This window comes from Salvia miltiorrhiza, chromosome 8 (assembly GCF_028751815.1).
Source record: "Salvia miltiorrhiza cultivar Shanhuang (shh) chromosome 8, IMPLAD_Smil_shh, whole genome shotgun sequence".
In the NCBI taxonomy this organism is placed as follows: Eukaryota; Viridiplantae; Streptophyta; class Magnoliopsida; order Lamiales; family Lamiaceae; genus Salvia; species Salvia miltiorrhiza.
Genome location: NC_080394.1, coordinates 51287555 through 51428894, shown reverse-complemented (window position 1 = coordinate 51428894; position 141340 = coordinate 51287555). Strand labels below are relative to the sequence as shown.

At 36.7% G+C, this 141340-nt stretch overlaps 15 protein-coding genes and 2 long non-coding RNA genes across 26 annotated transcripts; 11 read left to right on the top strand and 6 right to left on the bottom strand.

Annotated features, from left to right (window-relative positions):
* Nucleotides 1-33011: 33011 nt before the first annotated feature.
* On the top strand, nt 33012-36109 carry LOC130998938 (F-box/kelch-repeat protein At3g61590-like). Of its 3 annotated transcripts, none has more exons than XM_057924376.1 (2): nt 33012-33579; nt 34576-36109. In XM_057924376.1, exon 2 carries the CDS (start codon nt 34584-34586, stop codon nt 35799-35801), a length of 1218 nt encoding a protein of 405 aa, XP_057780359.1. In that variant the 5' UTR covers nt 33012-33579; nt 34576-34583; the 3' UTR covers nt 35802-36109. The 3 variants fall into 3 exon arrangements, with proteins under 3 accessions (XP_057780359.1, XP_057780361.1, XP_057780360.1); XM_057924378.1 differs by having other exon boundaries at nt 33033-33702; XM_057924377.1 differs by having other exon boundaries at nt 33033-33771.
* Nucleotides 36110-39097: 2988 nt separating this feature from the next.
* On the top strand, nt 39098-42428 carry LOC130998936 (uncharacterized protein At5g41620-like). Its single transcript, XM_057924373.1, has 3 exons — nt 39098-40003; nt 40585-40710; nt 40822-42428. The coding sequence occupies exons 1-3, from the start codon at nt 39632-39634 to the stop codon at nt 42283-42285; spliced, it is 1962 nt and encodes a 653-aa protein (XP_057780356.1). The 5' UTR covers nt 39098-39631; the 3' UTR covers nt 42286-42428.
* LOC130998937 (uncharacterized) lies at nt 42126-44121 on the top strand. 3 transcript variants are annotated; one of them, XM_057924374.1, is made up of 5 exons: nt 42126-42265; nt 42599-42824; nt 43208-43240; nt 43510-43642; nt 43737-44121. In XM_057924374.1, the coding sequence occupies exons 2-5, from the start codon at nt 42661-42663 to the stop codon at nt 43791-43793; spliced, it is 387 nt and encodes a 128-aa protein (XP_057780357.1). In that variant the 5' UTR covers nt 42126-42265; nt 42599-42660; the 3' UTR covers nt 43794-44121. The 3 variants fall into 3 exon arrangements, 2 of the variants coding, with proteins under 2 accessions (XP_057780357.1, XP_057780358.1); XR_009093348.1 differs by lacking the exon at nt 42126-42265 and having other exon boundaries at nt 42507-42824; nt 43737-43866; nt 44008-44121; XM_057924375.1 differs by lacking the exons at nt 42126-42265; nt 43208-43240 and having other exon boundaries at nt 42572-42824.
* Nucleotides 44122-46267: 2146 nt separating this feature from the next.
* Nucleotides 46268-49189, top strand: LOC130998930 (BTB/POZ domain-containing protein At2g46260-like). The gene is made up of 6 exons (XM_057924363.1): nt 46268-46657; nt 46929-47057; nt 47198-47316; nt 47403-47466; nt 47679-47958; nt 48079-49189. Exons 1-6 carry the CDS (start codon nt 46408-46410, stop codon nt 48896-48898), a joined length of 1662 nt encoding a protein of 553 aa, XP_057780346.1. The 5' UTR covers nt 46268-46407; the 3' UTR covers nt 48899-49189.
* A 135-nt stretch (nt 49190-49324) lies between these two features.
* Nucleotides 49325-51957, top strand: LOC130998934 (eukaryotic translation initiation factor 1A). Its single transcript, XM_057924369.1, has 2 exons — nt 49325-50651; nt 51603-51957. The coding sequence occupies exons 1-2, from the start codon at nt 50397-50399 to the stop codon at nt 51783-51785; spliced, it is 438 nt and encodes a 145-aa protein (XP_057780352.1). The 5' UTR covers nt 49325-50396; the 3' UTR covers nt 51786-51957.
* A 20-nt stretch (nt 51958-51977) lies between these two features.
* On the bottom strand, nt 51978-53969 carry LOC130998932 (protein CURVATURE THYLAKOID 1A, chloroplastic-like). Of its 3 annotated transcripts, XM_057924367.1 has the most exons (5): nt 53583-53969; nt 52625-52719; nt 52427-52534; nt 52273-52344; nt 51978-52190 (listed from the first exon to the last, which is right to left on the bottom strand). In XM_057924367.1, exons 1-5 carry the CDS (start codon nt 53719-53721, stop codon nt 52125-52127), a joined length of 480 nt encoding a protein of 159 aa, XP_057780350.1. In that variant the 5' UTR covers nt 53722-53969; the 3' UTR covers nt 51978-52124. The 3 variants fall into 3 exon arrangements, with proteins under 3 accessions (XP_057780350.1, XP_057780349.1, XP_057780348.1); XM_057924366.1 differs by having other exon boundaries at nt 51978-52344; nt 53583-53854; XM_057924365.1 differs by having other exon boundaries at nt 51978-52534; nt 53583-53833.
* Nucleotides 53970-57468: 3499 nt separating this feature from the next.
* Nucleotides 57469-58212, top strand: LOC130998933 (uncharacterized). Its single transcript, XM_057924368.1, has one exon. It carries the CDS (start codon nt 57614-57616, stop codon nt 58061-58063), a length of 450 nt encoding a protein of 149 aa, XP_057780351.1. The 5' UTR covers nt 57469-57613; the 3' UTR covers nt 58064-58212.
* A 647-nt stretch (nt 58213-58859) lies between these two features.
* On the bottom strand, nt 58860-60786 carry LOC130998931 (GDSL esterase/lipase At4g01130-like). The gene is given in 6 exon segments (XM_057924364.1): nt 58860-59194; nt 59196-59218; nt 59285-59555; nt 59643-59794; nt 59889-60101; nt 60457-60786. Coding segments are annotated over 6 exon segments (969 nt in total). The 5' UTR covers nt 60521-60786; the 3' UTR covers nt 58860-58948.
* Nucleotides 60787-60924: 138 nt separating this feature from the next.
* On the bottom strand, nt 60925-62854 carry LOC130998935 (GDSL esterase/lipase At4g01130-like). Its single transcript, XM_057924372.1, has 5 exons — nt 62578-62854; nt 62276-62485; nt 61698-61855; nt 61313-61592; nt 60925-61239 (listed from the first exon to the last, which is right to left on the bottom strand). Exons 1-5 carry the CDS (start codon nt 62837-62839, stop codon nt 60980-60982), a joined length of 1170 nt encoding a protein of 389 aa, XP_057780355.1. The 5' UTR covers nt 62840-62854; the 3' UTR covers nt 60925-60979.
* A 22738-nt stretch (nt 62855-85592) lies between these two features.
* LOC130998929 (common plant regulatory factor 1-like) lies at nt 85593-89466 on the top strand. The gene is given in 13 exon segments (XM_057924362.1): nt 85593-85616; nt 86313-86441; nt 86652-86696; nt 86804-86872; nt 86874-86900; nt 87000-87080; nt 87276-87439; nt 87600-87648; nt 87755-87803; nt 88001-88218; nt 88347-88424; nt 88526-88651; nt 88731-89466. Coding segments are annotated over 12 exon segments (1206 nt in total). The 5' UTR covers nt 85593-85616; nt 86313-86381; the 3' UTR covers nt 88971-89466.
* Nucleotides 89467-95175: 5709 nt separating this feature from the next.
* Nucleotides 95176-98998, top strand: LOC130998925 (putative glucose-6-phosphate 1-epimerase). 2 transcript variants are annotated; one of them, XM_057924359.1, is made up of 9 exons: nt 95176-95309; nt 96001-96520; nt 96613-96687; nt 97454-97510; nt 97604-97767; nt 97876-98010; nt 98117-98219; nt 98325-98424; nt 98511-98998. In XM_057924359.1, the coding sequence occupies exons 2-9, from the start codon at nt 96410-96412 to the stop codon at nt 98717-98719; spliced, it is 954 nt and encodes a 317-aa protein (XP_057780342.1). In that variant the 5' UTR covers nt 95176-95309; nt 96001-96409; the 3' UTR covers nt 98720-98998. The 2 variants fall into 2 exon arrangements, with proteins under 2 accessions (XP_057780342.1, XP_057780341.1); XM_057924358.1 differs by having other exon boundaries at nt 95186-95492.
* LOC130998927 (exosome complex component RRP41 homolog) lies at nt 98940-101957 on the bottom strand. 2 transcript variants are annotated; one of them, XM_057924361.1, is made up of 11 exons: nt 101818-101957; nt 101662-101708; nt 101508-101568; nt 100586-100624; nt 100423-100490; nt 100087-100165; nt 99962-99998; nt 99758-99874; nt 99569-99654; nt 99329-99418; nt 98940-99254 (listed from the first exon to the last, which is right to left on the bottom strand). In XM_057924361.1, exons 1-11 carry the CDS (start codon nt 101869-101871, stop codon nt 99207-99209), a joined length of 726 nt encoding a protein of 241 aa, XP_057780344.1. In that variant the 5' UTR covers nt 101872-101957; the 3' UTR covers nt 98940-99206. The 2 variants fall into 2 exon arrangements, with proteins under 2 accessions (XP_057780344.1, XP_057780343.1); XM_057924360.1 differs by having other exon boundaries at nt 98940-99654.
* Nucleotides 101958-102294: 337 nt separating this feature from the next.
* Nucleotides 102295-105464, top strand: LOC130998928 (uncharacterized). The gene is made up of 2 exons (XR_009093345.1): nt 102295-102433; nt 104945-105464. It is a non-coding gene; the product is annotated as an uncharacterized LOC130998928 (long non-coding RNA).
* An 8640-nt stretch (nt 105465-114104) lies between these two features.
* LOC130998924 (ubiquitin-conjugating enzyme E2 28-like) lies at nt 114105-117437 on the top strand. 2 transcript variants are annotated; one of them, XM_057924356.1, is made up of 4 exons: nt 114105-114424; nt 115533-115660; nt 116358-116462; nt 117033-117437. In XM_057924356.1, exons 1-4 carry the CDS (start codon nt 114355-114357, stop codon nt 117174-117176), a joined length of 447 nt encoding a protein of 148 aa, XP_057780339.1. In that variant the 5' UTR covers nt 114105-114354; the 3' UTR covers nt 117177-117437. The 2 variants fall into 2 exon arrangements, with proteins under 2 accessions (XP_057780339.1, XP_057780340.1); XM_057924357.1 differs by lacking the exon at nt 114105-114424 and adding an exon at nt 114455-114528.
* Nucleotides 117438-121178: 3741 nt separating this feature from the next.
* Nucleotides 121179-121457, bottom strand: LOC130998637 (60S ribosomal protein L38-like; the record flags this gene model as incomplete). Its single annotated transcript, XM_057924051.1, has 1 exon — nt 121179-121457. A coding segment is annotated over one exon (279 nt), but the record flags the coding sequence as incomplete, so codon positions are not given.
* Nucleotides 121458-121808: 351 nt separating this feature from the next.
* Nucleotides 121809-123554, bottom strand: LOC130998923 (uncharacterized). Its single transcript, XR_009093344.1, has 3 exons — nt 122379-123554; nt 122166-122264; nt 121809-122046 (listed from the first exon to the last, which is right to left on the bottom strand). It is a non-coding gene; the product is annotated as an uncharacterized LOC130998923 (long non-coding RNA).
* A 4735-nt stretch (nt 123555-128289) lies between these two features.
* On the top strand, nt 128290-129516 carry LOC130998922 (pathogenesis-related genes transcriptional activator PTI6-like). The gene has a single exon (XM_057924355.1). It carries the CDS (start codon nt 128610-128612, stop codon nt 129435-129437), a length of 828 nt encoding a protein of 275 aa, XP_057780338.1. The 5' UTR covers nt 128290-128609; the 3' UTR covers nt 129438-129516.
* Nucleotides 129517-141340: the final 11824 nt, after the last annotated feature.

The window sequence follows — 141340 nt, the reverse complement described above, 5'->3', positions numbered from 1 at the left end:
ACAAGCTCGGATCCGATAGCTCTTTTGACGGCTCAATTGACCGCCATGAATAGCAAGATTGATGCTATATCAATGTCAAGGGTAGAGCCCGTGGTTGAAGAACAAACTAGCTTCGAGGATGTGAACTACATCAACAACAACAACAACCGAGGCTATGCGAACTTCCGGCCCCAACAACAAGGTGGCTACCAAGGGCAAGGGCAATACACTCAAGGATTCCAACCTAACCGCCACCCTAACCTCTCCTATAGCAATCCAAACAATTTCTTGCAACCACCGCCCGGATTTGCGGTGAGCCATGGCATGATCAAGGAAGAGAAGAAGCTCAACCTTGAAGAAATATTGATGAAGTTCATGACCACGACTCAAGCTCACATGACAAGAACGGATGAGAAGTTAGAGGCTCAAGCCAAGCAATTGAAAATGCTTGAGATACAAGTGGGACAAATTGCCGAGTCTATAAACAATCAACGCCAACAAGGGCAATTCCCAAGCAACACAATCGTGAATCCCAAGGAGCATTGCAAGGCCATTGCTCTAAGGAGTGGGACAACATATGAAGAGCCCAAGATGCCCGACGAAGAAGATAGAAGTGGTGTTGTGGTTGAAGTTGGAGATGGCAACCCTTCCAAGGAACAAGGAGATAGAGGAAAGAAGAAGGAGGTGTACGTGGCTCCACCACCTTATTGCCCACCAATCCCTTTTCCTCAAAGACATCAAAAGAAGAATGTGGAGAATGAATTCTCCAAGTTTCTTGAGATTTTTCGAAAGGTGCACATCAACATTCCACTTATTGAAGCTTTGAAACAAATGCCCTCCTATGCAAAGTTCCTAAAGGAGGTCATATCAAACAAGAGGAAGATGGGAGAGAATGAGACGGTCAATCTAACCGAAGAATGTAGTGCCGTTCTCCAAAGAAAAATCCCCACCAAGATCAAGGACCCCGGGAGTATCACAATCCCTTGTGATATTGGGAATGATCGTTTTGGGAAAGCTTTGTGTGATTTGGGAGCAAGTATAAATTTGATGCCGCTCTCAATCTTCAACAAGCTAGAGATTGGCACCATCAAGCCAACCACAATTGCCCTTCAAATGGCAGATCGTTCCGTTTCCTATCCAAAGGGGATAGTAGAAGATGTCCTAGTGAAAGTCAACAATTTCATTTTCCCGGTGGACTTTGTTGTTTTGGACATGGTGGAAGACAAAGATGTGCCTTTGATTCTGGGGCGCCCTTTCTTGGCAACGGGGAGAGCCCTCATTGATGTTGCTAAGGGCGAACTCACCCTTAGAGTGAATGACGAGAGCTTCACATTTTCAATCCACAAGGCTCTCAAGTACAAGGAGGAAAAAGAAAAGAGGGTTGGTGAATGCAAGATGATGCAAGTGATAGAGTCTTGCATCAACATGGAGGAGTACCACACCTACAACAATCCAATGGACACTTGCCTCCTAAACCCTCTATTCTCTTTTGTTAATAATGATGAGTTTAATGCTTCTAACTTATTTATTGAGGCTAATGAAATGAACTTTGTGCAGAAAATTTCACAAGGAGAGGCATGTTTCTTGGACTTGAGAAATGGAGAGCCGAAAGATGAAGGAGTGGAGAAGAAGACTCCCAGCTTGGAGTTAAAACCTCTCCCCGAACACTTGAAATACGCCTTCCTTGGTGAGGATGAGGCGTATCCGGTAATTGTATCATCCTACCTTTCTCCTCATGAGCTTGATCAATTGCTAAATGTTTTGAGGAAGTATAGGTCCGCTATAGGATGGTCAATTTCCGATTTAAAAGGGATTAGCCCATCCATTTGCATGCATAGGATTTTGATGGAAGATGATTTTAAACCTAGGAGGCAAGGCCAAAGACGGTTAAACCCTATTATGCAAGAAGTAGTAAGAAAAGAAGTTCTCAAATTGCTAGATGCGGGAATTATTTTTGCTATTTCGGATAGTGAGTGGGTTAGTCCCACTCAAGTTGTTGCTAAAAAGGGGGGGATAACCGTCATAAAAGATGAGCATAATGAGCTAATTGCAACTAGGTTAGTAAATGGATGGAGGATGTGTATTGACTATAGGATGTTGAACACAGCTACTCGAAAAGATCACTTTCCTCTTCCTTTTATTGACCAAATGCTTGATAGGTTGGCGGGGTATGAATTTTATTGTTTTCTTGATGGGTACTCCGGGTATAATCAAATCATGATTGCCCCGGAGGACCAAGAAAAGACCGCTTTCACTTGTCCTTATGGCATTTTTGCTTATAGACGCATTCCATTTGGTCTTTGCAATGCCCCCGCTACTTTTCAACGATGCATGATGGCCATTTTCCATGATTTAATTGAAAATGTAATGGAAGTTTTCATGGATGACTTTTCCATCTTTGGCAATTCTTTTGATCATTGTCTCCATAATCTATCTATTGTGTTGCAAAGGTGTGAGGAAACTAACCTTGTATTGAATTGGGAAAAATGTCATTTTATGGTTAGGGATGGAATTGTGCTTGGACACAAGGTCTCCAAAGCCGGATTGGAGGTGGATCGAGCAAAGATAGTGGCCATTGAGAAGCTTCCACCACCATCCAATGAGAAAGCCGTGAGAAGCTTCCTTGGACATGCCGGGTTCTATCGAAGATTCATCCAAGATTTCTCAAAGATCACCAAACCCTTATGTCACCTTCTTGAAAAAGATGCAAAGTTCAACTTTGATGAAGATTGTTTGGTGGCCTTTGAAAAACTCAAAAAGGCTTTAGTGAGTGCTCCCATCTTGATCACACCGGATTGGTCACAACCGTTTGAGCTCATGTGTGACGCAAGCGACATCGCCGTCGGGGCCGTGTTGGGGCAAAAGAAAGACAAGCTATTTAGAGTCATCTACTACGCTAGTAGGACTCTAGATAAGGCTCAATCAAACTACACCGTCACTGAAAAGGAACTTTTGGCGGTTGTGTATGCCTTCGACAAATTCCGCTCCTACCTCATTGGCACAAAATCTATTGTTCACACCGACCATGCGGCCATCCGATATTTATTTGAGAAGAAAGATGCCAAGCCGAGGTTGATAAGGTGGATCCTCCTCCTTCAAGAGTTTAATATTGAAATCCGAGATAGGAGAGGATGTGAAAATGTTGTGGCGGATCACCTTTCAAGACTTGAGAATCCCGTGGAAGGGGAAAATGCCGATGTGCCCATCAATGAGAATTTTCCCGATGAGCAAATCTTGCAAGTCAAGACCCACACCCCATGGTATGCGGACTACGTCAACTATCTTGCATCCGGCATTCATCCACCACCCGAGTTGAATCGTTACCAAAGAAAAAAATTCTTTCATGATGTGAAATTCTTCTTATGGGATGAGCCGTTCTTGTATCGACGATGTGCCGACACCATCATCCGGCGGTGTGTACCCGAAGAGGAATGGGGAGCTATTATGAGGGAGTGTCATTCTTCCCCTAGTGGAGGGCACTTTGGCACCAACCGAACCGCTTTTAAGGTGCTTCAAAGTGGCTTCTATTGGCCAACTATTTTCAAGGATTGCCACTCATTTATTTTGAGTTGTGATCAATGCCAAAGAATGGGAGGAATATCAAAGAAGCACGAGATGCCCCTTAACAATGTGATTGAAGTTGAGCTCTTTGACGTATGGGGCATAGACTTTATGGGCCCATTCCCAATGTCTTTCGGCTTCCAATACATTTTGTTGGCCGTGGAGTATGTTTCAAGATGGGTGGAAGCAATTCCTACTCAAACCAATGACTCCAAAGTGGTGATCAAGTTCCTTCAAAAGAATATTTTGACAAGGCATGGAATTCCAAGGGCCTTGATAAGCGATGGAGGATCCCACTTTTGCAACAAGTGGATGGAAGGACTTCTAAAAAAGTACGGGGTGAAGCATAGAGTGACAACGGCTTATCATCCCCAAGCCAATGGTCAAACCGAGTTGGCAAACCGGGAGATTAAACAAGTGCTAGAGAAGACGGTGAATGGGAGCCGGAAGGATTGGTCTCTCTTGCTTGATGACGCACTTTGGGCATATCGAACGGCGTACAAGACACCGCTTGGCATGTCACCATACCAACTTGTATACGGGAAGTCATGTCATCTCCCCGTAGAGTTAGAGCACAGGGCATATTGGGCGGTCAAGAAGCTCAATTTTGATTTCAAGAAGGCCGGCCAAGCTAGAGTCTTTCAACTCAATGAGTTGGATGAATTTCGAAGTGAGGCATTTGCAAACTCAAGCCTCTACAAAGAGAGGACCAAGAGGTTTCATGATAGGATGATCCACAAACGGGAATTTGCACCCGGGGATGAGGTCCTTCTCTTCAATTCCCGCCTTTCACTCTTTCCGGGAAAACTCAAGTCCAAATGGTCGGGCCCATTCCTCATCAACAAGGTCTCCCCCAATGGAGCTATTGAATTGAAGGGCAACGATGGACGCACTTTTGTGGTGAATGGCCAACGCATTAAGGCATACTTTCGAGCCGAGCCACGAGAGAAAGTGTCCGTCATCATTCTCGCCGAACCAAAGACATGACACCATCATGAAGACGTCGAGCTCACGACGTTAAACTAAGCGCTAGTTGGGAGGCACCCCAACAAGGTATCTTTAATTTTTGCAAGTTCAATAAACACACATATACATAGGTATTATATATTCATCTATGTATATATTTTTATGTGTGTGATTTCTTTTCTTTGGAGTTTAATTCCCTTTATCTTAAAAAAAAAAAAAAAAAAAAAAAAAATTGAGAGAAAAACGCATAAAAATTGAAATTTTCAGAGGTGAGCACTCCCAGGGAGCCCGCGGTACCAATTTCCGGGGGAGAGGACTATTTTGAAGAAGGTGGCGGCTACAACAAGCTCGGATCCGATAGCTCTTTTGACGGCTCAATTGACCGCCATGAATAGCAAGATTGATGCTATATCAATGTCAAGGGTAGAGCCCGTGGTTGAAGAACAAACTAGCTTCGAGGATGTGAACTACATCAACAACAACAACAACCGAGGCTATGCGAACTTCCGGCCCCAACAACAAGGTGGCTACCAAGGGCAAGGGCAATACACTCAAGGATTCCAACCTAACCGCCACCCTAACCTCTCCTATAGCAATCCAAACAATTTCTTGCAACCACCGCCCGGATTTGCGGTGAGCCATGGCATGATCAAGGAAGAGAAGAAGCTCAACCTTGAAGAAATATTGATGAAGTTCATGACCACGACTCAAGCTCACATGACAAGAACGGATGAGAAGTTAGAGGCTCAAGCAACCCAATTGAAAATGCTTGAGATGAAAGTGGGACAAATTGCCGAATCCTTAAGCAACCAACATCAAAATGGGCAATTTCCGAGTAACACCGTTGTGAATCCAAAAGAACATTGCAAGGCTATCACTATAAGAAGTGGGAAGATACTTGAAGAGTCCAAGATACCTCCGGAAGTCATGAACAATGATGAGAACATTTCCTCAAAAATGCAAGGCGATAAGGAGAAGGAGAAAGATGTGTACAAGGCACCACCACCTTATTGCCCACCAATTCCATTCCCTCAAAGACTTCAAAAGAAAAATGTGGAGAGTGAGTTCTCTAAATTCCTTGAGATCTTTCGGAAGGTACACATCAACATCCCCCTTGTTGAAGCTTTGCAACAAATGCCCAAGTATGCAAAATTTCTCAAGGAAGTTCTATCCAAGAAGAAGAAATTAGAAGAATTTGAGACGGTCAACCTCACCGAAGAATGTTGTGCCATTCTTCAAAAGAAGCTACCCATCAAGATCAAGGATCCCGGGAGCTTTACTATCCCATGTGATGTTGGAAATGGTCGTTTTGGAAAGGCCTTGTGTGATTTGGGAGCAAGCATAAATTTGATGCCTCTCTCCATCTTCAACAAGCTTGAAATAGGAACCATTAAGCCAACCACGATTGCTTTGCAAATGGCGGACCGTTCCGTTTCATATCCAAAAGGGATAGTGGAGGATGTCTTGGTGAGGGTTGACAAATTCATTTTTCCGGTGGATTTTGTGGTGTTGGATATGGTTGAGGACAAGGATGTACCTTTGATCCTTGGACGTCCATTCTTGGCGACGGGGAGGGCCCTAATTGATGTTGCAAAGGGCAAGCTCACATTGAGAGTGAATGATGAGAGTGTTACCTTCTCAATCCACAAAGCTCCCAAGCACAAAGATGGGGAAGAAAGAATGAGAGTGGAGGAATGCAAATTGATGCAAGTGATTGAACCTTGCATCAACATGAAAGAAAAATTGAAGGGAGAAAGGAAAGAGGAGGAAGCCCAAGGCTTGGAGTTGAAGCTTCTCCCCACACACTTGAAGTATGCATTCTTTGGTGAGAATGAGATACATCCAATGGGGCAAGACCGTGTACTCCAACTCAAAGAGTTAGATGAGTATCACGCATTTGAGAAGTCAAGCCTCTACAAAGAGAGGACAATAAGTGCTAATGACGAGATGATGCACAAACGGGAGTTTGCACCCGATGATGAAGTCCTTCTCCTCACCTTCCGTCAATCACTACCTCCGGAAAAGCCAAGATCAAAATGGACGGGTCCTTTCAAAATCAACAAGGTTTTCAACAATGGAGCAATTGAATTGAGAAAGAAGGATGAAAGAACCTTTGTGGTTGAGAAGGAAAGAATCAAGGCATTTTTGCCCTTGAAACCAAAAGTTGAAGTGTTCGTTGGAACCACCCCCGAGCCATAACACCATCATGGAGACGTCTAGCTCATGACGTTAAACTAAGCGCTAGTTGGGAGGCACCCCAACAAGGTACCCTTTAATTTTTGTATGGTTTATTTTTATTTTTTTTTATATGTTAGTTTTTTTTGTGAGTCCGAGACAACTTCTCCTTCTCTTTTCTTCCAAACTCATTTTCACTTTGTGTGAAATAAGTTTGGGGGGAGGGGAGAGATGGATTAGTTGTCTCATCTATCTTAAGCTTTACTTGTTTTTGTTTGTTTTAGTATTGTTGTCTTGTTTTTGTTATTGTTGAATAAATGAAAGCTTGAGAGTTAGTTGGGTTGATATTTTTGTTTTTGTTTTGCTTGGGATAATTGTATCAAACTTTGTGATGTTGATTGAATGTCATTGGGCTTATGATATGAATCGTTTCTTGGAAAAATTGTGTGTATCACTTGTGGATTATGCATGAAAAGTTTGAACTTGTGACAAGTGAGTTAAATGTTTTGCCTCCAAGAACTTGAAAATGAGCTTGTAAGAATTGAGCCTTTGATTGTCATACATTTACAATCTCATTTTGTTCTTGAGTGTAAATCATTTGAGCATGTGTGTTGATCTCTAGAACTTGCCATGAGTCCTTTCTTGAAAATAAAAGTAGATGTGTTGTTAATATTGAAGTGATTTAAGGCCATCCTTGTTAGCCACTTAACTCAAATTGTGTCCAAATTCTCATTTGATCCTAGTTTACCCCTTTCGTGCCTTGTAGCCTTTCTTTTAATGAACCAATGATAAAGGGGTAGAACTTAGAGTGTTAGTGGTTGCTTTTATGAAAATGGTTGGAAAATGATTGAAATTGCTTGTCAAACTTCGATTGAGTGAAAATCACTAGTCTCCTATAAGCTCAAAAAGAAAAAGAAAGAAAAATGAAGAGACATGTGAATAAAATAGTACAAAGGGGAGTGATTTTCCTTTTGAATCATGGTCTTGATAAGTATTCATAGGGTGAAAAGGAAGAAAAGTGGGGATATTGGTTGATTGATTAGAAAAGAACAATGGTGAATATGACATATTCAATTTGGGAATTGTATGGGATATGAGTCACTTTGCCTATAAACACCTCACCTCACCAAAGAGCTCTCATTGCAACCTAAATAGAAGCCCTTTTTGATCTTTATTTGTAACACATTGAAGTATAGAGAGTTAGGATAAATGGCAAGCTTATGGTAGATTGCATACTTGTTTCAATTTGAGAGCAAACACGTCCATTCTAAACACTTGAGAGTTGAGTGCGTCATTGAAACATCCACTTTGTTAGGATTCAAGCTTGGAGGTTATAATATTGAACTCATTATCACTTGTGACTTCTTGGAATGCATTTATACTTGTGATGCACTTTTGAAAGATTTTTTGTAAAATTTGAAGCCCTTGAAATGACACCAATTCATGCTCACATGTTTGTTTACTTTTATTTCTCTTCTCTTCGTCGTTTGGGGACAAACAACACTTTAAGTTTGGGGGGTTGACAAACATGGTTTTCATACCTCAATTCCACATGTTTTGTTGTCATTTCCCTTCATGTTTTGCTTGTGAATGCTTGTTTGTGCCCGAATATTTAGTTTTATGAAGATTTGATATCTTGGTGTAGTTTTGGAGTAATTTCAGGAAAAATAAAGGATTAATTGGAGCATTTTGAAGATATGAGATTGAAGTACGTCTTGAGAGGAATCCGTGAGTGCAAACGGCGACCAAATCCGAGTCCGGACGAGGGAGAACGGAGCAAAACGAGCGGACTGTGCAAAACGCCCAGTACCCCGCGGTCACCACCCGCGGCCGCGGGGTGGGACCGCGGGTCAGCTGTTCCCAATTCCAGGGGTGTACCGCGGTCACCACCCGCGGCCGCGGGGCGGGACCGCGGGTTCCCTGAGTTTTGCCCACGTTTGAGCACCACGGGCGCGGGCCATGACCGCGGGAAAAGAGCGGAGTCGCGTTTTTCAGCCCTTAAACCCCTTTCTCCCCCTTTTCCTCACATTATTCATCTTCCCCAACCTCATACTCACCCATTTCCATCTTCCCCAATTCATTCACACCAAACCCTAGCTTCCATTACCACATCTTTTTACCAAGATTGAAGGCATTGAAGAGGAGAGAAGATTGAAGAAAGCTCATTAATAGGATTTGTCACTTCTTACTCTCTCTTTCATTTATGTATTTCTTTGATTTTGGTTTGTTGTTTGTGAACATGTTTGGATAAAATCCCCCATTGGTTTGGGGATTAGGCTCATGGATGATGTGATAGATTGATTATTATGCTTAATATATGTATTGATTATTTCCTTGTTATTATCTTTTCAAGCCCTAGCTTTAATTCTTGTATGGATTGTTGGCCACTTTTTATGCATTTCTAATTTGTGATTTGAATCGGGAGAGGATAATCATAATAGATTAGGAGCTTGAAACATATTGACTCAATAAACCGGGAGGTTGAGAGTTGGGTGAGAGTTTACCGATCATTTGTGCTCTTGGGAGTTATAGGTTAGAAGTTGACCGGGGACGGCAACTATGACCCGTAATCTACAGTTTTAGTCGTCCGGGAGGGGGCTAGAACTAGTGGGGAGATCACTCTAGATAAATAGGAATATCAAGACTAATATTGAGCTAATTGAAGTCCATTGCTAATCCATCGTTGCCTAATCCCTAAACCACCTTCATCACTTAATTAATCCACTTTATTTGATTGTTCTTATTTTGTCTTTGAATTTGTTAGTTAATCAAACCACTCACCTCCTTGTTTAGTCTAAATAGCTCTAGCATAATGACTTAAGGTAATCACTAGAATTTGACTACTAATCCTTGTGGAATACGACCTTGCTTCCCTATGTTGCAACTACACCGTATACTTGCGGCGTGGTGAAAATAATAGCGAACAGATTCTCACGTATTCACAAAGTTCATGGCAACTTTAGTAAACCAAATTTTCACCATTTCCCATAATATTTGGTCTAGTTGTTTCGTAATCCCAATATTACGATAATTTAGTGCACGTGCAAAATATATTGGGATTATCGTCTTCAGGACGATGCTCTTCATGAGGTTTCGAAATGATTTGAGTTCTTTATTTGATTTTGTAATCCGCGGATATTTTATCTTGGGCACCAATAGGTCATTTACGCTTCTGGCGTTAATAAGCATTGAATCAAATTCGTCCATCTAGGACTTCAATTATTTGTGGTGCAATATAACATGTATATGAAATTTCACTCATTTGGCAGTCAATAATAATTTGTTGAACTTCCAGTTCATAATGCGTGAATATAACATAATTAATCCAACGAGAAACTTACGGCATTGTACAATTCATCATTCATATCTCCCTCTAATGCCGAAAAAAGTTTTAAGTTGGATAAATCAAAGTATCAACATATGAATTGATCCTTAATTATTGGCTCTATATATGTATTTTTCATAAAGTATACATATAATTTTCATAGAGCTATGAGTGCATTTGAATGGTGATAAAAGAATTTAGTAGATGGGAAATCCTCTTCAGGAGGTATTTTAATCACGCACTAATTGTAATGTAGACAACCCAAATACTCAAGTCTTGAGTTATTTTTAAATCATTTGGGTGTATGAATTTGAAATTCATCTTGACATGATTATGTGATAAAAATAATAGACATGTATAATTATTCAATTCTCATAGAAAAATCAATGAAGCTCTTCCGGAGCCCATACAAAAAATGTTATCAATTTTTAATTGTATAACTCATATTCTCAATAATAGTTCAAAAACAATTGAATTGAGAAGATCAATTGCTCTTCAAGAGCTTGTAATATTTAAATTATGTGTATTTGTTTTTTTTCTTCAAGAATAAACATATATCACCCAAAATATAAATTGTTCTTCAAGAACATGTAATATTCTTCAGGAATACTAATTGTGCTACTTCGGGAGCATCAATATATATTAATTCAATATAAAGTAAAGCAATTTAATAATAAATTAAATACTAAATAATAAGGAAATACCAAAATAAAGCTTAAAATAAAAATTCAATCTCAATATTTTAATATTCTTCCGGAATATTAACTTTATTTCATGTGTTCATCAGGAACACATTATATTTCATATTTAATATGAAGAGATATCGTTGTATTTTTATCAAGAACTTCAACGATTTATTTTTAATAATCTTCAAGATTATTAAGAATCATAAATTCATTCCACAATGATGAATTATTTAAATAAAACAATCATTCGAGGATTGTACTAATAAATCAATTCAAATGTGCTCATCGGGAACACATATTCTATTTAAAATAAATGAATGTCGTTGTATTCAATCAAAAACTTCAATAATTTATTTTTTAATAATCTTCCGGATTATTAAGAATTGTAAATTTATGTTTCTTTGGGAAACGATATATAACATATTAATGTAATATATTACATAAAACATTACAAACAATCAACATATGACGAGCAATCCACTATTGTCAAATAATTGATATTAAAATGAGGGATTCATATTTAACTATATATTCAAGATCTTCATTGGTTAATATGCAAAATGAATTCTATTTGCAATCGAAACAATACACCATTAATCATACATTAATATAACAATTGATAGTTAATTAGCAAATTAACTCCAACACAAGATAATTCAAACATGAAAGGCAATTGAACATAAATCGATGGTATATTATTTCATTAAAAAAATGTGACGGCAAACAAATAAACAATAGAGTTTAATTTAATGGAATACCAATTATCTTGTTCAGAGCAAGAGCGAATTGAAACTGATTCACAAAACTGATTCATAGATCTAGAATGATAGATTTAATAAGAGATTGAAGCAATCGAACCATGGTGATTCAAATACGAATTACCTTGTTGGAAAGACATGATTCTTTCCTAGGGCACACCTCCAATCTAAATCAATTGGTTTGAGACTCAAGACTAGGGCATACCTCCAATCTAAATCAATTAAATACTCATGGCTAGAGGCTCGTGCTGATAACGTGTTGAAAGTAGAGAGAAAAGTAGAAGATAAGAGAATAGCGTAGAAAGCGTAGAGAGAATAAATCTGTAGGAGCTCATATTATGAGGACTAAATGCCTCTATTTATAGGAGATACAAAGCTAGGGTTAGGGTTTAGGGTTAGGTCATTAAGTAGAGAAATATATATATTATATATATTTACAACACTTATATTTAAGTGATATATATGATTTTTTAATTATGAAATCAACAAAATTATACTAAAATTAAATGGGTAGTTACAAATCTCGTGAGCTAAGTACTTTTACTCATAAAGGAAAGAAATATGCAAGTTTACGTATCAAGAAAAAAGTGTCCAAACAAAAGGCAAAATCGTTTAGTTAAAGAGGGGATCAAGTTGACCCTAGCCACCACTCAAGTGTCGCAGACAATTTTAATTTAATCGAATTCTTTATGTGTGTGTGTGTGTGTGACAAATTGATGCTATATTGCAAGTTTTGAATGAACGTGGTTCGTATTTGGAAAAGAATTCTAAAAGGACAAAAATAGTAAAAGAATGAGTCATTGCAAAATTGAAATAAATTAGTATTTTGAAGTGAGACATGAGTCATGACTAGTTATGATGTGCAAGAGGGGCTTGGCTGGAAAGAGGCAATACTAGTGGTTACACCATTATAATATGCACTAATTTGATTTCTTTTCTAAAGTATGCAAGAGGAACTTTATTACTAATATTTCGAGGGGCCGATAAAAAATTGGAGTTGCTATTCGTCCGTTTATTGTAATATAATGGGTTAATTATCTACAAAAATATACAAATTATACTTAAATTTTAATTTTTAATCAGATTTATTTTTTGATCAAAAAATACATAAATTTTTAATTATTTAAAATTTGACACGAGCTCAAAAATTTGCTAGCCAAAGTCTAATGGCAATTCGAAGGTACCGTTCTAGTGATATATTGTTGGTCAGTGCAAGTGGTCGGAAACAATACAAAATGTAGAGTTTCATGACATTAATTTTCGTGTCATTTTTCAGTAATCAAAACTCAACACTATAAGTTTTATTAGAAAGATAATGTCAAGAGATTTTCAATGGTACCTTCAGATTTTCCATCGAACTCTAGACAATCGAGTTATTAACCAACATACTTTGGGCTCAGGTCAAATTTCAAGAAAATAAAATTTTAATGTATAGTTCGTATATTTATAGACAATTAACCTTAATATAAATTCAAAGGCAAAACCTTTGAGCAAAAATTGACAAGTTGAACGCCTTTTAGAGGCTTAAATAAATGAATTTCGTATTGAATGAATGATCTTGAATTTCACTAATGCTTAGATAAAGTCGTTTTTATTTCAGCTCGATGTTAGTTATTTTATGTTTGTATAATATGAATTTTCTTGATAAGAACTAAGAAGTGGCTTTGGATTAAAATCCAAGTCTTTTAGGTGTATTAATTGATAAATTTGCTACCTCAAAAATCATTTTAGTCTATATGGCCTTGAAATTAACAACAGTCCATGCACAACAAGAACTCATTTATATAGTGTTTTGCCTTTTTTTCATCACTGCAATTTGGTCGATTAAATAAGATTTTTTGGTTGCCGTCATCATGATCCAGTTGAAAGTGATATTATATTTTAATTAAATGTTTAATAATGATTTGTTAATTGTTAAGACGAATTTATTGGGATTTGCATTGGATATATGCCATGGACGGACTTCTATTCGTTCATTTGTTTTTATACGGTGTTTATATTACTAAAATACGATTTTATTAAAGAACCAAAAAAATGAAAAAGAACAATCTAAGGAATTCTTGACGGCACAACGAAGCTGGCTAAGAGTCGAGTCTCATTAAAACCTCTTTAAAGAAAATTTAGTGAAAAAACTTTAAAGTGGAAAAAGAGTACTCGTCTAACACGAACAAGGAACAATGAAAAACCGAAGCAAAACAAAACCATAAAGGCGTGGGGAAGCTTAAGGAACTCCGGCCTAACCATCGCCCTCAAGCAACCATGGGCACCAGAATGGCAAGAAAATCGAAAACCAAAGATAAAAACAAACCAAAAAAGACGAAACAAAGACAAAACACGAAGAGAACAAGATAAGAAACGCTTCAGACGATAAACATCAAACGAGAGGGTGCATCTATGACAAAGCCAGCACCTCCTAGAAGCGAGTCCCAACGCTATCCCGGACCAAAAAAACATGTCGGGCGCGAATCCACCAAAAGAGCCCGACCTTCCAAACCCCAGCTGCTAGCGCATCAGATGACTGAAAAAAGGTAAAGGAGATATATTAAGCCTATTTTAATAATTTTAATTGAATTAATAACACAAGATAAAATATCTATAAGTAGTGGATGCCAATATCTTAATTTATAGGAACAACATAAAATTATTTGTGTTTGATTGACTTTTATTTTATCATTACCATTAACAAATCAATCAAATAGATGAATAAATGTTGTACGAGGCTAAATATTAAATTTTACATTATTTTCATAATCTTGATTAAATATTCAGCTCCTTTTCTTCATTTTTCAATATATATATATGTGTGTGTGTTCACAATATTAAAGCTCGAATTGTAAATAAAAACAAAATATAAGTACAAGAAATTAAATTAATTCAGATTGTGTTAGTTCAATTGTAGCTAAAAATTTGTACAGATTGGATTGAAACTGAGAAAAGTCGAGCAATAAATAATGTAGTAGTGATATGTTCTGCTCCAATCAATTTGACTTTTTTTTTTCTTTGAGGGCCAATCAATTTGATTTTGATGCACGTCTCAAATTTTATTCTTTAATGATATATTAAGCCACCTGTGGGTTGGTGCTATGAAAATTATTGTTGCAGTACTGACAAACAATTGATGTTGATTAACTAGGTGAAATAATAATAATAAAAAAGAATTGTATCGATACATCACATTCTCAACAAAAATAATATACTTATTATATCTACGACTATTTGGAAGTTCTCTATGCACTTTTCGAAAATACCCTATTCTTTATTGTATGTCACAGTCATGCTTAGAAAATACAAAACAAATAATTGGGAACAAATTCGCACCGTTAATTTCTCTTATACTTGAATTTGATGATTTCGCGATTTAATTATTAAAACACTTTGGATAAATTTGAATACAATAATATTTCAATCATTTTTTGAATTATACGACGAACTGATCCAACACGCACATAATCACATATAAATCTTTTATTAGTTTGGTACAAAAGTCACGACTTTCTATAAATCAAAAGTTTAAAAATATTATACAAATTTGAGTAATTTTGTATATCATCTAAAAATGTGTTATAAGTAATAAAAACCATCATTAATGACTGATTTTGTATACCATCTAAAAAATGTGTTATAAGTAATAAAAATCATCATTAATGACTGATTTTGTATACCATCTAAAAATGTGTTATAAGTAATAAAAACCATCATTATAGTCATTAATTATTAATTTTAGGGTTAATTACGCCAAAATTCAGGAACTATACCCCAATTTTTAAACTTTCCATAAACTTTTTTTTTTATCAACAATTCCACGAATTTAAAAGGTTGAACAATTTTTCCACACTTTTCATAAATTACAAGTTGATATGGCAATTTTTAAGTCACTTGATAAATGACATGGCAATCCCGGACGGCAAGCAAAACGACGTCGTTTAGTTGAGGTAAAACGACGTCATTTGAGCCCCAAACCCCTCTCTCTCAACCGCATCTCACGGCCGCCTTCCCAGACTCCGCCGGCTTCGCCGCCCGTTTGAACCTAGCGGCAGGTGGCCAACCCCACCGTGGAATCCCTCTCACCACGCTGTAAAACCCATAGAAGAACGGCGACATGAACTCAAACAGCGTCGCCGCCCTAGCCGAATCCCGCCACCAGTATTTGGGCGAGAGTCCACGTGTTTTGATAGAGCGAAGTAACCTCGGCGAGCGAGAGGATTTCGAGGACCGCGACGGCGCCGTGACCTAGCCACATGAACATCAAGATTTTGAATGTTTGTTGCTGCTGCTTCTCTCCCGCCATGTTGTGAATCAATGAAGCTCTCTGCTTTGTTGGGAAGGTAGTGAGGAAAATTAGGGCATTAATTAATTTTGATTTACGCCTCAATCTTGAGAGTGAATCTGCAGTTAAGAGATTTGATAATCCAATTGAATTATACGAGCAGGTGGTTGATTGGAACTAAGATATGATGAATAGGTCGTCGACGACTTTGTCGATGGAGCTGTCGGCGGCAGTAGGTGAGGAGGCTGCTGACGGATCTGCGGGGGTGGTTGGGGAAGAGGAAGGCGGCAGATCTGGTGATGGTGGTGGGTAAAACGACGACGGCGAAGCTCTTCGGAGACGGCAGAGAGAGAGGTGTGATGGTGGGGGAGAGAGGCGGCGGTGGAGGAGCAGCCATCTATGGTAGCGGCTGTAATGGCTGGAGGCCATGGCTGCCGGTGAGAAAGGGAATGAGAAAGAGAATAATTTTTTGTCTATTTTTTGGTTTATTTTTTATCCAAGTGTCAATTTTTCAGTCCAAGTAGGCACCACATGTCAGCCCGGTATTACCACGTAGGCGACAGGTCAGCTCGGATATTCACCGGAGAAAAAAAACATGGAAAAATTGTTCAACCCTTTAAATTCATGGAATTGCTGATAAAAAAAATTTATGGAAAGTTTGAAAATTGGGGTATAGTTCATGATTTTTGGCGTAATTAACCCTTAATTTTATATAATTTTGATGCATTTACATATCAACATATTATATTTTTAATGAATTATACCAAACATAATAATAAAAGATATCTTAATCAATCATATCACGTATCAAACGAATCTTATATTTATATTGACTTATTTATTATTTTCATTTCATACAATTAATTTCAATAAATATCAGCCACATAATTTGAATATTTAATGTTCTAAATTTACTTCTTCGCTGCATCTTTTCTCTCTATATATATATAGAGAGAGTGACGTAGCAACCACATATATATTGCGCAGTGCATAAACAAATTATTGACAATCATTCGTCGAAATGTATTTCGTATGTTTCGTCATCAATGAAGTTTTAATAACGAAATATTTAAAAACTCTCGCATTATATAGGGGGATTAACTTACTTATATTTTCCAATTTGGCCTATAGCTTGCAATATTTTGGGTGAATCAAGTCATGTGATACATGTGAATCCAAACTCTATAACTATCAAACTTTATCACTTTAATTATTCCTACAAAAAAAATAATTTAATTAAAAAATCACTTCAATTTCCTACTTCATAGAGGGGGGGCTCATGCTACACCATGTGCTTCTTTCAAGAATTAACTACCTAAACACTTAACCATATGTTCTCAAAATTTAAAAACTCGTACCATAATTAATACCTTATCCTCATCAAACAATCATGAAATCAGTAAAAAAATTGTACGGCTTTCTATTTCCTAAATGAATGTCACCACAATATCTAATTTGGTGAAATTTGCAGCTCAAACAACATAATAATCAGGTCTCAGCATTAATTCAATATATTCGCCAATATTTAACTTGAATATGACTTTTTTGATAACTGAGATTTTCCCAATGGTATATCTTCTTACATTTTTTTTGTTACTTTTACATGTGTATAGTGTGGTCCAATTTTATTATACTTAGATTAACTGATAAAGTGGACAATCTTTTTTTAAATCCTTAATTACTGCATGAAAATAAAAAATAAAAATTGAATTTGTATTGACGATAAGGATAAAAGAGAGAGAGTTTGAAATCAATTTACAATTATTATTCGGGGTTGAATCGGGTAATTATAAATCAACCTCAAAGAAATTTGCTTATTTGGAGTTGAGGTTGCAGATTAATTACATTAATCTCAATTTGCCTTTGCGCGTTACTCTTTTTTTTTTTTTTGGTTACATTTGTTACACCCTAAACCCTAAAGAAAGGAAAACATACTCACATTCTAGGGCCCAGTGACGATCCAAGATTTTTAAACTGGGTGTACGAAAAAATAATCTAATAGCCATATATGTAAAAGATACTTAACTTAATGTTAAAAATAGTACGTTCCAAAACAATATTCCACATGCTAACCATATATGTAAAAGATATTTAACTTAATGTTGCACATACTATTTCGTAAATTATTCTTGACATAAGTCATTCTAGAAAACACTTTCTCCACACTTGGAGGAACAACCGGAATAACCAACACCAACTTAAATGTTTTATCATTTTTTAAAATTTTTTGATCTCACTTGTCATTATTGTATTTAATACACAAATGTAAAAATTCTATATAAAAATTAAAGTTATTCACACACATAAACAAGTTTGTATATCAAATAAGCAAATAAGTATATAATTGCAAATAAGTTAGTCATTTTATCAAATAAATTAGTGTTGATATATAAGAGTAGCCACTTTCCTTTAGTAAAAATAAATTTTACCCACTAATATAAAAACTTAAAAAAATACCCACATTTACCATTTTACCATTGCATATAAAATTTTACAAATACCCACTGTTCACTGGTTGTGAATTCAACTCGAATTCACAACTAAATTAAAGTATTGGTTGTGAATAACAAGTGTTGGTTGTGAATTCGCGTGAATTCACAACCGATAAAACTTGAATTCACAACCAACATTATTTCAAATTGTGAATTCACAACCAATGAAACTTGAATTCACAACCAACACTATTTCAATTGTGAATTCACAACCAACACTGATAATTCAGTTGTGAATTCATAAACCTGGTTGTGAATTCAAGAACATTTGTACAAAATTGCGCGATTTTCATCAATTTCTTTGTTACTTGTATATTTTTTCGATTACATTCAATCGAATTAGGGAGAAATTTATCCAATCTGCATAAATTCATTCCAATCATTCTCATCGGCATCAAAATTCATCTCTAAATTCATCCAAAAATTCATCCCTAAATTCAAAATTCATTCTAGAACAAAGCTTCATCAAAATTCAAACTTGATCCCTAAATTCAAATGAAAAATTATCACAAAATTAAAGCTTCAAATTTGGAGAAGAGTAGAGAGGAAGAGGCGGCGCCGCCTTCGCTGCTGCTATTGATAGATCAGAGACCAGATGAGAGAAAGAGGAGAGAGAGAGGAAAGAAGCGAGAGGAGAGAGAGAGAAGAGAAAGAGCGAGGCGGCGATGGTGAGGCTCGAGATCTAATCGCCGAGATCAATGACCTTCTCCGGAGCCTCGACCGCGGCGAGGGGGCGGATAGCGACGGAGGTGCATGTAGACAGAGGAAGAAGGAAAGAGAGATGCCGAGGTTGGAGATGAGGAAAGGAACGCACGGCGACAACACCGATGTTGCCATGGCCGTCCTCGACCGCCACCGCTGTGCTCCAGTCGATCTGCCGCCTCAATGGCCGCCCTCGGCCGCCACCGCCGTGCTCCAGTCGATCCGCCGCCTCAATTGCCAGAGAGAGAGAGAGAGAGAGTGCTGAGGAATGAGAGAGAGAGGAGATAGCCGGTAGAGAGAGAGAGAAGAGAGAGAGAGAGAGAAATTAGAGAATGAAATGATGCCCATTTATATAGAAGGGTAATTTAGTCCTTTAATACAAAAAGTGAGTATTTTTTTAAGTTTTTATTTGAGTGGGTAAATTTTATTTTTACTATATAAAAGTGGTTATTTTCAAAATCCACTCAATAAATTATGTGTTATAAAACTCCTAAATAGATTAGCTTGATGCATAGTGCGTCTCTACAGCCAATGGCTTTCTCTGACTGTTCCTCAAAAATTAACCCTTCCTCTAATTATTTTTGTGTGATTTTTTTATACTCCACCGTCCCACGAAGTATGACACAGTTTTCTTTTTGGTTTATCTCACGAAGCATGACACGTTTTTTAAAATGGTAAAAAATTTACTCTTTATTCACATTTTCACTTTTTCACCTACCACACTTAACACATAAAAAATCAATTTCTTAATTTCCGTGCCGAAAAGAAGTGTGTCATGCTTCATGGGACGGATGAAGTATTTATTAATTTATCACCAACCACCGTTTTTAAAAATTTAACTTGGACACAAAGCCCAAACAAAATATATTCATGTAAGTTTGCACAATTCGATCGGTTGGGGGTAGAGATGTCAATCGGGCCAGTTCACCGGGTTTCGGGCCAGCCCTATCGGATTTCGGGTTAATCGGGTGCGGGCTAATCGGGCTGGGAATTTTGTCGGGTTATAAATTTTCAACCCTAACCCTAAACGTTCGGGTTTCGGGCTAGCCCATCGAGCTAGTCGGCTTAAATGCGTAAAATAAAATAATCATTTGTATTTTGTTATTTTTAATGATCTAATGTATAATGTATAAAATATACATAGAAATCAAAGATATAAATTATATAGCAAGCATTGAATGCAAAAATATAAGATATTGAAAAAAACATCAAGATTGCATAACATATAAAATAAATTGGTAACAATAAAATGTTCAACTTTGTTAACGAAAAAACAATAAAATATCCAATAATAGTTTGAATTCATAGAAGCAAAGCATCTAAAAAATATAGAAAAGTGAAATGATGAAACTTTATAATATTTTGTCATTTTTTTATTTTTATATCTAAATCTTTAAGTATTCGGGTTTCGGGCTAGCCCATCGGGTTAGTTGGGCCGGCCCTATTGGGTGCCGAGCTAATCGGATTGTAACTTTTATCGGATTAAAAATATTCAACCCTAACCTTCTCGAGTGGCGGGTTAATCGGGCTAGCCCACGAGTTTCCGGCTAGATTGACATCCCTAGTTGGGGGTATAGAAACAAATCAAACAATATTTAAACACATACTCCCTCCGTCCCAGCTGAAATGTCTTGTTTCTTTTCGGCACAGAGATTAAGAAATGTGTATAAAGTAGATAAAGTGAGTTGGTGGAAATTATTTAAATATTAAGTACAGAGAGATAGTGTATTGCCAAAAAAGGAAACAGGACATTTCAAGTGGGACAACCCAAAAAGGAAAACAGGACATTTCAGCTGGGACGGAGGGAGTACTATTATAGTATAATACTACTGTTAAAGGAAATAATTTGGGGGTACAGTTGTACCCCCACCGCCCTATTTTGGATCCACCATTGCTAGAGCCTTCTAGATTACTCGAACTCTCGATTTATTAATTGGAAAAGAAGCATCTTGCTATCGTCATAAAATGTGGCGATTATTTTTGCTTGAATTTTACTTTTTCTTACGTATATTACCGATAATTGTAAATAAAATATATCATGTTGCATCATTTATCTCATTGATTCAATTTTAAAGATGAATTGTCAACACCTAACATAGCTTTTTTTTTTTTTTTGAATTATTTCAAATATAGCATTACTATCTTTTTTCACAACAAATCATAAATGTAACAAAAAAATAAAACGCAAATGTGCAATATAAATCTGATTTGAAAATTACACCAATCTATTTTAGGGTAGATGCAACAATTTAATTTTTCTGAGACTATAATAAAGTTCATTAAAGACATTAGCCGTCACAGCCTTTATTATTACCATTTTTATCCTTTTCAAGTTTTTTATATGCAGAAAGTATTTAAAGATTTATTTTTTGACAAACCTACCACTCTGGATGTCAAATGTAAAAAAAGAAATAAAGAAATAAAAATGTTGTTCCAATAAAAGCGTGAAGTATATAGAGCGGTTAGGTAAAGCATGCACATTTGACGAAATGTCTCTGAGACTCTTGACACTATTAACAAATTATTAAGAAACAATCGACCCAAATGGCCATAATGAGGAACAAAAATCAAATTTTGACCCATAATCTTAAAACATCAAAATCTGGCCATTAATTAGGTGGAATGCCCAATTTGCCCTTTTTACCCATCGCACTCCACAACCTGCAGCCGATGAGAGGGGAAGACCACTTGTCGGGAGTCTGGGCCTTCATCCAGGCGGCCATGGCCTGCCACCGCTGGGCGCCGTTGCTGCCCAGCGCCGCGAACATCTCCTTCAGGATCGGCACCTCCAGCATCGTCTTCAGCGGTTGCGCGGCAGCGGCGCCGAGTAGATGTCACCGGAGCTCTCGCGGCTTGGGTAGAATTCGTCGGAGTAGAGGATGAGGCGGCGGCGGTGGAGGAGATCCGATCCTCTGAAATCGGCGGCGTGGAGGAGGGACTGTTCAGGTGGCGGAGGATGAGGCAGCGGCGGCGGCAGATCTGATCTGATGAGGCGGCGGTGGATCTGATCTGATGAAGCGCCGCCTTCTCCATCGACAGATCTGATCTCCGCCTCCTTCGATTTCAGCCATCAACAGATTTGATCTGATCTGATCTGATCTGTGCTGCACGTATGGCACTTATGGCACTATTAGTGCCATAAGTGCCATAAGTGCACACTTCCCCTTAGGGTTTAGATATTCCATTTAGGGTTTAGATTATTTATTTGGGGTTTAGATGTTCCGTTTAGGGTTTAGATTATCCATTTAGTGTTTAGATGTTCCATTTAGGGTTTAAATGATGTTGTTGTTTCTGTATTTGTGCTGATGACCATTTTACTTAGTTTTATTTTGAATTTCGTTGGCACTTATGGCACTATTAGTGCCATAAGTGCCAAAATGACTATTTTACTTGGTTTTATTTTGGATTTCCGATGGCACTTATGGCACTAATAGTGCCATAAGTGCCTAACCAATCCGCCTCATTAAGGGCAAAAACGTCCAAATCAATAAAAATGACCAAAATTTGTGTTTTTTCAATGTGTGGCCATAAATTGTGTTTTATGCTTCATTTTGGCTACTTCAAAATTTTACTCAATTATTAAATCTATAAAGTTTTTAAATTTAATAATTAATTATACATAATTTTAATACACCATATTAAATAGTAGTATTAAATTACATATTAAAAATATTTAATAAATTATTTTAAACATGATATTAATATGTTTTATTGAATTTAAGTCTCGCATTCATGGTTTATTAATTACAGTTTAATGAAAAATATAATAAATGATTCGAAATAAATAAAACTAAATGATGCAAAACTTAAGGGTGCTTGGAATGTGAAATTTGAGGGGTGTTTAGTTCACTAATTTTTTTGATGAAAAATATAATAAATGAATTTCAAATCAATAAATTGGGATCACTACACATCAATATATCATAAAAATAATTGACACTACTAACATTTTACACGCACTACATGATGAAGAGTGAAATATACATCAGCCTTGACAACACTTTAATTGTTTATATTTCTTTTCATATATATATATATATATATATATATATATATATATATATGGGAAGGCTAAAATAAGAACGCTTCTTAAAATATAAATTAGGAACCCCACACACACACACACATATATATATATATATATATATATATATATATATATATATATATATATATATAATCCGACTAGCCGAGAGTTAGTCAATGAGGACTGGTTTCAAGAAGAACGAAGGTCATCATTGTCAAATAAGCCAACGCCGTCTAATAGGTGAATTGGACTCGAAAACAAAGAGACGGAGTTTCCAAGATTCAAAGGTAATGTTAATACCGTGAGACCTCAATGAAGGACTAAAGGAGTATGTTGCAAAAAGAACATGGGCTTTGAAGAGATGCCAGCGTTGACTAGTTATGAGGAGACACTGTAGCAGTCGAGAGCTACGCCAAATCAACGTCATTTCATCCTTGACGACCAAACATCAATGTTGGAGAGATAGTGACATCCGACAAAAGCTGACCAATCGGTTTTCATTAGTGCTCCTGCAGAATATACTTAGTTAGACACCATGCAATGTACGTGAACATTGTTAGACTCACCGTTTTACCCCTTTGTATCTGTTGTATAAATAGGGCGTTGTATTCATTTAGATCAGGAGGGTCATCTCTTTCTCAAGAGTAGAAAATATGTAAACTGTAAATTCTGTCAAACATAGTGGAATTCTCCGGCAATCTCCCGTGGATGTAGATTATTCGATCGAACAATATAAAATCCTTCTGTTCTTTATTCGTTTTATTTAAAGGTGTTGATACTTATCGCATCACTACACATACATATTACAAATAATAGTTTATAATTATTAACACTTAAACTCAAATAGACTTATTTTTTCATATCTATTTATTTCATTTACCAATTTACAGGTGAGACAAAATAAATATCCAACTGTTATATGTAATAGTATATTTGCAAACAATTAATATGAAATCTCATTCTAATCAATAAAATGAAAATTAAAGTATAAAATTTCAAATTTCTCAACTACTAAAAACAATTCGTTATTCAAAATTTGATGCGAGTAAAGATGGAACCCAATTTTCAATGAAATCATGGCTTTGGAACTTGGAATTGGGAAAAAGAAAAGTGGGAATTGACATTTGTAGCCTAAAGCACATAGTTTATGACTTTTTTAGCCACCCTTTTTAAAGAATGACTTTTCTAGCCAAAATCCCCTTAAAAGACAACTGCGCCCCTAGGTCAACTGTGCACATTAATAATCAACTGTGTACAATCAATGAAAAATTGCTTAATTATAGTGCTGATCCCCCGCTTCTCAAAATGGTATCAGAGCGGGTTTTTATAGAGGAATTATGTAAATTTTAATTTATTTAATTATAACCCATGTGGGAGGAGACTCCAATTAAAGTTTATGGATCCGGACGAGTGTCCGAGATGTGTACACTACAGGAACTCTCTCCAAAATCTGGAGATTGAAATGGGTCACTTTATAAGTGATCTCAGGTGGAACAATCGAGCCCTCATAACCAACCTACGACGAGGAGAAGATATCGAGCTTATTCGCGATATCATCGCGAGTATCCAGAATTATCATGAGCATCTCATGAGAATGGCCGCAGCCAGAGCGACCATTGAACAAAACATGTACGAGGCCCATTGGTCACACGACTAATGGAACCAAAAGACAAAGCAGGAGTAGTCTATCCAGGCTACCAGAAGATCGAGCCAAGCTCTTCCGACAACGTCAACTTGCGGGAGATCCAAAAGACGGTGGAATATTATGGCGTCAAGCTGTACGATCTACCGATGGAGCTGAGTAGAATATCACTCAAACAAGAGGAAATATTAACCCTCTTGCGTGATATCCAGAAAAGAATGGAGGAGATCGAAAGGCGAAAACCATGTTCCGGGAAAATTCGGAAGCAATGGTCCAACGACCCGACGAATTCCCCTATATTTGATGCAGCACCCAAAGAGTTGCAGCCGGAGGACATAATCCGAATCATGAAAGGCAAATATCATGGATAGCCTTGACAGAATCGGATTAGAAGATCTACAGGAGTTAGCAGAATCCTTTGCTAACCTCAATATGGTTGATCTAAAGATGAACCAAGGAGATGAGGTGCCCAAAACCGAGCACCAAGAAGAAAGTTCGTCAAAAAGGGGTGGAGCTTCAGATGATGCAAGCCACTACCAACGAACCAAAAGACGCAGGCCACAGATGCGGGATACTCCTGTAGGGAAGGCCACACTTGAACCAATCCATCCATATGGATTGATTCTCAACCTCGACGAAGCCAGCTTCAAAGATTGGGAGGATCTCATCGATGAGTGGGCTTCAGCTTTGAATATCGTAGTCACCACAATTGAGTACGATAAAAAGGAGTTTGCCAAAATCTTCGAAGCAAGTTTGGCAGGAATGGCAAAACAATACTGGGAGAAAATCAACATCTCAGTAAGGGAAGAATTGTTTAATAGCACAAAACCTTATGACATCATTAAGGAGGCTACTAAACAAATTAAGATCCATTTCTTGGGAATGGGTTTTTTCGAAGGATCTGCAGAGGAGAAACGCAAGAAATATCATCAGGCACTCTACAATCTAAGATTAATGGTGCTAGAGCCAAAAGCTCTTGATGAGTTTCTACGTCTTTATACCCTATATGTTCATATGGGGGTAGTTGATGATACAACCGCCAAGGACCTCTTTTTCACAAAATTTCCGAGTCCATGGAGGGAAATGCTCATCAACGAATACGTGTCACCCGGAGAATATCCACTTGATAGTGCTTCAAGAAGGATGTCTTATGTTCACAAGAAGCTGTCCGAATGGTGTCAGAAGGCAGCGGACCTGAGGAATCTCAAGAAATTGAGGAGGCTCAACAAAAAATCCCCATTGATGTGCGACAACATTGATCTTCCAACAGAGATTGGTGCTGAGTTGCTGTATCAAAGGAGGAGCCGAAAAAAACATAGGTACCAACCCTATGAAAGAAAATCCAGAAGAAGTTCTTGGAAGCCAAGAACCATGTGGACCAGACAAAAGGCACGCTCCTACAAGTCAGGCCAACGGAGCGGACCATCCAGAAACCGATTCTCAAATCAAAAGAGAATCCCGGCGAGAAAAACTTTCAGGCGCACTCAAGCCAAAGCAAATGAAAGTTTCAAAGATTGCAACTGCTGGACGTGCGGTGCAAAGGGGCATATTTCAACTAATTGCCCAGACAACGAGAAAAGGGAGATGAGAAGATTCGAATCCACCCCGGATATCGAAGACGCAATCTTCTACCAGAAATTGATACCCGTGTATCAATTCGAAGATATATCCTCTGATGAGAGTATATATGAACAAGAAGAGATCTTTAGTTCTGATGATTCGGAGAGGACCGATGGATCAACCGGAGCCGAGTCAGACTAAAGAAGAACACGAGATCCACCACACCCAAAAGGAGGATCAGAGTAGATTTACAAGCCATTTCCTGATACCACAGAAAGAAGTGGTGAAGCAGCTTGTGAAAAAACTCAAGAAGGAAACCGAAGAGGTTCAAACCTACCAAGGGTTTTCTAACGGGAGATTGAATCGAGTTTTAAATAGCTTGATTCCAACCAAGAGGAAGCATCATGTCTATTTTGGCGTCACAAGTCAAGAAACGGCGCTTCCAATTGAGATCACAAGCAACCAGGTGGAAATCCAGCTGGTTCCGGCCGAAGATATTAGGAAGGATCTCAGGAAAATGAAGCCAGAAGTCGCAAGTACGATGAAATGGATTCATATTGGAGCAATTCAATTGGTGCTAAAATCTTCCCTTCTCCCAGGGACAGACCAGCCAATTGATGTCGCATTATGCGATAAAAGGGTCAGAGAGGCCAGAGAATCAGTCATTGGAGCTTTTTCGGGCAATCTCTATGCCAAGAAAATTATAACCGAGTTTTATCCACAGATCGCTTATAATCTACAAGATTCATCTTTCAGCCGAGCCCTGACTCTCTATCAGGACTACAAAAAGAAGGAGTACATGACGGATGGAAACAGGCCATACTCATTGACTTATCAAGTCTCGTATGCCCTATCAAATTCCCATCATACGGAGTTATTTCTGGGAAAAGAATTTATTGAAATTCCAGAAATATTCAAAGAAGTTGCTAAGGCAGCCCCTTCAAACCGAGTTGAAATTCCCCAGAACAGGGAAATCGACATCGACGTTGGAGACAAACCAGTGCTGAGCCATACCCAGAGTCTCAGACTGGGAGTACCAAGGCTATCATTCCAAGGAAATAGGCTTACTTCAGGGCCTATATCAAGAAGTTTCTCCCATTCTTATGAAAGAAGGGCGATCCAGGAAACACCAGTTCCAGACATGAGGGTCAAATTCAAATGCCCCGAAGGATGGAGACAGGTTTCCACAAGAATTGATACAACAAGCATGGAAAACAAGTTTCCCTGCAGTATGTTGTATTATCTGATAAATCCAGGCGAAAACCGATACATCGGAACTCTGGAGGTTGGAGGTTTTGAAATCCAAACCGAAGGCCAAGCCGGACCAGAAACGGATATCCTGATCCTAGGACGAGATTTCCTTGACAAATATAAGCCATGGTCATGGAAATCAGGAGGAATGGAGATCACCATTGGAAGACAAAGAGTGATGATCCAATGACAAGTCCATTCTCGATATACATCTCTGTTGGGATGTTATACGAGAAATATAAAGCAGAATATTTTGCTGCTTATGTGGATTCAGGAGCAGGAATCTGTACAGCAAAACGAGGAGTCTTTCCAATAGAAGTGGAAGAAGATCTACCTCGAATTGCAGGAAGGGATTTCTCCAAGAAGATTTTACTCTTATCAAAGGGAGTAAAACAGACGGAAATATTGATCGGCGGAGCAGGGCAGACACCTTGGTACAAGGTTAAAACTCCACCAATTTATTTCCATGATACCGGAGCAGATATATTATTCGGAAATAATTTTCTGCAAAGTTTCAAGAGGTACATACAAGACAATGAGGCCAGGAGGCTAGTGTTCACAACCAATTGTGACCACAAGATCATTGTGCAAAGGCTCCAAGGAGCCTTTCATCGTTCGATGCCAATCAAGTTCCGCAGCAAGCGTGGTGATGATGGCAGACTCCGGAGACCCCAAATGAAGGATCAAAGGAGATTCGGAGAAGTTTTGCTTAAATGCAGAACTGAGGGATTCCCAGATCTCTCCGAGGAAGAAATTCAAATCCTCAAAGTATCCCTGATATCACACAAAGATATCAAGGAAGAAGAACAGGTGTCCATTGCTGACGTCAAAAGGAGAATCCAAAAGTGTTATCACGAGGATCCTTTGGCATGGTGGAACAAGAACCAGCTCAGAGCAACCCTGAAGGTCAAAACTGGAAAGGAGTATGAGTTCGTAAGATACAAGCCTATCCTGATGAACCCTCAAGATCAACAGGATATGATGAGTATAATCAAGGAGCATCTTGATTTAAAACTTATCGAAGATGGAAGATCACCCTATAGCAGTCCGGGATTTCTGGTGAGGAATCATGGGGAGATCAAGCGAGGAAAACCAAGACTGGTCATTAATTACAAAGGAATTAATGATATCCTTGAGTTTGACGGATATTTCATCCCAAGCAGAGAACACCTTATAGACTGCATCAGAAATGCAAGGGTATTCTCAAAATTCGATTGCAAGTCAGGGTTTTACCAGATTCGCATGGAGGAAGGGAGTAAGAAGTTCACAGCCTTCTCGACTCCACAAGGACATTATGTCTGGAATGTCATGCCAATGGGGTTAGCCAACGCGCCTCAGATATTCCAAAGAAAGATGGATAATCTCTTCAAAGATTATTCTTCGTTTATGTTTGTTTATATTGATGACATCCTTATTGCATCAAAAAGCATTCATGAACATGTCAGACATCTGGAGATCTTTGCCGATGTTTGCCAACAAGAAGGACTAGTGCTGTCAGAAAAGAAGGCAGTCATAGCCACCCAGAAGATGGAGTTTCTGGGAATCGAGATCGATGAATCTGGAATCATTCTACAAGATCACATTGTGGAAAAGGTCCAGAATTTTCCAGAAGATCTCAGGGAAAAGAAGCAGCTCCAAAGCTTTCTCGGAGTTGTTAACTTTGCAGGAATGTTCATCAAAAATCTTGCGGAGTACAGGAAAATCTTTAGTCCATTACTAAAGAAAGATGTTCCATTTATATGGAAGGAGGAACATAGAGAGGGTATGAAGAAGTTGAAAGAGATTTGCAAAAATCTCCCAAAGCTTTCAATACCACAAGACGAGGATGATTTGGTCCTCTACACGGATGCTAGTGATTTCTGGTGGGCAGCAGTGCTTACAAAGATCACCCCATATGGAGAAGAACCTTGCAGATACTGTAGCGGTCTTTTCTCCGACGACGAGGCTGTGCGATGGCACATCAACGAGAAAGAATTCTTTGCAGTGCGGAAGGCGTTTAAAAAATGGCCGCTTTTCTTACTTGCTAAAAAATTCGTTTTGAAAGTTGATAACACTAATGTTAAAGCTTTCTTAACAAAAAAGTTTGAATCTAAACCTGAAAAGGCTAGATTAATTAGATGGCAAGCAGAATGCCAATATTATGACTATGATATTGTCGTTTTGAAATCTGATCAGAATGTTCTTGCAGATTTCCTTACAAGGGATGGAGCTCCCTGAAGCGGAGGCCATCGAGGCAATACAGGGGCAGCTCTTTGAAAGTCTAGAGCTGCTACAACAAGAGTGGCACAGATGTGTGCTGCATACTAAACAAGCAGGAAAGATACAAGCGGCTGACGAAGCCAAAGTATCTAGCCAAATTGATGTCTGTTTCATGAAGATGTTCAATCTTCAGGAAGCAACTGAAAAGCCGCTCTTGCGCGCAGTCCGTGAAAATCGGGCTAAAGCAATGCTTTCCGTACAGGGCGGATTACCTGTAGCAGGGGATTCAAGTACCCCTAGCCCAAGTCCTGAGAGAATGGCTTCACAGCCGGACGCTCGAGGAAAAGATGTTGTTAAGGGGTCACTCCCTGAATCAACATATCAACCCTCCACCTCTGGGGTAAAAGAGGGAGAGATCAGCCTTAGGCCTATGACAGGCCAAGTTAAGGTTGATACTAATCTTATTATTTCTTCTCCTTCTTGGCAGAATTATCAAGACAGGTGGGAGAAACTTCTTACGAGAAGGGGCATTAATCCGGGAAATTGCCGGGTTGATGTTGCAGGAAAATATCCAAGGGTTTGGTTCACGCCAGGAGCCAATGCAAACGATGTTAAAGAATGGTATGAATTTGGGGCATTAGCTTCAGTTTATACTACTTCTCCGGCATTCACCGAAATCAAGGGTCTACCCAAATGGATCCAGAAAACGGTGTTCGACGCATGGGAGAATAACGAGTCCCTCAAAAGGGGAGACGTTCTGGAATTGTACTTCTTCAGTGCAGCTCCAGAGCCAGTGGGCAAAGGAGTCTACGAAGCCTTCCATTTCATCAAGCTTCGGAGACCAGATACAGGAGCATTGAACCGGATCAAAGTTCCTGAGTTTAATGCCGCAATCGTCTCAACAATTAAGGAGGATCAAATCTCCACGAGACGAGCATGGGGTCTTTGGGTCTGTCTTACAGAGATGGACAAAATGAAGTCCAGATTCAAGTTCTTTCAGAGCTCAGATCTGGGAACGTTCCTGGTCAATACAATGACAGGAACCACAACCCAGTTTGCTGAAAATTCCTTCGAGAATAAGAGGCAAACTATTTGGGAAAACAAGATCGCGGGGAGCAAAGAGACTCGTCGCAAATTCTGCAATATGGCTCATGTTAGCCATTGGATCGAGAGAATCTGCGACCAATGTTCGTCGCAGAAGGAGCCAGAATTCGGCAAAGGTTTCCTCCCGAAACCTGATAGAAGAAGGTTCCGGTCTGATGAACATGATGAACGTCAGACACCAAAGGGAAGAACACCTCGGGCACCAAAAAAGTAAGGTGGCCGACAAAGCAGAGTGAATCATGTGATTCACAGCAAGGATCGCACCCACAAAAGAAACGACAAAAGTGGGTGGAAGAACAGGAGGACCATTCACCAAAAGCTTCAAGACAAAAGTGAGTGGAAGGAAAAGTAGCCGGCCCCTACCAGCATTATCACAAGACGATAAGGCGAGGGTCCAGCACCATGTGATGCCACTAAAAAGTGTCGGCAATCAGGGCCGACAAAAGAAGGTGGATGTCATATTCAAGCAAGACTGGCCACGAAGAGGGAATCCGAGGCCAACAACCGAGCAATAATAGAGGGGTTCAAACCTCTATATAAACACAAGTGCTGAAGAGAAGAGATCATCGAAAAATTTCCACAACTTTCTCACACTAAACACTCTCTCTTCAGTATATATCTTTGTAATTTTAAATTTTGTTTTTAAAGTTTTTCGTTTTAAGTTTTAGTTTCTTTTTTATTTTATGTACACAAGGATTAGCTACTATGAGTAGCTAAACAAGTTAGTCTCCTCCTTTGGGGATTATTTTATGAAATAAAATAAATTTTATATAATTCCTCTATAAACACTTTGTTTTTGTCCAACTATTCCGGGTTGAGTAAAAATATTTTCATTTCATTTTTCAACAAAAATATTTGACGTCGAGACACAGTGAAGGAGGGAAACTGATTCCTGAAGGTGACCATTCGGCGAAAGCCGGAACACAGTGAAGGGAGAAGGTTGCAACCACCACTTGCGAGCGTGTGGTTGGACGAAGGCCGAGGAGGCAAGAAGTCCGTAAAACGCGATAAAAGCTCCTGAAGGTGACCAGTCGACGAAAGGTATACTGTTGATTTATGATTTGAATTATTTTGAAGTGTTACGGAAGCATGTTGGGCCTGATTAAATGTTAGACTGTTAAGATCTAAATGATTTGCTAAATGAGCTTGAACGGTATATCGGCTGGAAACTTTCCTCGTGCCCGATAGGTTACTTCGGTAAACTGGGTCTGGACTGTGCGACAACGCCACGTACCTTTAAGCAAAACAGTTTAATAAAATTTGGTTTGCATGTATTAATTAAGCATGAATTGTAGACGAAGGGCGGTTTGGTCAATTGATTGGCTTTTGGTTACTAAAGTCTCACTTTAAATCCTGTGGCTATATAAGTCCTTAACTATATGAGTTTGGCTAAATGTGTCTTTCCCTCAAAAGAAAACTATGGTTTGAACTTTGAATAAAGAATCATCAAGTGATCAAAAAGTCCATAACCTCAAGCTAAATAAAACAGCAATAAATCTATTTGCATTTATTTTCATAATGATCACAAATACTCGAAGTTCCCAAATCAGCGATCAATATTAAAAAAATTGCCTCATGAACTAATAAATAATCAATCCGCCCATAAAAAATATATGTATATATTATATATTAAATATGAGTGTTAACAAAATTATTATAAATAGAACAAAATATATTCTCTTCGTCCCATTTCAAATATCTCAAAATTATAGAATTTTTAATTTTGAGATATTTAAAATAGAACTGAGGGAGTAATTTATAAGGATAATATTAGTACTAAAAGTGGAATAAATGTATATTACTATTAGTTAAAAGTTGAAATAAAAGTACCATTTTTAGGTAACTACAGGAGATGATTTAAAATATGATAATTCAAAAAATAAAATGAGATTTTTTTAATAAACAAATAAAAATAATTAAGTGAGACTCTTTTTCATATACGGATAAAAAATATATAGTAACATAATTCTATACCTAGATGATGTCAAATTATGAGATTCATCATATATAATTTGCAGATCCTTTATATTTTCACAATAATTAGGTAATTTTATTCGATATAATTTTTTTAAATATTAGAATACTTATTCGGAGTATTTATTACAATTAACCCTTTTCATTATTACCTTTTTTTTCTCTAAAAAATCAATTATCTTTTTTTTTTTTTAAATGAGCTTTTCATAATTACCTCAGGACGAAGGAACGAATAATAGAAAAGGGGAAAAAAGAGTTGATGTGGAACGAAGAAGGGTAGAAATGGAAATAAGTGAAAGAAGCGAGGCAAAAGAGTAATGAAAAAGAAACGATTTCGAGGAAGAAATATGGAAGGTGTGTGTGGCTGCGTGAGTGTAGAAGATGAGTAAGACACCATTATGATTGTGACCGAAAAAAATGAAAAAAAGGTTTTCCCACAATTTTGAATTTTATTTAATTTTTTGGGTATTCACTGTCAGCGCCATTAAAAACCCTGGATCGATCAAAAATTCCTTGAAAAACACCTCAACTCTCAGTGAAACTCACTTTTGTCTATGTCAACAAAACCAAAAAATGCGCTCTTCTCTTTCATTCATCCATTCCTGTCGTTTCGGCTACTTCTTTTGATTTGAACGTAGAAGGGGGAAAAATAGGCCAAGAATTTAACAACCTCTCCTCCTTCTCTCTCCTCTTTCTCTCTCTGCCCGCTTATATATGTGACATTGGTGTAGACAACATACCAATATATTATTAACTTATTTGTGTGTGCCTTCTTGGATGCTCATACAATTTAAGCCCCATTTAGTATCTCTCGGTTTCTTGATACTGCTTCCGTTTTTTTGTTCATTTTATGCGTTTTCGTGGCGAATCTGGAGGCTTCTGAGGTTCTTGGGCTGACCCGTTTCTTCAAGGTACAATCTTTGGTTGTTTTATGTGAAGAAATCCTATTTTTTAATTTTTTTTATTGCAGATGGGATTTTGAGGTTGTTCTGAGATCTGTCTGTGCTGCAGCTTTTTAGCTATTGTTGCTCTTGGTAATTTGATGATTTGTTTGTCTTGATATGCGGTGTTTCGAGATTTTCCCTCTTGCTGCTGATTGAGTGGTTTGTTTCTCTTTCACCGAACATTGGTTCATTTTCTTTTTGCAGCATTAAAGAATACAAAATTTTCAAGGTTTGGTGTGAAATTCTTGAAGTAGTCGTTTGTTGAATGAATAGTAAATAATGCAATCTCATTGGTTTGTTTAGTCCAAAGGGCTAAGGGTCTACAGCCTCTCTTAACGTGTTTTGTCCCTCTCTCTTTTCTTTTATTTGAGAACTAATGCTCTTTGCCTCTTTATTTTGTGGCTGGATTTCATGTTTGTGTTTATAGCCTATGAGATATGTTATGTTCTTGTCTTGTTTGCAAGCTTTTCAACACTTACAATGGTGTTGCTCAAATATATATGGCTGCTTATTGCTTTAAATCTGACTTTTTTTTTCTCTCTTGTTCAATTTTTCTAGATTTGTTTAGATCTTCAATTCTGCTGAGGTCAACTCTTTTATTATTTGAGAAACGTGCTCTATTCAATCCTTTTGCTCTGATTTACTTGAAAGATACCATAAATTTTGTTGCTTCTCTCTCTCTCTCTCTCTCTCATATTTTGGAATCTATAGAAATATACATGTTTCTTTTGCTAGTTAAAAGAACTTTTATCATTTCATTGGTCATTCAAATTTGGTATCTTGTGAGAGATGTTGGCACGAATTGAGATTTAGTTCCTGTAAAATTCAGTAAACTACTTTTACTTGATAGTACCTGTAGATTTTGGTGATCATGTTTATTTGTTCTTTGTTTTTGCACTGTTGCAATGTAAGTAGAAGTTATAGAGGCTCTTGTATATTGCTTATCGATCATTTCTTCCGTAGGCTCGACAATGGAGGAGGAAATCTCATGGGTTAGTCATTGTATTGACAACGTTGATAGTGGCACTGTGGGATTTGATTCATTCTCGGAGCTTAATGAAGAAACCGACAGAGATGTTTCTGCAGTTTCTATGGATCTAGTTCTGCCCGATGATCTTCTGGAGCGGATATTATCTTATCTCCCCATTGCTAGCATCTTTAGGGCAGGTTGCGTGTGCAAAAGATGGAATGAGATAGTGACATCAAAGAGGTTTCTTTGGAACAATTCTCATGCATTGTTGCAGAAGCCATGGTACTTCATGTTCACGAGCTCTGACGACCCAATTGGTTATGCATATGATCCCATTCTCCGAAAGTGGTATGGCATCGACCTCCCTTGCATTGAGAAATCCAACTGGTTCATTGCTTCATCTAGCGGGCTAGTCTGCTTTATGGACAACGATAGCAGGAGTGAGCTGTATGTATGCAACCCGATCACCAAATGTTGCAAGGGACTTGATGAGCCTCCAGGCCCTAAATTTCCCGACTACAGTGCTTTAGCGGTCTCAGTCAACAGAGCAACTCACAGTTACAATGTCTCGATTGTCAAATCTAAGCAGGTCCCTGAAAACTTCTTTCAGTGGGATCTCTCGATCCATCTCTATGATTCAGAAACGAGGGAGTGGCTGACGGATCTGACAGAGGTTTTAACGGGGTGGAGAGCTGGTGATGAGAGTGTGATATGTGATGGGGTATTATACTTCTTGATTTACTCGATCGGAGGTGGTGGTCCCGACAACCGCCACGGCCTTATCATGTATAACCTCAGAAGCCGGTCGCCTTATGGCCTACTGATGAGGAGTTTTATCCCGGTGCCGTGTTCTCTCACATGTGGCCGTTTGATGAACCTAAAGGAAAAGCTTGTGATGGTTGGAGGCATCGGCAAACATGATCGACCGGGCATCATCAAGGGCATCGGGATCTGGCTTCTGAAGGGGAGAGAGTGGCAAGAGATAGCCCGAATGCCCCATAAATACTTTCAAGGTTTTGGTGAATTTGACGACGTTTTTGCCAGCAGTGGGACGGGCGATCTCATATATATTCAGAGTTATGGGGCGCCTACGCTTCTTGTTTTTGATTTCAACCAGAAGCAGTGGAAATGGTCTCAGAAATGCCCCGTGATCAAGAGGTTCCCCCTTCAGCTCTTCACCGGTTTTTGCTTCGAACCAAGGCTTGAAATTGCGCCCTAGCTCTCCTGCTCGTATTATATATTTAATCCGATTTTACGTGAAGCAGCCATTGATGCCACCATGTCTATGTGAGTTCAAAATGCTTAGGTTTTTAACTTGTTTTTACTTTGTTTACGATGAATTTGATTTCGTAGTAAGGCCTATAGGCGAATGCTATTATTTGATGGAAGAGCTCTGCTGAGAATGTCCAATGCCAATATCATTATTCTTTAGTTTACATTCACAAATTCAATTCTCAAGTTCACTAGTGGTAAAAATGTCAACTTTATGTGATTTTTGACTGTGTGTATGTTCCATTTTAGATTGAAGAAGTATCTGTCTCCTTTTTTTTTTTTTCCTGCTTTATTTCACCTATTAATGGGAAGTACATTAGTGGATGTGGTTGGTGTATCAGAGTGTTGTTCCACCTTTTCAGTGTGTGTTTTTATGTGTGTCTGTGTGTTGAGGTGAAGTTGGATACAGATACAATTCAGTTAGTTCCACTCACTGCACATGGCTCTGCAATAACTCTCATTTTGCCATCACTTTTCCTATGCCACATTCATGAGGGACCATACCCTCTGTGTGTGTGTGAAGAGGTGTACTCCATCTTATGGCTTTAATTTGATCCTAACTTGGAGTTTTGTAGACAAAAGTAAAATTTGGGATGTGTCTCAAACTTTGGGGGCCCTATCTCATCTAAGCTTTCTCCCTCTCCCTCTCTTAAAAAAGATGTACTTCATCTTAGGGGGCTTTTGTTGAAACCTTTAGAACTTTGTGGACGAGGTAAATTATGGAATGTGTCTCAATGGTCGATGTTTAAGTTTGATGGTTGTAAAACTCCCACTTTGTGGCCCCAACTAACTCATCTAGGTTAATTTCATCTTAGAAGGATTCTGAGTGAAATCTTTAGAACTTTGTAGGCGAGGTAAATTATGAAATGTGTCTCAATAATCGATATTTAAGATCTATAGCTGTAAAACTCACTTTGTGGCCCCTATTACCTCATCTTGGTTTACTTCATCTTAGAAGGCTTTTGAGTGAAACCTTTAGAACTTTTTAGACGAGGTAAATTATGGGATGTGTCTCAGTGATCGATACTTAAGATCGATGGCTTTAAAACTCTCACTTTGTGGCTCCTACTAACTCATCTAGGTTAACTTCATCTTTAGAACTTTATAGACGAGGTAAATTGTGGGATGCGTCTCAATGGTTGATATTTAAGATCGTTGGTTGTAGAACTCTTCACTTTGTGGCCCCTACCTCATTTAGGGTATTTTCCCCTTGTCGATCTCTCTCTCTGGTTCTAACATTCTTGAATATGAGAGATTTGGTTCCATAATGCTCATGTACGTTGCAAAGCGATGGATTATGATTAAGCATCGGTTTTTTTTAAAGCCATCGTTATTATTATTCAAGAATAGCATCAATAAAGCTTGAATTGGATCTTATTCTTGGAAATTAGTAACTAGGGGGCCCATTTATAGCTACCCAGATTTATAGAATGTGGACCACTTTTCTGTGGAGTTCATAATTGGGCTGTTTCTTTAAATGGGCCCTCCTTTTTTTGTCTCTTTCAGTGGGCCAGCCCAGAAAGGGACAGAGATTGACTTAATTACTAAACGATTTATATTTATAAATTTTCTCACGGAGGTTGAGATCTTGGTTTCTAATTAATGCAACCGAGTACGTAATTTATGAATTTGAATGTCAATTATCATTATACTTCAAATATCTAAAATAAAAAATGTGAGCCCAAAATAAATTTATGGGTGAATTGTAGTTTATGGCTCGAACTTTTGAGTCATTTGTAAATATGGTCCGAATTTTAAAAAATACAAAAAAACAGCCTGCACTTTAAAAATACAAAAAATGACATGAACTTTGTAATCATTTGTAAAAATGGCCTAAACTTTAAAGTCACTTGTAAAAATGGCATGAACTATAAAAAATACAAAAAATGACACGAACTTTGAAGTCATTTGTAAAAATAGCTAAACTTTAAAGTTATTTGTAAAAATAACACGAATTGAAAAAAAATACAAAAATAATTTGAATTTTGAAAATTTGTAAAAATGGTCTGATCTTAAAAAAAATACTAAAAATAATTTGAATTATGAAGATTTGTAAATATGACCTGAATTTTAAAAAATCTAAAATGACTCGATCTTTCATAAATACAAAATCTAAAATGACCTGAAAAGTATATGAAAATTTTCTGTTTGTGCGTAATATGAATTTTATGTACTCGAAGTTTAAAAAATTCGTGTTGTCAATAATATTTTACGAGAAAAAAATTATTTGTGCGAGATTAAAATTCTTATGATAAGAGAAATAATTATCATACTTTATTATAAATATTCCAAGTGAATTTTATAATTTTCACGTCAATGTCGGACTTTCCACGTTGTCATAATTCGATTCCGAAAGTGTAAGCTCATGCCATTTTTATACATTTGATAAAAAATGAGTCATTTTTTGTATTAATAAAGTTCGTGCCGTTTTTACAAATGACTTCAAAGTTCATGTCATTTTTTTGTATTTTTTAAAGTTAATGTCATTTTTACAAATAACTCCAAAGTTCAGGCCATTTTTACAAATAATTTCAAAGTTCAAGCCAAAGTTCAGACCATTTTTGTAAATGATTTCAAAATTTAGGCTATTTGTTTATATTTTTTAAAATTCGGGCCATATTTACAAATTACTCCAAAGTTCGGGCCATAAACTACAATTAACCCTAAATTTATTATCAACAAACTTCAAAAAAGAGCAAAACTTGATCAAGTTATGACTTCATTATGAACTTGCAAGGAAATATTAGCGCTTGAATTGTAAGAAATTATGAAATCTTGTGCGCGAGCTAATAGTCGAAAAATAATTTAATTCATAGATTAGATTATCCAAAAAAGAAGCAAACTTGAATTTGTGGTCCTAATAAATATTGGGGTTTGGGGGAGTGACACATAAATATGATGTTGATCACACTACATCTATGTGCGATCTAGCATGTGGACCACAATTCTTAACATGCAAATTTTTGGTTTACTACAAAAGTTAATAAGATACGATGTCTCCTTTCACTTAATTAATCATTATTTTAGCTAAGTTAATGATGTTACACGTGTTCTACCTCATCATACTATTGATTTTTAATTTTTCACTAATCTCTCTCCTTAATTCCATTGAAAAGGTTTCCTTACAATTGTAAAATTTAATTGTTTTTAACAATTAATCCTATAATTTGAAATGGGCCACCGCTGCAATAATTCGAAAACATAATTAAAGAAAGATGCATGAAATAAAGCCAAAATTGGCGAAACCATAATAAGCATCAGGTGGCTAAGATTGCCACGTGTCGAGGTACGAAACATAGTATAAAACCCTCAGAAACCATTCTTCCCAAAAAGGGCTAAAATTGTCGTAGATTTTACCCTAATTTCATAAATGTTCCCCACAGATTACGTGCAACTGCAGATGCAGATGGCATCCATGGTTAGGATTAACCCTACTCTAAATCGCTTTATTCCTCCGTAGCCATCGCTTTTGAGGAACAAGGCATGCAAGCAAAGCGTTTCAATAAAGGCAGCAAATTTTTCCGAAGGGTGCTGCTGCAATAAAGCGATCACATGAGAGAGAGTGTGTGTGTGTGTGTGAGAGGAGAGAGAGAGAGAGAGGTCTTTAAGGATTTAGTTCGAAGGTAGCTGCATAATTGCGTTCATCAAGACGAGCACACAATGATCTGTGTGTGGGCGCTTTTGTCAGTCAGTGCGTGTGCGTGTGTGACGCAGAAATGACACAGCAGTCTAGTACCAATAATTTGTAGAGAGAGAGAGACAGAGAAAGGGGGGGAAATGGACAGGGAGGAAAAGGTAAAGGAAGGGGAGAGAAAAAGAGGTGAATTAATGGTGGAAAAGTTGAAGCGCGGGATTTTGGTAGGGAAAAGAGAGGGAAAATCGACTCCACCCCCGACTTGGAAATTCGGGTTAGTTCAAACTGATGGTACCCTAATTCCAGAATCCAACTTCTCCACAAATTTGAACACTCTCTCTGCTAGGAAATTGGGTGCCAATCTGTGGGAGATGGAACCCCAACTCAATCACAGGGTGGTTAAGATCAACAAAAATGGGCCTATTTTGAGCAATCAAAGATTGGAAGACAAGAGTTCTGGAATTCCTAAGGAATTGGATGAGGAGGCTGCACCACCTTTGAGTCCCTCAAAACAGGTAAAATCTTGAGTTGTTTTTCTTGTTTGATTTATAGTGGAAACGTTGCTGTTTCCTGCTTCATGTTATAAGATCCCTAAAAAGAAATATTTTGGGCATTTTGGTGTTATCTAATTTCTTGATTACTAATATGAACAAAAACTATATACTAATGCCATCAATGTTACTCATGTTAAGTATGGGGCCACAATTTTGCACTCTTATGTGAAGCATACAGTTTAATCGTTATTCTTCTTTTGCTACAAAGGGACCTCATTTTGTTTGGAATTTGGTGATGTTTCTATAGCTTAATGGCTGAACTTGTTTTGTGTATATCTCTGTAACCCCCTTTGGGTTTAAAAATATGAGAAGCTTTCTTGCTTGGGATCGTTGAATTGAGCAGCCTTTGTATACGATGATCCTTTTCTTTGAGAATAGCACGTGGATAAATGAATTGGTTTTGAATGAAAATGAAGAAGTTGGTTATTTTTGAGGTTTGACGAGCACATTCTTTCGCTGTTTGTTTCGTAGTTGGAGCTTGGGGTTAGCTTAGAACTTGTGGTTGTAGGCTCTGTCATGATTCTTGCTCTCTATTTTCATAGGAGGCAAGCGGCATTAGTTTTAGAAAGCAGCTTGCAGCTTCGCTGGCGCTGCATTCTGCAAGAGTCGACAAGGTTGGGCAAGCTCACCGACCTCTATCCCCTGCTAGCTGTTCTAGCTCAATGGAGGTATTTTTTGATTACATACTGATCATATAGATTGAAGGGAACTGCATTTTGTTGCTCTTGCTTGTCCATGTTTGGTTTCATGATGATCGGGTAATCTATCTTTGCTTGCAGATGGCTCCTCCGCATAGATCTGCAGTCAGTCCAAACAGTTCTGTAGTCTCAAATGGCAAATTTGGAGAGTCGAGTTACAGCCTCAAAACATCCACGGAGTTGCTTAAGGTACTGAATAAAATTTGGAGTCTCGAAGAAAAGCATGCATTGGATATGTCGTTGGTAAGAGCTCTGAAAAGGGAACTGGAGCAATCCCAGGCACGAAATCAAGAACTGGTGCAAGAGAAGAAGAGAGATCAGAATGAAATTGATCATTTGATGAAGCAAATGACAGAGTATAAAGTTGCTCGAAAGAGGGAGCAGCAGCGTATCAAGGATGCAGTGAAGTTAGTCGAAGACAAGCTAGAGGACGAACTAAAATTAAGGAGACATTCAGAGAGTCGCCATCACAAGCTGGCTAAGGAGCTCACGCAGATGAAATCCTCGTTCTCTAATGTTTTGAGAGAGCTTGATCGGGAGAGGAAAGCACGGATGCTGCTAGAAGACCTCTGCGACGAGTTTGCCAAAGGGATAAGAGACTATGAGCGAGAAGTACGGGTCGTTAGACACAAATCTGGTAAAGATCAGATCGGAAGGGAAGGAAATGATCGGTTGATCCTTCATATTTCTGAAGCGTGGTTGGATGAACGAGCCCAGATGAAGCTAGCAGATGCCAGTGATGTTTCATTACAGCAATCTGCTTTGGACAAGTTATGTCTTGAGATTGAATCCTTTCTTCGAGAGAAACAATCCGATCATTCTGGGACTAATGTGGACGTGTCCTCTAAGACGCCCTCCCAGAGCCGCGCACTTCCACATTCTCTGGAGTCGTTTCACTTGAACGAGCCTGCAAGCGCTCCTTGGCGTGGGAATGATGAAGACGACTCTATTGGAATGACCAGCCATCGTCCTCATCTTTCTAGAGGGTATAGTTTGAAGCAAGCAAACGAGGAGGCGGCCTCTGATGGTCCTAACAAGGAAACGACGAGGCCAAAACCAGGCAACGAGAAGGCACGTTCACGGAGGGGATCATCAGATCCGTCCTGCTCGCAGATCCAGCTAGACGAGCAACTCCACGAGAAGCCTCACCAACAAGTGAAGGAGGGATCAACAAAATCAAGAAACTCGAACTCAAATGAAGCGAGTCATCACACAATGCCTAGGAAAACTACTCGGGAAGGAAACTCAAGAACAACCGATGCTGATTTGCGCGACGCAAGAACTACATCGCGACACCCTTCTTCTTCGACAGGACAAGGTAGCCTCGGCGTGGAGGGTTTCTTTGACCCGTCCACGTTCATGGGCCCTGCTAGTCCGGCCAGGAAGTGGACGGCGGAGGCATCAGCCGGAGATCCCGACATCTCCGAGCCGCGTGCGAGATGGCGAGAGAGCGCGAAACCGAACACGTTGAAGGCGAAGCTGATTGAAGCAAGGCTAGAAGGGCAGAAATCTCGTACTTGGAAAGGTTTGTCGAAAGTCGACTAAAACTGTAACATTTGTAGATTTAGATGAAGGAAATAAGAGTGTAGGATAAGGAGGAGCCTCCATCTTTTTTTGCAACATTAGTATATGTTTACTTTTTGTTTTTGCACTTCATTAGAATCTTACAGAAACCGTTTTGATATCAATTCCTCTGTTCTTTGTAATAGTAGTGCTTTATAAAATTTTCTTTAAAGAAAAGGAAGGAATAATATTTATAATTTGAAAAATATATAAACGAAAAAGTGACGCAGGCAGCTAGAAGCCTAGAACGCTAAAGTTAATGAAAAGGGGCGAATAATATCTAGAAAAATTGCAGCGACGTGATTTACGACTCAAAAATCGTCGGAATCTCCCATTTGCAACGACGAGGGATTGCTGATGGCGGCAGCGACTTTCAGATACTTGGTGCAGCTACACCGAGACGTTCCGAAAGCGGCGAGATTCTATTCGGAGGGCCTCGGCTTCACCATTGATGTCTGCACTCTGCGATGGGCCGAGCTCCACTCCGGCCCGCTCAAGCTCGCCCTCCTCCATAATCCCCGGTGCGTTTCGCATCACTCGAAATCCAAAATCATTGTTTCTTAATTGCTCGATTAATTTTGTTGATGTCGATGAAATTGGGTAGTATTTTGCTGCAAATGATTGGAAGAAAGGTTTTTGGGGGTTAGGGCAAAACACAAACTGTGGTTTGCCGAAGAAAACCAAAGTAAATGCTTTTGCGAATGTGGTTAGGAAAATTAATTTGATTATTATGCCATATGACTCATTTGATTCCGCAGTCAAAAGATGGAGTTTGTTTCTTGAAATTATTGCTTATTTTTGTGCTACAAGAAAATGTGATTGAATTTAGTTTTTAATGGTGGGCAAACCCTTGGTTAGAACCCTAGAAATTCATAGTGATCACTGATTAGTGCCCTTTTTGCAGCAATGTTATGACTTTTTTGTTCAAACTTCAAAGGTGAAGATTATGTTGCTGAGTATATCCATTGAAACATCTCAAACAAACTATCAAAACTGTGAGAGATATACTTCAAGTTCTTATTGTGGCTTCCATGGCTGCTTTTCGTGTTACAACGCTTGGCTCGTAATCCCTGTGGCGAACGCCTTTTCTTTTCGTTGATTTAGAAATCTCGAGAATAGATGGATGGATGTGATCCAACATTATGCGTATTTATTTAGCTAGCTTGTTAAAATGCCATGCTCTATAGCTTTGCTTCATTTTTTCAGCGACCATGTTGAAAACAAGGGTTATTCATCGCTCCTGTCATTTACAGTAACAGACATCAATAGTTCTGTGACGAAGCTGATGACCTTAGGTGCCGAACTGGATGGCCCGATCAAGCACGAAATCCATGGAAAGGTGATCTCTTTGCTCTTCAAGCTATCTATCTTCATCAGATTTTGGTATCAAGAATCTTTTCCTTACACTAGACTTATGCAACGCCTTTTACCAGGTGGCGGCAATGAGGTGCGCTGATGGGCACGTCTTGGGTCTATACGAGCCTGCTTAGAAGCTCCAAATATGCGTATTGCAACAACATGACAAATTTGATGGATGCTCGATTGCATAGACGCGTGCTCCTGGTATGCAACGACGCAAACGCCTTAGATTTTACGCTTTGGATTCTATTCTGTGATAGCTTTCTGATTCATGGATCGATCCTAGGCAGCAATTCTGTTATGAATCTTGAAGTTGGTTAGATCTTTGGTACAACTTTGTTGCAGTGTTCATTGCCAAAGGATATGCAGTTTGAGTGCTTCAAATTGATTTTGAAAGGGCTGTTGCTTGTCAAGACTCGTTTTTGAATAATCAAAGCTGCTCATCATCATCATGTGAAATAGGTATTGTTTTCATTCTGGATAAATTTACGAAGTTTTCAACGTCTATCCAACGCGGCTGGTGTTGTTGATAATATTGTTATTTTTTCTCTGCATATTTATGATTGATTACCAAAGAAATATAAATAATTGGAGAAATGCCAAGAGCATATAACAAAATTTATGCAACCGTAGTTGTTGTAAGCATTTTCCCCACAGCGGACTCGCACATATTCACAAACTTGTTCAAACGTAAAAAGTCGTGTAGTTGCTATTTCGTGAGCGTGTTTTTTAATAAATTTTGTCCCAACAAATCATACTAGAAATATTAACTCCATTCTATTTCCTACTAGTCATTTTTTTTTTTTTGAAATCATAAGTGGTAACTGAATATGATCAATTATGCAATCCGCATGCAGACGAGACCTCAAACACCACCCAATAATAAGAAAACATCATTGCACGCAAGCGAGAAACGTCATGCGTATAGACAGTGACGTAGCCAGGATTTTCTTTCAGGGGACCCAATTTGTAATAATTTTAAAATAATATAGATATAAAATAAAATTAATAGTATCGTTTAATTTGTAATATATATATATATATATAAATAAAATTAATTTTTTATCAATTTATTTTATGTATAATGCATCGTTTAAAATTAATAGCTATACATTACTATTTTCTTTATGATCGTTCATTATAGATAATTCAAAATTTAAATTCACCCTTTCAATAAAAAAATAGTAACAAACAATATAAAATAACATCGGCCCTAAATTAAAAAATATTGTGAAATGATTGTTTTAAGGAAAAAAAAAGATTTTTTTTAAATTAAAACTATATTTAACTAAAAATATAAATATTACTATATATATATATTAATTATTTTGAAATTTTCAATGGGGCCCAGTGCCCCCACTCCCTCCGTCACTGCGTATGGGACCTCAACATCAAACAACACCGCACATGGGCCGGAATATAACATCACACCTTAACACCACCCAATAATGGAAAAAAATAAATTGCATGCAAGGCAAAAAAAGTCATGCGTGTGGGACCTTAACACCAAACAACACCGCACGTAAGCAAGAATATGACACCACCTAAAGTGGGAAAATATCACCGCACGCAAGCGGGATTGAACCCAATACCTCTCACAAATGAGAGTCTTTGGGTGTCTCAACTTTACTAGCAGAACAAGACCTCATCGGCTACTATAGTCAAGTTTTATGTGACAAGATCGACTTACAAGTTTCCGATTTCCTTAGTCGTATAAATCGTATAATCGCTACTTAGAGCATTTTTAATAAATTATGTTCCAATAAATCATACACTATAAATATTAACCGTATTTGTAGTAATCAAGTTTTATAATGTCAAGTTTTAATAAATTATGTTTTAAAGATCTTGGGTTCGAGTCCTCTGTGGCGCCACTTTTCAATTTTTTTATTTAATATTATAAATTTATATATATAAAAAAGTTTTATAATGTCAAGGGTCCAAAAAAAAAAGTTTTATAATGTCACGAACTCTATGTAAAAAGTATTGTTGAGATAGGAAATTTGTAATTTTTGTTTCTACCAAGATTCCCATGTCAGTCTAGGTCACGTGGGTCTTAGTCCCAAAGTATTGATTTGTCCATTTAAAACCATAAAATATACACTTTGGAGTTAAATTTTTTTTGGAGTTAATCAAAATTAAGATCAATTAAAAATATAGTAATTGACTAAATTAGAAAAAAATATCTCTATATATATATATACATTGCGAAATTCAATAACAAGAAGATTTATTATTAAAATTTCTTGAATAAATAACATATCGTTTAATTAACAAATTTAAAACCTTTAAAAAATTTGATGAAAGAAATTATAAAGCCGCCTAAGTCCTAACCATTAGACAATTTGTATATATAAACAAATGAATACTATGTGTATATTTTTAATTTTTTATATGAAGGGGCACCTTTTGAAGCAAATTAAATCATCTTATTCCTTTTGTATTATGATCTCATTTAAAATTTATAATACTATCATTATTATAATTGTATGCTTTTAGTTTGAGTCCATAAAACAAAATACAAAATTCATGGTCAAGAATAATATATTTTCTTCGCTTAGAAGTTTGTGATGACTGATGAGTGACCACTTTCCCAACATGGAAGTCGGAATTAAAAATTTGAAGTTGAATTCTAAAATTAAAAATTATATATATTCCTATTCTCTCTCTCTCTACCCGCTTTCTCTCTCTAGACACTCAACTTGTATCTGCGCCTTCAATAGATAACGAGAAACCTTTAAAATTATGAGGGATTGGGGTTTGGGTCTACTCGACCCGACAACCGCCGTCATGGACCTCGACTCCGACTCCGACTCCACCGCCGCCCGTCAATCCGACTTCGCCTTCGCCTTCAACGACAGCAATTTTTCCGACCGCCTGCTCCGGATCGAGATCATCGGAGATCCCCTCGACGCCCGCGCCGAATCCGACCTAGCTGATTGGGCCACGCGCCTCTGCGAGCTCCGCCGCCGAGACGTTCTGGAAAAGCAGCTCGGTGAGCAAATCAAACTTAACTCTACCCGCTCTGATGCTTCTGTGGACTGTCGTGTTTGATTTGGTTGTTTATCTGAATCAATATCGAGTTTCAAATTATGATTTAATTTGTTTGGCTATTATTGTGTTCCTTTTTTTTCGGCAACTCAATTGAACTGATTGAGCTGTTATTGTGTTTTCTAATGACGTTTTGCGCGTAGTTTTGATTTGTATATTCTTATTCTTGTCTGGATTGTGCTCTTGTTAATCAGAAATTTGCCACTCGTTTGCAGTTTTGGATGCGAGCAATTGCCAGGAAGAGCATGATGCGTTTGATAGTCAGCAGCCTGATGTTGAAGACGGGATAGGCGATGACAATCATGACGAAGTGGCACTTAAAATGATTGAAGATTCACCCTCAGGTATCAAAAATGGAAATATTCTGTGTTTTTTCCTTTTGATGCTTGGTAGCTTTATGATGATTTTTTGGGTGAGCAGTTATGCCCCATAGTGTTTATTGTTTCTGCTCTAAGTTGGAACTTTTGGATTGTATTTCAATTAGGAGATGAAGCTGCAAAGGATGATTCAAAATTGCCTGAAGACGATTCAAGAGTTCTAAGAGTTAAAACGCTACATATTAGCTCTCCCATCTTAGCAGCAAAGAGCCCATTTTTCTACAAGGTCCTGGTTGTACTTTGCTGATTGTAGATGTGTTTCTCTTTGTAAGATTACAGGTCGTAATTTCTGGTCCCTTTCTCTTGTTGCAGTTATTCTCGAATGGTATGATGGAATCTGAACAGAGACACGTAACCCTCAGAATTAGCACCTCTGGTATGTAACGAGTTGATTTTTGCAAATTAACTAAATATCTTGGAACGCATTGTTGGTTTTGAACACATTTAGTTGCACCTTACACTAAAAATAGCAATCTTGCTTTCCATGTTTTTTGTGATGCTAGAGTTTACCTAGGTCCGAGTACATATTTGTTTTTTTATCAGGTAGGCATAACTGTTATCTATGCTAACTATCTTCTCAATGGACAGAGGAAGCAGCTCTCATGGAGCTCCTGAATTTCATGTATAGTAATACATTAAGCATCAACACGGCTCCTGCTTTACTCGATGTGCTTATGGCTGCTGATAAGTTTGAGGTTGTTTCATGCATGAGATACTGCAGCCATCGATTAAGAAACCTGCCTATGACTCCCGAGTCTGCACTAGTTTTTCTAGATCTTCCTTCTAGTGTCCTTATGGGTGATGCAGTTCAACCATTGACTGATGCAGCGAAACATTTCTTAGCTGCCCGATATAAAGATATATCTAAGTAAGATCCCTTTACACATGCCTCCTCCAACTTCATTTATAAGCTATATTCCAATGACTGTCGTTTACAAAATGTATGTATTATGATTTCATTTTGCAGTAATTGACATTTTTTTTATAGGTATCAAGAAGAGATCATGCATTTGCCCCTTGCTGGGATTGAGGCAATCTTGTGTAGTGATGACCTTCAGGTGGCATCAGAGGATGCTGTTTATGACTTGGTGCTGAAGTGGTCCCGGTTCCATTATCAAAAGCTGGAGGAGCGTCGGGACATCCTATGTTCACAATTGGGTGGCTATATTCGTTACCCGTACATGACTTGCCGCAAGTTGAAGAAGCTTCTAACCTGCAGCGACTTTGATCGTGATTTCGCAACTAAAGTGGTGGTCGATGCCCTATTTTTCAAGGCTGAGGCACCACATCGCCAGCGGAATCATGCCTCAGAGGAATCCACCTCCACCTCCACAAGCCGGCGCTTTGTGGAGCGTTCCTACAAGTACAGGCCCGTGAAAGTAATCGAGTTCGAACTGCCACGTCAGCAGTGTGTGGTGTACTTGGATCTCAAGCAGGAAGAATGTTCAAATCTGTTCCCATCGGGGCGAGTATATTCCCAAGCATTCCACTTGGGCGGGCAAGGGTTCTTCCTGTCTGCACACTGCAACATGGATCAGCAGAGCTCGTTCCACTGCTTCGGCTTGTTCCTCGGGATGCAAGAAAAGGGTTCGGTTTCATTCGGTGTCGACTACGAATTCGCTGCTAGGTCCAAACCCACAGAAGAGTACATGAGCAAATACAAGGGCAACTACACATTCACCGGTGGGAAGGCCGTGGGCTACCGGAATCTTTTCAGCATTCCTTGGAACAATTTCATCGCGGAGGACAGTCTGTATTTCATCAACGGCATACTTCATCTTAGGGCCGAGCTCACCATCAAACACTGAGACACGCGACGACGCGGGAAGGCTCAAGGTGAGCTCAACAAGTTCTAACTCCCATAGATTGCTGGGTTATATTGATGATGGTTTTGACTTCACAAAGCAGTCTGTATATGTGAGTTGTAAATATGGCCATTTTGGAAGATGCTAATTCACTTGTGTTTAACAAGTTGGAGATGCTGTTTGTCTTAAGCTAATCATGTGCATGTTGTCTACTTTTTGGTGGGGTGAGAAACTGTGTATACTTGAGAGGTTAAATCACATTGAGCAAACAATATACGACAAACTTGATTTGGATGGCGTTTGTGAAATTTCAATCTAGGAGCTTTAAATAATAAATTCGTCATATGCAAATATTGTACTCTCTTATTTATCACGATGTTGATGTGCATATACAGATAGAACAATATTCTATTTGTTGTCTCCATTTTTCTTTTGAGAATAAACCAAAGCTCTGAAATATAGTATCTCATGTCCAATATACATGTGTGTGTGTGTGTGAGAGAGAGAGAGAGAGAGTACCAATAGAGAACTAAACCTATCTTAATGTAGACTTTATAGCTTAGAGTTTTCTTCACCTTAACAATAATGAGTGATGATTCAAAAAATCTTTAAAATAATACTCTCTCTCATTAGTAATGTCTCAATTACTATATTCGAACGTTTTATTAATAATGTCTTATACTGTTTTTAGCTAAAAAAATTAACCAATTAAAATATTACTATTAATGATGGATCCAATTTACTTTATACACCAAATTATTTGAAATAATTTTTAAATATCTTTCATCAAATCACTTTATACACTATTTATTCAACCGTAATCTAAAAATATTTAGTCTTTTATTTATCGACGACAATTAAAAAATTTGAGAACCAAATTCATCTTTCAATGCAAATGGCTCCTATGAAATATAAAGTAAAAAAGTAAAATTTTTAATTAATATTTTAAATAGAGGATTATAAAGACTGCTGAAGTAGAAATTTTATTGAAAAAAAGAAAATCGGAAACCTTTGAAAGCACAAGCGCAAACAAGGGCAGAGCCTCAAAAAAGAGGACACAAACAAAAACAGCGAAAAAACAACAAAGAGCAGAACGGGGAAGTTAAACTTCAAAGACTCCAGCCGAACCATCGCCTCTAGGCTAACCGGCCCCAAACCCCGAAACAGAGAGCCCAAAAACAAAAAACCAAGGGGATTATAAAGACTAAAATATGGGGAATGAATAGAAATAGGCCCATCAAATAAAAGAGCAGTAGTAATTTTATTGGGCTAAGGCCCAGCAAGATAGTAAATTGATATGTATGAAAGCCCAAATACACCGAATCTCGTGACTTCAACGCTGCTCGTATAGTCCCTCTCTCTCTCTCTCTCTGTCGCTTTTATAACTGGGATTGGGATTGGGAAGAGTAGAGCGCACGCCTATTGTTGGTAACAAGGGGATAGAACAAACACAAGAGGAAAATTCATCAGCCGTCGGATCTAGGGTTTTTGCTCCGCCGCTATGCCGAAGAACAAGGGTAAGGGAGGGAAGAATCGGAAGAGAGGTAAGAACGAAGCCGACGACGAGAAGAGAGAATTGGTCTTTAAGGAAGACGGACAGGAATACGCGCAGGTCATGCGCATGCTCGGGAACGGCCGCTGCGAGGCCACCTGCATCGATGGCGTCAAACGCCTCTGTCACATCCGTGGGAAGATGCACAAGAAGGTTTGGATCGCCGCCGGCGATATTATCCTCGTCGGTCTCCGCGATTATCAGGTACAAAAACCTTTCTAGATCATTTTGTGGCCTCTTGATTAAATTAATTGTTTTGGTTTGATTTCTGTACCGTCAACAAAATTTATAGGTCTGAGCAAGTGGTTTGATTTTTGTACTAATTGGGGGGATTTTTTTTAATGTTTTCTTTTCAATTGTAAGTTTTCGTTTTAAAGAATTGTGGTTTCGACGATTGTAGATGAGGATTATTTTTATGGAAGTAGTGTGAAAAGTAAGTGCTTATGCACTTTCTCTTTAATCAAACTGTTCGTTTATTTTTGTATCAATGAATTTTCGGTATGTATAAAGTTCGATGCAGGAGTTGTTCATGGCCGTATTAGTGATTGTGTTAGATTCTAGTTGGATTTTGATGGAGAGGTGGTAAGAATCAAGGTGCTTGTTTTTCATATTCTCTAACTATGTGTGTAAGGACTGATGATGTTATAATTCTATAATCATGGTGAATTTGTCAGCTTTGATATCATGTGTGGACTCGGATGCTGCTTTCTCCTTTTCTTGGTTCAGTCTTACCCCTTTATTTGTTTCACGCTATCGTTAGATTCTAGTTTTGTGGATTTGGATGGAGAGGTGGTACTGTGGTAGAGTCGAAGGAAATAAGAATGCAATGATTCTTGTTTTTTGTGTTCTCTACTTATTTTTGTATTGCTTACTTTATGCTTCTGTTTGTGCAATGTCTATTTAGATCCCAATACTATAAATTCGGAGAATTTGTTAGCCTCAATATCATTTCATTAGTGGGTTTGAAATTCCTTTCTCCTTATCTTGTCCAATCCCTTAACTTTATTTGTTAGTGGCTAGTATTAGATTCTAGATTTGTGGTTTTAGATTAAGTGGTAATGATCTTGTTCTTCATATTCTCTAGTCTGAGTTGGTTGATTCTTTGCAAGTTGGGTTCGATTTGCTCGTCTGATCTTTTTGGTTCCTACTGTTTAGGATGATAAGGCCGATGTGATCCTCAAGTACATGCCAGATGAAGCCAGGTTGTTGAAGGCCTATGGTGAACTGCCCGAGAACACGAGGCTCAACGAGGGTATTGCTGGCGGGCTTGATGAAGAGGACGATGGCCCTGGTGATGATTACATTGAATTTGAGGACGAAGACATCGACAAACTCTAAAGAGCTTGTAACTCCCATCTTATATTTCTTCTTTTTTTCTAAAGTAGCCTTTTGGATATTGCAATACAAGTTAGAGGATTGTTGTCTATTATGTGATTTGATGAGGATTTGTGTGGATTTCTCTGTACGGTTATTTTGGTTGATGCAATAATAGTGAGCTGCATTCATACAATTCATGTTGCCTCAAGCTACTGAAAAAAGGAAGGCATTTATTTGAATATGATGAAGGGAAAAATGCATACATATGTCCTACTCTAAATTACAACACCAGATCTCTCTTATACAGCATATATAATAAATATTTGTGTATTAAGATGAATGTAACAAAGCTGCAAGCATCTATTCAGTTCCAGCAAGCTTCTTTTTTAGTGTTTCTATCTCTGTTGCCAGTTCCTTTCTACTTGACTGCAAGAATGAAACACATTAAATATAAGTCACAACATTTACCAGAGAATACAAATAAGTATGCTTCGTTTTGGGGGCGTACCTTGAAGAGCAGGTAACGGTACACAAACCAGCCGGTGTATCCAAGCCCGACCAACTCCATGATCTTGGGAAGCTGATGACGACGAGTATTCATTAGCTATATCGACAAAAAGAAACACAGACGGCTTAAGACTTGAGCATGAAGAAAAACCTACCAATGGAACAGAGTTGACTGCACCAACAACTGTGGAAGCTAGCCAAATTGCAACAATTGAGGCACCACCATAAAGAATCACAGTAGTTTTGTTTTCAACAGCATCCCACTAAAATCAAGAACCATCATCAAACAGTGAGGTCATAAATAAACATCATCAAGAAGTATTGAAGAATGAATGTAGGGTGCAGTTATGTACCTTTCCTTTGAGGTCGTTGAACAATTCAGTGGTGTCGAGAGAGCTCTCCTCTGACGAAGTGGCCTTGACAAGGAGCTGGGAGGACCTCCTCGACTCTGTTTACAACGGCACCACCCCAACTTCAGCAAGAACATATCAATCAAGCAAGAGACAGACCACATTGAAAACTCCATTCCAAAAGTAACAAGTGAAGTTTTGCAAGTAGGGGTTTCTCTATCTAATGAGCTGTATCTCTGTATTACAAGCTAGAAGGAGGTTAAATCATGTGTATTGACAAGCACAAAACTAATAGGTTTAATGCCATTCATCAATACCATCGCGCCCTATGAAAGCTATTGGATTCCCCTTAGTGTCAACGAGACCACCGTGCTTCTGATGCATCACGGCCTGCAAAACTCTCAATTTCACCCTAGAATTGATGGTACCGCCACCCGTCTTGTTGGATTGGGACACACACACACACAATTGAATGATTCAAGAGGTTTATTTGATGACAGAGGCAAAAATCAAGACTGAGCCAAAGACTTCCATTAGAACGACAGAGGGAAAAAGAAACTGATTTGATTAGTGATTTCCATGACTACATTTTTAAGATACTATTAAAACACATTAATCAAGTACTACATTATACCAAAAAATCCTATAGACAGAAACAAACAAAGTTGATTTTGATTTTGATTTTGACTAGCTATAGCCCTTTTCAAGAAACCATTACAACATACTAGTAACCATGCTTATTACACCAAAAACTTGACAGAGAATAAAAAAGTGAATATACATATTCAAGAAACTATAACAACACCTTAATCATGTACATTATACCATAGCTATACATACATAACAATTGTAGTATCAAAAGATAGTTAAGAACTAAAAATTGAGTAAAATCCCACAAATTCTACAAGTGGTGAAAGAAGATGGATAGGAGGGTAAGTTGAAAAAGCTAAAAAGATTGTACCTTTGAGCAGCTTGAAGGGAGTGGCGGAAAGGGTAGGGCGTTGGGGCAAGGGGCAGAAGACGGCGGCGGGTCTGGCGGCGGGGAGGCGGTGGAGCAAGACGGCGGTGGCCGCCATGGAAGTGGAAGCTGCCGCTGCCATTTTTGGCTGAAGCCCAAGGAAATGTGATTTCTGCAAATCGAAGAAACAAAAAATGTAGCTTTTGCTGCTAAGCCTCTCTTTCTTTATCTCCAAAGATTATAAATTTTTTTAGTACAATTTTTTGATATCCACAACAATTTTCAGGGTCAATGTTAAGATGATTCTACCGGCTGACACGTGGATAATCGATGCTTTGTGATTGGTTGGTTTCCTATCTTGATAATCTAGTATTTTTTGTTTCAAAATCATGTTTTGATTGAACCTGCAAGAACAAAATGTCTTGTTATTTAGGATCTTACTAATTTCGATAACAAAGGTGTCATTCCTTTTACTAAATTAGTGGCATGCGTGTGTGTATATATATTTTTATATATATTACACATTTGTATAAAATATACTCCTTCCCTCCACCAAAAGTATTATATATTTGATGGTCACATGTTTTAATAAAATTTATGGTAATTTTTATGTATTGGAGAAAGGATTCACCAAAATTTGAAATGAGTGGTTAAGATTGAATTGTTTTTTTTTTTTTTGTAAATAAGAAAAAGTGGTGGGGTCATGTGTTAAAAAGAAAAGTGATAATATTATTTTATTAAACACCCAAAATAACAGAAAGTCATACTTTTCATGGACGAAGAGAGTATCTTTTTAAAATACTGATAGTTGTTTCATACGAGAAGTATACAATGTATTTTTGACATAAATAGATGCTTGTATAATTGAAACGTATATACTCCCTCCGTTCCATTACAAATATTTCATTGCTTTTGGGCACAAAGATTAAAAAAATGTGTAAAAAATAGATAAAGTGAATTGGTGGAAATTATTTAAATATTAGGTATAAATATAATATATTATCAAAAAAGAAATGAGACATTTGTAATGGGACATCTCATTATAAAAAGTGGGATATTTCTAATGAGACGGGGGAGTATAAATTTAGAAAAATCATAGTCATAAAAGAGAAGCTAAGTTCATGAATGATTGATTCTTTCTTTTTTGTTTTTTTGTAGAAAATAAAATGTCATATATATTTTTCAATTGTGTTTCACTATAAGAAGCTCAACTTGATAGATATTAACAATCTAGCTCTCTTCTTTTAAAATATAAGATATACATAATATCGCAAACTTAAATATATATTACCCGCTATGTCCCATGAGAGTGTGCATGATTATTGATAATATGAGTTTTAATAAATATTAGATTAATGTGTTATTAGTAGCAGAAATGATCCACCTTTATTAAGTAGAAGAAAGTATCAAAAAAAGAAAATGCACATTTTTGTGAGGCGTACCAAAAATGACAAAAAGTGCACACTCTTATGGGACGGTAGGAATATAAAAAATTAATCAAATTATTATAAACTAAAATATTGAGAATTACAAGAGGCATATCTCATATATAACCAAATAAGCAACTTGCATGCAGACGGAACCTCTATACCACACAAAGGTGGAAAAACAATCGCACGCAGGCGGAATACTATCCACACAAAAATGGGAAAACTACCCACACACAAGCGTGATTTGAACTCAAGACCTCTCACAAAATAGAGTCTCTGAGTACCTCAACTTTGTCACTTGTACTAGGCGTCATCGGCATTACAAACTAGACTATATCCAAATTAATAATTAAATAGTATAGATTAAATCAAATATCCAAATAAAATGAAAATACAATTCAATAACTCATATGTTGGTAGAATTTAAATTAATAACTTTTTGCTAGTGAGAGACTTTTGTATCTTATTTTTGCCACTTGAATTACACGTCGTCGGCATTTAGCTAGCCCTTACTGACTGAATTTAACATAATAGATTTTTTGTTTTAGGGAAATAGATTTTTTCTTTAAATTGCATAGTAACTAGTAAGTAATTAACCCCAATGCCGATGTTACAATGGGCCTGATTTTAATTTATATTTTAATGTAAGCCCAATAGTGCGTTCACTGGATAATCAGGCCCATCAATATATATTTCTGGGTTTCTATGAAATTGACTAACGACCCAACACAAAATTTATGTGGTACAGAATATTTTGCGGCCCGACTAAGACCCACTACCTAAATTAATTAATCAAATTTTTAATGCCTACCTAAATTTATTAAATAATCCATAAACGACATACACACAGTTTAAATAGTTCATTTGATGACATACTAAATGGCAAGAACACCCCTCAATGCAATGCATTTTGCACATATATATAGGTGTTAGGTGCTTCATCTCTATTTCTTTATCATATTTCAATATCGTGATAAATTTTATTTTAATTCCTTAATTAATATGCTAGCATAACAGTCCATCCGTCTCTGAAACATCTTCTTAAAGGGAGGCGACATGAATTTTAATAAAATTTAATTATGTATTTAATGAGTGAAGAAGGAATTACACAAATTAGTGACATTATAAAAATAATAGTTAGTGACATTATTTTTAAAAATAGATTAGAAAGATATTTTTGAAATTAACGGAAAAAAATAAAATAACAGGGAATTGTATATCAAAACGAACATATGCAATTTGCCGGAATGAGATCCAGTGTCCCACAATCTTATGTGTGTCACTGTGTCCTATGCTTATATCTATTATTTTAAAAATATTTTTTATAAAAATAAAATTTCTTATAATACTATGAATTATATTTAATTTTTATTTCAAAAAATTAAATTTTTTAAAAAGTATATACCATGACTTTGAATTTATCAACCTATTATTAGCTAATAAAAGTAAAATTAAATTATAAAAAATAATTATATACCCTAGATTGATGGAATAAACCCTAGTTAATAATCACAAAATTAAACTAAAGCATATAAAGTTGAAATTGAAGAAAATACATATAAGAAATTAAATAAAATTGAAAGTGGGACATAAAGTGTGGTACCCTGAATCTCATTCCGAATTTACCACAATTTGAATGATTAAGTGGAAGACACTTTGCTTATCTATTACAATTTCATAAAAATATATAGATATAATACACAAGCAAAATATAGAGATAAGTAGTGGTGAAATATCAAAAGGCCAACTAATCCAACTCACACTATTTGATTAAACAAAGTTTAGCCAACACACAAGAACAACTCAAAAGAGGCTTCAATTCTCTTTTCCTTTGTTTGTTTGAGTTTTGCCACCCCTCCATTCTCTCATCTTAGAATATAGTATGCAACAACCCTTTCTCTCTCATCCACCAAAACTTATTATTCCATTCTCATTCACTTCTTGCCATCTGCAGCCCCAATCCCTCCAAAAATCCAACCCAAAATGCCAAAAACACACTGACAAAAACACTCAATTCCTTTCTCTATATTTATACCTTCAAGATTGTCCCATGCTAACATTTGTTCAATCAAGATATCCTAAAACCCACTCCAAATGAAGAATCTTCATGTTTGAACATGCAACACATGTTTGCGGCATGATCAAGAAGCATTCCCATGGGAGCTAAAAGGAGCATTTTGATCATGTTTTGTGCCCTAATGCTGCTCTCACATGTTGAAGCTTCATCACATGATCATGACTCTCGAGATTCCCTAGATTCCTTCCTCCGCAACTACGCCGTCAACGCCGTCGCCAAACCTCGTACCGGCCACCTCTACGAGGTTCCCTCTCCGGCCAACTTCTCCGGCGTCGGGCTCTCCGTCCTCCGCCTCAGAACCCACAGCCTGTGGAAGGACGGGGCCGCCCTCGGCTCCGTCGAGATCCCACCGGCGGCGGCGCTGCCGTTTCCCTTCACCAGAAGAGTTGACCTAGTGTACCAAAACCTAGGCAACTGGTCAACTTCTTACTACAATGTCCCAAACTACACGCACGTGGCCCCCGTCGTAGGCCTCCTGGACCTACGACTCCGCGGGCTCCACGAGCGGGAGGCTCGTGGGGCTCCGCATGCTGGGTGGCGGCAACATCACCGTCCGCTTTTACAATGTTTCGCTTGGGCAATACGACGATGTCGCCGCCCTGCGGTGCGTGAGGTTCGCCGCCAACGGCACCTTGCAGCTCAGCAACGTGACGGGCGGTGGCGGCAGCGACGGGAGCGAGAGGTCGTGCGCGGGGCGGAGCGACGGCCATTTCTCGATCGTCGCTCCGAGGGCGAGGGAGACGGCGGGGACGACGGCGGTGAAGTGGTGGATGATCGGCGCCCCCGGTGGTGCCGCGGCGGTGGTAGTGATCGCCGCCGCCGGAATTTTGTGGTGGAGAATTTGTCGGTGGAGGAAAATGGAGAGAATAGCTGAGAGAAGTGAAGGTTTGAGTTCAATTTGGATTGGAAATAGCAGAATGCCTACAGCTACAGGTATCAGAACACAACCAAATCTTGAAAATAGCTATATTCCATAATTCATTAATTTCTATCTTTTTTTTTTTTCTTTTTTTCTTTTTGGCTTCCATACTATTTCAATTTTTTGGGTTCTTTTGTAAGTGAATATACATGATTTTCCATGTTTTTTTAAATTGAAATTGAATTAAATTTTGTAGTTTTTGAATTAGTCTGGTTATTTAGCTAAAAAAAGACAACAATTAATCAAGTAAAAAAAATATTGGAACAAACATTTGACTTGGTTGATTAAGTATATTATTTTGTGCCGGAAGCATATCATTTGATGAGGATTGAGGAACAAGTTGGCTATTTATTTTATTTTATTTTTTTAAAAAATGGCACCTATCTTGTAAAAGTGGACCATAAATTGCAATAAGCTTGAAAAAATCCATTTGTATAATTTGATGGAATACAGAAATCAACCACTGAAGATTTGTCTATAGTGTGAGGCAAAATAATTATGAATTTCAAGAAAAAAAAAAAAGTCATTAGCCCAATTGGTTGTTAGGATATTGCTTTCTCTTGAAAAAAAGTATTGACAGATGTGTGTGAATATATATAAAGAATACCAGCTCAGTCAATCATCATAAATGAATAAATGTATATTGAACAAAAAAAATATTTTCTTGATTTCTATTAAAAGCAAAGCTTCCAAATGTTTATAAATGAGTAGGAGAAGATGGAGTCATTGGACAGCCAGAGACATCACATCATCTAACCAAAAAAGTACAACTAGACACAAATGTTGATTTCTTCTCCAAAATTGCAAAACATTTTCTTTAGTTTGTGTTGAAAATGATGTTTGATTCCCTCAAAAATTTGAACTTTGGCAAATCCCATTAATCATTGTTATACACATAACACATTCAAGTGTTCAAGATGTTCAAATGCAAGTGAAAAGGGTGTTAATCAATTGCTTGAATATCACAAGACTTATGAAGTGAAAAAGGTGGCCTAAAAATAGAGCCATTGATGATAGCATGAGCAACAATCTTGTTTGCTGCTTCTGTGGCATGAATCCCATCCCAGCTTACATAGCTATATGGATCACTACACGCAGTGGCAAGCAATCTACGACCGTTGATTAACTTCTCGTTCCCACAGTAAACTCTCTGATCAAAGTTGTAGGCACCACCACCATATCCACAGCAATGCTTTGGTCCCATACTTCATCCCTGCCCAATGTCCCAACATGAGAGAGAGAGAGATGAGGTGTTTTCTTCAAGTGAGAGAAGCATTACCATGAGAAGTGGGATGGTGGAACAGCTCTAGCATCACAGAATGTATGTCTGTGTAAACAACATTTGCATCACCAATCTCTCTTCTTGTCTGTTTCAATGCTTCCTCCAACATAGTGTTGTAGTCTACCACAGCATTGTTGTAAGGGATCAGGCATCCGAACGAGTCGATGTCCGAGGCGTTGTGAGGCAGCTCCACCAAGAATGCAGGGTAGCAACCTATTGGTGCAAGGTTCAGCACCAAGAAATCCCTCCCACCTAATGCATAAATCTCCTGAAAATTTTCAACAGATTATCACAGTATAGTATCATTAGCCCTTTTTTCATGAGAGAGAGAGAGAGAGAGAATTAGCTACATCACCTTTATAGTGCCAGCAATTTGTGACACTACTTGAGGCAGATACTGCTTAACCCCATTTATGCCTATGTATGCTAAATTTCCAGTGAAATCATTCTGGCCAATGTAGAATGTGTAGAGAGATTTTCCAAAAATAGTAGGTGGTGGAAGCTTGGCTGCTTGTAAAAACAAAAAAACAAACAAAAAGGACATGATTCTAACTACATTAAGTTCATCAACTTATGTAATCAATTATGCTATAATATATACCTGATGAAGAGTGAAGTTGATCAACTTTGGCCTTAAATTGCTTCATTTGATTGAGCTGAATAGCAAGAGAAAAAGGGCTAACTCCTGTGACAAACAATGAAGTCTGCGGCAAACGAACTGTCGATGCCAATGTTGCAAAATTGGCACCATGCCTGAAATCTGATCCAATTGACTGCAGATATGGGCTCAAGAATGGTATCCCCAGAGCTTGTGCTGCGTCACCGACACGAAAAAATTGTGTGTTTCATGTCATCACTTTTAGTGAAAAAATTGTTTCTTGTGCTGCATGAGTCACTACATGTTGGGGCTAATGAATTTTTTTAGATTTGAACAATGCAGAAAATATGTGAATCCACCATTCTTGGATTTTTCTTGATATATGACTAAGAAAACTCCAATCTTGACAGCTATGATGTTTTGTCAATTAACTCAGATTTTTTGTAGCATATGCTTTGAGTAACAGAGAAAAGGGCCTAATCATGGACCAATATAGTAGTATCACGGGTTGTATGATAAAACTCAATCATGCAAATCATCTTGATAAAAAATAATGATCTTGAATGAGTACCTAAAAAATCAACAATAACCCTGCCATCTGTTGCTCGGCCGGCCGGTTTGTGGAAGTAAGTCATGCCGAAGGGCAGCCTCTCCGCCGGGAAAGCAGCGTAAAATCCTCCCGTGTCGGAGTTCGAGTCCCCGAAGTTGAAGATAGCCTCAAAACCACATTTTTCACCATGGATTCTTGCAGCTGAATATTGCCACAACCAGCTGCAAAAACCAGCAACTTTTGCCTACTGATTTCAAGATTCATTCTTGAATCTGTCACTCAACTCTTTCAGTGTGTGTTGTGTGGTTTTGTGAGTTCAGAAAGTTTAAGGATAGAGCTTATATGTTTGTGTGCCAAAAAATGTGACATTTTGTAGACCTATAAATAGCAGTAGAAAACAAGAAAGACTGTTAAAGCTCTAACTGACCACATGTGACAATCAAACTATATATAGTCACTTTTTGCATCACTTTATCTCATAGAGCTCCATATAGAAAATGATTTTATTAAAATCTGAGTTACAAAATATATGCAATTTCACAAATCAACCAATAGGCTGAATGTCACAGTAGTTATTAAGAGAAAATGCAGGCTCAAAATATGATCCACTTAGGATGGCATAAGCCATCATCTTGTTAGCAGCCTCAGTGAGATGAACTCCATCCCAGATCACATAATTCTGAGGATCCCCACAGGCAGAGGCTGTCGCCTTCCGGCCCTCGATCACCTTCGAGTAGCCACAGAAAATATGCTGGTTGAAGTTGTAGGAGCCACCACCATATCCACAGCAGGCAGTGGTTCCATTGCTGCAGCCCTGAATAAATCAGACATTGTGATTAGGACCAAACACGCCAGTAACCGGATTTTAGGTTTCAAGAACTCGTACCATGGGACGTGGGGTTCGTAAAAAGCTCTAGCAGCACGGAGTTGGTATCAACGTACAATAAGTTGGCATCACTAAGCTCTTGCCTGGCTTGCTCCAAACCTGCTTTAAGTAGAGAGTTGTACTCTTTGACAGCATTGTTGTACGAAGCCATGCAGCCGGATTGATCAATGTCTGAGCCTGCATGAGGGAGGTGTTCCAAGTAGGCGGGGAAGCAGCCTACCGGAGCAAGATTTAAGACCATAAACGTACGCCCTCCCATCCGATACAGATCCTGCAGGACTGAATTGAACTTACTAAGTTGTAGGAACAAGAATTTTGTACTGATCTTTTTTATGTAATGACCAGACAACTTTGTCTGATTGGTGGAGTAGGCGACCTTGACCGCGCTTGTGATGTGGGACACAATCTGAGGCTCGACCTGCTTAACCCCGCCTGCACCGGCTGAGCCTGCAAAGCCGGTGAAGTCATTCTGGCCAATGTAGATCACATAGAGGGCTTTCCCAAATATATCTGGTTGAGGGAGATTGGTTTGGCCTAAAGAAAAGCATCAAAGAAACAGATTCATGTGAATCAAGATTGTGAGTTCTGAGATTTTAAGGTTGTGACAGCACAAAATTTTTTTGTATCTTGGCTCCTATGAAAAAACATCAAAGAAACAGAATTATGCAAATCAAGATTGAATTATGAGATGTTAAGGATGCGACAGCACAAAAAGTTTGTATCTTGGGACTAAAAACTACTGAATTAGGCCTATGACATAACATCATCACAATAAACAGAAGTATTCAAATCAAGATTCTGAGATCTTAGATTTTAAGGTTGTGACAGCACAAAAAGTTTGTACCTTGGGACATAAACTATTAGTTAGGCCTATTCAAAAAGACATCATATATATGCAAACCAAGATTGCTAGTTCTTGAGATTTTAAGGTTGTGACAGCAAAAAAGGTTGTACCTTGGGACTTAAACTCTTCAACTCTTGCCTTAAAGTGCTTCATTTGGTTGATCTGCACAGCCAAATAAAAAGGGCTCACTCCACTCACAAATAAGGAAGTGTTTGGCTGCAGCACAGTTGAAGCAGACGTAGCAAAGTTCACCCCGTGTCTGAAATCCGATCCAACAGACTGTAGATAAGGACTCAAAAATGGCAGTCCTAGAGCTTGAGCTGCATCACATTTCCAAATCATCATGACAAAGATACACAATTTTTATTTACTTTTTTCAATAATTTTCTCTTTGAAAACACATTAAACTCACTAAGGAAATCGATGTACAGCCTCCCATCAGAAGGTCGGCCAGTCGGCCTACTGAAATAGGTCATGCCATTAGGAGATGGCTGAGATGGGAAAGCAGCAAAAAAACCTCCTGTATCGGTGTTCGAGTCCCCGAAGGCGAAAATGGCCTCGAATGAGCATTTTGCATTGATCATGGAAGCTGACATTGTCATCAAAACTATCCAAGAAACCAAGAATTGTCTGAAAATAATTGCATGTTTTTCATGTGGAGTTTGTTGGTCCATTTCTTTGTTTGCTCAAAGCTAAAGTTGTTGCATTGGTTATGTATAATATGAAGAAGATTTTGATTGTGGATTAGGATGCAATTAATGAATGGTTTTGGAATTCAAATTTGTTTGGTGAATCTAAATTTGGGTGAGGCATGAGCAAAAGAAGTACTGGTTTTTAGTGAAAAGGAAACTGAACACTTGAAAAAGTTGATGTGTTTTCATTGAATCTGCAACCACTATGACATAATCTGTTTACGGAACTATCAATAAGAGTCAAAATGGGGAAGAAATGTTTTGTTGAAGAAAAAATACAATGGCCACCACAGATTGTTGTCTACTCTCTCTGTCCCACGAATCTTGACACGTTTTCCTTTTTGGGCCGTCCCACGAATCTTGACATGTTTCCTTTTTTGGTAATAATTATTACCTTCTCTCTCCTACTTTATCACATTTATTATATTATCTCTCCTACTTTATCACTTTTATTACATTCTCTCTCATACTTTATCAATTTTATACTTTATTAATTACACACTTAAAACACTAATCTAAAATTCCTTAATTCCCGTGCCGAACCCAAACGTGTCAAGACTCGCGGGACGGAGGGAGTACATGTTACAAATTTTGAAAATTTTCTAGGTCATGACATGCCACATTTAGTAGCAAGCTCATCCATTCAATCATTAGGACCTCTTTAGGGGTAAATTTGTTTGTTCTTTTTTTATATATATATACTCCATTCGTCACATTATTGTTGACATATTTTCCTTTTTTGGGTGTCCCATTAATATTGGTATGCTTCTATTTTTTGTAATGATTTTACACTACAAACAATGTAGCTCCACACATCTTTACATATTTTTACATTACAATCTTATTCTCCTAAATACCCATACCCAAAAGAAATAGGCCAACAATAATGGGACAGGGGAAGTATATATTATTGTTTTATGTTTATGTGTTGTTTGTCACATTAGCAAAAAAGATCTTTTATTACATAACTTCAGTAGTTTTGCTTTTGTATATTAATCCCTTTGTAAGTATGACTTCTTTGTCATTTTCGTTTATCCATAATAAATCTGATTTTTTGATTTTAAGACACATATTCTTATACTTTATTTCATTTACACACACTATTTATAAAAAAACTCATTTCATAAACTATTTATTAATTTACCTAACAAATCAATTTTGTGAGACCCTTTATCCACTTTACACATACCTCTCAATATATTTTTCAATATTCTTTTAAAAACTCGTGTCTTTCCATCCACATCACACATATCGTAGATGGAGAGAGTATTTAATACTCTTCCCGTCCATAAAAAAAACTTTCTATTTTTTCTTTTTGGGACTTCCACCAAAAAAAAATACCTCATTTACCCTTATTTTTCATCTTTGCATCACTCTCAATATTAGTTATAATACATTTTCACTACTCTCAATACACTCAATAATTTTTTCTTTCACTCTCAATACACTCAACAACATTTTTTTAAAATCTGTGTCATTTCCTTCTAAAAAGTTCGTTCACGGACGGAGGAAGTATCAACCTATTCCTGTAAAGAAAGTAATACTAGAAAAATTAAATGATACTTCTTCTAAAAGAAAATTGTTATGTTTCCTATTCTACGGTCTTTTATCTATTATAAATGTTAAAAACTCATTTAATGGAGCTTGAATTGCAAACTAGGCTGCTTTGGGCCACTCCATGCACAACCTCATTAATTATTGTACAACCTCATTATTGAAAATGGATTGGGCCTCAGCTATCACATATTTTGATAATTAATGGCCTGTTACGCAGTAACAATGGAATTTTCTTCTCAAAGATTATTTATAGACTTCTATTTGGGAATCTAGGAGAAGTTATCACTAATAATTTCAATGAAGTTTCTATATAAATTTTAAATATATATGTTTAGTTATTTTCTAATTAATTTTCAATGGAATTGCTATAAAAATCCTAATTTAATAACGTAAAGAATTAATTCAAAATTTGAAATGCGGGATTAATAGTATCTATGATATTTAACACTAAAAAAATGCTATATGATATTCAACTAGTTCCAAGCTAATACATAACACATCATTTGACTTAAATCTTTAGAAAGAAATATATAAAGTATATTTATTAGCAATAATACATCATTTGTCCATCTAGAGATGACCTAGGTAAATCAAATAATTTTGGATCGAATCGATATTCTATTCGCATATTAAATTTTATGATTCGAATATAAATACAAATATTTTTTTATTCGATTAGTTATTAAATATGATTTCAAAATCATGATATTTATTTATATGTTAAAAAATATTCTATGCAGCCATATGACGTACCCTCGCACTTTCAGTTCTTTACTAGTTTGAGTGGCCGGAAAAGAAATAAGAAGCTCTTGATGGCTCTATGGTGTTGTACTACTTGGCTTATTTGGAAAATGCGTAATGAGAGTAGATTTGAGAACAAAAGATGGGAGAGTGCAAACTTGCTTGGAGAAATCAAAGCTAGAGTGTGGAGTTGGGGTAGAATTTTTGGTTTTGTTAATGATGAAGTTGGGATTCATAGGTGGATGTCGAATGATGAATCCCCGATGATGTTGTAATCTTCTTGGTACTACTGGTGCCTTTTCGTTCTATAATATTTACTTTCCTTATCAAAAAAAAAATATAAGGCTAGATTCCGATAGTACTATATCATTAGGTAGTACACATTATGTACATGTGAACTCTTTAGATAGTTAATTAATTATACTATATATTTGCGTGTGTGCATGTGAAATCACATACACACACACAAATACATATATATATATATATATATATATATATATATATATATATATATATAATTATTTATTTATTTCAAAATAAAAGGCAAACAAGTAATTTGGGAATCTCTCTCTCCCCTCGCTTCGTGACTCGTGTGCCCCATGCTAGCGGCATCGATGCACCTCTGTCGGGACGCACTTGGTCTGGGTGATGGTGCCGAAGCAATCAGTTTCATATCCTTCGTCCATAAAATAGAGTTTCACTTACCCATTTTATTTGTCTACGAAATAAGTCTCATTTTACTTTTTGAACTATCGCATCGTACATTCTCTTTTATATTTATTTATAAATTGTATATTTATTTCATTTTTTACCTAATAATGTATTTTTATTCCACTTTTTTGTAATAACATTATCCTTATAAATTCTACCTTTATTTCACTTATAACAATTTTAACAATTCATTCAAACTCGCATTTATTGTCCAGCATACAATGAAACTCTTTTTCGTAAACAAAATAAGTATTACTATTATATTTTAATATACGTATATTTTTGTTCAACTATATTTATATTTACTTGTGCTATGAGATTGGAAGCATTGTTGATACTATGGAAACCATTCATATCTGACCCCGCGACCACCCCTTGCCGCCTCGTCAACGGCTGCCTCCGCAGCAGATCGGCGCCGTTCCTCCGCCATCCACACTCCGCAAGCTGTTCGCCCGCCCCAGTCCCCAGCAGCAGCAGCCATCTCTCGCCGCCTCGCCCAAAGGCCAACGGCCCGGACTCCGACTCGCACCTATTCCCAGGCCCCCACTCCACAGCAGCCGCAGCTATTCCGGTGACCCCGCGACCACCCCTTGCCGCCTCGTCAACGGCCGCCTCCGCAGCAGATCGGCGCCGTTCCTCCGCCATCCACCAGATCGGTTTCTCCCAGCAGAGCTCCGCCGCCATCCACCATTTCGGCTTCCAGCAGATCTGCAGTCGTGCAGATTTGAGGCAGCAGCAGACCGGCGCCTCTCCTCCGCCACCCAGCAGATCGATCGGCGCCGCTACTCCGCCACCCAGCTGTCCGGCTCCCAGCAGACCTCCGACGCTTAGGAGACAGAGTCGTAGCTGCAGACGCAGCCACCGGAGCCACCGACGCAGCGTGCAATTCTCCCAGCAGACATCCCATCTCTGCGCAAGATCGGTCAACGCCGGTAGTCACGACGCTATGCTCTGAATCTCGCCTACCAGCCACCTATCTCAACGCCTGCAGTCTCTCTCGGCCGATTCCTCCCGCTCTGGCCGGCGTCTTATGCTGTCACTGTACCCAAGTTCCGACGCCAATGTAAGCTATCTAGTAATGGTTGAAAGCTCTGTCGTTGTGTCGTCCTTCATCCTTATCGTAGTCTCTTCTCTACTATGAAAATGGCGTATGGTTTGGAGTTTGGGATTTGGATTTCACAACACTTCCAATAGAGGCAGTTTACGGATTCATCTTCTACAAACTTATTTTCCTTGGATATGAATGCTTACTGGAATGGATATTTGCAATAGTGGATTACCTTGAATGTTTTGAACTGACCAGTGGATGTTGAGTTGAATTAATTGTGGAGTAACTTAAAGTTGCTTGGTTGAGAGTTTTTCCTATTTCATTGACCGGAGAGCATGAGTCACGAGGAGGTTTGGAGGGTGGTGAGGAGAAGGGGGCACGAGAGGACCAGAGCAGAAGGCAATGAGGTGTATCAACGGAGCAATAACTTTCATAGACAGCCGAAGACTTGGAGGACTGGTGCTGGTCGATCCACTGGAGAGGTTAAACCTCCTCCGAGATCACAGAGAGTCACCTTCTTCTTCAACAACATCCCCGAACATTGCAGCTTTGATTTCTTAAGAAGGAAGTTTGGTGCCGTCCGCGTTCCGACTGACATTTTATGTCCCAATAAGAGAGATAAAAAAGGGAAGCCTTTTGGCTTTGTCCGATTCGAAGGTGTCGAGGATAAGGAAGGTTTGCTTGAACAGTTGAACCAACTTTGGATTGGAAGCTACAAAATTAGATTTTTTAAACCAAGGTTTGAGAGGGTGGTGAGGGATGAGGAAAAAAAGGGGTTCGACGCCAAAAGAGATATTGGAAAGAAACCGGACTACTTCCATTTTTTGGATTCTGCAAAGAAGAAGCCGGGAGTTTCCTTTAAAGAAGTTCTCACTGGAGTCTCTGAAGGAGAACCCAGCACAAGAGAAAAGCTACAATTCAAAACTTCGGAGGAGGATTCAAAGTGGCTTGAAGGAACATTCACAGGTTTCATCAAAGATGATTTCTCCTGGGATGAAATCAAAGAAGAAATCAACAGCGAATGTGCCGGGAAACTGAAAGTTTCGACGATGGGGGGAAGTTTGGTGCTCATCCGAAGTATTTGCGAACGGCCAACACAAGAAGTTCTCACGGAGTTAGATGAATGGAGTGACTTCTGGTTTCTTTGGAAGAGGAAATGGAACTTCGTGGATGTTCACCAGCAGCGATCTATTTGGACGAAATGGATTGGGATCCCGCTTCATGCATGGAACTCTCGTTTCTTTGATTCGGTGACGGCAAAATTTGGGCGGGTTTTGAAAATTCACGAACTCACGAAAGAAAGAGAGAAATTGGACGAAGCTTTGATCCAAATCTCTACAGGTCTCAAATCCATTGAGCAAGTAGTGGAGTGCTGCATTGATGGAGCTAGTTTCACACTTCGCATTGAAGAAATTCAGGATAACCCACTCTCGTCCTTGTTCGGAGAACCGGATTTAGACGAGTCGGAATCGGAATCGGATCCAGGATGGTCGGATGGAGTGGAATCCATGGATCAGGCTATCGCTACCATTGGAATGATGGATGGCATCGGTGTGGAAGATGGAGACGTTTCGGTTCTCCAAGAATTGAACTCTTCGATTCCTTCGCAAGACGTCTCAGTTCTCCAAGAATTGAACTCTCCGATTCCTTCGCAACAAACCGTTGCAGATACGTCAGTCGAGGTTACCAATCATGAGGAGAAAACTTTGGGAGGCTCGAGACTGCTTTTGAATGCGATTGCTGCCGCAGTTTTAAGCCAGTCTTCTTGCAGGGCCGAGCAGGCCACTCTTTGCGAGGTACCTATTTCCTTGCCCACGGTTCCTGCTGTGAGAGAAAAGAGAGAAAAGGAACCCATTCTTCTACAAGGGGGTATTGATGATCTGGAAGATAACAGTGAGAGTCTCGACGTGAATGTTTTTGTAGAAGAAAACAACCATTCTGAGGGAGTGTCTAGGACCGAAAAGGATGATTCTTCGGGCTCCCAAGCAGGGGAAGCTAGGCTGCCTTCCAACAACAAAAGGGCTGATCACCGATGCACAAAAGGAAAAAAAGGTAAAGGGAAAAAGAAGAATAGAGCGAGGGAGAAGGAAAATTGGGGGTGTTTCATCTCTGAAATAGAACCACTAAATGGGAGAGAGGAGGAGGCCGCAGAGGAGGTAGACATTGGGGAAAGACAAAAAGGGTTGCTTTTGACAGAGGAGGGGGAAATTTCAGGTCAGAAAATCTGGGACTTTGGGAAGAAGTTAGGTCTTTCAAGTCAGACTGAAGAAGAGGAGATTGTGCGCCAAATCGAGATGCAAGGTAACTTCCTTTCCTTCAATAATGCTGGGAGTCAGATGAATTGTCCATGAATTTACTGTCATACAACATTAGGGGCTTGGGGAGTATTGCGAAACAGCGAGATGTTATGGAACTTGTAAGAGGGCATAAGATTGATATTTGTTGTTTACAAGAGACAAAAATGGAGACTTTTAGTGATGTTTTTTGTAATTCTTGGTGGGGGTTTAATAACACAGATAAGGCAATCAGGAACTCTGAGGGGAGAGCTGGGGGAATTGTGTGTTTATGGAATAGGGAGGTGTTCGAAGCATCTAGTTCTTGGGATTTACCGGGGGCCGTGGTTGTTAACGGTAGGTACAAGGAGGACGGTCTATTGTGTTGCATTATCAATGTTTATGCGCCAACTGAATCAAAGGAAAAGAGGATTCTCTGGGATGCAATTGGTTCTATTGTTGAACAGAATGCGGATCGAAGTGTGTGTATTTTGGGAGATTTTAACGCAGTCAGGAGAAGAGAAGAGAGGGTGGGCAGCGGGGAGACGTTTCGAGCGTCGGATGCGAGGTTTTTCGAGGATTTTATTAGGGGGAACGATCTGAAGGAAATTCATACACAAGGTCGAAAGTACACTTGGTACAAGCCCAATGGCAAATGCAAGAGCAAGATCGATCGTTTCCTTGTTAACGAAACTTGGATGCTTACTTGGGAAGGAAGTTCTGCACGCGGTCTTCAGCGTTCGATCTCGGATCACTGCCCAATTGTTCTCACTACTAGAACGGAGGATTGGGGACCAAGACCTTTTAGGTTCCTAAATGCTTGGACGAATCACCCGGAGTTTGAAGATGTTGTAAAGAAAGTGTGGACGGGGACTGACTGTCAGGGATGGAGCTTTTTCGTGGTTAAGGAGAAATTGAAGAAACTTCGCGAGGCTTTAAAAGTTTGGAATCGTACATCCTTTGGTGAGATTGATTCTAAAATTCACGAATTAAAGAAGGAGTTACAACAGAAAGATGAGCTTGACGAGCAGAGCTGTTTAAGCGAAGTGGATGTTATCAGGAGAAATGAGCTCCAAGCTCTCATTTCCCTTCAGATGAAGCATAAGCAGATGACTTTACAACAGAAGGCTAAACTGAAATGGCTTAAGGAGGGAGATGTGAATTCTGGCTTCTTCCATAAGGCGATTAAAGGGAGGCGGTTGAAGAATGACATAGGCGGACTGATCTTTGATAACTCATGGATCTCCAAACCGGAAGAGGTAAAAGCTAGGGTGAGAAATCATTTTGAAACCTTTTTCAAGCGGAAAGATAGACAGATGCCTGTTATTCCCATTGACTTTGTGAGAAGGAAAATCTCTGATGAGAAGAGAAATTGGCTGATTAGAGGTTTCGAACCCGAAGAAGTTAAAGAAGCGGTCTGGAGCTGCTCTGGCGATAAGAGTCCAGGACCTGATGGCTTTAACTTTTCATTCTGGAGATCGGCTTGGCATGTGGTTAAGGAGGATATCCTCCAGGTCTTGAAGGACTTCCACGCGAACGGTAAAATTCCTAAAGGAGGTAATGCTTCTTTCATCGTTTTAATACCGAAGAAAGAAGGGGCTGATTCGTTGAACGAATTTCGTCCAATCTCGCTCATTACCAGCTTGTATAAAATCATTGCAAAGATCTTGGCGGGGAGACTGACGAAGGTGATGGGGTCGATCATCTCTGATAATTAAAGCGCTTTCGTTAAAGGGCGGTTCATTCTCGATGGTGCGGTCATTTTGAATGAAGTTGTTATTGAGTCAAAAAAGAAGCGACGAAGCCGGATATTCTTTAAGATTGACTTTGCCAAAGCTTTCGACTCAGTTCAATGGGATTTTTTGGATACTTTGCTGGATAGAATGAACTTCGATGGGATTTGGAGGAAATGGATTCAAGGGTGTCTACAGTCAGCCACGGCAAGTGTCCTTGTTAACGGGTCATCAACGGGAGATTTCAAAATGGAGAGAGGCTTGAGACAGGGTGACCCGATGTCTCCCTTCTTATTCCTCATTGTTGCGGAAGGATTGAATGCGCTTGTTGAGAGAGCAGTGGAACGACAGTTATTGTTTCCTGTTAAGATTGGTAAGGATGAAGTGCCGATTACACACCTCCAGTACGCGGATGACACCATCTTTATTTTAGAGGCTGATGAGCGTAATGTGGAATCACTGAAAAGTCTGTTGCTTCTCTTTCATTTTGTCTCGGGTCTTGCTGTCAACTTCGCGAAGAGCAGCCTGATGACGGTGGGAGTGAATGTGTCAGTCGAGAGGACATGGGCTTCGTTTCTCCATTGTGAGATTGGTTACTTCCCGTGTCTTTACTTGGGAACCAAAATTGGAGGCCGAAGCAATGGTGTTAGCGAGTGGAAGTTCTTGGTGGATAAAGTCTCAAACAAAATTGCAAGCTGGAGAAAAAGACCTCTCTCGTTGGCAGGGAGGATCACTCTTGTCAAAGCGGTGCTTCAATCTATTCCGGTATATCAACTGGCCTACGCTTTCATTCCCAAGACTGTGCTCAAGAACCTCAATTCCTTGTTCTCCAGATTTCTGTGGGGTGGAGACTCTCAGTCGAGAAGAATCACCTGGTTTAAATGGAGCTCCTTGTGTTCCAATAAGAAAACAGGAGGTCTTGGGTTACGGGATGTGGAATTGTTTAATCATGTTCTGTTAATTAAATGGCTTTGGAGATTTTTGGTGGATGGGGGAGCTTTGTGGGCGAGAGTGATCAAATCGATTTATGGGGAACTTGTCTAGGGCGAAGTGGGGATTGCTCGATGGTGGGAAGAAGTGGGCAGTTGGGGTGGTGGACCAAAATTGTGGAGAAAGGGGGAGGAAGAGACGATAGATGGTTCATTGATCACCTTCAACACAGTCTCGGGGATGGGATGAATACAATGTTCTGGGAGGACGTGTGGGCTGTTAACAAACCTCTCAAGTTCTCTTTCCCGAGATTGTATAACTTGTGCTCGAATAAGAAAGCCCTTGTCGGAGAGAGTGGGTTTTGGGAAGGAGATGAGTGGGTGTGGTCGGTGAATTGGAGGAGGGATTTGAGGGAAAGAGAGAATGGACAAGTGGAGGAACTTTTGAGACTTGTTGCTGCTTTTGTCCCTTCTACAGGTTTAACTGATGGATGGAGTTGGAGGGCAACTACAGGCGGTAAATTCTCAACAAAGTCGGCTTATGATTTGGTGGCGGCTTCCAGAGAGGCGCAACAAACTCATCCGGCTGAGATGGCTATGGTTTGGGAGGCTCCAACATCGCACAAAGCCAAGGTGACAGCGTGGAGATGTCTTAGAAATCGTTTGGCTACATGTGACAACTTAAGAAGACGACAAATTCAAATTAGCTGGGAAGAGAGAGGATGCAACGCCTGCGTCGCTGGAGAGGAGACGACGGAACATCTGTTTCTTCATTGCCCGAAAGCTGCGGCGGTGTGGGACCAAATCTTCCAATGGTTACACATCAAAACGGCAAATCCTAGAGGTACTCTCCATCATTACACTTCCTTCATCTCTGCTGCCAAAAAGAAGAAATGAAGAAGATTGCTAAATGCGTTATGGGGTGGGAACGGTTTGGACACTATGGGAAAAAAGAAACGAGAGTCGTTTTCAAGGAAAGATTTGAGATATTGAGAGACTTGTTTTACAGATCAATGGTAGACTTTGGAGTTGGAATGAGGTCTATAAAGTTTTGGAGTTGAGAATCCCTTTCACCATGTGGTGCTCAAAGGGTTTCAATCTTTCCTTCTTGTTTTGATTGGCATCTCTTGTGCCTTGCTTTTTATCTTAATAAAAATTTTAATTTTACCGATAAAAAAAAAATGAGATTGGAAGCCATTGTATAAAAATATGGGCCATAGTAACTAATGTACACAAACCATGTAAGACTATTGTACACGAACCATGTACACATATATATACACAAACCATCTAAGACTACTCACATAAAAAATTTGGAAGTTTTTTAACTTGGAAATTTCAAGTGGCAAGCAAGGAGTTTGGATAAATGTGGATGAGAGAGAGAGAGGGGTAAGTAAGCATCACATCATGGGCATATTTCCCTTGAATTCCACGTCAACCATGTATGGCGACACAATCACATGCGCTGGTATTACTATCCCAAGATGCGGGACACGTCATCCCCATCTCCAACGATTCCCTTTCCGCCACGTCCTCTCTCTCTCCACCGCAAATCACGCACCACATCCAACGGCTATTATTACCATGACGTGGCTTCATCCCCCTTTGCCTACGTCACCATGATTCATTCAATTTTACCGATGCTACTATTTCTATTACTACTACAATTTTTTCATGAAATATATAAATGCAACTAAGGCTTCGCGAGGGGTCAGCCGTAAAATAGGAGTCTCGTAACTGCAAAAATGAAATAACTAAATAAAAGAAAAGAAAATAGGCAAATTATATGTGTAGCCAATAAGCAAAAGACAAGGGAGCGGCGTGGCGTACGTGGAAGACACGTGGCAGAGCATCTAGAAAGCCGTGAGGCGATGAGCTGGCTCACGCCGTGGGGGGACCACCTGAAAATAAATCAGAGGTGGTTGTGGGGCTGACACGTCATCGGTGTGGTGGTGGCGTGGGGCCCTCCCGCTTTCGAGTACGTGCCGCGACTGCCGATTCCTTTTGTCAGCTTGTTTGGCAAAAGGTGGAGTCGTCGACCACCACCCAAATATCAATCGCAGCCGTTGGATCCGCCTTCGTTGGATGGGGACGGCCTTGATGCTCCCCGACCTTGTATTTTTGCCTTTTTCTTTTTCTAATTTTTATTTAATTTGGGGAGTTTCGATAATGGAACTTCTAAGCCATGTCATGTCGCCTTGTAAGATATTTTAAGATAATTCTTTGTCAATTTTTAACATCATCTAAAATGTTACACCTAAATAAAGTAACACTAACACATTCTACTTTATTGAAAGTTAATTTCTAGTTAGTGGTATGGTGCATTTTACGGCATGCAATTGCATCCGTTAATATTTAGTATAGAATAGTAGGATTTCATAAAAGTTAGTATTCACATCCAAATTTATTTGAGCAGTGAGATTTTTGTTGGAATAAATGCAAAGTTAGGGAGCCTTTTGAAATACTAATAACAAAAATTACTATAATAACAACAATCAAATTTAAATAAAATCTTCAAAAATGATTTTTTTTTTCTAAAACTGTTAAATCCTCACATCTTATCTAATGTAAAAGCTGGAAATCATTTATCCCTAATTTATAGAATAGATAGACACATTTAAAATAATTGAAGTTTATGAATTATGAACTACTCTCACCAAGCTCGAATAAGTTAAATAGTCAAAACTCTTTTATATATATATATATATATATATATATATATATATATATATATATATATATATATAGGGCTACGGTAAAAACACTTCTTAAAATATAAATATGTACGAATTTTATCCAACAGGGTTACGAATTCATCAAACATGGTTACGAATTGTGAAAAATAATTTTTTGATACCTTTAGGATTCGAACCCAAGATCACGAATTCATCCAACAAGGTTACGAATCAACCGTAGATCTTGATGTACTAAGGGCTGGAAATTGTTTATATTTTATATTTTAAGAAATGTTTTTATTTTAGCCCTCCCCTATATATATAGGGAGAGGTTCAAGAAAGAACCATAAATAAAAGAAGACCGGAGAACCATTTTCAGCCATTCGATCATCAAGATCTACGGTGGATGCATCATCTTGTTGGATGAATGCAGATCCTGGGTTCGAATCCTGAAGGGAGCATTTTTTTTAAATTTTTTTAGTGCATTAATTTTAACAGCGAATGCATTAATTTTTACAGTGGATGCATTAAATTTGATGGTTCTCCCGTTCTCACAAATAATGTAGTTCTCTCTAGAACCACATATATATATATATATATATATATATATATATATATATAGGGAATGGATCAATAAAGAATGCTAAATGTAGAAGGAAACAACGAAGGCTGAATAACTCAATACATTTACTGAATAAATCACGCGAGCGTATGAATGAAAAATGTACGTGTTTATTCAGTAAAATAACTATTCGTGCGGTCGCGTGATTTATTCGGTAAATTTATTGACTTATTCAGAACGAAATATAGTTACTTATTCATAGATCCCAACCATATATATATATATATATATATAGATATATATATATATATATATAGAGAGAGAGAGAGAGAGAAAAGTTAAACAGAGAATGCTAAATATTTAGAGAATAGAGAATTCGCGAAATAAAAACGAACAGATCTACAATTTTTACGAACAAATCAATGTACCGCATGAACAGCAATTCGCCCCGGGTTCGAATCCTGCTGGTGGCGAGCTTTTCTCTTTTTTCACTAAATACGTCTGTTCGTTAGTTATGTTGATCTGTTCGTAAAATGTATAGACTTGTTCAAAATGAAATATATAATAATTCTCTGTTTAACTTGACCCTATATATATATATATATATATATATATATATATATATATATATCAAGAGAGTGAACACTTTTAATTTTATACTCTCTATGTTTACAAAAAAATAGCTTTAAAAGTGAACAATATGAGTTTTAATAAAAATGATTAATGTATTGTGAGTGGAGAAATGGTTCTACTTAAAAAATAGTATTAACAATGATAATTAATTATATTGTGTGTGAACAAAATGGTCTACTATGTGATAGTAATTTTTCAGAAATAGAAAAAGACTAATTTTTATAGACGTCCTAAAATGGTAAAAGAAGACTATTTTTTATGGATAATTCTTTAAAAGAAGAATAAGTAAAAGATGAACGCTCATTCAAAAAAAATATCTAAATGGAATATTTATATGGAATTGGAATGGAATAATTTATAAGAGCATCCGCATTGGGGGTTCCTTGATAGCCTCCTTGATAGCCTACTTGATAGTGTTTGTGTTATTGAGTAGGTAGTGCTGCATTGGGGTTCCTTGATAGCCTACTTGATAATATTAGTTTTGATTTTATGTTTTTCATTTAAATTTTATTTCTCAAATTTAAATAACACAATTTATTACAAATTTAAATTGAATTAATTATAAAATCCTAAATATTACATAAAACTTTAATAAAATAAAAACAATTCCTAAAAATTAACTACTCTGGCCCTAGAGGTCCGAAACGTGCCCAAAGGTGCTCAGTCAAATCATATCGGAGTTGAGCATGTAGTTGTCTATCTCGGAGAAGGCTATCCCTTCGCACATATTCCTCGAAGGCCACCGATGTTTGTCCAGCACTCTCCGTCGAACCACTACTAGACGCCCCGTCATCATCTCTCCAGTTGGCAGCCGCTTCACCTTCGTGCTCCACAATCATGTTGTGGAGAATGATGCAACACAACATGATGTCCTTCAAGTGCTCTACGTACCAATTGCGCGCCGGACTTCGAATGATTCCCCACCGAGCTTGAAGGACTCCGAAGGCGCGTTCCACATCCTTCCGTGCCGATTCTTGCATCTTCTTGAACCTTGCCTCCTTCGGATTGGTTGCCATTGATGGACTCTTGACGAAGCAACGCCACTCCGGATATATGCCGTCACACAAATAGTAGCCCATCCGATATTCGCGCTGGTTGGCATGAAAGACCACCGGCGCCGCAGTTCCTCCTAAGACGTCGGAGAAGAGAGGAGACTGATTCAGCACATTGATGTCGTTGTTTGAACCAGCGACGCCGAAGAAGGCGTGCCAAATCCACAAATCGAAAGAGGCAACGGCCTCCAATATCAAGGTTGGCTCTCCCTGATCCCCGCCTGTGTATGCGCCGTGCCACGCCTTTGGGCAGTTCTTCCACGCCCAATGCATGCAGTCTAAGCTCCCGAGCATCCCGGGAAAACCATGTCTCGCCTCGTGCATTCGGAGTAGGCGTTGCACGTCTGTTGCCGTTGGACGGCGCAGGTAATGGGCTCCAAAAGCCCGTATGACCGCCTTGCAGAACTTCTTTAGGCATAGACGACCGGTTGAGTCCGCCACTTTGAGATACTCATCGAACACATCCGCACTAACCCCGGTGGCTAATTGGCGGATAGCCAACGTGCATTTCTGCAAAGGAGAAAGAGAATCTCGACCGAGTGCATCAGTGCTCATATGAAAGTAAATATCTTCACCTTGAACAGCCTCGACGATGCGCAAGAAGAGCTCATTCTGCATGCGAAATCGACGCCGGAAAAAAGTAGGGCCATACGTTGGATTGTCGACGAAGTAGTCTTGCATAAGACGTACATGGGCCTCTTCACGATCACGGTGGACGTATGATCGGGGACGTTTCGCACGCGCCGGCTCCGGCGCCGGTTGGGGGTAGTATGATTGAAGCACTTGTTTCTGCAACTCAACCAACTCCATGAACTTTTCAGCGACTTCGTCGGAATCGGGCGAAGAATCATGTTCAGGTGACGACATTTTTGGAAGAACGAATAATATATTTTGCAAGAAAAATTGTAGGAGGAAGAAGGAATGAGTTGTGATGAATGCAAGTGAGTTGTGATGAATGAATTCTAGGTGAATGAGTTGTAGGGAGAAGTATTATTTATAGAGAGAAAAGAAGATAAAAAAAATAAAAAAATAAAAAGGAAAATGGAAGAATGCCGTTGAAAGAGCCGTTGGAAAAAAAAAATTGAAGAAACGTTCGAAAATCGGATATAAATAATATTTTTTTTAATTATGGCGCGTGCAGAGCACGCGCCTACCCGAGGATACCCGATAACTCGGGTACTCCTCGAGGACCTCCACGCCGCATCGCCCTCCTCGAAGCCGGCCATCTCCTCGAGTACTCACTCGAGTACCCGCGATGCGGGTGCTCTAAGTAGATTGTGGTAGAGGTGGCCAAAAAAAACCAGAACCGGGAATCGAACAGGAAAACCGGACCGTCCGGGACGGTTTTGGGGAATCGTGATACACGGTTCCGAACCGGAACCGAAACCGTGCTTGGCCGGTTCGGTTACGGTTCCGATTTCTCAAACCGCCGGTTCTCGGTTCCGAACCGGAATCGGGAACCGGGTTGGAACCGTGCCAGAACCGCCTTGGAACCGTGAATCGAAGGTTCCACGGTTAGAACCGGGAACCGTGTAACCGTGGAACCGTGCCTAGAACCGCCTTTTAATTTTAGTTATTTGGTCAAATAATTATTGTTGTAAGAAAAAAAAATAACAATTGATATGAATAAATGTAATATTTTTAGAAAAGATGAAATAATTGGAAAAAAAGAAAAAAATATAAAAAATGTGAAAATAAAAAATTGACGAAAAAATAAAGAAAATAAAGAAAATCATTTACTAAAATAAAATAAAGAAAATATTTGGTCAAATAATTATTGTCGTAAGAAAATCCTTTACTATTAATATGATGAAAGGTAATCTATAAAAAATATTACTACAATTTTTCATATTGATAGTTATTTTTTATCATAATAATAATTGCTTTGAAATAAATAAAATAAAATAAATATTGTAAAAAAAGAAGAATAGAAATAAAAAAAATGAAATAGAAAAAAATGAAATAATTTGTAAATTTTATTTACAAGAGTTGTAAGGTATAACTTTGAATTATAAGTTCAATTTAGAAAATAATGTATATGAACTTTATATTTTCTTGTGTCATTTATTTTATTAAAGCAAATTTTATTAAATTTTACACAAAAATACATAAAATAATAAAAATTACATTAAAAAAAAAAAACGGACGGTTCTAACGGTTCGAACCGGAACCGGCGGTTCGGAACCGGAACCGAAACCGCCGGTTCACGGTTCGGAACCGAAACCGTGAGGGTTATTTTTCGGTTCGGTTCCGATTCCAGTTTTTGGAACCGAGAACCGACGGTTCCGATCCAGTTCGAATCGGGAATCGAACCGTGGCCACCTCTAGATTGTGGTCACATTAAAACAACATTTTATTTTAATTGACATTTATATTTGTTGATAATATAATTTGATTTTGAATTCCACATACGTGTGGTACGTGGGAGCAAAGACAGGTTCAGTGAGAAGTGGGGCACGCAAGAATTAATTGATTATGGCGGATGAGGCCCTGTTTGGACACGTGGTCCTTCTTAGCGGAGGCTGTGTTTGGCGTTTACGGATTTCGAAATGGGGAATTTTAAAAAAGTGGAAATCCGACGAGGCGTGACTTCTCTGCCAAACAGCTCAGACAAGGAGTGCATGTCCGACTCATATGCTCAATCCTAGGTCGTGTGTTTTCAACACGCCCATCAAATTATCTTCTATTATTATTATTATTATTATTATTATTATTATTTATTTATTTATTTTTTAACTTGGGAGAGTTGAAGAGAGGAAGCAGTGGGTTTGAACCCAAGACCTCACTGTTCATACACAAGAGATCGCACCGTTTGATGTTCCCTTGAAAACATTATTATTATTATTATTATTATTATTATTATTATTATTTACTCTCTTCATCCCGTTTATATAAACTGTATGGCTATTAAAAAATATTTCAAAGTATAATTTGTTTTCTTAAGATTATTGACGTCTAAATAAATGAACTTTTGGCCTATTTTAATTTTTCCCACAAAGTTTTCCTTATTTTTAGATAAATTGTCCAACACACACAAATTTAAACATTACTCCCATAATTCAAATTTTAGTTAAAATTGAATTGGGTATGGTGTCGATGACACAACTCTAATAAAAATGACATCGGTTTGATTACGAAATACTATATTTTAAAAAAATCATGTAATTGACTTCTCCTTTCTTCTTCTCTCTTATCAAACGAATAACCTAGCTTGTGACGTACATTCATGGAGTGATTATGAAATATATTGTAAAAATTTTAAAAAAATTCATGTCACCCACGTTTCCTTCTTCATCTCTCTCATCAAATGAATAACCTAGCTTGTGATGTATATCCATTGAGTAAAACAGCATCATTTTTATTAGAGTTGTGTCACGTCGACGTCATTTTAGATTCAATTTGAACTGAAATTTGAATTATAAGAAAATTACTATAATGTTTAAGTTTGTGTATTTTTTAACAATTCTAAAAGTTCATGAAAAAAAAAATGCGCCAAAATTTGTGTATATTTTTCTTTTGTCAACTTTCAAAATTCGTGAAAAATATTAAAAATTGACCCAAAATTAGGGTATTTAGGCTTAATAGCCTTATTTTTTAAATTTAACAAGTATTAATTTTTTTTTTACTAAAATAACCTTATTTGAAGTTGAACCTCTATTTCGTTTGGCATGTTCCAAGGTATAATCTACAATGTATATAATTTTTATCTTTCAACGAGTATATTCAAATATAGAATTACACGAGATGATCAAATACAATCATCTTCTTAATGCAACCTACATTAAATAAAAAAGAGATTGAAGAACATTGTGAACGGATGATGGTTACATAAAATTTGTTTCCTATTCTCTGTCCATATACTACATATACCGAGTTCGAATAATGTGAAAATATAACCTTGACTTTTTTGTGTTGCCTATCAAAAGTTGGTATGTTTTTGCATGACGAATTAGGGATGGAATTTTTTGTGGTTGCATATAAAAAATTAAACCATGTCAACACTCATACGTCAAAGTTTGCAACCTACATTAATTAAGTGCACAAAAAGATGACAAAATACAATTACGTACTATAAAGGGAGATTTGACCAATAATTAAATGATGTAAGAATTCAAATTTATATTTTTTGAAAATGTGAAAATATTATATGTTATTAGGTTCCTTAATGATATTCCTTTTTAATAACTCTCCTTCTTTAATAAATACTTCCTCCGTTCCACCTTCATAGTTCACTTTACTTTTTCACACATGCTAAGAAATTACAATTAATATTGTTTGGAAAAGGGTTTATTATAGTTTATAGCTTGAACTTTCAAAAAAAATTAGTTTATAGCCTCAACTTTAATTTAATTTTTGTATAGCCTGAACTTTGAGAAATTATTTAATTCTAGCCATAATCACATCAAAACTATGACATTAACTCTTCTTTGTCGAAATTACATATGAAACAATGATCGTTTTTCACGAAATTAGAGTTTAATGAATTCTAAGTGAAAAGAGATTTTCAACAACAGGTAGCCCATCGTCATCGGACCACCGATGAAGTCAGAATCGCGTATGAAAGTTGACATCATTTTACTAATTTTATGGTGCGATTTCGACTACACCGGTGGTCCGATGACGATGTGCTACATACTGTTGCAAATTGAAAATCTTTGTTCGTATAGAATATATTAGACTCTAGTTTCGTGGCAATTGATCATTATTAGAGCTGCAATTTTTGTGCGATTGTGGCTATAATTAAATAATTTCTCAAAGTTCAGGCTATACAAAAATTAAATTAAAGTTGAGGCTATAAACTGAATTTTGTTGAAAGTTCAGGCTATAAACTATAATTAACCCTTTGGAAAATACAAACTAGACGTAATTATTCAATTTTTCTCTTATTTATTCTATATTTGATTATATTTAAATAAATTTATTTTAGTGAAAATAAATTTAATGATAATTTAATTTAAAAAGTGGATTATATGTTGGGACATCTCAAAAAAAAAACAAGTGACTATGAAAGTGGGGCGATGGGAGTATGAAGCAATTTGATTGCAAAAAATGATATTTTTTCACATAATGTTTAACCATATAAAGCACATTACATTAATTCAAAGACTCAAAATTGTATGTAATTATAATCATGTCCGATGTTTAATGAATTGGGACAAAGTTTTTGAAGTTTGAAAAAAGAGAGTAGTTGCACGGAAAATCAAAATGCAGAAAGTTGACAAATTAGATTGGACTAAAATTTTGTTTTCAACATGACACGAATAGGGGTGGTAAACCGGTGTCGATTTTTCGGTTAAAACCGTAATCGAATCGGAAAAATCGGTTATCGGTTAACCGATAACCGGTTTTTTCCGGTTCGGTTCGGTTATCGGTTAGCACTTTCCCAGTAAACCGGTTAATCGGTTTAACCGGTTAAACCGATTAACCAGTTTTTTTAAAATTAATTAATTTAGGGTAATAGGGTTTATTGAGGCCCAACTGGATTTAGGGTTTGAATTAAAATTGGCCCAAATGAGTGAAGCCCAACTCCAACCCTTGTTTCCCTTTTCTCCCTCAATCAACCACTCCCCTCGGTTCTGTCTCTCTCCCTCTCTCAATTCACGCCGCCCACCGTCCCTCTCTTAGAATCCGCCCCTGCCGTGGAGCAGCGGCGACAAGCACGCTCGGCTCTCCCTTCTCTCTCTAATCACTCTCTCGACTGGAACACAGAAGCACAGACGCACGTCTGCGCCACCACCTCCGCCGCTTCCCTCATTCTCCCTCTCAAAGCTCGGCCGCCGCAGCCTCCCTTCCGGCGACCGCACGGCCGGAAGACCGCCACCCTCGCCTCTCCCCTGTGACACTCTCTCTCTCTTAAACCCTATCTCTCTAAAACTCTAGATCCCCAATTCTAGACTGCCCTCTCCGACCTCCGATATCAACATCAGCTCCTCGCCGCCGCTATGCCAGCCCTCGATCCTGAGTCAGACGGCAGTGAATCACCACCAGTCGCCCGACTCACTTCAGTCACGACTCAACTCCGACCTCTCCCTTATCTCCGGCGACACCACAACAGTCAACATCCCAATACCCATTTTCCGCCTAGTTCCTCCCTCCGGCAGCAGCAGCACTTTGCCGGCGTCGCTCAGTTCGCCAGGCTCGCCTCTTCCCTCGTTTTTCCCTCCGTCAGCAACAACTCCTCCATTATTAATCGGTTTTGACCGGTTAACCGATTAACCGGTCCGGTTAATCGGTTAACCGGTCAAAAAAACGGTTCGATTTTCGGTTAGAGAAATTCCTCTTAATCGGTTCCGGTTAATCGGTAAACCGGTTCGATTTTAACCGAACTGACCGGTTTACCAGCCCTACACGAACATAATTTAATTTAAAAAATAAAAAAAAATATACTTTTCCGTTATAAGTTCATGCTTCGATTTATGGCAATTTCAATAGTGAGATGACGGCATTTCAGAAACAAAATTCACTCCAATGTTCTAAAAGTGATATCCAAATTGGTAAACTAGATTTTTTTTTTTTTTGAGTTGGGGGAAAAATATATTAAAAAAAACCTTTTTATTTTGTTGGGGAAATGCATTGTTAAAATTAATCCTAAAAAAAAGAAAACCGAACGATGGAGAGCGGCGAAGCACTGGGCAACCAAGAGAAAAAACACACACGCGACTCACAGAAAATCCCTATGGGGCCCATCACTTGCAAAAGCAAGGGCAAAACCGTCTTTCCATATTGGTACAAGAGGAAAGAGGAAGTATCTGTTTCTACCAAACAGGGAGAGGCGGTGGGCCCCGCCCTCCCGGATTCCAAAGGCTCCATCAAATCCAGTTAAATCCCCCCTTAATTAAAAGGCATTAAATTAATTCCCCACGGAGAAAGGTGAGTGAACACGTCACCCACATGTGCGTGGTGGTAGCATCAGTTGGCTAACAACACCCCGCGTAAATCAATCATCGCCGAACACGTGTACGGTCGCAGATCCACTTGGAATATATATTTTTCCAGCCAGCGCAATATTTTTAGCGCCAGCTCACCACGCTCCCACCCTATATGCTTTCACAACTTGGTTTCTACTATTAAATTAAATATGTTAATTAATTAAATGTAATATACGTGTGAATTCGCCAGCAAAGCAGATTATGAGCTAATCTTACCCTAATAATTATAATTTGTCATAAATCTTACATTTTTTTTAATGATCATGATAATTCGCAGTCGTTATTTAATAACCTATAAACTATGTAATAAAAATGTGAATCTTGAATTTTGTTACAAGCTACTTTGAACTATGAGATTAATTAAGGACAAATATTTAATATATTTGGAAAATTATAAAAAAAATTGTGGGAAATCCGACTATTGTCAATTTTGAACGTCGGTGTGGACTATGGAGTGTATTAAAGGGGAGAAAACATACATTCTTAATAATTAAATATGATTATGTGGCGATTAGATAATAAATAATGAGGCAAGATGCCGTTTTTTCATGAGAATAAGGAGTATATAATTTCATCTCTCCTAAAAAAACCAATCATCTAATTTCCACTTTTTAAAAATACAATCAGACTTTCAAAATTTGAGTCGTTGTTGTGATTCATTATTATTTTTCTCTTATAAATTTTTTGCAATATTTGAGAGTTTTAAGTGTTTGGAGAAAATATTTTGTAGTGTCATACTAAAACTCATTTATATTATTTTTGATAAAATATAATATTTGCCCATGAACTGCATTTGGCCGTAGTTAAACATTTAAATCAATTAGATAACTATTTTTCATGTATACGAGTAATTTGTACGTGAATTTGTAAAATGAGAATTGATTTTACATTAAAGTTCAATAATTATTTCGTAAATATTCTCCATAAATAAGTGGTTACCTGAAACTAAATACTAGTAAAGAATATACTAAATTCCCTTTTTAACAATATATATGTGAAAATACATCACGCAATAATGAGAAAATGATGACAGAATTTTTCAGGAAACAGGCTAATAAATTCTGACCGAATTTAAAAAAATGGAAATGGCGCATTAAACAAAAATTGCATATTTTATTTTTTTCACATTTAGATGTGATTTTATGCGACCACAGAGACACGTGTTGCGTGACGTGGATCGTTGGCTTGGCCTTCTCTCTCTCTTTCCTCTTTCTTTCTTCTTCCTCTCCCTTTCTCTCTCTAAAACTTCACTGTGCCAAAGCACATCTGTTGAAAGAGAAAAATGAATGCTCGCAGTTTTCAAGCATAAACTGGCTGTCCAAATCACAATTTCGCCTCCAAAACTCCAAATTTACATTTTTCCAGGTACCTTCATTTCTGAGTTTACTATTTCTATTCAGTGTCTATTTTTTCGGTTGTGTGCTAGCTGATCGCACTGAATTATCTTGTTGTTTTCTGCTTGAAGTGCCTTTTGGTATGAATATTGGTCGTGTTTGTATGTTCATTTGGAATAATTAAATCTACTGAATTTTCAGGGAGAGAAAGAAAAAGAAAAGAAGAAACTTTGTTTTTTCCCTGTGTTGTTCGCAAATTTAGATGAAATTGCAATCGGAATTTAGACTTGTATCTCCTGAACGATAGAAGCTGTTGAATTTGGTGTTTCTGATGATGATGAGTAAGGATTATGGAATGATTATAGCACAGATTTACGAGAATTCGAGCATTTCATTTTCTGTTTTGCCCTGTTATTTTTTAAAAATCCCAGGTGGCCAAATTGCAGTAAATGAGTTTTTCATGGTTTTCAGTTATGGAATTTTAGGTAGTTGGAGGGGGTAGATTTGTCATTTCATACCCGGTTTGCGTTTGGACTGCAGTCAGTAGATTATGTTTGCTACAGTTGGAGGTTGGATGGGGTGAGTAAAAGGACGATAAAGCCCTCGGCTTTCTTCCTCTTTGGAATTGTGGGTGGTTTTGTCATACCAAACTGAATCAGTTACTACTTTACACTGGCCCTGTTTCATGACTACTTTTTTTAGGTTTTTTTTCTATTTGATATGACCTTAAAAAACAGTAGACCATGAATTTGGTTTCCATAATAGTCACTTTGTTTGTTGTGTGAAGACACATCTTAATTCTCGGTCAAATTGTATACGAGAGTTAAGTGTTGCGTTATAGTGATTAACAAATGTATTTTACCAAGAAAATAATCTTTTCATTGTCGTATTTGAATTGATACAGTCATAAAGTCATTACCCCTTAATTTTTTCTTTCGATTTCGTGGCATCAATCCTCACTGGTGTTTTTCCACATTGACTTTTGTTTTGTTGCATAAAGCACAGGGAAATGCTTTTCAAGGCTTTACTTGTTCTTTCTCTCATTAACTTTCATGACTCAGCATTCTGCATGGTTTGTACCCCTGCTGGGTAACTGGTCTTGGTGTGTTCTTAGTTCGATAACGCCAGCTCAATGTTTTAGAAGTTTTGTATCATATTTTTGGAACAAATCCGCCTCACTTTATCTTCCCATATTATTGATGATGGTGGTTGGTCAAGTCAGTAGTGGATATATAGATTGATCGTGTTAATTTTAGCTATTTTCCATAATGGCAGAGCATTGATACTTGTCATCTTGTTCGACCATCATTAAGCAGAGCATCAAGAGTTGTTCCCGAACACATCATGGGAAACAGTGAAGAAGGGAAGGCTACCAAGTTGGAAAAATCATCTTCACCTGCGGTGGTGCGTATATAGAACTGCTATCGCTGTAATTTTGTAATGTTATTTACTATCTGCAGCCTCTCATCTAATGATTGTATAAAGAAGGATAAATGTATCTGTATAAATATCGTATACTTGAGCCAGCTAGCTTTATTTGTTGTTTCCCTTTTTTCCTGAATTATCATTAGCTCTTGTTTCCCGAGGAAGTTTAAAGTACCTTCCAATTGGCAGGATCAGAATAACATGCATATGTATCCTGACTGGGCAGCAATGCAGGTTAGCATTATGTCCTCACAAATTTTCGTCTACACTAAAAAATACTTGTGCAGTAGAAAGAATGTTTAATTTCTTTTTAATGGTTATTGTGGATGATTATCTATCAGGCTTACTATGGTCCCCGATTTGCTGTTCCACCATATATGAATTCGGCTGTTACTTCCCCGCATGCACCACCCCTCCTATATGTGGGGTCCACCACAGGTATTGCAGATTTTCTAAGCATTGAATTGGTCTGATTTCATATATTAGTGGGGTTGGAATATATAGAAAGCTCATAACACCAAACATTGGTTTTATCAGTCGATGATCCCTCCTTATGGAGCTCCATATGCTGCCTTCTATGCTCATGGAGGAGTTTACGCACATCCCGGAGTTCCTATGGTAAGTTTATAGTGAAGCTTTAAGCAAACACGAGGTCTACTCTATTTGCTGTGAGAAAAAGTTAAAAATGATAAATTTTTAGTATTTCTTTTCAAGCTTCTACTTAACATTGTTAGTCAACATTAAGATATTAACAGATGACCTTAGAGTTGGTGAAGAGCCAGATTTAATTACTATATGTGCTTTTACACGTAGGCTGGTACTGCTATGAACGTGGAAACACCAGCCAAGTCATCAGGGAATACAGATGGAGGATTTGTGAAGAAGTTGAAAGAATTTGATGGGCTTGCTATATCAATAGGCAACGGAAATGGTGATGGTACTGAAAATGAAACTGACCGGAGACTGTCAACGGACAGGTTTGTGGAGACTCAAGGACATAGCAATATACCTTAAATTACTTAGTACTTTAACATATGCCATAATTCTGTAGTTGAAATTGAGGAATGGATTCTTATGGTTTTCTGCTTATTTGGATTAACGTATTGACTAAATGCTCAAATTTGGTTATATGAACAGTGATGAAACTGATGGTTCCAGTGATGGAAGTAACGGAGTTGCACAAGGGGTAAGGGACTATCTTACTAGATGAGAGTTTTCCTGTTCTTTTGTTAGATAGTTGTTGTGGGTTGTCTAAAAGTATTGCTTATAATTTTAATCTGATTCATTTATAGGCTAATCAAAATGGCAAGAAGAGAAATGGACAAGGATCTCCTGAAAGAGGTAAAGCTTTTTTCTTCATCCTGGTAATTTTACAGACCTTTACTGTACATATTTTGAGTATGTCAAGCATGTTGAGCCTTGCAACTTTCTATCACAAAATGCATGAGCATACCAAATCTATTTGCCGAAACATGCTATAATGTGCTCTCCTCAATATTATTTTGATCTGATCTGTTTTATGTGATGCTTTTAATCAGAAGATGGGAAAGCTCCTAAGAAAAGCAGTTTAGCTCCTCTTGTCGAAGTTGGCCGAGCTTCTGAGAAGATGATGGACGTGATTCCTCCGGCTAATAAGCCAGTGAAAGCGATGGAGAACATGAACACTGCAGTGGAAATCAAGGAACCTTCCCTGAGTGCAATTTCCAGCCCAACTAGTGTTCCACTCCCATCGATTCCAAATGAAAGCTGGATGCAGGTGTGCTCGTCAAGACTTCTTTTGGTTACTTTATTCAATTGCATGCAAAATTTGGTTAGATGCATCGCATGGATTTGGAATTCTTACATATGTTTGTTTCTCAATCTCAACGTGATATTTGGTTGCAGAACGAAAGAGAGTTGAAAAGAGAGAGGAGGAAACAGTCCAACCGGGAATCAGCAAGAAGATCAAGACTGAGGAAGCAGGTACGACTCACCGCAAAAGATTACAATCTAATGGAGAAGTCCTCGTAAGATAGAGTTCCTTATCGCCTTTTTTGTTATGTGGTCGTCTACCTTTCACACAGGCTGAGACTGAAGAACTAGCTGTCAAAGTTCAGGCACTAACTTCTGAGAACATGACCCTCAAATCCGAGATAAATAAACTAATGGAAAGCTCTGGGAAACTAAAGCTTGAAAATGCTGCACTAATGGTACGTTGCCAACACCTGATCTCTCTACTAGCTCGTCGCCAAATTTACATTTCATCTCATGAATGATTGGAATTTGTAGGAGAAACTAAAAGGCACTCAACTAGGACACAGAGAGGAGGTAAATCTTCATAAGATTGATGATCTAAGACTGAAGCCAGTAGGCACAGTAAACCTACTTGCAAGAGTTAACAACTCGGACTCATCCGATGTTAGAAACGAGGACAGCAGCGACTCGTACGACAACAGTAGTCGTCCCGGAGCTAAACTCCATCAGCTTCTAGACAGTAGTCCCAGGACTGACGCTGTTGCCGCCGGTTGACACTCCAAGTCAGCTTCCATCCCTCCTTGACTTTAGTTGATATGGTAACTTTTCGCATAAATACGTCGAAAATTACCTCTAACAACAGTAATAGAGTGTGGTAAGTAATGGTAAGAGTTCCGCAAGTCTAATTTTATTGCAACTGATTATCTCAGCAAAGCCTGGAATGTGTTTTAAATGTTCAGATTGCTGAGATGCTACATATTAGACGATGCTTCTGCATCGGAGACGACGAATGTGGCGTCTGTCGTTATTCTAGAAAAAAAAAAAGAAGAAGAAGAAGAAGAGGAAGTGTATTTTAAAAGGGTGTGTAGCTTGTATGAGTTTCCAAACTTTAATTAGATGAGATTCTGATAGATAATAGTGGATTTGGTATTTAGATATGATTGTGATAATTTGAGGCCCTTCGACTGAGTCAAGGAGATGATGTATAATGTTGTTGTCAAGAAATACATCATATTTAACTACTCAAATATTTTTGGTGGTTTCAGTTTTATATTCCATGTTTTCTGCCATGTGACAAATTTTTGGGTCCAAGTGAAATGGTTTAACAATAAGCATTATTTTTATTGAGTGTTTGGTTTGATAATGGAAATGAATCATTAGTAAGAGATTTCCTTTCTTTTGTTTCCCCTCTATTTTGAGGGGTAACAAATTGGGTGATTGGATTACCCCAAAGTAGGGGTAATGGTTAGCTTATTATCCAAATCAAACAATAAGTAATGGATTCAGTTAATTGATTTCCTTTTCAACCTTCAAAAACACCCAATCAAACATTGGCTAAATGGATCACTTTGTTGAGTTTGTGAGCTTGGGCAAAAATAAAGCTCAAAAGATTACTTTTAATATCACCTGGTCGTGTGTATGTTGGAAACTCTGAAAAATTAGGAATGAGAGAATCTTCAAAGGGATGAGCTCAGATGTCGTGAAAGTTGTGGATGGGAGTATTATTTGCATTTGGAGATGGGTCACAGCGACAACGATATTTCCTAATAAATTTTGTTATTCCACTCATGAGTGGTTCTCTGATCATATTTGTTGTTTATCTTCAAGTATTCCTTAAATTGGAATGACATCTTTCTGATCTTACTTTGTATCTGTTTTGTTTGGTGCTCTAAGTATCCCTCGTGCTCTTTTAATGAAATTGGAGTAAATTTTTATTGACTTTTTCAAAATAAGAAAAGAGAGGCTAAATTGTCAAGAATCATTCGATTTGGAACAAAAAAAAAAAAAAAGAAAAGAAAAGGGGGAGTTTTGAAACTAACCAAATACCTATGGTTGGAATTTATGACTGGAACTTTGCAGTTATCTATAATATTGGCCAACTTTAAAAGGTATGGTAATTGATAAATGGTTGGAATTTCAGAATCATTTGTAAAAATCATCCAAATTTTTAAAAACACAAAATAATGATTTGGAGTGGTTAAAATGGCTCAAATTATGACATGGAAGACACTTCAAGTGTTTCCTAAAAAATACTCTATTCCTCCACCATAAGTGTGATGTGAATGTGAAAATATAAATTTTAAGAAAATATTGTGATATGTGTATTATAAAGTGGAAACATGATCTCAATAAATTGAATGATTAGGCAATAAATAAATAGTTTGTGATAAAAAAAATCAATATATATTGGGATTGTTGGTATTTAAAATATTTATAAAGAATAAAGAATTACATAGTTATATTATAGAAACAATAGGGTCGAATGACCCTATTCAATATACAACATCAAATTTTGTCCATCATTTGAAAAAATATAAATTTTGGCCATTTTTTGTATGTCATGACTATTCTACCCTTCTCTCTCTCTCTCCTCTCTCTTTCTCATCTCCCTCTCTCTCTCCAGCGGCTCCTCTCTCTTTCTCATCTCCCTCTCTCTGCTCCAGCGGCTCATTTCTCTTTCTCATCTCCCTCTCTCTCTCTCCAGCGGCTGCGCGGCAGCGGCGCCAAGCTTGGAGAATTCGTCGGAGCTCTCGCGGCGGTGGTGGAGGAGATCCTCCCTCTCTCTCTCTCAAGCGGCTGCCGCTCTCTCCTCTCTCTTTCTCATCTCCCTCTCTCTCTCTCTCTCCAGCGCGCCGCCTGGGCAGAATTCGTCGGAGTGGAGGATGAGGCGGCGGTGGATCTGATCTGATCATTGTGCCGCCTCCTCCATCGGCAGATCTGATCTCCGCCTCCTTCGATTTCAGCCATGGCAAATCTGATCTGATCTGTGCAGCTCCGCCTCCTTCGATTTCAGCCATGGCAGATCTGATCTCCGCCTCCTTCGATTTCAGCCATGACAGATCTGATCTGATCTGTGCAGCTCCGCCTCCTTCGATTTCAGCCATGGCAGATCTGATCTGATCTGTGTGCTGCACGTATGGCACTATTAGTGCCATAAGTGCCATAAGTGCACACTTCCCCCTAGGGTTTAGATATTCCATTTAGGGTTTAGATTATCCATTTGAGGTTTAGATGTTCCATTTAGGGTTTAGATGTTCCATTTAGGGTTTAAATGATGTTGTTGTTTTTGTATTTGTGCTGCACGAATGGCACTTATGGCACTATTAATGCCATAAGTACCAACGGAAATTCAAAATAAAACCAAAGTAAAATCTTGGCACTTATGGCACTAATAGTAGCATAAGTGCCTAACCCGACCCGGCACGCGACCCGCGTGTCTGATCCTACCCTATCCGCCTCATTAAGGATAAAAACATCCAAATCAATAAAAATGGCCAAAATTTGTGTTTTTTCAATGTGTGGCCATAAATTGTGTTTTATGCTTCATTTTGGCTACTTCAAAATTTTACTCTATATTATATATGACTATAATTACAATTGTAAAATAAATTATATTTAACTTATACTCCCTCCGTCCATGAAAGAACTTCCTAGGAGGGAGGGCACGAGTTTTAAGAAAAAATATTGTTGAGTGTATTGAGAGTGGATAAAAGATAGTTGAGTGTATTGGGAGTGGTGAAAATGTGTTATAATTAATATTGAGAGTTGTGGAAAGTGAAAAGTAAGAGGATTATAAGTGATGGGGTATAATCCAAAAATAGGTATGAAGTTCTTTTGTGGACGTCCCAAAAAGGAAAGATAGGAAGTTCTTTCGTGGACGGAGGGAGTATAACAATTCTCGTATGAAGTAAATAAATCATACTATATACTATACAACAATTCACAATGAAGTAAAAATAATTATGATTCTCAAGTAAAATTTGAAAAGTGATTAAATGAGATAAATATTAAAAATTGTGATTTAATGAAGGTGGCTCATGTTTTAAGAAAAAGTATGATAATTGTATTTGAGTAGAGATTGAGTCTCAAATATTTTTGTAAATAGTGACAAAAAAAGTTTGTGGGTCATTTTTAAATAGTACAATTTTTATAGACATTTCGATATGATAATAAGGCTACAATTTTCAGGGACAAATGGAGTATTAAATAAATTTTTGTTTGTAAAATTTTGAAATTATATTACTATCTTGTGATAAAATTTGTGGCAAATAAAGGGAGTAGGGACCCAAAAAGAGAGAGAATAATTTAAATATAAGTCAACGGTCTGAGGTTGACTATAGGCTATGGGCAATAGATCTTCTTGGAGTCTGGAAATGGCGCGGCTTCTGTCCCCTCTCATCACGTGACTTCGTCAACTTGGGCACTCTTCCTCACGTGACATTTTTTCTCACCATAAATAATGAATTTTGTCTTTTTATTTTTTCCAAAATTTGAAATGCACATCATGTTGCTGCATGCATAGTATTTCCATGATCCCACCACCACTAATCACAACAAACACTTATTTTTCACAATATTCTGTATATTACAAATTTTCTATTTCATCAAACCTTTTGAATTGAGATACATATAGTGGATGCTCATAAACATCTATAAATATTAGAAAAATGGGGAGTGATTTTTGGATAGCAGGTGTCTTAGACATCTTTATAAAAAATCGGTTTTTGTTTGATGTTTAATTTGACTAATTTTTTGTTATTTAGTGATTTGTCTAAAATATCATTTCCAAAAATAGATTCAACCGATTTTGTTCTTATTTTCAATTTTTATATTTTTATATAAAAATTAGTGAACTTGAAAAAAAATATTAAAATAAAAAAAATAATAAAATCGGTTGAATATATTTTTGAAAATAATATTTTAGACAAATCACTAAATAGCAAAAAATCAATCAAATTAAACATTAAGAAAAAAACTGATTTTTTATGAAGATGTCTAAAACACCTGGTGGCCAAAAATCTTTTCCCTAGAAAAATAAAGGATAGGCCATAAAATTATTGTGGTCTACTCCCTCTGTTTTTTTTTAAGTGTCCCATGAAAAAAAAGTACATATATCAAGGAAGTTAGAGTATTACCTTTGTGCCTATATTTATTATTTTCAAAGTGTAATAAATTTATTTTAATTTTTTTTGTGAGCATTTGACTAACTAATGAGCTGCTCACCTTTTTGATTTTGTTAAAATACAAACGGTTAATATTCCATTAAAACTACTAAAGTTCTATATGTATTCCATCTCCACATCTTTTCTAAAAAATAAAATTCCGCTAATATTTTCGTCCACGGCCAAAATCAAAAGATTTGTTTGAATTTAAATTTTTAAATAAAAAAATAATGAGTGTCATTTGGTATTTAGATACATGTACGAAACTATTAATAAAAATACATGTAGAAATCATTTTAATAAAAACATAGAAGAATTTGTAATGTTACAAAAATACATGAACTTATCCATTCTTTTAGATACATGTATGTAATCATTACTAAGCATGAAGAATTTGAAAGATTTTGAATATGTTTTTGTCACTCTTTTGGAGCTGCGTTGGATTAATGGTTAATGCACAAAAATAATTGCTAATTTGTGATATTAAAGAAAAAGGGTAAAGTAGGAACTTTGTCACTTTTTTATTCTCAAATTCTGAAATAGGACACTTAAAAAGGAACAATAAATTTATCTTAATAGGACACTTAAAAAAAACGAAGTTGGAGGAGTAAGTCGTTTCCCAAAACAGAAGCTAAATTATTACAGCATATCAAAAATCAAACATTGCACTCATTAATGATATTAATAGATTGTCCCATGTCAATTCTTGCCCACTGCACAAATAAATTTTCTTGCACGACTCTTTAGCACTAAGGTATGGTCTCCTTTTCTTTATCCATGTACATCTCACATGCATATCTATCTATATATATATATATATATGGAGTGATTAAATTACAAATTATTTTAAAATAAAAATTACGAATCATGAAATTATGATAAATTTTCTATGAAAAGTGATGAACTCAAACAAACAAACAAAAATCATATCATATGAGATTTGAATTCAATACCATAAATTCATTCAACAAAGTGATGAATTTACCGTATATCTTTATAGTCTACGAGCTGAAAATAATTTTCGGTTTATATCTTAAAATAAGTTTTTATTTTAGTCAATCATAATCTAAGAGTTGAAAATGGTTTGGTTTATATCTTATAATTAATTTTATTTTAGCCAATAAACTAATTTATTTTTTATTCATCACTTTTCACAGCGAATTCATCATGTTATTTATAAAAAAAATCGTCATAATTTAATGATTCGTAATCCCTATTTTTAAATGAGTTTATATAGCCTGACCATTTTGTATCATACTATGAAGTTTAGCTAATTATAAATACGTTACTAACATGAAAGTGCAATTTTACAAATTTTTATGTATATAGTATAATTTTTCTACTTGCTCTAATATTTCTTAAAATTATCAAAATTCATCTATATCTATTATTTAAATACATAAAATGCTAGTTACTTTAAAAATAATTAGCATGACTTCCATTTTATGAACAAAAAAAATGTTCTGTAGATATTATACATGTGGAGTTTAATAATTTTAATATTTCCCTCCATTTTGGATTTAAAATTGATACCCCTCTTCATTACACAAGATTTCGTTGTTCTAAATTAATATAGAGGTTTGTTTTGTCATATTTTGAGCTAATTAATGTTTGTGGGGCTAATAAAAGAAGATGTCCAAGATTTTGAAATGATAATCTCTACTTAATGCACTTTTCCCTCAATTATTTCTAGATTTTTTGAGTAGATTAGGTCGGTACAATTTATGTTTGATAAACCTTGATTACCAATAAAAGTTCAAATTTTGAAATCAAGATGCTTAACAACATTTGAATTTCCATATTTTCGTACAAATTCAATAATTACAGACTTAATTGTAAGGCTTATTTGATTTTGGAGGTGTTGTACCTCTTGCCCTATTTCTTGAAAAGAGTTGTACATTAAAAGCCGGCGCATTTTAGCGTACCTTCTCGACCGTTTGTACAACTCCATGTACTTACACGTATCTTTCTCCACATCTTCCGTCTTCCCGAAACAGCAAAACAAGCAACCATAAAAAAATCTCTTCTCTTTTTTTTGGGTCTTCAATTTGCATTCTTTAATTGCTTCACATGAATGTTTCATTATTTTATTTCAAAACATCCCATGTTTCCACATTCCTGCTTGCTACCTCAGGTTACGTTACTCCCTGTAATTGTTTGTTTTTGAATCTAAACTAGAGTTAAATTAAGATGCTTGATTAGGTTCAAGATTGCATCACACTTCATTTTAATGGGCTGTGTGCACTAGTATATACTGTTCAAACTTTTCCATCATTGTTTCTTAGTGTTTTAGATTGTCCGTTTGTTTTCTTGAAATGGGATGTCTTGAATCTGAATGCTTCATGTGAAAGATTCCAACTTTATTGCTCAGTTACTCCAGTTATTAATTGTGCTCGAATTGGGTTTTGCTTTTTATTGCTTGAAATTTGAGAAACTTTCTATTCAGATTTTATTCTGTTTCTTGAAACTGTTGTTGGTGCTTTGGGGTTTGATTTGAATTGGGAGTTCAATTTCACATTCCTTCCTTTTTTTTTCCATAATTTTGTAGCATTTGTGGGGAGGAGATTTTACTTGGTCAATTTTTGTGGCTTGTTTGGATTGCTGTGATTTTGAAGCTTGGCACCTCATATTCTGATTTGGAGGAGTGTCGTATGGGATTACCTTAGGATTTTGGTTGGAGGAATTATGCCAAATGTTGAACCTATTGGTGAGAGTGCTGGGGTGGTAAAGGGATAAGAGTTTATTTTGTAACGTATTTCGGCAGTCTTTGAGTCAAGGGTATTTCCTGAATCTAAGGGTGTGTGATGAGGGCAGCATTTGAAAATGTCGAAAAGTTTGTTATAAATTTGGTTCAGTAGCTGGCAAGATTATCGCAACAGGAGGTGTGGAGAGGATAAGTCGATAATTAGCTGTCATAGCGACATTTGTTTCATTCGTTTCTGGCAGGGGAGTTATTCATACTCGAGGAGTTTATTAGGACTCTAGTCCAGGTATTGTTTTGGGACTTGGGAGGGAAACAAATATATCTTTTTGTGTCTTTGGGTGTCGAGAATGGGGCATTCTGCAGCAGTTTGGGACCATAGAGCTTCTCTTGAATTGATAAAGGACTGGAATGGGATCGACCAAGTTGTGCTTCGGAACCCTCAAGGGGCGTCTGCACGAGTAAGTTTCTATTATTTCACGATTTTTGATGGGAATAGATCTGTGTGATTCTTGAAATTCTTCCAATTATGAATTTGTGAAAAAAATCTCAGGTGAGCCTGCATGGAGCACAAGTTATCTCATGGAGGAATGATAGAGGCGAAGAACTTCTTTTCACCACTAGTAAGGTGTGGTTTCTATCCTAATTGATAAGATATTATATGTATATTAATTTTTAATCAATTATGGTTCTGCATTTTCATTAAATTCTAGGATAGGAAGTAAATATTTATGTGAACTAAGGAAAATTTTGTTGTTTGGCATAAAACTTTGCATTTCATATCAATTTTAGTTCCATCACCTGTCAAAAGGCAAGGTAAGAGAAGATGCAGTATGATACATACGCGAAAATACTTTCATGTCATCTCATCTTAGATACCGTGCTATTAGTATTAAAGCTTGATTTAAAGAACTTAAAATGGAGCTGTAAATTTTCATATCTTGAAAGTTTACACTAAGCTTATGTTAAATATTTGAGATCACCCACTCTAGAAATTGGACTAGTAGTCGTCATTATATTTATAGGTAGAACTGGTGATGTAATTCTTTTAAGGAATATTTAGTAGCAATGCTTAATGGGCCGATTAATGCTGCGAGGGTAGAAAATCACCCAGTAATCAAGAACTTTTTTCAAGTTCCGCACATTGGAAAAATTCCAAGAAAAAGCTTTTGACACTTTATTGAGCACCTAGAGCAAACATCAAGCTGATGCTGCAAAGTTTAGATATTACAATTTAGTTGAATTTCATACAATTTAATTGTAGTTGATTGGTCTAATCCTTGATTCAGTTTTTTGTTTCTCTTAATGTAATTAGATGAAACATAGAAACATGTCTTTCTTTTATTCGTTTTAGCTAATGAAATGCTGTATATTGACCTTCAAAACCTTTGCAGGCCATCTTTAAGTCTCCAAAAGCAATGCGGGGAGGCATCTCTATTTGCTTTCCGCAGGTACACCATTAATTATTCGTGTATTTTGTTGTTATTTCAAGACTTTTTGAACATATACGGATCTCACTTTACATATTATCGTCCATGCTTCAGTTTGGGAACTGTCATTCGCTCGAGCAGCATGGATTTGCCAGGAACAAGATTTGGACGATCGAGGATGATCCTCCTCCGCTGCATCCAAACGACTCTCTTGGTAAATCCTTTGTTGATTTCCTACTTAAACCCGTTGAAGAAGATCTGAAGTTCTGGCCTCACAGGTAAAAATCTCATGTATTCGGGCATTTTTATTTCAAAATATTTGGTTCCTCACTCTTCTTAACAGTGTTTGAACTCTCTCTCTCTCTCTCTCTGTGGCCTTCTCTCAGCTTTGAGTTTCGCCTTAGAGTTTCTCTGACATCAGATGGAAACTTGATACTGATATCGCGCATCAGGAACATAAACGGGAAACCTTTCAGTTTCTCTTTGGCTTATCATACACATTTTGCTGTTTCTGACATTAGGTACTTAGCCAAATTTTTAGATTTCTTCATTCTTTTCATAAATCATCCAAGGCATCGAAACTTAATTTCTATTTCTTTGTTTGCCCTTTTTTCGCATTTCCAACAGTGAAGTGAGGATAGAAGGTTTAGAGACGCTGGACTACCTCGACAACCTCTCTCAAAGGGAACGATTCACAGAGCAAGGCGACGCCCTAACATTCGAATCAGAGGTAAATCTTCTTCCATTCCAAATGTTGCACTTACAATTTGACTGTTTGAGTAATGATATTCTGAACTATTGCATTTTTCATGTCTATATGTTTTCCCGTCTTCAGATAGACCGTGTTTACCTAAGCTCGCCCAAATGCGTTGCTGTTCTTGATCACGAGAAGAAACGAACATACGTTATCAGAAAGGAAGGGCTACCTGATATGGGTATGTATCATCATTATCTTTTCCTTGAATGTTGTCCAACAACCTCCTGTTTGTGGCCTTAAACACAAAAGGGTATTTTCGTGTAGTCGTGTGGAATCCATGGGAGAAGAAGTCGAAAGCAATGGCAGATTTTGGCGACGAAGAATATAAGCAGATGCTATGTGTGAATGCAGCAGCAATAGAGAAGAACATCACCCTGAAACCAGGAGAGGAATGGACGGGGAGAGTCGAGCTCGCAGCCGTACCTTCAAGCTTCTGCTGCGACGAACTCGAACCTCATCTCGACTACTTTTAATGCTCGACTTGCGATTGTTCGTTCCTTCAATTTTATCGAAGCCTATGGTTTTTTGGAAACGGCTGATAAAATATTTGGTTGTGAAGGGATTTGAGGCATTTAGTTTTATTCTCTTTTAGCTAATCACTGTGCTCAATATTGTGTTTTTGATGCACTCTGATTCTGAACAAATCTAGTTTGTGAAGTGGTGCTTTTCAGATACAAATTATAGCATCAATTCTAAGTTGCAAACATTTGATTTCCATACTTAAATAAGAATGCACACAAATTATAGCATCACTTCTACATTTGGTGCATGAACATTTGCCCAAAATTGAACTTCCTAGATGAATCCAACTTACAATTTCTAATGCTCAAATCTTACATTTTAGATTGACAGTCTACAAAACTATAAATACAAAAAAAGAAGGAAACTGCAAGGAAAAATATCATAACATAAGAATCCTATGCTGCTCATTCCTAATTTGGCTCGAACGCGTTACAATTTCTATACACCTCTGCGAGACTCCAACTGCTTGGTGTTTTCCAGTAATACCTATCAGATTGCAAAGAATTTGTAGAGTGAAACAATAAATTGAATGGATGAGATAGCTACAGTATGAGACTTACTTCGCGAATGTAACTTGCCACTGCTTTGCACCCTTCTATTGCTAGCTGCATTACAGTTTCAAATGTCTCCATTTGGAGTTTGGAGTCCATCTATCAGGAAGACGACGTTGTAGGAGGGGTCAGTTCAAGCGAAAAAGAGAAATATGTTGATTCAAGGGCTTTTGCCAACCAGAACAGCAATGAAATCCATCTACTCCAAGCGAAGACCACGAAACGAAAAATTAGTGCATTAGAAAGTACCTGAAGGAGGGTCACTTTGTCTAACTTAGGCAGAATGCCAACAGTAACATCAGGTCCACCAGCACTATCTTCCATGTAGTTCAGATCTACATTTAATTTGCAAAACTCGATGTTACTTTCGAATTTCTATAGGATCATATATATGCATACGACTGAAATACAAAACAAGTTGATGAGACTGTTAACTACCGAGCAGAGGGGTTCCGTTCAGGTATCCAGCACTGCAGGAGGTAACGATATCAGACATTGGGATACCAGCATCAGCAAGGGCCAAAGTTGCAGCATTTATGCACGCCGATCTTGTTCCTGAACAAATTTGATTGTAGATGAGCTATGGTTAGTGGATGTCTGGATGAGCCATGTCAACACTAATGGAACGGAACGTTATCTTACCTCCGTCTGCTTGGAGAACTTGGACAAAGATGTCAATCTGCAAAATATAAATTAGGTAAAAACATGAATCTAAGATTAAAGGAATAAGAATTAACAGCAAGGCTTCCATTTTGTTGGCAACATACCTGAGATCGAGGCATCAAGTGAGTCAATATGCATGCTTCCATCGTCTGACGAATGACCAAAGATATCTCTGTTGATCGCCTGTACACCACATGAAAATTTACTTAGGAAGTTACTGGAAACGAATATAAAATCCTCATTTTACAGAAAATCATTAACACTGAAAGCTACACCAGCTGTGAGACAGCAGCATATTTTTATGCCTCGCATGAGAATACTATGTCTGTTTCAGATAGGCTGTTTACGAGTAGGAGCGCGTACACGACAATATGCCAAAAATAAGCCTCAAAGCTAGCAGCAAGTTTGTTAGCACTAGACTCCGTGCAACTGTTGATTACCTGTCACCCTTAGGTTTCCTCATTCGATCTCCAGTACTGAAATTAGCCATGCTATACTCACAGCGTACCTATCAAACACATCACCGTTCACCTCTGTATGATTGCCACGGATAAAACACAATATTCAAAAACATGCAATCACTGAATGCATAAAGATAATTACCAGTGCCTGATCATTACTTTGTTGACTCCTATTTTGGACCTGAAAGATATTCAACATAAAGTCGCAATTTTCAACCTCAGCAAAATATCCAAAGAAATCTCTCAATTTCTCAAACAACTCAAACAAGTAATCAATGTTCACAAACAGCTGAGGAATTTAAAGCTATAAAGGAGAACATGCCATTCAAATCCATATATAGAATTAAAATTTGCACAATTTATACACGCACAAATGTTGTAGGAATTGGAAACATGAGCTTCGCTGAACACACTCTACATATATAAAGTAAAGCCTCACAATATCATGAAATGGACATAATTATCACCAACAACATCCTAGTACCAGATATTGGCAACAATTTCCTCTTCACAAACCAAACAACGTAAATGCATAGTTATCGTAACTGAAACTCCATAACATATGGCATTAGAATTTCATATACTTATAGGGAGCGTTTACTTTGAAGGATTAACCTTGATAGATAAAAATAGTAAGGTTAATCCTTTGTTTACTTTGATGGATTGGAACTTTGGGATATCCCAAGGCCCTTGATTATTTCTATCATCTAAAAGCTAATTTTACTTTATTCTTATCCCATTGAAAAGGTGGGATTGGAGAAATCCTACTATTGAGGATAAAAATACTCAATCGTACATCTTACCAATCATGCAAAGTAAATGCACTCAATCGTACATCTTATCAATCATGCAAAGTAAACGCCATCTTACGAGCATAGATTGATACGAAGCTCCAACTCTGGTATATAATCAAATTTATACATTCAACACAGGCACATCACATTGTCAAACAAGCATTAAATTTCTAAATCCTGTAACTATAACAACGAACATCATGACAGTAATTTTCTATGCAAAAAAAAAACAATAAAAAAAATTCTCTTTTGTTCAAGAAAACAAAGCACCTCTCTGGGGCCATAAACGGCCGCAATGACTTTAGTGTTTCCCATCTCAAAAACAGCTGAGCTGCAATCAACAACACAAATTCAACTTCTCTTCAATTTAGGTCAATCAATTTATATAAATAAACATAAAAGTAACTAGAGTTCCAATTCTTACCCGTCGGCTTTTGAAACTACGCCTATTTCTGCACGAAGTTGTCTCATCTGAAATCACGAACAATTCGATGGGCTTACACACATTACTAATAAAATGGCAATAGAAAAACTCAATGCCAACAGTTGAATGTAGACTTCGAAGAAAAAAAAACGAAACCTCCATGGGACGGCGACCGTCTAATCGAAGACCTTCAGGATTAACAAACTCCATCTTAGAGAGAGAGAGAGACGCCGCAGAGGTGGTGGTGGTTTTGGTGAGAACTTTTGAGCGTAACAAGGAAGAGGCGGTGAGGCGAGGGGCTTGTCGAAAGTCAGAGGATGAGAGGTTCCGGCAGGGCCGGCCCTTATGTTAATTTGGTGGGGCAATGGCCTAATTGGGGGCCCAAAATTTAGGCCCAACCCTGCCATAAAAAAATAAAAAAATTAAATTTTTTTTTTATTGAAGATCACGTCTCTCTCTCTCAGACTCTCACAACGGCTCTCTGCCTCTCTCACGCTCTCTCTCTCTCTCTCAGAACTCTCGTCTCTCTGCTCTCAGTCTCACCGATTCTCTCTCTCTCTCTTTCCATCTCTCAACTCTCTCCTCCATCTCTCTTCTCTCACTCTCACCTCAATTGTATTGAACATCTGCTGTGTTCTGCCGGCGCCGGGAAGCGGGGAAGGGAGTTCTGTTCTTCTCCTGTCACTGTGCTCCAGCCTCCAGTGGTCGCCGGACGTCGGTGCTCCGGCCTGCTGCTGCGTCGCCAGTTCAGTTCTACAGCAGAAATAAGCCGGTGTGTTGTTCCAATTTTAAATTTAATTGCTTTGAGGTTTATGGTATTTTTGGTGGATTTGTGTTTGATTGTGAAATTGTGATTAGAATTTATTTGTTATATATAGTGGATATTGCTAATTGTTATTGTCTTATTGAGGTTGAAATTTATTGTGGTTATTATGTTGCCTAGAAAATATGCATCGGATAGTCCAAAAAGAAATAAAAGAAAACGAATTGACGTTGCTTTGAATATATTTGATCCAAGAACTTGGGATAATATTGATAATAAAACTAGAGATATCTTGATAGAGAAAGGTCCCCTAAGAGAGTATAATCTCACATTCCCCGTAGATGAACTTGGTAGACATTTTGCATATTCTCATTACACTAGAAAATTACCAAATGGTGAGAATCAAGATAGAAAATGGTTAGTGTATTCAAAAGATGTGAACAAAGTATATTGCTTTTGCTGTAAATTATTAAAATCATGTCAAAGTAAAAGTTTGTTGGCAAATGAAGGATTGAACGATTGGAAACATATACATGATAGACTCAAAACACATGAGAATGGTGTCGAGCATATTAATAATATGAGAACTTGGATTGATTTGCATATTAGATTGAAACGCAATCAAACAATTGATAAAGATTTACAAGTACACATTAAGAAAGAGAAAGAACATTGGAAACAAGTTTTAGTTAGAATTATTGCTGTTGTGAAATGTCTTGCTACACGTAATTTGACTTTTCGTGGGGATAATGAGAAAATTTACCAAAATAATAATGGTAATTTTTTGGGTTTACTTGAACTAATTGCAGAATTTGATTTGGTAATGCAAGAGCACTTAAGACGTGTCCAAAATAAAGAAATTCACTATCATTACCTTAGTCATAAGATTCAAAATGAGTTGATTTCAACATTAGCCTCTAAAGTTAAGAATGATATAGTCAAAAAAATCAAAGAGGCTAAGTATTATTCAGTGATACTTGATTGCACTTCAGATATAAGTCATAATGAACAAATGACTTTAGTAATTCGATGTGTTGATATGACTAGTTCTAGCATAATGATAAATGAATATTTCATAGAATTTATAAGTGTGGATGATACATCGGGATTAGCTCTTTTCAATGAAATACAAACTGCTTTAGAATCACTTGGGCTTGATATTGATAATGCGAGGGGACAAGGTTATGACAATGGTTCCAATATGAAAGGAAAACATCAAGGTGTGCAAAAGAGATTACTTGAAATTAATCCTAGAGCATTTTATATGCCATGTGCTTGTCATTCTCTTAATTTAACAATATGTGACATGGCTAGTTCTTGTGTTAAAGCAGTTTCTTTTTTTGGAGTTGTGCAACGTTTGTATACTTTATTTGCAAGTTCTACAAATAGATGGAAAATTTTACAGGATCACCTTCATCAATTTACTTTGAAGTCCTTATCAACAACAAGATGGGAAAGTCATATTAATAGTGTTACTGCTATAATAACTCAACCCAATGAGATAAGAGAGGCTCTATTTGAACTAGCAAGAGTTAGTGATGATGCTAAAACTAGGAGTGAAGCCGAGTCTTTGGCGACTAATGAACTTGAGAATTTTGAGTTTTTGTTGGGTATGACTATATGGCATAATATATTGAACAAAACAAATTTGATTAGCAAAAAACTACAATCTAAAAATATGCAAATTGATGTTGCAATAGTTATTTTGAAAGACTTGATTTCTTATTTTGAAAAATATAGAGAGGATGGTTTTCAATCGGCCTTGACATTAGCTAAGGAGCTTGCATCTAAGATGGAAATTGATCCTATTTTTCCACCAAAACGTATGATTCATAGGAAGAAACAATTTGATGAAAGTTGTCAAGAAGATATTCCATTATCTGATGAGGAGTCTTTTAGGATCAATTATTTTCTTGTTATAGTGGATATTGTTATTTTATCTTTAAAGACTAGATTTGAACAATTGACAATTTTTGAAGATATTTTTGGCTTTTTATTTCCTCATAAGATGTTATCTTTATGGGATAGTGATAAATTGCATAAGTGTTGTGTTAAGCTTCAAGATGCCCTGAAATATAATGATAAATTTGACATTGATGCTGAAGATTTATATTCTGAATTGCAAGTGCTACAAATGTGTTTACCATCTGAAACAAAGTCGCTTGGTGAGGTTCTTGAATTTGTTAAAGTTTCAGATTGCTTTCCTAATGTTTCTATTGCATATAGAATATTGTTGACTGTACCAGTTACTGTAGCTTCAGCAGAAAGAAGTTTTTCAAAATTAAAATTGATAAAATCATATTTACGTTCTACATCTCAAGAAAGGTTGAATGGATTAGCGGTTTTATGCATTGAACATGAGGTATTAGAAAAGCTTGATCTTGAAGAAATTATTGATGATTTTGCTTCTCAAAATGCTATAAGATCTAAGTTATTTTTGTAATTATCTCATTATTGTTTTCTAGTTTATTGCACTTTATAGTTAATATTATAGGGGCCCATTTTTTTCTTTTCGTCTAGGGCCCCTGGAATGTCAGGGCCGGCCTTGGGTTCCGGTGGTTGGGTGTGGAAACGAGGGCAACGGCCGTGGCTTGCTGCAGCCGCCGGAGGACAGAGGGAGACGGCGGTGGTTTGCTACCGTCGGAGTCGTTGAGAGATGAGGATGATGGGCAATGGCGGCGGCCTTCTCGCTGTCATTCGTCGGGGACTTCAGGGGGGCAGCGGCACCACTTGGGTGAGGGCGGTCGACGGCCATTCATTGAAGGAGGATCGTGGCGGCCGAAGTTCAGTGAGGGAAAATGTGGAGCGGCCGGATTCCGTGAGAGAGAGTGGGAGAGGCGCAGCTGTGAGAGGGAGGAGAGAAAGGGAGCAATAAGGGGCTAGGTTTGGGCTTAGTTATGGGTCAGTTTTTAAAAGAAACTAGTATTCCACCCGTGTAAATTGTTGTAGTCTTTTTTGTATAACGTTTCCTTCCGTCCGCCAAGAATATGTAAAATTGCTTGGGCACAAGATTTAATAAAATTGGTGATATTTTGATGTAGTAGAGAAAGGGTCCCACCACTTTATGAGATGTGTGGTTGAAATTGAATTTGGAGTGAGTTTTTTTGTAAATAAAGAATGTTAGTAAGGATAAAATATTAAAGAGGATGGTGGGGCTATTGCCTTAAAAGGAATGTGACATAATCTTGGCGAACGCCCGATATAGTAATTTTTACATAATCTTGGCGGATGGAGGGAGTATTAATTAACATTGTATTGTGTTAAAATAATAAATAAAAATTATTGTGTATGTTGAAAAAAAAAACGCATAACCTTTAACTAAGCAAATAATTTATTTTTTTAATTATACTATTACAAATATGGGTGCAATAATAATAATAATAATAATAATAATAATAATAATAATAATAATAATAATAATAATAATAATAATAGTATAACTGACGAGTGTGGAATTAATCTCAACATAAATAATATAAAAATATAAAAATTATTGTAAATAATATTATTTATTATATATTGTACATTACTTATTCATATATATATATATATATATATGATGGAACGGTATGATACGGTTAATGAGAATACAGAATCAGTTTTCTCTTCTTCTCTTCTCTCTGAAGTCTTGATTCTTTGTATTTGGGATCGCTTGATAAAGAAGATATTACAACACGTTATCAGCACGAGTCTCTAGCCAACTGAGTGGACACGGGGATAGACCATAAGAAAAAAATCGTATTTTTCTTGAAAGGTAATTTTACATCATGTTTCTATAAATTTTAGAATGGAATTCGAAAATAATTTTTACGGAGAATAAGTGATTTTCGTCGCCCCTTATTTGTGATAACCTTTTCAAATTGTTGATTGACGGATCTGTTTGATATTGGAATTTTTTTTTCCATGATGCTTCGCTAAATCATTTGTTTGGCACGGCTTTGTTCAATCATGTTGAGTGAGATTTTGTCTTGGCCGGCAGATCGAACATCTCCCTGAAGGAATTCTTGTACACCGGTCAACTTATGTGAGTAAGATTTTAGAGAAATTCTATATGGATAAATCACATCCACTTAACACACCTATGGTTGTCCGATCACTAGAAGTAGATAAGGACCCATTTAGACCTAAAGAAAATGATGAGGATATTTTAGGACCAGAAGTTCCTTATTTGAGTGCAATTGGAGCACTACTTTATCTCGCAAATTGCACAAGGCCTGACATAGCATTTGCGGTTAACTTGCTAGCAAGATTCAGTGCTTCTCCTACATGAAGACATTGGAATGGTGTTAAACACATACTTCGTTATCTTCAAGGTACAAAAGATCTTGGTTTGTTCTATCCAAGAAACCAAGACATGACATTGGTAGGCTATGCGGATGCTGGTTATTTATTTGATCCCCATAATGCTAAATCTCAGACTGGTTATGTTTTCCTCAGTGGTGGTACATCTATTTCTTGGAGATCTGTTAAACAGACTCTAGTTACTACATCCTCAAGCCACTCAGAGATTATCGCTTTACATGAGACCGCTAAAGAATGTGCATGGTTAAGATCATTGATACAACACATTCGCGGATCTTGTGGTATTGCGGATGATAAATCTCCCACTGTCCTATATGAGGACAATGCTGCTTGTGTTGCACAAATGGATAGCGGGTACATTAAAGGAAATTTAACAAAACATATATTACCTAAATTCTTTTATCCGCATGAGCCCAGAAGAGCGGCGAAATTAAAATAAATAAAATTCGCTCTTGTGATAATCTGGCAGATTTATTCACAAAATCCCTTCCTACATCAACTTTTGAAAAACATGTTCATAATATTGGAATGTGTAGGCTTAGTAGATTATTAGTTTGAGGGGGAGCGAATTCATTATGCCTTGAAGGTGTATTTTTGTTGTACTCTTTTTCCCTTACTAAGTTTTTTCCCATTGGGTTTTCTTAGTTAAGGTTTTTAATGAGGCAACAAATGCAGCACAAAGTTATACATATCACATGCACTCTTTTCTTTTCCTGTTTTTTCCCACAGGGTTTTTCAGCGAGAGAGACATGAACATAATCAAGTAATGTCCAAGGGGGAGTATTGTAAATAATATTATTTATTATATATTGTACATTACTTATTCATATATATATATATATATGATGGAACGGTATGATACGGTTAATGAGAATACAGAATCAGTTTTCTCTCATTCTCTTCTCTCTGAAGTCTTGATTCTCTGTATTTGGGATCGCTTGATAAAGAAGATATTAAAACAAAAATAACACAAGTATTTAACATGGTTTGATTGTTAAGATCTACGTTCACAGAGAGAAATCGTATAATTTTTTTTATTATAGCTCAACACTACCTATTAAACTAATATGTATTCTGATAACATCGATTAATAAATAAATAAAAGATAAAAACTTTCATGATCAAAACATAAAAACTTCATATTGTGTGGAATATCAAATATCAAGTTCAAATTGTTTGGAAAATTAAGCATGAATTAAGCATGAAATAAAAAAGCGACGTATAGTACTATACAATTCCACTATTTCTTCAATTTGACCACCGTTTTGATCTTCTTCGCATTCATGGTCGAAGAAAATTGATCATCCAAATTTCTTTATCGAACTGCGATCATTTTCCTCAACGCTCCACTCTATGGTTGGAGTTGTGTTTGGTGAACATTCAATTGGTTGCTCTGAAGATCCATGCATTTCATCAACAAATTCCGAGCTAGCGAGAATTGAAAGCAAATCCGGCTCGGTTTCCTATTTAAAATAGAATGATAGACAAATTAATGTAATCATGCAAATTCCAATCATATATGATTTTTTTAATTGCATTATTCAAATTCAACCTCATTGGTAGAGTTTTTCATGCCACCATATTTTGAAATGACATCAGTATCCAAATTAATTGCGACAATATTGAATGATTGTCCAAATATATGTGACCGGCTTTAATATGTATTTTGAACATAACCTCTCGATCAACCATTGATGTAATTTCATTGGGCAATTCATAGCTTTGATCACCCTACATACATATGATAAATTAGTTAATAATTTTTTAGAAAGTATTAAAAATAAAAAAATATTAAAAAATATTTTAGTGCTTATGTTTTAGTATGAGCTTACAATAACATGTGCAGCTCTTAATTCGATTGTTGTATCAATTGTACACACTCTTTGTTCCATAATAACAATGATGCATCTCCAGTCTCATCGAAAATGTTCACTATTAATTTGTACCTTAGAGTTCCAATTGCATTGGATAAATTGCACTTATCACAAAACAATTTATCCCCGACCTTGGAAATTTTTCTTGAACAACGTGTGGATGATAGATAAAACCAACTTTCTCTTGAAGTGATTAAATCAATCATTCCATAGACTCAAACAGTACCAACCTAATATATATATAATTGTAGTTAGAGGGTGTTTGGCTAAGCTTATTTTAAAGAGCTTATAAGTTCTTGGAGCTTATAAGATGTAATTTTTAAGAATTTATAAGTTGTCAAAGTGTTTGGATAATTGAGCTTATAAGCTAGAGAGATAATTTTTTTGTTAGAGAGAGAAAATCGAAGAAAAATGAACTTGAACGATATATAATGAAAATAATAAATTATAGTTGAAAAATATTTGTAAAATGATTGTTGCATATGAGATTATAAAAAAATAAGTTGGGGTAGAGGAACTTATTTTTTTGGGAGCTTATAAGCTCTTGAAGGTTATTTTTGGAGCTTAAAAGCTGTTTGAGAGCTTATTTTGCCAAACACTTTGGAGGAGCTTATAAGCTCCTCAAAACAGCTTAGCTCAGCCAAACACCCTCTTAGTCATAGATGAAAAATGGAGATATAACTATATATAGATTATATTAAAATTAATATTTCCTAATTTCAAATAAATATAATTAACCTGATTTCTTTCATTCAAAGATTGTATAGTGACCAATGTGCTTTGTCCACTTTTTCAATCATCATCCACATGATTAGTGGAGGATTTAAAAATTGTGGTCAATTTAAAATCACTAACATCATTGTCAGTCGTCAAACTGAAAAGAAAAGAAAAAAAAAACACATTGCTTTTAATAAACATGCGTGTCATAAGAAACTTTAAATCTATGATATAACATGTATGAGTTACCTTTGTTTAAAATCAGTTATTTCTTGAATGTTCGCATTCAGTATCATATTGGTAATATAAAATACATTTGATATTTTTTTATAAGAAAAGAAATTGTATAAATCATCAGTTTGGCACCAGAGGTACCGGAAAACATTACAATATCAAAGGCGAAGTGTCACTTGACATCCAACCGGTAAAATTCGACTTGATGTCAAATACATTTGATATGCGAACCTCATCTGAACATATTGAAAGAAATTGTAAAATAATTTGTGATGAGTTATTTAAATTAAACAAATAAAGTTGAAAAAAATAAATACTCCCTACGTCCCTAAAATAACTTCCTCTTTTTCCATTTTGGGATGTCTCCCAAATAACTTCCTCTTTCTTTCTTTCCATTTTTGGAAATCTACCCCACCACTAATAATATTTTATTTATTCTTACTTTTCACTTTTCACCACTCCCAATACTAATTATATCATTTTTTCTTCACTATCAATACACTTTACAACTTTTTATTAAAACCCGTGCCGTCCCCAAAGAGGAAGCCATTTCAGGGACGGAGGGAGTATATAATATGGAAAATATTATGAAAAAATATAAAAATATATTCATAATATATTAACGTACTGTTATAAACTTTTGCACGACACATTTGAAGAATCATAATGAGCGGGCGATTCGTCTTATCTTGCCAAACACAAACAATTTCCTCACAAGCATCACCCCACAATGTACAAATAATTCGTTGTCCCCTATATATTGGTAAATATATTTATCATAAAAAATATAGTAACAAATAATATTAAATTGCAGTGAATCACAAATATATTGAAATAAAAAAAGTGAACTTACTCGATATTTTTGAGATATACATCCACCAAAATAGAATCACGATCATTGATATTTTCCCTTTGTGCTTCTAGAACATGATCAACTTTACTTATAATATCTGCAAAATAGAAGATTACAAATTTTAAGAAAGAACGACTTGTTGAGTAATATTTTAATAAAAAAAAAGATATAAAAATGTTACCAAATAAACTATTGGCATCCAATTGTGCAATATCTGTTAGAGTAGAAAATTCATGGAAAATGAATGAATTCGATGGAAAAGTATCATCGAATATCTCAACCGCACGAGTCTTTGAAGTGGACGTAAATTTAAAAATGCTTGCGGTAGTTTTGAAACGCATGTTGTTGTCTTGTACTTTAACAAATTGAAAAGCGTAAATACTACCAACAATAAAATCAAATTGCAGTCTTTTATGATCAACGGGTTTAATCGATTCATGGATCCAATTACCGCTTCGATCAGGAAACACTAACTCTTGTGAAGTAAAATTATTGGTCTTCCCATAGGAAGATAAAGTATACGACCGAACAACTCGTAGCTTTAAAATAAATCCGCTCTACTCTCCCCCGTGTTTTGTATATGTTAGATTAAGCTATAGAAAGGAGCCATATTTTTTGGATGCACGTAAAATAATGGTAAAAATATGATGCAAATAGTGGAAATAAAAGAATACTTAAATTTTTTCAGAAAGCACAATTATTTATAATGACTTTTCGGCTATTAATAGCCATTAATTGAGCTCTCCAGCATTTCAGTTACAATTATACTAAATTAAAGTTTGACTTGCAGGAATATGATAAAACTTCGCTTACTTAGAAATGAGGCAGAAACGTTTTTTACAACTTAATTATCTCAATCATCTCCTATAATTTGTATTTTTCCAGATCTGAAAATTATTGTTTGGGCTGAAGGGAATTTACTATATATAGCATATGGGGTTGTTATTATATATTATATAGATATGGGCCGGTAGTTTTTAAAAAGTATTGGGCCAAACAAGAGGCCCATACACAGGCCCAAATTCTCATTGGCCGATTTTCTTTAACTACGTCACATCTATTATTTCACCAAAAAAAATTGTCCACATATTATGACATTTGTATTTTTTTTTATTTTTTTTGTTAGCGTTTGGTTAGTTTTAGATTCTAGTTTAGGAATTACTTGATTCTTCCTGAATCATAATTCAAACTCAATTCAATTTATACATGCATAAATTATAATTCAAACAATCAAATTCAAAAAATTTAAGAATAACAATAAGCAAATTCGACACTAATCAGAATCTGTCAATTCAAAACTCAATTTAGATTTATGCATCATGAGTCAAATGCGGCGACGATGAGTGAGAAAACAGATCGTCCGAGGCGGTGGGGCGGGGCTGCGATGGCGGCGTGGCACCGAGAAAAAATAAAAGAGAGTGAAGGAGAGGGCGAGTTTCAGGTGTTGGCGCTAATCAGAATCCGTCAATTCAAAATTCAACTTGAGGCGGTGGGGCTGGGCTACGCTGGCGACGTTAACGATGGGGTGGGTAGAGTCAGAAGTTTTTCAGGAATATGCAACAGAATAAGATTAATTTAGGTTTTAGAAAATTATAAATATAAAATTAATTATCTAATTAAATAATAATTTCGGTAAGTTATACTTGATCATCAATAATTTATTATTTCAATACTATGTAACCCAAGATTTGGTCCGACTAGGCATTCGGTGGAGAGTTGGGGATGGCACGATGATTATTGTTTTCCGAGATCCTTGGTTGCGGCGGGACGAGGACTTCTATGTTTCGGCTCCATGCCCCCCCGACATGTGGGGATTGACTGTCAACGATCTTATTATTCCGGGTACTCGCAGTTGGGACGTTGAACTCTTGGAAGATATCTTGACGAAGCCTGATGTCAAGGCTATCATGGGAATTCCACTCATGCCGGCCCCTCAACCGGACGCTTTAGTTTGGCATTTCTCCCCTACCGGGAGGTACACGGTGAAGTCTGCTTATCGGCTTGCGAGTTCGCTCACTCTAGACCCTATGTATGCTGTGGAGGGTCAATGGGAGTCTCTTTGGCAAATTAAAGTTCCCCAAAAGGTGCAAAATTTCCTTTGGAGAGTTGCTCGAAATAACCTCCCCACGAAGGAGAAGCTGCTTTCGAGAGGTTCGATCGTTGGCGGTGAATGTGGGATTTGTAATGTTGGGTTTGAGAACCTTTGGCACCTATTTTTTAGTTGCTCGTTTGTTGTTAAGTGTTGGAGGCTGAACAACCTTGCCAACTATCTTGTCGACCATGAGCAACGGTGTGAATCATTTGTGCAGGCCCTCTTTGATATTCTTAGGGATGATGATGGCGATCGTAGAGTCCAAGCATGTATGTTATTCTGGCAGATTTTGAGGGATAGGAACTCAGCAGTGTGGAAAGGAGATCATCCCACCCCTGCCCGTGCTGTGCTTGCGGCGAAGTGTTGCTACGATGAGTGGCTAGCGGTCCAGACGAGGCGCTTCCCTCGGGCCAGGAATGCTGCACCGGGAGCTATCTGCGAGGGATGGCATCCTCTCCTTGTGGGCTGTGTTTGCTGCAATGATGACGCAACATTCTTTTCGGATAGCAACGCGATGGGGGTGGGGATGGTTATCCACGACCATGCTGGTAACTTCATTGCGGGTAAGGCTATCAGAATTCCGGGCATGCGTGCTATTGATGAAGGTGAATTGATGGGAATTAAGGAGGCCCTTTCATGGATGAAGGAGAAGGGATTTACACAGGGCTGGGTGGAAACCGATTTTAAACGGGCTCACGATGCGATTAGTTCAAGGGAGAGGAATATCGCAGAGGTGGGTATTATTGCTTCACATTGTAGAGATGACTATTGCTTATGCCAGAGGTCCGTATTCATTTTATCAAGAGAGCTAAGAATGCTATTGCTCATTGTCTACCGAAGTCAGCGAGAGATATCAATGCACCTCATGTTTGGAATGAACCCCCGTCCTTTATGGTGGGTCATCTCCACGTTCCATGTTTGTGTGCTTAATAAAATTCTCTCTTTACCTTAAAAAAAAGATTGTTGCCTAAGGTATTATAAAAGCACATCAATCAACTCATACTTAACCAATGTGGGACAAATAATGACAAATCACCACGTACTTAATTCACCACCCTTGACGGCCCATACCACCACAGACGACCCGTAGCGGCCCATAGCACTCCGAATGTATCAGAGCATGGAGTAAGTTTTGATACCATTTGTTACAACACTCTAAGTAGAACTCATCCTTAAAAGTCATGCTAGCTACCAAGGATATGGTGTCTAAGATGTTATAAACCACATCGTTCAACAATACTTAATCGACGAATCATGACACCGACCAAGTACCAAAGCTACCGGAATCGGGTAGAGTCATTAGCAAAATTTACTTAGCTAATTAAATTATTTATTTACGTGATTAACATTAATTTACACGAAAAGATTATATAACAATTCAATCACAAATTCATCATAATTCATCCACATAAATTTACCATATGTATTGATCAAGAATAAGTTAATATTGGTAGCGACACAATCAAGATTGTCAAAAATAGCTAACTCACATACTATAATGGGAGATTTGAAAATATCCACTCACTAAATTATCGTAATTAGAATTCCAATTAAAGTGATCGACACGCTTATAATATCCGAATATAACTATTTATTCAAAAAGGCAAATATTGCACATTAAATTAATTTATTAATAGAAAATAATTAAAAAGTCGCACTATATTCTCCTTAGCGTCAAGAAGCAGCAGCGGCAGCTGAACCAGAAGAAATTAGGGGGAGAAAAAGTAAAAAACAACAAAAAAAAAGTCTCATTTCTTTCAAGGAATTCGATCGTTCGTATATATACGCAACCTCATTTTTATCCGTGGGCTTCATTTTTTGCCCTTGAATTCAATTTGGCAGATCTGATTCATGAACGATGGCTTCCAAACGGATCTTGAAGGAGCTAAAGGATTTGCAGAAAGATCCTCCCACTTCCTGTAGCGCGGGTATTTAATTGGGCCAATTTTATTATTTTTTACAATTTTTTTTTGTTTTTATGTGGTCTATAGTTTGATCTTCGATTTGCGTGTTGGCTAGATGTGGCTAGATGGTAAATGAATATATTTCATGCGGTTTTTTTGGATTTTGTTGTTTCGATCGATTTTTGCGAGTAAATTTAAATCTTGGCCGTGCTACTCTGTGGCTAGCATCTAGATTAATAGTGGTTTGGTATGTTTCTTTTTCGCATTTTGATGTTGGTGAATATTTCACTTGCATTTGAATGATTTGTAGTTTTTTGGTCAGCAATCTTGCCTGTTACCGAGAAAGGTAAAAAAAAGAAGAGAATGAAAACGAAATATTTTTTTATTCAGTAAAAAGATTTTGGGGTGTTTCTTTTTTCCTTTGTGCAAAATGAGCGGTGGTATTTATTGAAAATGGGAAAGGTTAAATGAAACTGTGCATTATCTGGTGCCATTGGGATGTTGATAACTATTTGGGGGCTACCCTACTAATGTCCTGTTTGATTGTGCGTCGTTGATGTATATATTATGCTAGAAAGTTGAGATTCATTCATATTTTGCATTAACTTTTTCTTGAGGGGCATATGTTGCATAATTTTTTCTTGCGAGTCAATAATCATACTGATGTCCATATACACATGTTGATACATTAGAAGCTGGGGACATCATGTGTCCAGATAGAAAGGCGGGTAGCTAGCCCTACAAGAACTATAATGCATACTGAATTTTTCTTGTCCATTACCTAGACCAGTGAATGATCAAGGGAGAGCTTTGTTAATCTTCTTACGTTCTATGTTAAGGGATTAGTCATTTTTCCGATTTACTTTCTTGATTTTAGCGATTATTTACTTATTTGGTTATGAAGCTGATTCGAGAAAGCATTGAATTAAGAAGTGGATATTGCTAACAAATTGACTACGTATGATTTGTATTCCTAATTTTCCACTAGAAATCATTGTTTCCTCTTAAGCATCATGAGTTATTGTTTGCCGGTTTCGACTTTATACCAACCGTGTTGTTTAAACAATTGTGAGTATTTGTGTCGACTCATTCAATTAGCCGATATCTTAAGCTTCATTCCTTCTGTCGACAGGACCTGTTGGTGAAGACATGTTTCACTGGCAAGCCACTATAATGGGTCCACAAGATAGTCCTTATGCAGGAGGGGTGTTTTTAGTCACCATTCATTTCCCCCCTGATTACCCATTCAAACCTCCAAAGGTACGACATCTTTGAATTATCTTAGGAACTGTTGTTTCTTACTTGGTTAACTTGTTAATTGTTGTTGTCTTAAATTGTTTCAGTTTCTTGTCTAGTGATTTTCTTGTTGCCCTCGCATTTTAATTCCAATGGATGGTTCTAATCCCCCGTTGCATTTTATTACCTACATAAATTCACATCTTGGTATTTGGTGACATGAACTGCACAAAGATTATTATATCAACTTCATCAATGTAGTCGAACATTTGTTTTGCTAAAGATGTGTAGCGTAAAAGAAATTAGTTTTATCAGAAATTGAGCTTGAGGGTTCATCACAGTATTGGTATGCCATTTCAAGTGACGACTATCAAAATATTGTCTCTTATCATGAATTCTTGTTATTATTTATTTGAACATAAATTGAGATATGCTGGAAGGTTGTTATTTTTCCCCCTTGATCTCTTGCTATCGGCTTCAAAATTTTAGGCTTCACATTCTCGCTGCTTCATGGTTTTTACAACACGTTATAAATGTTGCAATCACATGCAGAAAGTGCTCTATGAAAATGATAGCATTGAAAGTTAGCAGTATCCTGTAAATCAGTTTAAGATGAACCAACCACCCCATCCCTACACGATACACCCATGGGTGTGGCCCATGCCTTCTCTTCCTCTTGGTTTTTGTATGTGAGATGTTAAACTAAACACGTCTTTTGCAGGTAGCATTCAGGACAAAAGTTTTTCACCCGAATATTAATAGCAATGGGAGCATTTGCCTTGATATCTTGAAAGAACAGTGGAGCCCTGCCTTGACAATTTCCAAGGTTAGTTTACATTTTCTACTGGTGTATCGCCCTGTGTTTAGCCAAATTATAAATACCATACGAAATGAATAACGACAATCAACACACTTATATGCTCTCTTCCCTATTCCAATAATAAATTCGTCCATCCTTCTCAGTTCTCATACAACCTTGTATTGTATTCCTCAATGGTCGTGAATGTGATAGTAAACATAATTTCTATAATGCTGTCAATCGTTGAAGACTGAAGAGTATACTTGCTTGCTGTAAATGTATAGTTCTTTTATCCTTAGGTTGCAAATGTGCTCAATATGCAACTCTACTGAAGCATTTTCTAAAAACTTGTCGACTGAGCTAGTCTTATTTATCCGCTGTCAAGCCAAGAACCAGACTTGACCAACACCAACAAATATGTTCCTTTTCATGAATAATCTGTTCAACCATGGGAGAGTTTGATGATACGTTAAATCTTTGTTTTCATGGTTCCTTTGCTGTCTGATTAGCTTTGCTTGCTGTGTCTTGCATCGAATATGTTTTACCTCATCTTAATGCACATACTTGTATGTGAGTCATAATTATATATACTTTCAGGTGTTGCTCTCGATCTGTTCACTCTTGACGGACCCAAACCCGGACGACCCCTTGGTACCTGAAATCGCGCACATGTACAAGACGGACAGGACCAAGTACGAGCAGACTGCTAGGAGCTGGACCCAGAAGTACGCGATGGGTTAAACCGACATCATGCCTCCCTCCCCCCTCCCCGATGGCTTAGATTTGCATTTATGTACAAATTATATTGTTCTTGGCCATGTTCTTGTAAGAAGAGCTTGAAACTGACAAGCAATGGTGGTTTGAATTGTTCATATGGAATGTCTATGCAGAAATGACTGGATTCGTCAATCGATCTTGTTTTTTGGTAAAACTGGATTTAGTTTATTGATCTTGTTTGATCAATATACTCATTAGTTATTTACTATAAACTACATTTGTGAACCTCATTTTATTTTTTGTTGTTTGTGATCTTTACTTGTTTATTAAAACGTCATTGATTTCCAATTTTGCTTCTCAATGTTGTTTTAATTAGATTTTGAAAAACAGTAGTTAAAGATGTAAAAGAGATGAGTTTTTTTTCTTTTTCTTTTTTATAAAAGGAAATTGATGAGGAGTAAAATATGCATATCAGCGCTGTGCACTATATAACGGGAACATTTCTATTTATTATTATTATTATTATTATTATTATTATTATTATTATTATTATTATTATTATTATTATTATTATTATTATTATTATTATTATTAAGTTAACCAGCGCATGTTTAATTGAAGACTTGGGATAGTAAAACAAATAACAGAGCTTCCGGCGAGAATCAAGCCAGCACAGGCGACTCAGATCAAGGTCAATGAATGAAATGGGCTTAAGCCCAATTATCTTAGTGAATGAGCTTGAGGCCTTAAGGCTTATTTACGAGCTTATAAATAGGGACTTAGTAGTGGGTTAGAAGAGGATCATCTCATTATTCATTCATCACTTGTAAAATGTAACTCTATCAAAGTATAGTGGAAAAACCGGGCAATCTCCGTGAACGTAGGTCTTAATGACTGAACCACGTAAATTCGTGTCTCGTTTATCGTTTTATATTTAGGGTGAAATTTCATGCTTCATCAGAAATAAGCTTCAATTATATCCATATTGATTTATTTATATTTTCCTGTAATTGTTCCAACGTCAAGAATTGAGGTTACAGAGCAAACTGATTTTTTTTTTCACTTTTTCTTGCTTTATCTGAAGAAAGATATAAATTGATTTAGAGGGTGTTTGGGAAAACTTTTTGTAAAGAGTTTATGAGCTCTTGGAACTTATAAGATGTTCTAATTTCTTAAGAGAAGTTGTCAGAGTGTTTGTATAATTGGGCGCTTATAAGTTAAAGAGAAAATTTTTAGTTAGAGAGAGAGAGAGGAAAAAAAAAGAAAGATAAACTTCAAAGGATGTATGGTGAAAATAAAAACTATAGATGAATAATATTTGTAAAATAATTATTACATATAAGATTATAAAAACTAAGTTGCGATAGAGAAACTTCTTTTTTGAGGAGCTTATTTTTAAAGCTTATAAATTGTTTAGGAACTTATTTTGCCACACTTTGAAAGAGCTTATAAGTTATTTTAAAGATTTTATAAGTTGTGTGCTTGTTGGCCAAACAGTAGGATGATTAATATCTACTATAAAAGTTAATCGGATCATGATTGAGGTGATCATGGCCTTATTAGATAAGTGTGGAACTGGGCCGGGTCGGGTCAGTTCAATCCCGTAAGGTCAAATGGAGAAATTGGACAGGGTCCGACCAAAATGAATCAGATTTTTTTTTTGTGAGTCATAATTTTATCTAATCTTATAAAAACCAATATGGAGTAGATCATAATTGACACCTCTTGCTAGTGATCTAATCCAAATAAAATTAATAAAAGATAGGGTAGAAACGAAGTCGTGGGAAAATGGGATAAAATTAATTTAAGGTTTCACATCACTCTAAAGGTTTGCAAGGAAACCATTTTATTCTCTTACTAGTGTATAACCCGTCGAGATTCGACGGGATATTACATTATAATATAATTTATAGTATTTTTTGTCAATTATTTTGTCGGTAGATATATTATTTGTTTTTACTCCCTCCGTCTCATAATAAGTGGCTTAAAACTTTTTGCGGCACTGAAATTGAGGAGAATATGTAAATTGGTTAAAAATGGTAGGGCCTACCTCTTTTTTAGGGTTAAATTTTTTTATTTAGGGAAATGGGCCACTTATATTGGGACAGCCCAAAATGGAATACATGCCACTTTTAATAGGACGGATGGAGTATTTTATTTTATCTGTTGTTCAATTTTTACTGGGACATCACTTTAATATCTTTGTCATATTCTCAAAATTGTTAATGTTATGTGAAACATATAAGATACGTCACTAAGCAACGTAATTGCATCAATTGGCATTTAATTACGAATAAAACTAATATAAAACTGAAGAAATTTTCTAACTCGTTGACCATTATGCCATAATTTACTTAATTGCCAACATGATTCAAAATTTCATTTGCTATCGGGGCAACTAACAGAACATTTTAGAATAATCCAATAGACCAGGATAATTGATGAATCAGTTTGAACATAGATTATGGTTCTTTCTATTTTTTACACTATCTGTTAATGTTGTTAATATTTCAAAACTAATAATGCAAAGGAAAGGTTTAAGAAAAATGAATTCTAGTTCTTGCAACTGCGATAGTATTCAACTCAAATGTGGTGGAAGCTCTTTTATGTGAATGGTGGAAATTGAAAAAGAATAAATGAAATTGTTATCACCTGAAATCGACGGTCACAACCTTGTTTAGCACTCTCACCAGTTGAATCTCCTTCGATTATGAATATACCTAAAAAACTTTTGAGGGTAAATATCAATTTTTGACCCATCGTTCGAACGTTTTCTAAAAAATATCCCACCCAAAGCGAAATTACAAACAATACTCATCGTTTCATTTTTTTCTTTTTTGTGGCCCGCAAAAATAATCCGGCAACCGATACATGACGTGTTCCGGTCATGTGTCATGTGGGTATTACACGCAGAATTTAGAAAAAAAGAAAAAAACTTATAAAATACACGTGAGTTAAACAACTCTTCATTTCTGAAAATGGGTGAGTTATGAATCTTCTCATTCTCTCCTAATTAAACCCTACCTTCATCTCTGTAAAAACCCTACCTTATCATCTAAAACCGCAGCTCTACCTTATTGTCATCGTTGGACTCGTGCTTCCATCGCCGTTCACAGTGTTGGCTACAAGAAACTACTCAACAGTTCTCTACCAATTCTCTCAGCTGGTCCACTTAGCACCATAGGAAAAGGATCAATAAAATTCTCATGTTAAAACTCCTTTAGGTACCGCCAAATCTAGTTTCAATAGCTAAAACCAAGTTTTAATGTATTGAAAGGTATACTTCAGGTACCGCCAAATCTAGTCCTATTGCCGCCCAAATTAGGGGTGTGCATTCAGTTATATGGTTCGATTTTTGTTAAAAACCAAACCAAACCATATTTTTGTTCGGCTTGAAAAAAAAAATCGAACCGAACCGAATAAACCAATAAATCGAACCGAATTAATCAAAAATTTTATAATGAAAACCGAACCGAACCGAAAAACCAAACTAATCTGGAAAAAAAAACACAATTTTTTTTTTAAAAATTGAAAATTCCATAAAAAAAATTATAAAAATTTTAAAAATAGTAGAAGTTAGATATTATAAAATTATAATTAAAATATTATATACATATATATGTTATAAATATAATTTGGTTTTTCGGTTTTGTTCGGTTTTAAAAAATTCGAACCGAACTGAAAAACCGAATTTTTATGAAAAAAAAATCGAACCGAACCGAAAAACTGAAAAAACCGAACCATATTTTAAAATTTTGGTTTGGAACGGTTCGGTTATTTGGTTTCGGATTTTTTGCTCACCCCTAGCCCAAATCACAAAATCTTACCATTCCCAAACCCAAATCATTAAAATCCCCAAATTATTTTTTTGACGAATTCAATTGATAACTAACAACTCAAAATTGAGCCCATACAAATCCATGGCTTCAACATCAATTCAAAATAACAACCAAAGGATTCAAAAGGAGAATAATGCAGAATTAAGAAAGCCAACAACTGACTACAGTAAAGATCCGCCATTGACTTCTACAGGTCCTGCACGCTCAAACATGGTGGGAGGGATTGCTTCAGCTTCTCAGCCTTCTCAGAGTCGAACACACACAGTGTGTAAAGATACTTGGAGCACCGAACCTTGAACTTCACGACATCCTTGCTCCTCTTAATTTTCACAGATCGTGCATCCTTCCTTCGAGCAATGAGAAGGAAGTCCTTGATCTCATGGATTTGCTTAGGCAGGTTTTCTGGGATAACTTCAGTTGAAGGTGCAGTGGCAGCAAAACTGAAAAACCCTCTAAAATTCCCAAATTATTAAAATCTCACACAGGAGCAATAATATTTTAAAATGTAAACCTTTTGACACCAGGGGTGTACAGAAGGTTTGAGTGATTTCTCACTATTGTTTTAGGCCAAAAACTAATATTTACCCTTTTTTTGAAATGAATTAATGCTCTTTGTTGTAAGGTTATAGACTAAAAGAATACACAAGAGCATAAAAATGTAAACATGTAGACGTGTAGTACATAACAAAAGGATACAACTATACCAACTTTTGCTGGATCGGTTTCATAACAATCAGCAAGCTTTCCCGGAAGGGACGATGATTATAGGACACTATTTTGTCTCACCAATTCTCTGGCCCTCTTTGCCGCTAGCCACCTAAAAAAAGAGGGAAAAAATGAAGAAATGAAATGATCACTAAGTGAGAAATCGCCGTAACAATAGCTTAGACAGATGCATTAGATATTACAGATGGCGCTGAAGATACCTTGAGAGCATTGAGGGACTTCGACATAACTACATCAAGGACTTGAGGATGCAACTCCAGGTACTCGGTAAGATATTCTAGAATAGATTGATCAATAATCTTCCCCACCTCCGGGTTTCCTGATATCGTCTTTTAGTTCAAAAAGATAAAAATTACAGTTGGTATTTAGTTACAAAATCATAAACATCTATAAGACATGTTTCTCCTAGAAAATGGTTTAAGAACTAATGCATAAGTGAAAAAGACACCTTTGTTTGTCTTTCAAATTTTGAATTTGGAACTTTCACAGAAATCCCATAAGTTAGCCCCTATCTTACATGCTCTCCACTTAAACTAATATCCTTTTCCTGAAATCAAGCAGCTGAATGATTTCGTTTCACTCTTTCTACTAACTTGCTTTGAGAGCAGATATATCAATTAAAAATAAAACGACAGAAAATATTAAAACAGACGTGGGATACCTTAATGACTTTAGACTTCTTTAAGAGATTGTTGAGGGTTCTTGTTAATGAAGCCTTTACACCATTAATGTGGGTGCCACCATCAACTGTTCTAATGATGTTAGCATAGCATATCTTAACAATGTATCTGAAGGAGAATCCAAACACCTGTATGAAGATCAACAAAGCACAATTAACTTCCCAAACGAAGACAGGTAATTCACATCCTTCTTCACTTGACAATATTGTTCCTTTGTACTTAGCATGGCATCACAAGAAGGTTAAAGCAAAAGAAAATGAATACGAGATATAGGAAAAAAGAAACTTATAACTCTTTACAATTAAAGTGCAATATTAATTGAGATCCCTTCTACTTCTTCTGAATCCTACAACTTCGTGCAAAAGTTTCTCGACCAGACATATGTAAGTAATTTCTTACATGAACTGATAAAGATTAATAATACGTAGCAGAAAATTATTAAAGCATATAGTAATTATTGAAATACTACCTTCATATTCACTTATTTGTGTAGCCAGGCTAATTAGCTACAAGATTTGCTATGAGAAATGAAATGAAAGTTATGAAACACTTGAAAAATTCAAGTTCATCTGTTAAGTTCTTTTGGTGGAAAGCGATAGCATCAGATTATCAGTTTGAAAATATGTTATCGTTATAAATTCATGGCTGCACAAATAAGGAGGGAAAGAACCAAATTGGAAAAATACAAATTCTTCATAAACCAAAAACAGAAAAAGAAAAATGAAAGTAAGATTTGAACAAAGACATCTTTTTTTACGTCCGCAATACCAAATTCCAATAACCAAACATTATAGGATCAACTATGCTTCAAAATCATTTGCTGTGAAGATTAGCATATCTCAAAATGCAACCATGGGGTTGACTTCAGAATAGACACCACTAACTTTTTGCTTTGAATAGGTAGATAAAAACCAGCTCCATTCAATATGGAAAAATGCTAAAGCATCCAGAACATAAATCCAATAATTATTATGTAGTCTGCTAGCTTATGCCAAAAGAGAAAAATGATGAAACTCTATAACCTCAATTCACCATTTTCTAATTTCTTTCCTAGTCAAAGAGCAAGCTAAAATATTGATTAAAAGATTTGATCATGAAAACGTCACTACCTACTCTTGACTATTTCATGTTCACATAACTACAAGCATCGCATTAAATGCGAAAATTATTGATAATGAAATGGAAATTGCTTACTCAACCACCAGAAAGAATTGTAGCAATTGAAAGAGCAATGCTCGACTTCCTGGATACCTAAATCCATTGAAAATTTCATTAGCACAACAACTCAAAAGAGTTACAAATTTAAAAGTTAGACAAAAAATCGATTTGAGAAATCATATACATAAACTTTAGAGACGTCTACTAATTATTTATAAATTTTCTTACCAGTAGAACTTTGGGAGAGCCATTTTTGGTTTCTAACAGTGATTTAGCAGTTTTTGCTATTTGTAATTTGTAAGGAACATCATATATGCGTTGGGTAATGCAATGCATATCAATCTCATAAATCTTATCAAAATTGAAATAACAAAAAACTGACAAGTGAAGCTGCCCAATCTTTTGTCTCAGACTCAATCGTTCTGTACCAGAAAAACAAAATATCTAAAAATATTGAGGACTCTGGAAAAATCTATTTCATCAAATGGAAGAGAACCTATCAATGTTGAGATTTTCACCCAAACCCAAGAAAATTAAAAATCAAATAAAGACCCAGGCAACTCTAAAATGGATTAACTGAAATGTTTATCATTAAAAAAGAATGGCAGATTCACAGTAAATATCAAAATATGGGCTATTCGGTGCAACAGTATTATAACTATGTGTTGATAGTATACACATAAATTTTTTCCCTTATTAGAGTTCTATAGGCATGGATGGCAATCTGACGGAAGTGAATTGTAATACTTCTTCAAATTTTCATTTTAGTCTACGAAAGTAAAAAATTTGGGGGAAAAAAAACTGTTTCAGAACCTCTATAACGATATGCCTTCTTTTTTCCCTGTAATTCAACAACACAAACCTCCATCCCCTTAGACTCGGAGGAAGCAGAACATCAGCTGGCATAATACCTTCAAATTTAAATTCGAATCTTGACGGGTTATACACTAGTTAGAGAGAGAGAGAGGAAAAAAAAAGAAAGATAAACTTCAAAGGATGTATGGTGAAAATAAAAACTATAGATGAATAATATTTGTAAAATAATTATTACATATAAGATTATAAAAACTAAGTTGCGATAGAGAAACTTCTTTTTTGAGGAGCTTATTTTTAAAGCTTATAAATTGTTTAGGAACTTATTTTGCCACACTTTGAAAGAGCTTATAAGTTATTTTAAAGATTTTATAAGTTGTGTGCTTGTTGGCCAAACAGTAGGATGATTAATATCTACTATAAAAGTTAATCGGATCATGATTGAGGTGATCATGGCCTTATTAGATAAGTGTGGAACTGGGCCGGGTCGGGTCAGTTCAATCCCGTAAGGTCAAATGGAGAAATTGGACAGGGTCCGACCAAAATGAATCAGATTTTTTTTTTGTGAGTCATAATTTTATCTAATCTTATAAAAACCAATATGGAGTAGATCATAATTGACACCTCTTGCTAGTGATCTAATCCAAATAAAATTAATAAAAGATAGGGTAGAAACGAAGTCGTGGGAAAATGGGATAAAATTAATTTAAGGTTTCACATCACTCTAAAGGTTTGCAAGGAAACCATTTTATTCTCTTAAGTTGTTGACCTAAATATTCTATTTGAGATTTTCCTCAAAAATATGTATGTCAACTCACTTTATATTCATGCACTGCGATTTTACTCATAAAATGTTAGTATATAAAATAATACAGCAGAATCTTAAATTATTGAAAATAGATAGTTATCCAAAACCATGCTTCTAATGTCGGAAGCGGCGACTTTTAAAGGCGTGTTTCATCACTGTTGATGGAATCAAATTAGGGGGGTGTATTCATTGTGGATTTTCACAGACTTAAAAAAGTCTATGGAATTTAAATTCCATGGAATTTACATAGATTCCAGATAAGTTTCAAAGAATTCGTGGTTGAATTTCACCCCGATTTTTACTGATTTTCGAAGACTTTACGGGACAATTTTGGAATTGAATTCCATGAAACCAACGCCCGCTGAGTCCCAGCACCGCTGGAAACCCAACGACCGCTGGGTTCCAGCGAGCTACAAAAAAACCAAAAGCCTTTAACAACATATCTCTTCCCAAGAAAGCTACAGAATCACCCAGAATGCCAGCATTTCAAGAAACCTCAAGTAATAAAAGAAAAATGAAATATTTTCATCCATAAGCCCTTCAGAAATTAAATTGTAAATCTGGGTGAATCTTATTTTTGGGAATTCAGAAAAACACACAAAAATGTGAGTGGTGGGTGTTCCACACACCTCAACCACACTTACCCAGATAACAACAAAGAAAGTGTTGTAGTTGCAGTTGCAGATGTAGCATAGGTGCATAGAATGCTAAACGGTGCTGATAATTAATTAATGATGGTAATAATGAAATGATAATTGCTGTCTGCGGTGGTTTCAGGAAAGGAATATGAATATATGATCATGGATATACACATTAATGGGAACCCATCGAGCGCTGGACTTTCTCAACGGGTGCTGAATTCCGGCGCTCGCTGGCTTCTTGCCCGCGAGCGCTGGAACTCAGCGCTCGCTTAAAACTTCATGGATTTCAATTCTCGTGGTTCTTGGCCGGATTTCGTCGTGTGTATTTTTTGGATGAAATCCATGAAAGTCATTCCGGATTTTAAGTCAATGGAATAACGAATACACCTAGATTTGTATGAATTTTAAAAAGTCTGAAACGAATACACCCAGATTTATATGGACTTTTAAAAGTCTTGAACGAATACACCCAAATTTCTGCAGACTTTTAAAAGTCTTGAACGAATACACCCAGACTTTTAAAATCCATAGAAATTCATTAAATTCCACAACGATTACACCTCCCTAAGTTAACAGAGAGTGTCTCAGACATATTCATGCATAAATATTTTTTTATGTCTTCATCTATTTTTTAATATCAACTATATATCTCAATTAACTTAGGCCAATCATTAATTCATTATGAGAATTAACCCTACTTATTAGCTACATATTGTTGGGGTTTGTAGATTCTAAGTTTTCGTATTTAGTACTAGTATTATTCTATTCTGTTGCTCCACGAAAATTATAGTCTTTATTTTAATTTATTTTATTTTTGAAAATAATTTATTATATTTTAAATTTTATTCACATTCAATATTTACTAAAGGAATTCAATTATTTAACATATAATCAATTTTGGTGCTTCTTTTTTTCCACTCAATTTTTTAATAAATTACTACGCATGTCTAAATTATTTATTAAAATTTGTATCCAATAAAATCACACACGGTGCTAAGAAAGAAGTGTGATGGATTTAATATATGGTATAGTATATAATATTAACCCCCTACAAAGGTACTCAATCGAGTACTAATTGGTACGGGTAGATGACAATAATATGGTATAATATAAAGTTTCCAAATTTTAAATAGATGACAAAATAAACATATTTATTGTGGCTGACCATGTTTCTTTCTTTCTTTTGCTTCAAGCACAAGTTTTCCACTGTGCACACTTATTAATACAGTTCTTTGACTTCCTTTTTAAATTTAGATATTTAATTTACCCTCTACAATTTAATTCAAAACATAAATTTGCGGTCGATATGTAAATTAAGAAAAATATGTAAATTAATTAAAAATGATAGAATTTATAATTTTTTAAGGGTTCAATTTTACTATTTATGAAAATAAATCACTTACAGTAATAGGGAGAGAGTAATATAGCACTCCCTCTGTCCCATGAAGCATGATCCAATTCTTTTCGGCACGAAAATAAAATATTTATATTTTGTGTATTAAATGTGGTATGTGAAAAAGTGAAAAGGTGAATAAAGGGTAATTTTTTTTACCATTTTTAGAAATAGGTCAAGGTTCGTGAGACAACTCAAAAAGAAAACTGAGTCATGTTTCATGGGTCGAATGGAGTATTATTTTTAAACTTTATTGGTGAAAATAAAATACTCTAGTGGTTCTTCACTAAACAGAAAACCGAACAGAAAAAAAAAAAAAAGGCCACAATATTTTCACAATTCTTCTTCATGATTAATTATGTCATGATTGAAAATAATAATTATGTCTGTTTAGCATAGTATGAAAATCTTTTAAACCTTAAAAGTTTTTTTTTTTTTTTTGAGGAAATTTAAACCTTAAAAGTTGATATGGTTGGAAGATGACTACCTAAAATCTCGAGCCTCGAGAACTTGAGGTGCAAGTATCACCAAATTTTAGTTTATGGCATTTACATATTTTATTTATGTAAATAAAATAAAATATTTTATAGACGTATTTCGTTAGTATTATACACGATAAAAGTCTTGTATATTAATTTGACGTCATATTTTTACCGAGCCGGAACACAAAATATATGCTTAAATATAGTATAATATGAGGTTGAAATATAAAGGAGATGATTTGAATTGACCAGTGGCATGCAAAATTGATGCTGGAAATTGAATTTATGCCTTCAAATAAACTTAAGGCGAAACAAAATTAAAGGAAGTAGGCCAAATAAAATAAGTAAATCATACATAGGAATTATTTGGTTTATGGCAAAAAAAACATTTACGTGGATGGTAAGGAAAATCTGTTCAATTAATATCAATCTCCTCCAAAACTATATTTATCTTAAAAGGTGGAGATCTTTTCAAAAGGTTTAAAATTTAAAAATGAATTTATTGAATAGTTCAAATTCAAATTAAATCTGTTGCAAACATACTAATTTTCTCCATAAGAAAAGGTAAAAATTATTGATTCCAGAGAGTTAAGGATACTCTCTCTCTCTGTTTTCTTCTCTCTCACTCTCTCTCTCTCTCTCGCTCTCTTATAAATTAGAGAATTTGGGAGAATCTCTCACTATCAGTATCAGTTAGAAAATTACTGCTTTTACTATTGATTCTTAATCTTCATCAGTTACAACAACGCCTCTTTCACTCCCCCTCTCTCTCTCTCTTCAATTTTCCTGTTTTTCACCTTTTTCTTCCACAAATTCTTCATTTTTCTCACTCCATTTTTTTGCTGGTTTAGTTTTTGAGTTTTTGTCGATCTTCATGTTTCATCACTGCCACTCTCTCTCTCTACACTGAAAAAAAAATGAGTTCAAGACATTTACCCATCAAATACTCAGAGCAGAAAATCGTCACCACAAAATTCCTCCCATGCAGCGGCGCCGCCGCCGCCGCCACCGCGCCCTACCACCCGCCGCGCGTCGTGAGGATCTTTGTTACCGACGGCGACGCCACCGACTCCTCCGGCGACGAGTGCGATCACAGCTGCGGGCGCCAGGTCCGCCGCCACGTCAACGAGATTAGGCTAGAGAGAGAAAACACCGCCGCCGCCGTCAAAAAAGCCGCTACAGAAGGCGCCAGGAAGAAAAAGAAGCGGCCGGCGCCGGCGAGGCCGGGGGCGGGGAACGAGGAAGGGAAGGGCAAGAAATTCCGCGGCGTGCGGCAGCGGCCGTGGGGGAAATGGTCGGCGGAGATCCGCGATCCGGCGCGGCGGGCGAGGGTTTGGCTGGGGACGTTCGACACGGCGGAGGAGGCCGCGATGGCCTACGATAAGGCGTCGATCGAGATACGCGGCCCCGACGCCGTCACCAATTTCCTGAAACCGCCGCAGCGGGAGGCGGAGGAGACGACGGTCGCCGAGGAATGCTCCCGCAAGGAGGAGGGCTACGGCTCGCCGATTTCGGTTTTGGGGTTTTTGGGGTTTAGGGGAAATGATCTGATGAATGATAAATTCGAAGACGAGGTTTTGATGGACGAATCTCTGCCGTTGGATCGTTCCTTCTTGGACGACTTCGATTCTCTGCCGTTGATCTGCGATGAGATTAGTGTACCTAAATTAGATATTGATGATTTCGCGTCGTTGCCTTGGGATTTTGTCGATGGTTTATTGGTAGATGATTCTAGCTTCACTTAAGCGACGTCGTATCTTAAAATTATTGTGCTACTTTTTTGAACTCAGGAAGAAAAATATCAAAATAAATGTTTATAAGTTACTATGTGTGTGTGTTTTGTTTTCCTAGTTAAGTGTTATTAAGAAATTTACTAGTATAATTTATTTTGGTATTTATGGTGTAATTAAGGCGGGAAATGTGGAGTTTTTGGTAACTTGTAGATGGTTTTGATTTGTATTCTCTGCATTACTTTGTTAATATGTGTAATTTTTTTAGCTAAATGAGAATCTACTTAACTGAATAAATTAATCATTAATCAATGAAATAATGAGTGATGAAGAAGGTTAAAACTAATGAAGTACAAAATGACAATATTATTTTTGCAAGAGACAAAAACTGACCACAAGTTGTGAGTTTGAAAAATGGGACCCACATAATTGATATTTTGACAACCAATCAGTTCATGAAAACATAAGTTCGATGATTACTATGAATATATTTGTGCTGACGGAGAAAGAAAGAAAAATAAATAAATAAGACTATATTTTATTTGTTGATTTAACATTATACTTTTACTCCTTCAAATAGAAACCGTGCTAAAAAATTATTGATATTACAAGGTGTAATTTGTAGGCGCATGACAAATAGAATAACACTATATTTTATTTGTTGATTTGACATTGCACTTTTACTGCTACTTCAAATAGAAACTTATTTATAACTCGAAATTGGTAGAAATATTGGCTTTTATGTCGTTTCTACTTTAATCATGTGTGTTCTATGTGACCGAAAACATTGTCATTTACATTCAATGCACATTTGCTAAATAGAATAATAGAACAAAAGTATGATATAAAATACTCCACAATATCAATGAGGGTTAGAATTAGTACAATCATAATATGCATGGTATGATGGTATACTCCATATATATCTCAGTCTTCTTGTAATACTATAAATTTTATGTATTTTTATGTATATAATAATGCATTATTATTATTATTATTATTATTATTATTATTATTATTATTATTATTATTATTATTATTATTATTATTATTATTATTATTATGTGGTGAAGGCGGTTCTTACCAACACTTATTTTAAAGCTCTAAACTCTTAAATCTAACCTGGTTTCCACGGGTGAATCAGACTTGAATCTTTAACAATCTTTATGGTATTTTCTCCTTTTAACTCTTCTACTCTTCTTCTCCTTAACGGTCGAATATTTTGAAATGATGAGTGGGATGCTTTTTTGGTAGTTTCTTAGGCAGAATAAGGTAAGAATTCAAAATCAGCCCATTAGAAGGTTAACACTTTCACTATTTATAGACTGCTTAGCTCAGTGGGTATTTTGTCTTTCCGGATTGCAATACGGACGGGTATTTCAGTCATTTCATTTTCCTCCTCCTTCATACGTGGGGGCAAAAAGGTCTTTTCTCTTGTAAAGCATCTTCCACGTCAGCCAACAAATTGTTAGTTAAGGGAGACAGTCTCTGCAAAAAGGAATACAATGACCGTCTACCTTTCAGTTACAACAAGTGTGCTTCGTATGTGCGCCCTCTCTTTCCGGTATAAAGTTACTTTTTGATCAGTACTCCACAACTCCATCAAAAAGGGGTTCCGCTCTGAGTTATTTTAGCTCTGACACCTACCTTCCTTATGGGAGTCACATCCTAATAGGGACAAACTCTGCTCTGGTCCTCTGGAGGCTTCTCAACTCCTTTCTTGACGACCGAGAATCCGCTCTGATCTTATGGGGTTAAATGGTTAATACTGAAGAAAATCCCCCTCATTCTCAACAATTCTCAGCGGTATCCCTTAGGTTTAGCTCTGATAGTGCCTTCATTTTAAGGCGAGTAATTGGGGTATTCGGGGTCTCGGGTCTATTGGGGAACCCAAACTCCGAGTCCCGAATACTATCCTCATCATTATGCATTTATTTCATAGTGATGGTTATCGTGAAAATCATAATTTAAAATGATAAGTGAGAATACTTACTAACGTGTAAAGCTATTGCATTCACCGTAAAATTAACTGAACTCAAAAAAATGAAAAAGAAAAATAAAATTTTTGTTCTTTCCCGGATTTAAACCCAGATGCTGCATTCATCCATCAAGATAATACGTTCATTATAGATCTTCATGATCGAAGAGCTGTGAATGGTTCTCTGTTCTCATTTTAAATAAAAATTCTCATTTGAAACTCTCGTGCATTATATGTACATATATATAATAGAGTCAATATATGAAAGTAGCCATTTTTTTTAGTAGACTTAAAATTTACCCACTAAAATAAAAACTTTAAAATTTACCAACTTTTTTGTGTTAAATGACTAAATTGCCTCTCTCTCTCTCTAGGTGTTATCTTGCTGAGGACTCACCATCAGATCTGTTAATTCCCATGGACTAGTTCACCCTCAATCACCATTCCTAGATCAAGTGCTAGAGAAAGTCTCTCTCTCATTGATATTTATGAGATTAAAATTGTGAACATGGAAATGCGTTGAAGCTAGCTTTGCTAATGGTGTTAGTTTCTTCCTATTGCATTTTTTGCCCAAAGACTGTTTGTTTTTGTTTTCCAATTAAATTCATCATTTTCTCTATTTTTTTTGTTTTTTTTCTTCGAGTGATGATTTATAAATTTTATTGGAGAGTTTTTTCGATTGAAAGAGAAATAGATTTTTGGATAATTAATTAATGTTCTTGAATTCACAACCAGATTTATGAATTTACAACTTAATGTTCTTAAATTCACAATCAAATCTATGAATTCACAACTAAAATTAGAATTCACAATCAGCTCGATGAGTTCACAACTGAATCGTTAGTGTTGGTTGTGAATTGAAGTTTTAAAACTCGAATTCACAACTAGTTGTTTTGGTTTTGAATTCGAGTTTTAAAGCTCGAATTCACAACTAGTTGTTTTGGTTGTGAATTCAAGTTTTAAAATTTTAAAATTAGAATTCACAACCATTTTGATGAATTCACGACTGAATTGATAGTGTTAGTTGTGAATTCGAGTTTTAAATCTCGAATTCACAAACCAACTCTATTGCTAGTTGTGAATTCAAGTAGTCGTGAATTTGAGTTTTAAAGCTTGAATTCACGACTAACAATATTCGTAGTTTTGAATTCAAACTCTAAAACTTAAATTCACGACCAACAATATTTATAATTATGAATTCACTCGAATTCACGACTAACACTATTTATAGTTGTGAATTTATTTAAAACTTGAATCCACAACTTAATGTTCTTGAATTCACGACCAGATCTATGAATTCATAACTTAATGTTCTTGAATTCACGACCACATCTACTAATTCACAACTTAATATTCTTGAATTCAGAACCAGATCTATGAATTAACAACTAAAACTAGAATTCACAACCAGCTCGATGAATTCACAATTGAATCGTTAGTGTTGGTTGTAAATTCGAGTTTTAAAGCTCGAATTCACAACTAGTTGTTTTTGTTGTGAATTCAAACTTTAAAATTCAAATTCACGACTACTTGAATTCACAACCAAAATAAATTCTGGTTGCACAAATTTTTTAAAGGGCAGTGTTTAAATTTTTATATGCAAGGGTAAAATGGTAAGTGTGGTTTTTTTTTTTTTTTTTTAGTGGGTAATTTTTAAGTTTACTAAAAGAAATAGGCTATTTTCAAAATTCATCGTGTTTTCAAAATTAATGTATTTATTCGTTTTTAAATTTATACGTGCACATGTATTAAATATTATATACTTATAAAGGTAATTTATAATATTATGGAAAGTTCTTCGTGATCGAAGAGCTCATAATTGTTATTTGTTCTCATTTTAAATAAAAATTATTATTTGAACATCTCTCGTGCATTATATTACACATATGTATTTATTCGTTTGTAAATTTATATGTGCACTTTTGTATTCAATATTATACATTATTAAGGTGAGCCACAATTCTATGAAAAGTTAAAGGATCTTATATGATACATTGATACTAGTATCTTTCTTTTATGAATGATCCTATTTCCTAAAATAACCCGGGCATTATATATTTTTTAAATTCTATATGAATGGACACTTAATTTTGTATATTAACGTTACATTAAAATTTGATAAGATATTAAATCAAATAAGGTATCTTTAAAATTGAAATAGATGATGGAGGGTCTTTTTGGCTCTAGGAAAAGAAATTACCCAAAATGATTTATTTATGTATCTTTGTCGGTTACTCTGTTTCTGTTGGTTGTACCTTTTCGCTTTCATGGTAGTCCTTTCAACTGCCCAAATGACACCCAAAAATTAATTGTTCCTGCGCTGTAATTTAAATAAAAATAAGGAAATCAAACTCTTGCAATTAAAGAAAAAGCCAAGGAAATCAAAAGCTTAAATAGTCTAGTTGAAGAATATATTCATTTCTATTTAATTCAGCCCATTAACGGTGTGGACTGTGGCGTTGATTTGTATAATATTGAATGCGAGGAAGATTTGTGTCAACTCAACTTATTTGCAATAAAAGAAAAATTATTTACCACTAACTTTTTTCTTTTTCGTATGGACACTATTAGCGCCGAGATGCGTTTATTTTAGTTGTAAAATTTTCATTGAAAAGAGATAAATAAAAAAATAAAAATATTACTCCCTCCATCCCAAGTAAGATGATACAATTCTTTTCGGCACGAAATTTAAAGAGTTGTAGATTAGTGTTTTAAATGTGTAATATAAAAGTGATAAAGTAGGAAATAGAAGGTAATAAAGTGATAAAGTAGGAGAGAGAATGTAATAAACGAATGATTAATTAGTTATAATTATGCAATTAAAATTCCTTATTTTTTTTAAATATAGAAATGTTTCATCTTGGTTGGGACAACCCAAAAAGGAATATGTGTCATCTTGGTTAGGATGGAGGGAGTATTATTTTTTATTTTTTATTATATATTTATTAAAGATAAAAAGATGAGAAAGTATTGGAATATTTCACACCCCTAATATTAAAGAGAAAATAAGTGAAAATGAGCTGTCCGATAAAATGTTCCATCATGCCAGAAAAAAAAAATTCTATCATAATAAAAATATACGAAAATTTACTTTTTGTCTCATTTTTTCTTTATCAAAGTAAATGCACCCTAACTTAACTTAAAATGCCTTAGTAATACTCAACTTTACACACACACACCCACACTTGATATGGACAACTCGAAAAAAAAAATAGTAAAAGCATAACCGGATGATACTAAAAGGAGAAATGTAGGGCGTAATTCAAAAATAATTTAGAGAAGAAAAAGGGGAAAAAAAATAAAAAAAAAATCCAAGATTGCATTTTCAAAAAGGAGATAAATACTTGTTGTTGACTGAAATTTCGAAAATGATTGAACATTTTCGAAAAGACGAAATTTAAAATCAAATAGTATTAATTTTCATTAAATATCTAAATAACCCAGTAAGCAAGAATTGGGCCTTTATAATTTGGGCTAAAATTTTGATGAGCATATGTGCCCAATGTGAAGCATACTACCCAAAATCCAAATGTCACGTGACGTGAGTCTATGAATTTGTTTACAAAATTAATTTTAGAGAAAGTCTAGAAATCCTTAAATATATGGCTGAATGTCTATTACTTAAATCTTAACTATCTTACACAAATCTTCAAATTTACTCAAAATACGTTTAATAGATTTTTCATAAAATATAATAAATTAAATAAAGTAATTACTTTTATTTGCTATTTATCATTCATTTTGATGTCAATTTATGTGAACTCGACATATGAATTAAGGATCGATCATATGAACTAATCATATCAGACTATATTTCTTGTCTAAAATACTCCTTCCCCAAAATTATACAAATAATTTTTAGCACGAGTTTTAATAAAAAAAGGGATTATGACCAAAAAAATACACGAACTTTGAAAAAAGTTGTAATTTTCACATGAACTTTTAATTAAACCAAAAAATACATGAATTTATATTTGAGTTAATAGCCGAAAAATACACGAACTTTCACCGAATTTGCATATTGCACATGACCTTCAAAAATAGCCCCATACCATAATACACCACCTTTTAATTTAATTGCAAATTGCACCCGCATTGACTACCACCTTGATCGGTGGTGACGTGGCTGTCGGATTTGTTGACGTGGATGATTTTTCGATGTGGGAATACGACGTCGTTTTGATGTTGCATTACAACATCCAAAACGACGTCGTTTTGTCAAGTTATTTTAAATAAATATAAATAAAAAATTCAAAAAAAAGAAGAAAAATGGGGCTGAAGATTACATTAGTAACATTACACCCGCCGCCGCCGCCGAAGAAAATTGGGGCTGATTGTTACATTACAACACCCGCTCACCTGTTGCTTTACTCTCGCCGTTGCTGCCGCCTCAACCGACTCGAACTTGGGGCTGAAGATTATTGTTGATTGTTGAGTGATTTGGGGCTGAAGATTGTTGGAAATAGCTAGACTTTGGCCTTCTTTTCTCCTTCCCACATCGGTTTTTATATCTTTATCTTTTTCATCAGATTTAGACGTTTAGATGTGTTTTATGGGCTGGTCTTTTGTAAGTTTAATGGGCTGTTAGTGAAGCCCTACGAAAATCTTAACTCTCTCTCATCCTAAGGTCGCACAGTAGGAAGGGTTTGTTATGGATGCCAACGTCTTCTTTTTTCGGTTCCGCTTTCTGAGCAAACGTGTGAACGTCTCCTTCTGTGGTTATGTATTTCTTCTCCGTTGGTGATTTGGTGCAGAGAAAATCAGAGAAACTTTCCCTCATCTTCTTCTTCTTCTTCTTCTCTTTCTTTTACATTCTTGAGTCTTTGTTCCATTCAACTCCGAACCAACCTAGTTTAAGTGCGAACTTGAGGTGGTTGCTGTGTAAACCTTGGGGAGTGAATCGGCGTGTAGGACTTGCACTCCGTGGTCGGCCGAATTTCACTTTCAAGGCAGTGGCCTTCATACCACGTCTTTTTTCCTTCCTTGGTTTCTGTGTTTTCTCTCTGTTTTGCAGGTTCACTTCGCTTGGGATTTTATTCAAACAGGTGGAGTGCACTCACATTCTGCTTTGCACTTGGAAATCTGGGCTTGATCTTTGATCATACAGTTAGTAGGCAGCGAATTGTTCCAACAAAGATTATAGATCAAGCGGAATGTCGAGGCCTACAAAGATGCATTGGAAGGGTTGAATTCCATCATCGGCTACGCGATTAAGGCCAATAATAATCTCAAATCTTGGAGCTTTTGCAGAGTTTGGGGTGTGGGGCTGTTTTGGTTAGTGGAAATGAGCTTAGGTTGGAGAATATTGTGGCCGCTGTTTTTGTAAACATTTACAGTGAATTTGATTTGGAGAATATTGTGGCCGCTGCTAGAATTTCTTGAAAGATGGTTAATATGCTTATGCTAAAGATTATTGTTGATTGTTGAAGTGATTTGGGTGGTGGAGGTGGCGGTTGAGTGGAGGTGGAAGGAGGGAGGCAGCGGTTCCAGATCTGGGTGGTGGAGGTGGCAGTTGAGCTGTCGTGTTGATGTCGGAGAGGTGTTCATCGCCGGAGAAGCAGGCAGCGACTGGCTCGCTGCGGTCGCCGGTGGATAGAAGGAGGTGCCGGCGGTACTTTTCGTCGTCGCCGGTAGATCTAGGGCTTAGGAAGGAGGGAGACGGTCAGGGAGGCATTTGTTTTTTTTTTTGTTTTTTTTAGAAAATTTAATTTCTGGGCAAAACGACGTTGTTTTGCCCACATGGCTTGCCAGCGTGTAAAAAAGGCCACGAATAATGTCATGTAATGTTAAATACTGTGCACGTCATCGCCGGTCAAACTTAAGAGCTGTCGAAACTTTCGCCGTGTGTAAATTGCAACTAAATTAAAAGGTGGTGTATTCGGGAGTTATTTTTAAAGGTGATGTGCAAAATGCAAATCCGGAAATAGTTCGTGTGTTTTTCGGCTATTAACCCTTTATATTTTTGTTGCAATTTTCACCCAAGTTTGACTTTCAATGAAATTAGAGCTTAATTGACAGTCGAAATTAAGTCAAATATACTCCCTCCGTCCCCAAAAATCCGTCCCCAAAATAAGTTCCTCTTTGGGGACGGCACAGGTTTTAAGGAAAAATGATAAAGTGTATTGATAGTGGAGAAAAATATGTTATACTCCCTCCGTCCACGAAATGAGTACCCATATTTCCTTTTTCGTCCGTTCACGAAATGAGTACCCATTTCCCTTTTTGGTAAGTGTACCCCACACATCTCTTTAATTAATACACTCAAAAAGTGGGACCCATAAACTATTCACACTACACTCCATACATTTCTTAAAACCCGTGCCGTCCACAAATGGGTACTCATTTCGTGGACGGAGGGAGTAATTAGTATTGAGAGTGGTGAAAAGGTGAAAAAGTGTTATAATTAGTATCGGGAGTGGTGAAAAAGTGAAAAGTAAGAATAAATAAAGTATTATTAGTGGTGGGGTAATTGTCCAAAAATGGAAAGAAAGAAAGAAGAACTTATTTGGGGACGTCCCAAAAAGGCAAAAGAGGAACTTATTTCAGGGATGGAGGGAGTATTAATTTTTGCCTTCTTAAACCTCCGAACTTCTAAATACTCATCATCATCATAAGTTAGACCAACAACAGGTGAATTTCTGTCTGCCAATTAAGCTCTAATTTCGTCGAAAGTCAAACTCAGGTGAAAATTACAATAAAAATATAAATTTATGTATTTTATGGATTAATTAAAAATTCATGTAAAAATTACAACTTTTTTAAAAGTTCGTGTATTTTTTTGTCATAATCCCCAAAAAATATTAAATTTATTGATAAAAATTCTACATTGTGAGTATTATTAATTAAATAAGTGTAATTATAAGCCTACATTTAGCAATGTATTCGTGGGGCAAGAAACAGCTATGATTATTTTGTATCATTCTCAAACTACCAAACAAAACTTATCTTTGTATCGAAGCAAGCACCACAAAAAAAAAAAAAATGGGAAGAGAAAAATGAATAAATAAAGGTAGAATACACTCAAAAATACATGCCAAAAGCAAAAGCTTGGCTCCACCCAAGGGAAAAAAAAAAATTACTTCCTCGTCCCATTAAAGGAGAAATGTTTCTTTTATGCACAAAATTTAAGGAGCTATTATTTAATTAGTAACAAAATTGAAATGGAAAAATGAACAAAAAAATAAAATAAAATAGAGAATGGATGAAAAAGAGGGGTGGTGTGAGGTCGGCGGCGCGAGATCTGTGGAAGAAGAAGATTTTTTGAGGGAGAAGAAGTCGACGGCGGCGATGGATGTTTGGGGAAGAAGAAGAACGAGGGACGGAGGTGACTGACGCGGCGGAGCCAGAGCAGAGCTGCTCTCGGCCAGAGCAGAGCTGCTCCCGGCCAGAGCAGAGCCAGAGCAGAGCTGCTCAAGGCCAGAGCAGAGCCACGCAAGCGCCATGTCAGCTCGGTATTGCCACGTAGGGGCCATGTCAGCTCGATAATGCCACGTAGGCGCCACCTAAGACCGGACAGTCACCGGATCGGAGGTAAAAATCGTGGAAAAATTGTTCAACCCCTTAAGTTCATGGAAAATTGGATAAAAAAAATAGTTCATGGAAAGTTTTGAAATCGCACCAAAGTTCATGGTTTTTCACGGCATTAACCCAAAAAATAACTTTAATTTATTTTAAAAAGAGAAACGACTGAACTTCATTGGGACAGCCCGAAAAGGGATACGATTCAACTTCGTTGGGACGGAGGCAGTATAAAAATAATTTAAATTAAAGAAAATGCAGGGATCAAACCCTTGAAAAAGAAGTAATTGGTCGAGAATATAAAAGACAAAAATTAAAGAAACAAATAGAAACAAGAGTCATCAAACTTGACTACTACAATTGTTCTTTTCTTACAAATGGAGTTGAAGAATCACGAGAAGCTGCAGATTCTCACAGCAAAAGCATTAGAATTGCAGAAAAAAATCAACGACAGAATCAATCACAGTAGCTTCAGGTTGTGCAGCCATTGCTCGAGTCACGGCCGATACTGCGTCGTAGCGGATAGCAGCCCAGGTTGGAGAGAGAGGCTGATCGCCATAAGCGATTCTCTGAAGGAGCTCATTCTCTCTCTAGAGGTAGTGAGAGAGGGAGAGAGGGACGAGGCGTGGGCCCGGGTCGAGGAGAGCAGAAAGGTGGTGAGAGAGAGAGCCGAAAAGGAGAGAGAAGATGCGGGTGTTATTGCAGAGGTGATTGAATTCGTTGGAGATGCTTTCTTGTGGGAAATGGATGAGCATGAAGAAGAGGAGTGTGAACGGAATCTACAGATTCCTGGTTGGAACAACGAGATTCGGATTCGAATTTCTGGTGATTTTTGCCACCATCTATACGACGTTGGAGTTTGCTAAAATTAGTAGGAAGCACAAGAATCAGGATGTGAGTGATTCAAGAATCCAGAAGCATCCTAGGTTTCTGCTAAATGCTGACCGTGACGTTCATTTAGATGTTTTATGTGGAAGAGGTTGATTTTTTTTTTTTTTAATTTAACAAGTGTTTGTGAAAATCTTGTTCATGTAATACAAGTTCTTTGTATATATATATAACTATAGCATGTTGTTTATTGGGTAAAAGAAAATGTTTAATTGGAGTTTCTAATCATAGATTGTAACACGTGATGGAAGAAGAATTCAACTTTACTGCTCCCTCCTACCCTAAAAACTTTATCACACTGTGGACGGCACGAATTTTAATACAGTAAAATGTTAGTGAAATTGTTAGCAGAGTAAGGTTTAAGTTTTAAATGTGAATGGAATCATATATGAACCCTACTATTATAAATGGAAGAGACAAATTTTCATAGACGGACTCAAAAGGACATTGTGACAAATTTTTAGTGAACGTAGGAAATATAAATTTTTCAAATTTTTTGGTGATGGGCCATTTCGAATTAGGTTTTTTTTATTCTTTCGGCCCAACTTCTTTTTTGGTATTTTATACTTTGCCCAACTGAAATTTCAAGATATAAAAGTATAAAATTCATTTATATATATTCAAATAATGTTTTCGTTAATAGTGTAGAAAGCAAAAGGACAATTATACAAGCATTAATATGTATTCCCTCCATCCTATTTCAAATGATCCAATTTCTATTTTGGGTTGACCCATTTCAAATGACCTAATCTAAATTTAAAAATAAAATCGAACATTTAATTTTACTTTTTGGGTTGTCCCACCACCACTTTACACCTTTATCACACATTTCTTAACATCCGTGTCTAATCTTTTTGGGTCATTTGAAGCGGGATGGAGGGAGTATTTGATACCGTTATCCTATTTTAAACGTATACATCACTATATTAAAATAGAGTGCTGTTGTTTCCATTTGATTTAGGCTTTTCTGTCCGTTTTGTTTGATTATTTCATTTTAGTTTAACGAGTTCTTTTCGAGTCACGGGCACTTAGTCTGTTCTCTTGTGCCTTCAAGGGTTTTTTATTTTTCTTTCTTTTATATAAAACCTCAATTTCATCAATAACATATAAATGTGTAATATGATGATAGTATATAAGCTGTTGAGGTCCTCTGATGAAGCTTAAGAAGATGAAGGACTAACTTGCAAATTTTGAGTCAGTTAGTTAGTTGCTTTAATAAGCTTTTTAGCTTATAATCTCGGCCGTTCATCAAGTTCAGAGAGAGATCCAAGAAAGCTGCATATATACGCATTGTATATCTCCCAAAAGAGGATGATGCTTGTAATGGGTAAAATTCGTATGAGCCAAAACTATATGGCCTAACGGCCCAGCCCGGTAAAGCTATCCGCGCAGTCCCAGGCGCCCAGCTCGTCTCGGTAGACAGAGCAGAGCAGCTCTGGAAGACCAGAACATAGCAGCTCTGGTGGACCAGGGCAGAGCAGCTCTGGAATACCAGAGTAGACATCTCGGATGACCATAGTAGCTCGAAAGCCAG

What these genes read in the sequence shown, in the direction of transcription:
- LOC130998922 (XM_057924355.1), top strand. Translation starts at nt 128,610, where the DNA reads ATGAGTTCAAGACATTTACCCATCAAATACTCAGAGCAGAAAATCGTC.
- LOC130998924 (XM_057924356.1), top strand. Translation starts at nt 114,355, where the DNA reads ATGGCTTCCAAACGGATCTTGAAGGAGCTAAAGGATTTGCAGAAAGAT. An exon ending in TCCCACTTCCTGTAGCGCGG is followed by an intron (nt 114,425 to 115,532) that starts GTATTTAATTGG and finishes TTCTGTCGACAG; the next exon opens with GACCTGTTGGTGAAGACATG. An exon ending in ACCCATTCAAACCTCCAAAG is followed by an intron (nt 115,661 to 116,357) that starts GTACGACATCTT and finishes CGTCTTTTGCAG; the next exon opens with GTAGCATTCAGGACAAAAGT.
- LOC130998935 (XM_057924372.1), bottom strand. Translation starts at nt 62,839, where the DNA reads ATGGACCAACAAACTCCACATGAAAAACATGCAATTATTTTCAGACAA. An exon ending in GCTGTACATCGATTTCCTTA is followed by an intron (nt 62,486 to 62,577) that starts GTGAGTTTAATG and finishes AATGTGATGCAG; the next exon opens with CTCAAGCTCTAGGACTGCCA. An exon ending in ACATCACAAGCGCGGTCAAG is followed by an intron (nt 61,593 to 61,697) that starts GTCGCCTACTCC and finishes TCAGTCCTGCAG; the next exon opens with GATCTGTATCGGATGGGAGG.
- LOC130998937 (XM_057924374.1), top strand. Translation starts at nt 42,661, where the DNA reads ATGGCGGCAGCGACTTTCAGATACTTGGTGCAGCTACACCGAGACGTT. An exon ending in TTTTTGTTCAAACTTCAAAG is followed by an intron (nt 43,241 to 43,509) that starts GTGAAGATTATG and finishes TCATTTTTTCAG; the next exon opens with CGACCATGTTGAAAACAAGG. An exon ending in AGCACGAAATCCATGGAAAG is followed by an intron (nt 43,643 to 43,736) that starts GTGATCTCTTTG and finishes GCCTTTTACCAG; the next exon opens with GTGGCGGCAATGAGGTGCGC.
- LOC130998938 (XM_057924376.1), top strand. Translation starts at nt 34,584, where the DNA reads ATGGAGGAGGAAATCTCATGGGTTAGTCATTGTATTGACAACGTTGAT.
- LOC130998930 (XM_057924363.1), top strand. Translation starts at nt 46,408, where the DNA reads ATGAGGGATTGGGGTTTGGGTCTACTCGACCCGACAACCGCCGTCATG. An exon ending in CGTTCTGGAAAAGCAGCTCG is followed by an intron (nt 46,658 to 46,928) that starts GTGAGCAAATCA and finishes ACTCGTTTGCAG; the next exon opens with TTTTGGATGCGAGCAATTGC. An exon ending in AGAGCCCATTTTTCTACAAG is followed by an intron (nt 47,317 to 47,402) that starts GTCCTGGTTGTA and finishes CTCTTGTTGCAG; the next exon opens with TTATTCTCGAATGGTATGAT.
- LOC130998927 (XM_057924360.1), bottom strand. Translation starts at nt 101,871, where the DNA reads ATGGAGTTTGTTAATCCTGAAGGTCTTCGATTAGACGGTCGCCGTCCC. An exon ending in GTAGTTTCAAAAGCCGACGG is followed by an intron (nt 101,569 to 101,661) that starts GTAAGAATTGGA and finishes TGTTGATTGCAG; the next exon opens with CTCAGCTGTTTTTGAGATGG. An exon ending in GAACGGAACCCCTCTGCTCG is followed by an intron (nt 99,655 to 99,757) that starts GTAGTTAACAGT and finishes AATTAAATGTAG; the next exon opens with ATCTGAACTACATGGAAGAT.
- LOC130998934 (XM_057924369.1), top strand. Translation starts at nt 50,397, where the DNA reads ATGCCGAAGAACAAGGGTAAGGGAGGGAAGAATCGGAAGAGAGGTAAG. An exon ending in TCGGTCTCCGCGATTATCAG is followed by an intron (nt 50,652 to 51,602) that starts GTACAAAAACCT and finishes CCTACTGTTTAG; the next exon opens with GATGATAAGGCCGATGTGAT.
- LOC130998932 (XM_057924365.1), bottom strand. Translation starts at nt 53,721, where the DNA reads ATGGCAGCGGCAGCTTCCACTTCCATGGCGGCCACCGCCGTCTTGCTC. An exon ending in TCCCTTCAAGCTGCTCAAAG is followed by an intron (nt 52,720 to 53,582) that starts GTACAATCTTTT and finishes CGTTGTAAACAG; the next exon opens with AGTCGAGGAGGTCCTCCCAG. An exon ending in TCAACGACCTCAAAGGAAAG is followed by an intron (nt 52,535 to 52,624) that starts GTACATAACTGC and finishes TCTTGATTTTAG; the next exon opens with TGGGATGCTGTTGAAAACAA.
- LOC130998933 (XM_057924368.1), top strand. Translation starts at nt 57,614, where the DNA reads ATGCTGGGTGGCGGCAACATCACCGTCCGCTTTTACAATGTTTCGCTT.
- LOC130998925 (XM_057924359.1), top strand. Translation starts at nt 96,410, where the DNA reads ATGGGGCATTCTGCAGCAGTTTGGGACCATAGAGCTTCTCTTGAATTG. An exon ending in TTCTTTTCACCACTAGTAAG is followed by an intron (nt 96,688 to 97,453) that starts GTGTGGTTTCTA and finishes AAACCTTTGCAG; the next exon opens with GCCATCTTTAAGTCTCCAAA. An exon ending in CTGAAGTTCTGGCCTCACAG is followed by an intron (nt 97,768 to 97,875) that starts GTAAAAATCTCA and finishes GCCTTCTCTCAG; the next exon opens with CTTTGAGTTTCGCCTTAGAG.
- LOC130998936 (XM_057924373.1), top strand. Translation starts at nt 39,632, where the DNA reads ATGGACAGGGAGGAAAAGGTAAAGGAAGGGGAGAGAAAAAGAGGTGAA. An exon ending in CTTTGAGTCCCTCAAAACAG is followed by an intron (nt 40,004 to 40,584) that starts GTAAAATCTTGA and finishes CTATTTTCATAG; the next exon opens with GAGGCAAGCGGCATTAGTTT. An exon ending in GCTGTTCTAGCTCAATGGAG is followed by an intron (nt 40,711 to 40,821) that starts GTATTTTTTGAT and finishes CTTTGCTTGCAG; the next exon opens with ATGGCTCCTCCGCATAGATC.